Source organism: Biomphalaria glabrata, chromosome 1 (assembly GCF_947242115.1).
Source record: "Biomphalaria glabrata chromosome 1, xgBioGlab47.1, whole genome shotgun sequence".
NCBI classification, from domain to species: Eukaryota; Metazoa; Mollusca; class Gastropoda; family Planorbidae; genus Biomphalaria; species Biomphalaria glabrata.
The window spans coordinates 47,094,247-47,238,425 of record NC_074711.1 but is presented as its reverse complement, the minus strand read 5'-3'; the positions used below and the strand labels follow the sequence as shown (position 1 = coordinate 47,238,425).

The 144,179-nt window shown below is 37.5% G+C and overlaps 3 protein-coding genes and 1 long non-coding RNA gene across 7 annotated transcripts; 1 reads left to right on the top strand and 3 right to left on the bottom strand.

Moving 5' to 3' along the window:
• Positions 1–5,772: 5,772 nt before the first annotated feature.
• LOC129928068 (uncharacterized) lies at positions 5,773–9,590 on the bottom strand. Its single transcript, XR_008779663.1, has 4 exons — positions 9,189–9,590; positions 7,854–7,960; positions 7,436–7,504; positions 5,773–7,086 (listed from the first exon to the last, which is right to left on the bottom strand). It is a non-coding gene; the product is annotated as an uncharacterized LOC129928068 (long non-coding RNA).
• Positions 9,591–27,767: 18,177 nt separating this feature from the next.
• On the bottom strand, positions 27,768–28,322 carry LOC129924779 (uncharacterized). The gene has a single exon (XM_056021662.1). The coding sequence runs from the start codon at positions 28,320–28,322 to the stop codon at positions 27,768–27,770; it is 555 nt and encodes a 184-aa protein (XP_055877637.1).
• Positions 28,323–37,463: 9,141 nt separating this feature from the next.
• LOC129928067 (uncharacterized) lies at positions 37,464–74,129 on the bottom strand. Of its 3 annotated transcripts, none has more exons than XM_056040346.1 (3): positions 73,745–74,129; positions 71,639–71,831; positions 37,464–38,172 (listed from the first exon to the last, which is right to left on the bottom strand). In XM_056040346.1, exons 1-3 carry the CDS (start codon positions 73,794–73,796, stop codon positions 37,587–37,589), a joined length of 831 nt encoding a protein of 276 aa, XP_055896321.1. In that variant the 5' UTR covers positions 73,797–74,129; the 3' UTR covers positions 37,464–37,586. The 3 variants fall into 3 exon arrangements, with proteins under 3 accessions (XP_055896321.1, XP_055896330.1, XP_055896340.1); XM_056040355.1 differs by having other exon boundaries at positions 73,624–74,120; XM_056040365.1 differs by lacking the exon at positions 73,745–74,129 and adding an exon at positions 72,421–72,688.
• A 17,927-nt stretch (positions 74,130–92,056) lies between these two features.
• LOC106073903 (5-hydroxytryptamine receptor 1D-like) lies at positions 92,057–133,317 on the top strand. Of its 2 annotated transcripts, XM_056040325.1 has the most exons (4): positions 92,057–92,191; positions 106,209–106,778; positions 128,762–128,866; positions 130,359–133,317. In XM_056040325.1, the coding sequence occupies exons 2-4, from the start codon at positions 106,443–106,445 to the stop codon at positions 131,373–131,375; spliced, it is 1,458 nt and encodes a 485-aa protein (XP_055896300.1). In that variant the 5' UTR covers positions 92,057–92,191; positions 106,209–106,442; the 3' UTR covers positions 131,376–133,317. The 2 variants fall into 2 exon arrangements, with proteins under 2 accessions (XP_055896300.1, XP_055896308.1); XM_056040333.1 differs by lacking the exon at positions 128,762–128,866.
• Positions 133,318–144,179: the final 10,862 nt, after the last annotated feature.

Sequence of the window (144,179 nt, the reverse complement as noted above, 5' to 3'; positions counted from 1 at the left end):
AGGTCGGTGATGCATCATTAAGTATGCATAAATCATGTTGGAGGAAGATATCTTGTGTCGGTATTGTTGGATCCCCACATGGTGTTATGGGCATTGAAATCCCCAAGGATTAAATAAGGCCGGGGGAGTTGTTTCAATAGGTCCTCCATGTCTGTTGGGTTTAATGGAGAGCCTGGTGGTAGATACAGGCTGCAGCAAGTGATAACCTTGTGAAGGGTTCCTAGCTGCTACGGCCTGTAGTGTGGTCTGTAGTTCTACCCTCTTATGGGGGATGCTATCCTTCACAAGGATACAGACTCCACCTGATGCTCTCTCTGCATCCTCAACATTCTTGCTGTAAGCACGGTAGCTTCGGAAGCTGATGCAATCTTTCAGAAATGTTTCCTGTAAGCAGACAGCTACAGTAGTCTCAGAGTCAATCAGTAGCTGCATTTCCTCGTAATTGGCCTTGAGGCCTCTACAATTCCACTGTACAATTCTGGAATCCATGGCTTATTCTAAATGACCTACTTGGAACTATTTGGCCTTGAAAGGCCCCCGGAGGGGTTTCCCTTTATTCCAGTGACCTTGGTATTTTTATTCTTGGGTTTGGATGGAGAGGAGGACAACCCCCTTTTGGGGGAAGTCTTTCTCTCTGGAGAGGGGAGATCCCTCTGGTTAGAGCGGAGGTTATTTCCTCCTCTCTCATCTCGGGCATCCTCTTCGCTTTGATTTCTCCCCTTAGGGAGTTGGTCAACCTCTAATTCGGTAGAGGTTGGGGTGTCTGGCTGGGTTCTCTGAGGAGAACCTGTGTCAGACATGATGTCTCCGGGTTCTCCCGGAGTGTTGGTTTTGACATGCTGCTCAGTCTCCATGCTCTCATCAGCGAGCACAGAGAACCTGTTCTTTAGCATGACAACAGGGCTTTGTTGTCTCTTCTTTGGCGGTGTTTTCTTCTGAGTTGGAGGAGGAGGAGGGGATGGTGAGGTCAATGTGTCCGTCTGTGTGGCTATGGATCTTCCTATCTTAGCAACAGCCTGGGCGTAGGTCTTTGTCAAGCCGAATTGGCCCTTGGGTAGGGCCAATACAGCCGATTTCGCCTGGCTGAAGGTACATCCATTTCTTGCCTTGTACTCCTGCACGGCAACCTCCTGTTTCCACACAGGGTGGTCCTTGGAGTAGACTGAGTGGCCAGCGTGACAGTTTGGGCATTTGAACTGGGCTGTGCAGCCCTTGTCCTCATGACCCTCTCCAGCACATCTGGCACACATAGTGTTCCTCTTGCAGACTACCGCGCCGTGTCCATAACCCTGGCACTTGAAGCACCTCATGGGGTTAGGTATGTAGAGCCTCACTGGAACTCGTAGGTATCCTGCCTTCACATACTCTGGCGGTGTCCTAGTTCCGAATGTGAGGATAATAGTGGCGGTTTTGACCTCCTCACCATCCCTGCGCCTGGTAATGCGCCGGGCATGGGTGACTCCTTCATTGCCCTCCACTATTTCCTTCTCGGAACATTCCAGTAGGTCCCTAGAGCTGATTACACCTCTGCTGTGTTGAGACTCTTATATGGCATGACTTCCACTTGGAGATCACAGAGTCTTCTGCATCTTAAAAGCCCATCAGAGTGTATCTACTTTTACAAGAAGTTCCATCCATCGATTTATGTAGCTTAGACACACTCTTGGACTCTTCTACTACTGACTTAAGTCTCTTATAGATAATAAAAGGGCTCAACTTTGTCAGGTTTTTCCCCTCCTCTGTGCACCTGACCACCAGAAATGATGGCCAGGTGGCACAGCTTTTTGAGATCTCTTTTTTATCATCAATTCGACGTTAATGCCCAGACATAGGTCTGGGGCAAGTAGTTTTGTGTGTGTTTTTTTTGTCCATGTACGTAAGTAGTAATTCGGCACCTGTGCACCCCACTCGCCATCGAGTCCAACAAGGGGACTGGCTATTCGGAAGTCCAGAATGAGCCCGCCAGGGCTACACAGGTGCTATACTCAGTCAGCTGCTGCATCGGACATGTGTCCGATACAGCAGTTCCCTGATTGACCCTCCTGCCACCGCCCTTTGACCTATGCTGGTAGCTCGGCATGACCAGCTGGTTGAACCAGAGCGGGCCATCTAGGCCTCAGGTCTAGGGGAACTTGGAGCCAAAGTATTGTGTTGTGGTGGTTTATCCTCAGATAGCCACCACTCAAACACCAGGATCTCTTTATCCCCTCTTACCCGTCGCAGTCCACGGCAAACGGACTGGTCTAGGACGTAGTGAGATTTTAGAGATAAGGAGACAGAGTGATGATCAATGAAGGCAGACTGAAGAAAAGAGGAGGCAGACACAATGATAGAAAAGAAGTAGGTCACTTTTGAGCTGCAAAAGTGCTAAGGAAAGAGGATTGCAGTTTAACGTCATGTCTCGGGACGCACCTAGATATGTGAAGTGGTCTACCACGTTAAGGGGTTGTCCATTTACTGTGATCCTTGGGGCTGGGTATGTATTATTGGGTGACTTCTGGAACATGACTTCTGTTTTCCCTAGGTTTATAGATAGACCGAAAGAGGCGGCAGCGTATGCAAATTCGTTGACCGCGTTCTGGAGATCATGTTCATTGTGAGCTAGTAGAGAAGCTCTGTTATTACCATCTCCTTTGTTTTTGTATGGGATAGTAGACGTCGAAGATTGAACACATTGCCGTCTGAATGAAACCGGATGTAGATGCCTTCGTGCAATCGCTGTCTCATTGGACCCAGCATTACGCCAAAGAAGATAGCGAATAGAATAGGAGCAAGTACACAGCCCTGCTTCACGCCATTTTCTATTGGGAAGTGATCAGAAAGGGCACCATTGTGTCTGATCTGGCCATGGAACTATACTAATGGAACACCAGCTTCGAGTTTTTTACAAAGCCAAAGAGAGTCGAAGTGCCGTCGCGCATCTTTTTTCGCGCACCATACCATTTTGAAAAATCGATGAGGATGCCAAAGAAGAAATTTACTCCGAGAGCTACTTGGATTGACCTTCATTGAGAGTAAAACTTCCCCACACTATATTTTATTAGATCTGTAAAAACTTTATCCATTTTCTGACTATCTGATAAAATAGATACAATTTCCCTGAATAAGAGATCGTCACAAAAGTTATTTTTTTCGATCACCCTATAAAATGCCACTTATTTTCCAAAAAATAGAATCTAAATTCCGAAAATACAATCTTTCAGTGTTTCTGTGTTTGGTTTATTTACACTAAATCTGGATGAAGACCTGTCTACCGTTCCGCTAAATGCGTATTTGTTACGATATACTAAATTGCACGAAATAAAAATAGGAGGCCTAATACAGTTTTGACACTCCAAGTTACGCATTTCTAATCGTTTTTTTTTTTATTATCGAAAGGACTAGGTTATAGGCATACACGTCTCGTGGGAAACAAAGAAAAAGTTAATCTTGATAATATTGTAGCCTAAATAAAATGCCAAAAAAAAAACAAAAAAAAAAAACAAACTATAGCCTAATCTAAAATAAAATAGATCTAGAGCTAGATTTTCTTGGACGAATGATATAAAATAATTATAGGCCTAAATAATAAGTCATATGAATCTGATAGATCTAAAACAAATACTGATAGAGTCATTTATTAATTAATTATTAGAATTACTTGACTACCAACTGGGTATTTTTATTGCCAAAATACAATGTATTTTATGTGCATTTATTAAAAACAACAACCAAAAATTAAGCGTTTGACGCAACTAGATCTAATATTAGTAATATATAGATTCTAGTTCTAGATCCAGAAAGCTACTTCTCTAATTCAGTTTTCTAGTTTAATTCTAGTTAGATCTAGATGTCTAGACCAGTAGATCGAAATCTAGCCAGGGTTTTTGTCATGGAATAGATTTATAAAACTTCAGCCACCTACTGATCACGATATGACAGATACTGAGATTAGTGAGATAGGCCTACTCTCTCTACACTCTACTACTAGACTCTAGACCTATATAGTACTAGTAGATCACTACATTTGACTAGATGATTACTAGATCACAGTAAAATTCAATGTGTACTTCCGACTTTAGCTCAACAAACAAGTCTACTCCAAAGTATAGATCTACTAGTCAAGTCACAAAGTGTAAAGGATCATTATATATTCACATAAAAAAATTATAGGCCTAAATGAATCGAATGATCAGTCACTAATTTGACTAATCAGTAATCTAACTTGTTGTTTTTTTTAAATGGCAAGTGTTATTGATGACTTCTGACTTGTAAACCAGTTGCAGAGATTCTAGTTTTTATTTTGATGACATGTTACGATATATCAATGATATTTAGATAAACGCAAGTACCTAGTGGAACAGACAGAAGGACCAATTAATATAAGGCAAAGAAGTAAGATGTTTATAATCCATCAAACTATGATCAAACTCACAGAGGACTTGTGTCATTTGTGACGGCATTTCATGCATATACAGAAGCTACAAACTATTCTACAAAAATGATAGGCTTGTCTTTGATTCCGAAGACTTATGAGGAATGCTATGTTTCCAGTGGCTACTCAGCCCCAGCTGTGACCTACATATTATGCCACACAGAGCACAGGCATAACCATTGTCCACCTGTGGTAGAATCAGTTGTTTTTTTCTTTTTGCCGTCTACCCTCGGCAATTAATTTTCATTGGTGTATACCACACCTTTGTAAGTGACCTCCAGCTGTCTCGTTCTGAAGCTGTATGCAACCAGGTGCTCTCTTATTCTATGTCAGTTAAAGCAAGTTGGCGCCTAAGCTTGTCTTTAAAGCATTTCTGTGGTACCTCTATATGTGCATATGACATGTTAGGCAAATAGGTTTTGCCTATCGGAAGGCCATTTCGGAAAGTATAGGTGTTTAAAATGAAACTCCAAACATCTGGACTTCCAGTAACCAAGAAAATAAGCTTAGGATTCAAAGAGACGACACTGGCATTTCAGCTAAGACGATCAGTAAAATTAATAGCAACTTTAATTGCAGTCCACCAAACAAGATAAAAAGAAACAAGTGTGGCTTCAATAGCATTGATGATATTTAGTTTACTTTTATCTCATTTACTAGTATTACTATTTCATTGACTAAGGTTTTTTATTGTCAAATATGCATAAGTACATGTACTAGTTCCTGCAATTTGATGAAAAATAATAATTAAATTGTGTGTAGTCTATATACAAATGTTTATAAGAGATCACAGCTTAGCTTAATTTACTTAATATTTTAAAACTATGATTTTGTGTTCTGACTCTACTCTAAATAAATTATATTTTATTTTAAGGATGCAAAGTTGGAAATTCTGTTCTGATGAAAAAAAATTATTAAAATAAAGTAGATGTTTATGGTTTCTTTGTATTTATTTTTAAATTATTTATTCATTAAAAATTAATTGTTCATTAACATTTACTTGAAGTAAAGATCAAAAACACAAATTCAATACATGATCAGCTCTCAATTCATGCAGATCACAGCCCATCACTTAAATGTATTTACTGTCAATTCTACACACTATTCATTTCAAAATGTTGCTTTAAATTGTTATATGACACAATCAAAGTACTGGTACCTTACATTGATGTAGGCCTAAAGCACCTGAAATAATGACAAATTTTCATTCAATAACTTGTACTGTCATTTATTATCAGATGTGTTAAAACTAATGACCTGTATCATCATCATCATCATTGGCCTCCTTCAGTCGTAGAAAGACTAAGGTTACATCTCAGAGCACACTTCCTCATGTGGCTGTGGAGCCCTATTTTGGAGAGACACTCCCGTCCACAGATAGCACAGGTTAAGGTGGCTTTTGCTTCGGTGGTAGAGGAGCTGGCCGTTTTTCGGATTGTACGTTTTTCTTCCTCAGCTGAGACCCATGTGCTTTCACTGTCCATAGCTTTCTTGGTCACTGTCTCTCTCCATCTGTTGCGGTCTAAAGCTATGTCTTCCCAATTGTCAGTATTGATGTTCACTGATTTGAGGTCACGTTTTATTACATCTATGTAATGGAAGTGGGGGCGACCAGTTTTTCTTGTGTCAGTAGTGTGTTAAAACTAATGACCTGTATATATAATTTATTAAGCAGGAGCATCAACAAATCTTGAACAATAATTGTGTACAGAAAAACTTTATTCTTATGCAAACAATATACATTTACAATGTATTTAAGCAAGTTATTTATATTTATACAAATCTATATGGCCTAAAGATTATAGCGTATTTTGATGTGTGAATACCAAGTTACATTATTACATGAAAATAGTGTACTCATTTTTAAAATATTCCGGGTAATAAAAAACTAATGATACAATAAAATTGAAGCATTAGTCAAAAAAAGAAAAATTTCACTCAAGATCTATTAGATGTGAACTCTGCTTGAAAAAAATCATTTTGAAATTAATTAAAAAAAAAAATTATGGTTCTTTAGTCAATGGAATGATAGCAGCAATTATTTAACAATTTCATGATTATCCATTCATTTCAATATACTTATAACTGAAAAATAATTCATAAGGTTTAGATACAACCATTTGAAATAATGATTATAATTTTTTTCAAAATTTGCCTAATTCAAATCTAATATAAACAAGATTTCCTCTGTCATGAAACTTATGAGGGAGGGAACAACATGCATGTTCTTCTCAGTAAGTTTTGCAAAGGGAATGAAGAATATTTAATTGATGTCTCTTTTTTTTCCAACATTTTAAACTTTTGCACCAGGTTTTAGTTTTAAGGAGAATGCACCATATTTTATATGTTTACTTTTGTTAGATTCTTATTTTAATTTTAAAAAAGTAAAATTTCCCTTAACACTCATCCACTGCACTCCCTCTTGTTTTAATGGGGCTCAGATTAATAGTTTTGAAGTACAATATCAAACAGATTTAAAGAAATACTAAATCCAAACCTGTTGGCTGAATGACAGGATATACATAAATATGTATACATCTTATAGTATAATATCTATATCTTAAATTAAAATTGGTCCAAGACTTTTATTTTGCAACATGATGGGATTTTCCTTTCTGGTGGTGCTATGCAGGAGTCCAAGAATCTCATCTTTTCTCATAACAGAAAGTTATCTAGTTATAAAAATAAATAAAAGGATTTTTTAAAAAATAAAAAAATATGTGTGACATATGTGTTGACCATGCTAAACGTATATATGTTATTAATTATAGTTATATAATTTTGCCATTCTAAAAATAGTATGTACCTAAAAGGAGCTACTGCGTTAATGTGTAGACATGGCCCTGACCTTAATAGTTATGAATTATTACTATAGGTGAAGGCAGATGTTCAGTTAATTTGATGCACATTGAACTAATCTAAAAGCAACTATAACATATATTATGATTTACATTTTCATGGAAAACTAGTTTTTCAAAAATACAAGTACTTCAGCTTATGGGAAAAATTGCAGTACCTTACCTTTAAGAGGTGCAACCAAGCATTGAATTTTCAGGAATGCATACCTTTTTCTTGCATTTCCAAACATAACTGTAATTATACAATTAGGCATATTGGTTAATTTCTTTTGAAAACATTAAAATTAAAAAATATTATTAAATTGAAAACGTTGTTGTATCAAACATACAAATTATCAGACAATTTTGCCTAATTTCATCTAACAGTTTATTGTAAAGGAATGGCCTGCACAACAGCCAAGGTATATTAGGCATTCATGAAAGATGAATGTGCTTAAGAGTGTTATAAATAAAAAAAAAAAAACTAGAGAAAAATGTTAAATTCCATCCCAGATATTTGGATGTTGCTTGACCATGAAAATCACACAATTCATAAAACATCTATTAGATAACTAAAATAAAAATTGTATAGTAGTACTTACATTAAATATTAAATGGATGCCCAGAGAGTAGAAATAGTATAAGTATGATCCTTGAGCCATTCTGGTACATCATCAGAACTGGTTGCCATGGTTCTACTTGTTAATAACTGAAACATTACAAACATTTTTTTTTATTTATAATTTATCACAGACTAGAATAGAAATGTTGCCAGGAAAAATACCAATGGTTAGAATACACCTGATTGTCCTGATGCTACTTTTGTAGCCTTATTACTGGTTAAAATGCACCAAAACTTCATTAATTAAATCTGATAAGAAACATATGTATCACACAAGTCCAAGTTTATCAGAGTGTCATAGCAAATAATTAACTAGATATGTGAGTTTTATATTAAAGTACTGAATTTCAGGGGATAGATCCAACTTGACACCACATCATTTATTATTTCATGAACTCATGGGTCTGGGTATGGCATGTAATGGAAACTATTATTTAATATATATGGGGTGTAGGCAAGGCATGGATTATAAATTGTCTTGTATATATTAGATTGGGTAAAACTGCCAATCGAATGTAACTTTTACTGATAGATCTGGATCAATTATAAATTTATGGGACCTAGGCCTGCATAAATTTTATCTTTTATTTATATATTTTATGTACATATATAACTAGTCTAGAATCTATAATTATATCTTAATAATAATTTTTGTAGATGTCATATAATATCTAACATATTAAGTATAGATCAGTAGATTTAGAATTTTAGCTAGTGGAATATTTTTATATTCCTAATCTGAACTGGATCTATGTCTATATATCTAGAATTTAGATCAGTAGATTTAGTATTTTAGGTAGTAAAAACTTTTATATTCTAAATCTAAACAGGATCTAGATCTAAGCTTAGATCTAGAAGACTAGTTGTCAAGATTTGACTACACTATATAGATGGCTAATGCACTAGCTTAGTAGGCCTACTAGATAGATCAAGAGACAGAGTACTAATAGACTCGTCTTGCCTCGTTGGGCCGCTCAAATCAGCTACAGACTTTAGAGACAATTTAGGAAGGTGAATATCGATCCAATTCAAAGATCTACAATCTACATGTTAGAGTCTAGCTAGAGATGCTAGATCTAGTCTAGAAGGCTTATCAATAAAAAATAAAATCAATCATTTCTAAAGTTTGTAAAATTATATGTAGTCTTGTAGTTCTAATCTATTTATAATATAATAAAAATCTATGTCTACTTTTTAAATATTTAAATATAATGATATGGCTGATGATATTAATTATTTTAATTGAGACATTGACATACTGTCACAAACAAAGTAACAAAATAATTAGATCTTATACTAACTCATAGACTCATACCGTATTGTATTAAACCTTCGAGTTAACGTTCCACTATCTTGACTTGACTATATTGACTAAATAAAGGGCACTATGATTATAGATGTAGATTATTATCTATGATGATGATGTTTATCAACTGGTAGATCTATAATTATAAGTAGTATCGTCACTTTAAGTATAATCAGTATAACCACTGCATTCGTTTCATTCACTGACTGTCTCAGTCTGCATCAATAATCATGTGATGTGAAAGTGAAGTCTAGATTTAGATAGAATTGATAGATTATAGATCTACTATTAAAAAGTATTAACTATACAAACTATAGTATAGCCAGTATGACTCGTATGAGTATATACTCATATACTGTAAAAGTGTATAAGTATAGCTATAGACAGACTAGATGATCGATAGATCTAGACTCTACTCTAGACTAGATCTATAATATAATAATTCTATAAATATTGTATTCATATTGACAATTATTGATCTCATGAATTCTCATGTATGGTCTAGATCTAGATTAGATCTATTGATTTTTTTTTTAAACGTTAAATAAATCTAGACCTTAGGCCTTAGTCTTTAACTTTAGTCTCTAGGTGTTGTAGATCTATATTATTCTAGATCTAGATATTATACAAGAGATCTAGATCTAGATTCTATATATAAGTTCGGTTTTTAAAAAAATCGCATTCGAAATTTTAAATAACCAGATTTAAGTATTTATATACCCATATTGGTAGGTCCGAGTTAATCATTTATTAGATCTATTAAAGCATGCCTATATAAAAGATTATTATTTTAAAAATATATTATTATATAAAAGATATAGTTATGAATATTTACTTTTAAAAATTAAACAAATGAATTTTTCACTTTTGCCAATTAACACTCTGGCTAGCAAAAAGGATGACTCCTCAATACTGTGAAAAGACGATAACTGTATGAGTTGGTTTGGAATTGTATTTTGTAAGACTAATTTTCAATACATATCCTTCATGAGAGAGAACGAAAAAAGGTTGTCAAAAAAAAAAGCTGGCTGGACTACGCAAATAATGGACCAGCCTCTCTCTCTCTTGATATCTTGTTAAGAACATTGGTGACCGGGAAAAGTGGATGGTTTGGTTGCGCGGGACAGATGATAAAAATGACATGTACATAAAAAAATTCCAGATTTTGTGTAAAATACCCAAATGAGGAAGTACTGGAAACACCTATTTTAACGAAGTGGCCTTTAAAAAACATCTTTTGTGACGATCCATTATTCAGGGAAATTGTATCTATTTTATCAGATAGTCAGAAAATGGATAAAGTTTTTACAGATCTAATAAAATATAGTGTGGGGAAGTTTTACTCTCAATGAAGGTCAAATGCAATCCAAGTGGCTCTCGGAGTAAATTTCTTCTTTGGCATCCTCATCGATTTTTCAAATTGGTATGGTGCGCGAAAAAAGATGCGCGACGGCACTCTGATCATAAAATCTCGAAGCTGGTGTTCCATTAGTATAGTTCCATGGATGATCTGGCATTCTTGTCCATTATGAAACTGCTTGAGAATTGATAGGAACGTAGGTGGGCATCCCAGCTTAGCCAAAATCCTCCACAAACCATCGTGATTGACCGTTTCGAAAGCCTTGGTGAGGTCAACAAAGGCAGCATATAGGTTCAGGTTCTGCTCTTTGCATTTTTCTTGTAATTGTCGCAGAACAAATATCATGTCAGATGTACTTCTACCGGCCCTAAAACCACATTGACTTTCAGATAAGACCTCGTCCACTAAAGAGTTGGTGTTACAAATGAAATGAGATTGCTTGAAAGAATACCCCATGTTACAAATGAATGGGGATTGATTCTAAAAGAGCACTTCACTCAATATAACAAAATTTTGATCAATTAATTTACCTATTAGCGGGTATAGCTAAAATATTCAATTACAATTATAGCTAGATTTAGATATTTTAGATCAATAGATCAGTGTTAAAAGTGTGCTGGCACATTCGTCCAGATGTGTACTGGTCCCTTCTTGTACTGCCTAGGTTATTAGGTATAACCTCCAGGTATACAATTAAACTAATGTATGCAACAAAAGACTTAACAAAGTCGCAGGTAAACATATATACAAAGTTTATTTACATGAGTAAAATAAATGTGTAAATAAATGGCCATCAAATCACAGGCCGACACAACAAAAAAGTAAACAAAAGAAATTCAAAAATAGTATGGCACACAGCCCTAGTCATATGTTACATTATCGTCACTGTTAGACACCTTATTTATAGTTTAGTTATTTAGCGACGCACCATAGAAGACGCATATTGAACGGGACTATAGTGACGTTTGGGATATGTTGGGTTAGAGACCGGAAAATCAGTTAGTGATAGAATCCTCTAGGGTAACGACGTGTTTAGTTGACAGAGACTTTTACCGTGGCCTTTTTCTTAGAATAAACATATGATAAATTGTTCATCAGCGTTTACTACATCTCTTTACTTGTTAAAACCAATGTCTTGTTTATTCTGCCCTAGTCATATGTTACATTATCGTCACATTCTGGAGATCACACACCAGTGAAGAAAAATAAAGGTCACAGGCCTCAGGTCAACACATGACCACTTTTGACCATTCTGGGGTTACAAGCTTCAGGCTGACACAGCCACTTTTAGCCAAAAAAACAACAACAACAAAAGGGTCATGATGTACTATAAGCTTCAGGGAAACCTATGAGCCTACAAGCTTCATAGAATCCAACCTATAAACATCCGTTTGGTAAAGCCCATCTGATGATTCAATACAGGTTGAATCCCTCAGAGACAAGGCTATAAAAATATATAAAGCCCATCTGATGATTCAATACAGGTTTAATCCCTCAGAGAAAGGTTACAAAAATATGTCACGTTTGGGAGTACCCCAGGATGCAAAACATCAGGGTAAAAATATACTGCCTGGAAATCATTTGAGGCTATATCTACTAATCAATACATTATATAAAATACAATAATACTAAAGATATACTAAGCCCAAAGATCTCCAGAACAGGGCACACTTCTCAGAGTACCCCATGACACACGACCACTAACAGAAAAAATACTATTCACAACACAGGTCAATTGGTCAAGCTGGTAACTCAGGAGCAAGTGGCAACTAAACACGGTTTGCAAGGCCTTATATTATCTCCTAAGGGGAATCACTCCTAACTATACAAGTACTCAAAAATAGTTAGTTCCCCATTATGTCACAGTGGGTTAGTCGGTCGAGGAACACTCGAGCAAAGATCTTTCCTGCTACTGACAGAAGTGTAATGCCTCGACAGTTGGAGCAGTTAGACTTGTCGCCCTTTTTGTATAGGGATATGATAACGGAGTCTCGAAGTTCAGGTGGGACCACGCACTTCTCCCAGCATAGAGCTAACAAGTCTGTTAGCCTCTCGGTTAGGGCGACACCACCCATTTTAAATATTTTAGCGGGAAGTCCATCAGAGCCAGGTGCCTTGTGTTTTTTTTTTTGAGTTAAGATAAACAGCTATGTCCTTGCGAACGCTGGTATGGACAGTATAGAGAGACTTTTTATGGTCCGGCAGTTACGCTGGGTAGGGCACGTATTCCATATGGGAGACGATCATATGCCAAAGGTAGTCTTTTTTGGTGAGTTAAAAGGTGGTCGACGTAACTAAGGCGCCCCACGGAAACACTTCAAAGACCAGCTTAGGCGTCAACTTTCCTTGGCTAACATAGAAAAGAGCACCTGGTTGTATGCGGCCTCAGAACGAGACAGCTGGAGGTCACTCCCGAAGACCCGGGGAAAACAGTTGAGACCAAAAGAAAATCCGCTGCCGAGCACAAACGCAGACGGTGAAAAGAAAATCAAAATCGACCACCTGCGGACAATGGTTATGCTTGCTCTGGTGTGGCAAAATATGTAGGTCACAGCTGGGGCTGCGCAGCCACAGAAAATACTGCACTCCTCACTAATTTTCGGACTCGAAGACAAGCCTTATTTAAATGAATTCTATTAGAACTCAGTGCATTAGAGACTATGAACCCTTGTTAAATCTCTCGTGTTAATAAAAACATAATGAAGTAGTCTGACCTTTTTTTTTTTTTAAAAGTTTTTCATTTAAAAGTGTTGAATTATTATGAAAAATATGAATATAGAATTCTAGATGTTGTGAGTAGGCACACATTTACTTGACCTTAGAGTCTGTCTTTGTCATCTTACGGTGCAGTAAGGGTTGGTGAGTAGGTACTCCATGATATTTACTTGACCTTAGAGTCTGTCTTTGTCATCTTACGGTGCAATAAGGGTTAGTGAGTAGGCACACATGATATATACTTTACCTTAGAGTCTGTCTTTGTCATCTTCCAGTGCAGTAAGGGTTGGTGAGTAGGTACTCCATGATATTTACCAGGGGCGGACTGGGTATCAAAATCGGCCCGGGCATTACCATATAAACCGGCCCACAAATGGCATGTCATATATTTTCGGGGGGAGGGGGCAATTTTAGACCCCCTCCGCAATTTATCAATTTATATATATATATATATATATATATATATATATATATATATATATATATATATATATATATATATATATATATATTAGGGGTGCACCGGATAGTACTTTTTGATATCCGACCGGGGCCGGATATGACCGGATAGTAAAATTTGATATTCGGCCGGGGCCGGAGCCGGATACCTAAGTGTCTTGTAAATATCTTGTATTGCTGAACATTTTACGAAACTGTTAAATAAACCTATATTGGTTTTTTTTCCTTTTATATACCTTATTGTTTTAAACTCTGTTACTTATTGATTTATTCAAACTTAACAGTATTTCTAAAAATCTGTATAGCATGAGTGTGTCTGTGTGTATGTACGATGCCACCAACTGTAAAGGATGTGTGTAGGAAGGTCAATGTAAATAATGTTAGTATATATTTAACTAGTTACTAATGTAAATCTCTCATAAGTAAAGTGCAATCTGCCTTGTATAGTGGTCGGATATATGTGTTTATGAATTTCAGACCATCAACTTGGTCAGATATACCTAGTGAGCCTACACATGTAGCCCTAGTGTAGTGTGTATAGTTGTTTGTGTTAACCATCAAGCATTGTTTTTTTCCTGAGCATACGCACGCAATAGAGTTGGGTGTCAGTCAAAAAAGATAACACATAGGCATGGTCAGTCAAGCGTATAGATAAATTATACCCGTCCACTAGTTAGAGGTCAAGGTTTTTTTTTTTTTTTTACGCTCCAGCATATTGTTTCTTTGTTTGCTAGATCTAACTGCGGTATTATTATTCAATTTATTTAAAAATGTACTGTTAGGTTTTCCGTTATTTATTAAGTCAAAATAATTCAACAATGAAATTAGCTTTCTTTCTAAAGATTTTAATACAAGGCAAAAAAATACACACACGCAAACATGCGCATTTTTGTTTTATTGTATTGTGCAAAGAACGTACGTAAGAAACATTAAATGCAAAGAACGTATGTTAGAAATATCTTCCTTAATTATTACTTATTAATTATTTTATTCGTGGTTTCAGTAACTGTTACAAAAGGGAACGATATTAAGCCTATGAATGTCAGGTGTGTAAAAGTCGTCCTAGCCTGATACACAGTGGCTAAGTACGCGTCTTAAGTAAAAAAAAAAAATTAGTAATAACAAGGAGTTAATTGACTGTCACAAATTATTAAGAATATTGTTATCAAATCAAGACACTTAACTGCAGGAGTAATATTCAAGTTAACACGTTAGAAAAACTATTTAACCGTAATATTTATTGACAGTGTAATATCCTTTGTTAGCACGTTGTGTTTTTTTCATTCTGACTTTAAAATGGTCAATGTCTATCAATAAATTGGGTGTCAAGGACCAAAGAAATAAAATAAAGAGTAGGGGGTGTTTAGCTCTCCATTTAAAGATAGCCCTGGTCGTGTCTTCTACAAAATAATTAGTTACTGGCTTACTGGGCTATATAATCTCGCGGTTTGTGTTCTGTGTAGCTAAAGGTCACTCGTTTAGATGCGTCCAGCTTACTAATTGAGATTTATGTTCAAGTAACTCGGCACACTTGAAAAGGTGTGGCCTCTAGCCCAACCACGTGATTAAGATTTTTCTCCACATAAGCAAACTCTTTGTCCGGAAAACCGTGTAGATGTTTGGCTTGAAGTCCAGTCCACCCCCACCCCCCACCCCCAATTAGGATTAACTATTAATTAAACAAACATAGTTCCCTCGTGTGACCTCTAGAGAGTGCTTACGTCCAACGTATCTGACTTGGGGTCACCTGTCAATCAATGAACTCATTGTGATGAACGAAACAAATAAAAGGGGGAGGGAGTTGTTCATCTGGAAATATACCTAGTTACCTAAGAGATGTGGCTATAGTAGTCCAGCCCCCCTAATAAAGATTAACTACTAAGTAAACAAACTTAGTTCCCTCGAAAGGTGTGACCTCTAGAGAGTGTCAATACGCTGACATTAAACCTACGTCCATCGTATTTAACTTGTGGTCACCTACCTATAAAAAAAACTCAATGTGATGGACTAAACAAATAAAAGGGGTGGGAGTTGTTTATCTCTACCTCTGGAGATATACCCGCACAGCTAGACAGACGTCTGGTCAGCATGACGTAGTCAAGGAATGTAGCATTTTAACATGTTAACTAACCTACTCAATGGTCAAGACAAATTGAAAAAAGTGCCAGCCATTGCTGCTCTGTATGTAAAGCGCATTTATGATGTAAAGTTTCATTTCTATTTATATTAAGTTATTAACACGCCTTGTCTTTATAATAAACGATGTTTGGTGCATATTCATAATGGCTCTATTTTTAAGCACATTATTTTGTTTGAATATAAACATTAATACATTCTACAACAGACATTAATTGAACGAGATCCACTTTATGCATATTAAATAGGTGTATTTTTTACTATCCGGTTTACTATCCGGTAGTGATATCCGACCGGAGCCGAATAGCACCGGATAGTAAAAAACGCCGGATATTCGGCAGAAGCCGGAGCACATTATTTTGTTTGAATATAAACATTAATACATTCTACAACAGACATTAATTGAACGAGATCCACTTTATGCATATTAAATAGGTGTATTTTTTACTATCCGGTTTACTATCCGGTAGTGATATCCGACCGGAGCCGAATAGCACCGGATAGTAAAAAACGCCGGATATTCGGCAGAAGCCGGAGCCGGAGCGACTATCCGGTGCACCCCTAATATATATATATATATATATATATATATATATATATACTAGACATATGTTACCCGCGACCCGCGGGTCTTTATTTGCGCATTACTTTCGATATAGTCACTGAGAGTGTTTTGTAAACAATTAAACGAAATAATAATGTAATAAGTAAAGCGAATGTGTCAATGTAAAAATAGCTAATAGGCTTAAATCCATTTTTTTTTAAATTAAAACATTTGCTTTTGAATAATCTAGGGGATTGGATTTAGATGTATGTTAAACGTAGCTAATGATCCTTTCACGTTATTTCTCTTTCGCTACGAAAATAAAATTAGTTTTGCGAAAATGGTTTACCCGAAGTCGATACATTCTTATCTATTAAAAACGAAAAGAGCGATAGCTTTGTTAAATAAATGGGATTATAAAGTGAACAATTAAACGAAATAATTTTTAGTACGCGATTCATGAATGAATATAGATCTAGGCCTATCTCAACTCGGCTTCGCAGCTTTCGTAAACGAATGTAGCTTTAGAAAACCAAATTTGAATGTTTATTTGATCAAAATATGAAATGAATGGACTTTAATTAATATGTTTATGTGTTAAAGTATAAGACTATCTGTGCGAAGAGAAGTTTTATCATCTTAGTGTTGAATTAGAGTTTTAGATCTAGGGATGGGATTATAAAGTAACAATAAAACGAAATAATTTTTAGTACGCGATTCATGAATGAATATAGATCTAGGCCTTTAACTCGGCTTCGCAGCTTCCGTAGATGAATGTAGCTTTAGAAAACCAAATTTGAATGTTTATTTGATCAAAATATGAAATGAATGGACTTTAATTAATATATTTATGTGTTTAAGTATAAAACTATCTGTGCGAAGAGAAGTTTTATCATCTTAGAGTTGAATTAGAGTTTTAGATCTAGGGATGGGATTATTAAGTAAACAATTAAACGAATTAATTTTTAGTACGCGATTCATTACGGTATTGTCTAATGAAAGAATGTTCGTCAGGAAATCTGTAGTCACAGATATCAGGAACTAATTTATGTAAAAAATGCTTTTGAAACACAAAATTGTAGGTTAATTTAATTATATAATGAAATCAATGGATCTTCTTTTGTCTTTTCATGTGTCAAAGTAAAAAACTATCTGCGCAAAGTGTATTTCTTAAAATTAGATCTAGGTCTAAATCCTTTCTATCTTTTCTCATGACAACATTGTAGATATGGCCTAGATCCATAAAATACTATAGCTGTAATAGAGTCGGACAACTTTATTTTTTTTGAGGGTCTTACATTTGTTTTAGGGCTACAATACATTCACTAAGGTCTAAGTTGGTACCCAAGGAACATTCCTGCCTAGTTTTATCAAGATTGGTCAAGCGGTTTTGATGTCTATAAGTAACATACATACATACATACATACCCCTCACATTCTAGTTTATAATATAGATATATATATATATATATTAGTGTGTGTATATGTAATTAATCTTCATTTTTTCTACCCTAGAATACTCTCTTCTATAAGCAGTGAAAGGCAGTACACACCGCCAAGGGACAGCTAGGGAGTCTGGGGGAGCGCTGTAAGCTCCCCTACTGGGCTCCGGGGCGAAGCCCCGGATCCAAGCATTATTTCCGTTATTTTAAGCTTTAAAAATGCATATTTTGAGGTATCTACAGTGCAATTAGCCTGCTACTCTTCCGCTAAAAAAATATAAAACTAAATCTTCTATTCACTGGAGTCCAGCGACTGGTAGAAAATGGTAAAATGCATTAGCCTTGTATTGAAAAAGGGGGGGGGGAGGGAAACCACAAAACCCCTTTTGGCTACGCTCATGAAATTTGGTGACTGAAGTTTGCTTAAGTTGGCTGCACTGGGGCAGTAAATAAAGTTTCCCTTTCAGACAATGAGATCTGAGGCCAGTGATGATTTGAACCCCTCCCCCCTCGGCTACGCCCATGTGTTTTATCAAAGGTGTAAGCCTAATTCTATTAAAAATACATAAAGTTTGATAACGCATCGAAAACTGAATGTATGCTTTCGTTGGCTTACATAATGTATTCTGAAAACTATAAACACTACAATAGCAGCCTTAATTAGTTTAAAACTTTTTGGTATTACTTATAGATTACAGACGTTTCTTCAAAAAATATAAAATAATTAGGTCCTACGCATTTGACGTGTCAATCTAGTCATGCATGTTGATCTGTGACTTAAAATATGCTAAATCATTGGTTTTCCTGGCTGACTTTAAAGTGGTATCACCACAAATACAAAACTAGGGGTCTATCGAGCCGTCATCCTCCCTACATTGCTCTATGTCTCAGAAACATGGATAGTGTACAGTTAACATGCAAAGAAAATGAATCACTTCCACATTACATGTCTGTGAAAAATACTGAATGTCAAATGGCAAGACAAAATACCAGATACTGAAGTCCTTCAAAGAGCGGGTCTGCAAAGCATCCACACAATCCTAATGCAGTCCCAGCTGCGATGGGCAGGACACGTATGCAGAATGGAAGACCACCGCATCCCTAAACGACTCTTGTATGGCCAACTAAGCGAAGGAAAGCGCTCGCATGGTGGTCAAAGAAAGCGCTTCAGGGACACCCTCAAGGCTTCGCTGAAGGCGTTCAGCATAGAGCCAGCCACCTGGGAGACAGAGGAACATGACAGAGCATCATGACAGCGCGCTGTGAAAACTGGCGCACAGGTTGCTGAGGAAAAGAGAAAGCTGGCAAAAGAAGAACGCCAGAGAAGAAAAGCAAGGCCCACGACAGCTGGAATAACCTGCCTAGTGTGCGGCCGAACATTCCGGGCTCACATAGGTCTCACCAGCCACACGAAGAGATATCAAACTCCAGTGCAAAGCCCTCAGCCCCCTGGATGACAAAGTGGTCATAATCGAACTACGATGAACGAACTATATATATATCTGTATATATTCGTCCTAGTACATTCTCAAAAACGCGATTTGTATATGAATATATTATTTAAAATATAGATCTAGATCTAACTGATTCTAAATCTCCTTTCATTAAATATCGGATATGACAGCGCTATATAAATTATTGTAATTATTGTAATAATTTTCATTATTAATGACTTAATACTAAGCATAAGTTTGCCGTTAATCATAACGGTATAAAATTAATTTAGATCTAGATTTATGTTTTAATTAAATATTTTTTTTTGTCAGCCTTAAGAGTAGTAAGCAAGTAATAAACAAGAAACTTACTTTTTCTTTTTAAATCGCAGAAAGTAGAACTTTATACCCATATTGAGCTATGAATAAGATGGGTGGTTTGCTATTTCGCGGCTGTGTGTAGGCCTATGTGTTTAAGTTAACTTCTATTAAGTTTTGTTAAAGAGCTAATTGTCTCCCATTTTGTAGTGTTATATCAATGTTTTCTAACTTAACATCTCCCATCCCTCTTTTTCGTTAATTTTCAATGGAACCACCAAAAAACGGGTGAGGGAAGGAGCAAAACAAAAATTAGGAGTGCCATCAAAGGCCCATGCCGACCAGCAAAATGATCAGGCCAAACACAGTCTCGGAGACATCAAAGTAGTGTTGAAGGCCATGCCGCTCGTGCATAGCAGAAAGTAAGGTCTAACGTTTTACAAATGATAATACGTACATTGTATAGTGTAATTCTTAAAATTATATTCTTGTTGAATTTTAAACAAAATTAATTGTAATAATAATAAAAAAAAAAACAACAACAAGAAAACGTGTTTGGGCCTTTGTGTCTTGCTGCTGTCACTTTTTTTTTAAAGTTGTCTGCATTGAATTTTTTTTTCTTTGGTCGCGACCAGACCGGCCCATTTGGTACCGGCCCACCGGGCATTTGCCCGTTTGCCCATATAGCCAGTCCGCCCCTAATATTTACTTTACCTTAGAGTCTGTCTTTGTCATCTTCCAGTGGAGTAAGGGTTAAGTAGGCACACATGATATTTACTTGGCCTTGTACTTGGCTTCCTTACCAAGAATCCAGGGTTCGAATCTCGGTGAAGACTGGAATTCTTTATTTCGGGATTTTTACGGGCGCTCCTTAGTCCACGCAACTCTAATGGGTACCTGACATTAGTTGAGGAAAGTAAAGCGGCTGGTCGTTGTGCTGGTCACATAACATCCTCGTTAGTCATCATCTGACCCATAGATTGCAAAGTCTGAAAGGGGTACTTTACTTTACTTTTTTATTCTTTCATTACCTATGAGGAATATCACAATGTTCTTTTTTAATTTCGAAGCTAACTCTATATATTCTGGAGCTCTGTTCTGGCTTCCCTTTGCCAATAGAATGCATAATTGCTTTCTGTAAGAGAGACACTGTCTGCCAGTTTCATTTATTTCAGACAAGCCAAATGAACGCTTAGTCTGTTGATGATGGTAGTTTGACGCATATCAGTAATGAGTTCTGGATCTGTATTGAAACAAGGTCACATTGTCCGTATGTTCCAGCTTGCGAATCGCTTTATTGTTGATGGCTTTCTTTTGAATGTATTGGAAGGTGCAAGAGAGCAGCTTGCTTTTCAATTTTGTCTTAGCACCAAGCACTCAGTGGTGCGGTAAGCTGTGACGGGATATCACTCTAATGTCCAGGGCAGCTCGGCTTAAGGTAGGCAGTATGAGATCCAAAATGATGGAACACCATCGCAATTAGAGGTCAGGTGGTTGCAGGAGTTTGCCACTGTCCATGCTCCTATGGTGGTTCAAAATCAGATTTTCTATTAGAATTTACTCCCTTGGCCTTAGACCTTACAGGAAAACACACACTGCGGCTATAGCTAGGGATTTGGTTAGTGGGCAACAGGGCGTGTCCGCACGACGACGGCCATGACCGCTTCACACTTTGGGGCCGAACCTCCTATGAGGCCCTTGCAGATTTGTCTGAGGCTTCAAACCTCAGTTTTCGTCTGTCACCATGAGGAGGTGGTGCATAGGACTTGCTTTGGAGAGGCTAATTACTCCCATTTTACAGATGCTAGCCAGCGACGGCAACAAAATAATGCTACCACGCTAGACGCTTCACGCAGCCATTGGACAGACAAAGTTCTGCACCTTAGCCAACCAATATCGACACTATCATAACATCTCTACACGATATAAGCCAACGCTCTAGCACATGGTAATTATGCAGTTGGTACCAAGTGTCAAATGAAATAGGTGTGACTGGCGAAACTTGGCCAGGCCTGAGCAAGCTATTATATCGAACGAGCAACTGTCCCGTTGACTCATATTTGGCACATCTCAGGCCAAACTTCGATTCACGGTGCCCCCGCTGGAGGGAGGAAAAAAAAATCTCCTATTCTTTTCGACTGTACTAGACTTGCTCGTCAGGGCTGGAAACCACGCAAAACAACAGAGTTACTGTCCAAGGCTTTTGCAAAAGAGTATTTGAAGCCCTGAAGCCCTCACTCACATGATGATCGTTTGTTAGGTTATTAGGTATCATTTCGATACTATCATTGTGGTCTTATTTATTGGCGCCTACTTGCCTTAGCTGACATAGAAGAGAGCACCTGGTTGCATGTGGCCTCAGAATGAGTCAGCTGGAGGTCACTCACACATTTGAGATACACATTTGAGACCAAAAGAAAATTCACTGCCGAGGACAAACGCAGACTGCGAAAAGAAAATCTAAATGGACCACCTGCGGACAATGGTTATGCTTGCACTGTGTGTGGCAAAATATGTAGGTCACAGCTAGGGCTCCGGACTCGAAGACAAATCTTATTGTCTATATTCAAGGATTGCATGTGTTTATCTATTTTGCGATTTCAATAAGTAAAATTAAATTATAATAACTAATTTTCTGAACTGGATGAAAGTTACATATTGCTGTTTCGTGGATCTAAGGCAAGATGGAAATATAATCCTTAGATTACTCACTAGATATATATATCACGTGCAATACAATCATCACACTTTGAATTCAATACCAAGTATGTGTAAAAAAAAAATTATCCAAACTTGTACACATGTACGCCTGTGTATGTCTTGGACTCTACAAGTGGAACTTTTTTTTTTTATTCCCGTCTTCTGGCAAGAATCTCATGAATGCTAATAGGTTGTTATGTCCTCTTGGATTTAGCAAGGCAAAGTTCTTTTCAACGGATAGGGAGACCACAAGTGTTTTTCTTTCTAAACTCATTGTGATTTTTAACGCATAGAATTTAAATAGAAATAAAAAAAACATTTTGACATTCTGTGCATCTTTTTTGTCACTATATTTGATCGTGATATAATAGTAGCAGTAGAAAGTGTAGTATGTTTCCTAGGATAGTAATTCAGAATAATAAATCAATCCAAACTTGTAATGAGCAAGTTATATAATGTTTCAACTTAACAATACAAACTCTATGTTAGGGAAATGAGTTATGAACACCCGATTTTATTATCCCGGAAACAAAAATAACTGATGATTGTATTTAGAGATATATAGTATTGCTCACATAGTTTTACGCAAAAGAAAAAGCGATTCTGCTTCTGTGAGCAAGCACAAGATTTAATTAGGTTTGTGTTAGCTGTAGTCTCAAAATAAATGATTCTTGTAGTCAGCTTGAATGAATTGGCTCGATGAAGGAAGGACTAAACATCAGTTAAGTCAAGTTCTATATGACACAACGTTGGGACATCACAAGACATTCATTCTGTCATCCTTTAGCATAAAAGGTCTGCCTTTCCTACATACTGTCACCCATGGGCGTAGCCAGGGGGGAGATTGGGGTTCAACCCCCCCTCCCGAAATGAAATCCCCCCAGCAGGGGGGAGGGGGTCGGAATTTAATGACAGATTTTTTTCTTTGCTTTTGTTTATTTTAGGTAAGATTTTAATACTAAACCATCACTTGCCCCAGCACAGTCAAGGGGGTTTTGAGTTTAAAACCCCCTACCAGAGGGATTCGAGTTTATAACCCCCTACCAGGGGTTTTGCAGTTAAATACGTCTCTTCTATAAAAGAAAAAAAAAATGCAAACGACAATCCCCAAATTCCAAGAGCACAGTTAAGGAAGATTTTGATTTTAAAACCCCCTCCAAAATTTACGATAAACCCCACTATTCAATATAAAAAAAGCAAATTACACACTTAGCTAAATGGGTTTTCACTCAGTTTTGAGTTTAAACCCCCTTCAGCGGGTTTTGAAGGTAAAAAATACCTCTTTAATATTAACAACAAAGCAAATTATACACTAAAAATGTTATGAGTGTAGTCAATATAAAAAAAAGCAAATTACACACTCTAAAATCTGTGAGCGTAGCCAAAGGGGTTTTGAGTTTAAACCCTCCTCAAGCGGGGTTTGAAGCTAAAAAATACGTCTTCAATGTAAGAAAAAAGCAAATTATACACTCAAAATGCTATGAGCGTTGCCAAAAGGGGTTTTGAGTTTAAACATCCCTTCAGAGGGGTTTGATGCTAAAAAATACCTCTTCAATATAAAAAAAGTAAATTACACACTAAAATTATTTAAGCGTAGCCAAGCCAATTGGGGGTTTTGAGATGGCTTTTTTTTTTAAAGTTTAAAACCCCTCCAGATGGTTTAGAGTTTTAAATCCCCCTACAGAGCGTTTTTAGGTGGAAAACCTCTATCTTCAATATTATTCTAAAGCAAACTATAGTTACTAAATTCTATGACTGTAGCTAAATGGGGTTTTGAATTTAAAAAAAAACAACAACTTCAGAGATGTTTTAGTTTAAAACCCCCAACAGATGATTTTGACGAAAAAACTTCCCTTTAGTTTAATTAGTTAAAAAAAAAACTCCAGAGATATTTTAGTCTTTTTTAAACTCACAGTCACTTAATTCCAAGAGCGTATTTAAGAGAGAGGTTACACATGTCTACCGGTGGCGGGGCTCCATTAATAAAGTGCAGTGAATTGTCATCTGCCGAAATTGAAAAACACTAAATGTGGCTCAACAAAGATAGCTAAGACAGATCTTAGTAGTCAGTTATAGAGATCGGGTCTAAATCAAGGAAATCCTAGGCCGAACATGGAGTCGACCCCTTAGTAAGATTGTGACAGAGAGTCGCATGAGGTTTGCGGGACATGTTCTCCGACAAAATGAATTAGGCATAAGTAGAGTTGGCGCCACACATTTATGGAGGTCCTCAGAGCAAGAGGGAAGAGGTTTCAGACATTACCAGTGACAGATTTTTGTGGAAAAAAGCTTGCCGCCAAATGCGCCTAACGGCGCGGGAGGGTCTAAGTCAGTAAGAATAGCACATTAGGTTTTTGAAATAAAACATTTTAATAGCAGGAAAATGCACTGTAGATACCTCAGAATATGCATTTTGTTGGCTTTCTATAACAGAAAGAGTACTAACTTCAGGAAGAACCTATTCTATGGCACAATAAACGTCTTCCGAAAGAATGATTTTTCAGAATGTAATAAAGATTATGTACACACACACACATACATACATACATATGAATTATTTTTTTCTCGGGGGGGGGGGAGATCCCCGAAAAAAATCCTGGCTACGCCCATGCTGTCACCGAATATTTTGTTACGCCCTTTTCTCGTTTCTTAAACTGTTTTTTTTTACATGTAGATCTTTTAAAAGTATATTTTTGAAACATGGCCGAATTTACTTAGGTTTACTTTTTTTTGTTGAGGTCTTTATAAATCTGTTGTTACGAGCAGACATATTTTTATTTACAATCAACAAACGGCACAATTATTGGTATTCAATATCGATACATCCAAATAAGGTAATAGTGGATAGCGCTTCTATCAGACACATAATTATGATAAATAGACACTTCATCAAAGGGAAGGAGCTCTTCTCCAAAACAGGAAGGAAAGGTTGGCTAATCAACAAAACCTGTATGTGAAAGTTCTCACCAACTGTCATTTAATAAAATCTTTTTTGCCGGGTCATTGCTTCTAGCCATTCCTGTTGTAGCGTAGTCGGAGACGGAGCTCCATGAGGGATTTCTTCTTATTCCCACAATGTATTGCAACAAAACCTGAGAAAGCCATCGTTAACAGCGTACGACTCCCGCACGTAACAGCGTGACAGGTCAAAGGTTAGCAAGCTGTTTCTTTACTCCATGCCATGTACTCAGTTCTTTGGAAGTTCACTGCAGCTTTGGACTGGCTTTGTTCGTCCTTTCATTTGGTTTAGTTTTCCTAAGGAGTGCCACCGCCAGGGCGTGGAAATATTACACTAAATGTTGCTAGCTCTTTGTATAAAACTCGAAAATTATATGTGGACGCCTGATTTATTCATAAGTTTACACGCATGACCTTGTGAATTGGTTATAATTATTTTTTAAACAATTTTTTAAATGGAAGGAGTAATATATATAAGTTGTTGAAAATTGTACAACTTCTTAGATTAAATTCATGCTGAAAATATCGAAGCCTCCTTTTTACATTCATTTCTTACAAAATAGAGGAGGCTGATTGACCCATAGTGTGCTTTCTCTAAAGTTGTGGAAAAACACAAAATCTCTTTGTAATCTTATAAGTGTAACTCTCCAACAGAATATAAACAAAAAAAAACTTATTAGTTTCTAGAATTATTGTACAAAAAAAAATTATCATAAATTTTCTCTTTGCAGAAATGAACATAATTTTCATAATTTCTGTAAGACAAAGAGAAATTTTAAGTTACGGTCTAGTAAAATAAAATATATATTATCAACTAACACGTCAATCATACTGCAGCCATGCGAATTTTTTTTTATATATTCAGAAGCATATAAATAATTGTTTTTTTTTCTGCCAATGTCTGACAAAGGCCATGTGGAAAAACATTAGTTCCAGGATGAAATGTCAGAAAAAAATCGCCGGTAGCTTCATAATGGATGTTATGATAATGACTACTTTTGTGTTTAGGTATATAGTTATATATTACGAATGATCTGGTCAATATACGTTTTAAAATCACTATAATAATTTTTTTTTATATATAAAAATATTTTTTGTGCGAAATTGTGTATCGGAAAATGCGGTTATTTACAAATAAGCTAGTCCTAAAAAATACACAGATCTTGGGTAAAAGACTCGCCATATAATGTACTGTAAATGTGAAGTTTCAAATGCCTTGTTTTTTATCGGCCCCCGTAAGGGGAAAAAGCCGCCATTAGGTTTGTGCAAAATGTCCGTCTGTCCGTCTGTCTGTCCGTCTCAGATCTCGAAAACTAGAAGAGATATGAAAAATATTATTTCACCATTAAATGCGGCTTGTCTTTTTATAACCTCTATCTGGTTTCATCCCAACTCTCCGTATTTTTGTGCAGAATTGTTTTCTCTATCAGTTACACTTAGATATTCACAGCTTTTTAATGACAATTTAATTTAAAAAGAGAGTTGAAAATGCAAAAGATATATAGGCCTAAGAAAAAAGTACTTTATACTTAGTTTTGAACAAAGAAACGAAACAAGTCTAGCAATATCAACCAAAACTGATTGCGCTCTTGGCAATATTACAAGAGTAGAGAGTACAGATTAACTATTTATCATTTTTCATTTATAAAAACCCATGACCCCAACAACCAATGGGTAAGAGTTTATTTAGATGGATCCTCTCAAAAATCTAACACAAACGAAGGAGCTGGCATACTAATTGAATGGCCCAATGGAGAAAGAATGGAAAAGTCAATTGCAACTGGCGATCTCTTAGCCAGCCATAGAGCAGAAAGGCAAAGACTGGAACTAGCAACTACTACACTAATAAACTACCCATGTACACCAACAGCCAAATTGTCTTGCTGACTGATGCCATAACAGTTTTTCAAAGCCTGAAAAACTCGGATACTACCTATATAAAGCAACTCAGGACAGCTTTTGTAAACATTAATATCAACAGCAAGGAAACTGTTTTTTTCCACCACACATTGAATTACAAGGCAATGGAAACAGCAGACGTACAGGCCAGAGACGGAAGAACGAACAAACAAATGAAAATCCCTCTCTAACCAGAAGAAATGATGAAAATAATAGTGTAGAATAAATGAGAATTGGACCAGCTCACATCCCAACTACAAGAAAAAGGACGCCTATTATAACGTGACATGACCAACGCATAATTTTTTGAATCGGAACCGGACACAACAAGATGAGACAACATATGTTCCGGCAGCTAAAAGTCGGGGCTAGCGAAACCTGCCCTTGTGGAGCATTACCAGAGAATCCTGACCATGTCCTTCAAATCTGCATACTATGTCAAGATACCCGAACAAGACTCTGGCCCCAAAACCCTCATATAGAAACAATACTATACGGAGAGCTGCCTGATCTGAAAACTACTGCGCGGTTCATCTCCGATATAGGATTACTGATCTGAACCCAAGTAAAATGAGAGCAAAGAAGTAGAAGAAGAAATATTTATCACCTCAATCTAGCTGTTTATCAGTAGTTGAAGTAGATGTATGTCACGTAGTTGAAGTAGATGTATGTCACGTAGTTGAAGTAGATGTATGTCACGTAGTTGAAGTAGATGTATGTCACGTAGTTGAAGTAGATGTATGTCACGTAGTTGAAGTAGATGTATGTCACGTAGTTGAAGTAGATGTATGTCACGTAGTTGAAGTAGATGTATGACACGTAGTTGAAGTAGATGTATGTCACGTAGTTGAAGTAGATGTATGACACGTAGTTGAAGTAGATGTATGTCACGTAGTTGAAGTAGATGTATGTCACGTAGTTGAAGTAGATGTATGTCACGTAGTTGAAGTAGATGTATGTCACGTAGTTGAAGTAGATGTATGTCACGTAGTTGAAGTAGATGTATGTCACGTAGTTGAAGCAGATGTATGTCACGTAGTTGAAGTAGATGTATGTCACGTAGTTGAAGTAGATGTATGTCACGTAGTTGAAGTAGATGTATGTCACGTAGTTGAAGTAGATGTATGTCACGTAGTTGAAGTAGATGTATGTCACGTAGTTGAAGTAGATGAATGTCATGTAGTTGAATCAGATGTATGTCACGTAGTTGAAGTAGATGTATGTCACGTAGTTGAAGTAGATGTATGTCACGTAGTTGAAGTACATTTTGTTCTTGAAAGACTAATCATTTGTATGCTTGTGATCTAGATCTAGTTCATTTGTATTCTCGTCTTGCAAACTTTCTTATGCAGACAGATAAAACTAGGATTTAATAATGATGGAAATACTTGACATTATTGTAGAACTGTTTACTTGACATTGTGGAGCTGTTTACTTGACATTGTAGAACTGTTTACTTGACATTGTGGAGCTGTTCACTTGACATTGTGAAATGGCTTACTTGACATTATGGAGCTGTTTACTTGACATTGTGGAGCTGTTTACTTGACATTGTGGAGCTGTTTACTCGAGTCTTGACATTATTGTGAAGCTAGTTGACTAGATGTTTTCCCAAGAAACTTTTTGAAATGACGAAGACATTCTATTAAATATTGACAGAGACTGATCCTTGCCCTCACCAACCCAACAAAAAATATGTTAACACTTGATTGACACTGCAGCAGATATAACTCAAAACATAAATTGTAGACTAGAATTCTAAACATGAAAGATTGGTTACATGTAGTGATATTCATAAAAGTAACTTTTCACAATAGTTAGTATTTAAAAAAAAATGAAAAGCATTTCTTTGATCATAGAGAACATTTGTTCCTTAGCAAACAAAAAGGCAGAACAACCAACAGACCAAAGAATTGTTTCTCTTCTTAGGTGAGCACAAAATGAATACAAAGTCATTATTTCATCCTAGACTGTTGTTCAAATATTACAACATTTTAAACACAGTATATTGAATATTTTGATTGGGTAGTTTCTTTATTCAGTTTCATCGAAGATATCTTCTCTTTGTTGACATTTAGCCACCATAAGGAGAAAAGCCGTTTATACGTTTTTGCAGTGCTTTAAAAAAAAAAATAGGTGCCGGTACTCAATGATTAGGTGCCTGTACTCAGTATTTGATTGCCTAACTTTCACTACAAAAAATTAATAATATATGTTAAAGTACAAGAAAAGTAATAATTTTTTCAAAAATGTGCCGGTACGTCGTACCGTTGCCTACCGTCACAAAAAAGTCCTGCATTTTTATAGTCTGTGTGTCCGTCTGTCACGTTTAGATCTCAAAAACTAAAAAAAAAAAAGCTCTTGAGAAACTTATTACTACATCTGCGAACCATTAAATTAACTATGGTAGTTTTTTTATTAATAGAAATACACTTCTTTCAAATGATGTAATAAAGATAAGTATTGTCTATTTTTCTGGTAAAACATGAGCATACAATTTTGTCAATTGTCAAAATAATGATATATATATATATAATCAATAAGAAACTAGAGTCAAACTAATAACAGCTCAAGCGTCCCTGTTTTTATTCTCTCCCCTGTTTCTCTATTGTGTCCCAAGGTGCACAATTTCGCGCCTAATGATAGTGCGCTACGCAGGGTCGACGTAAAAGAGGTGCCCCAAGGAAACGCTTTAAAGACCAGCTTAGGCGCCGATTTGTTTTTACTGACATAGAAGAGAGCACCTGGTTGCATGTGGCATCACAACAAGACAGCTGTAGGTCATTCACAACGGCCTCGGGATACACATTTGAGAACAAAAGAAAATCTGCTTCCGACGACAGACGCAAACGGCGAAAAGAAAATCTTAATCGACCACCGGCGGACAATGATTATGCTTGACTTGTTTTGGCAAAATATGTATGCTTCAGCTGGGGCTGCGTATCCACGGGAAATGCTGCATTCCTCATTTATCTTCGGACTCGAAGAAAACGAAGATAAGCCTTATAAATATAAATATTGTTATGAATCTCACTATTCAGGCTCTCTGCAAACTGCACCATACACCACCAACTTAAAGAACTTGACAACTCAAGGGCTCCAAAGTAACGTAGCACTTTAATAGTTGAATAAATAACAGCCAATACTGTACAATTGGCAACACGTACAATGTACAAATATCTCTCCGATAACACCGTTCCGCCGTATCAACTCTTGCACTGGTCTCTCCGTCTCGTTCCGGGCTTGCACTGGGTTCAACGGTTCAGGACTGACTTCACACACTAGGCTCGTTGTGTCGGACTCGATCACAGACCAAGATCAAGACGTCGTTCGTCTCAACTGTACTTGATAGTACTCCGCACTGAACCGTCGTAATGCTCCGTACAGAACCACACCGCTGAACTGTGTTGTAGTTAGTCGACCGTGTTCTGGACTCCTGTCGTGAACCTCCTTTCTGAACCTTGCTGTATTGAGCCCCTTTTCTCGACCGTCTTGACTGCGACACCTCCGCTCTTATATAGGGTCCCTACTGGCCTTCTCGAACCGGACAGAACGCCGCTCGACGTTTCTAGGTGGTCAGATGACTACAACTCTTGTGACGCTCCTGAGCTCTGTTCTCGACGGCGATCCTTCCCGAACCGTCCTGTTGAGACTCGACTCGGCCGACCGTCGTAGCTCGTCACGGTTGACCGCTCGTCTAGCGCTGGCATGGGGCGATTTGCGTCGGCTGACTACACACACACCACTACCCCCATCTGTGCCACCACCAGGTTTATAACAATATCTATATAATGGGCATAGCCGGGGGGGGGATGCCCCCCCTCCAAATGGTCGGAATTTAGGGACTGATTTTTTTGCTTAGATTTTGTTTATTTTAGTCATCATCATCATCAAACTCCATTTGAGTGAGGGCTTGAGAGGCTTAAATCCTCTCATGCAAAAGCCCTGGACATAAACCCTGCTGTCTTGCGTAGTGCGTACGCGTCGCCATACAGGTCGAGAAATTTTGGTTTCCCAGTCCTGTCGAAGCGGAGATCATCAAGTCTCTATCAGTCAAACAGAATATGAGGCACGGTTTCCTCTTCTTCCCCGCAGCGGGGGCACCGTGAATCAAAATTTGGCCATAGCCGTGAGAACTATGAGCCAACAGGACAGTGGCCTCTCCTGCACTGTACTATAATAGCTTGCTCAGGCCTGGACAGCCTCTACCATGGGGAAGTGTGGTCAGGACGCCTCATATGTTTCCAGATTCAACCACTTTTCCATTTCTGTTTTTTTTTAAATTATAGCTAGGGCTTGATGAAAGCTTACAGCCTGTTCAGTTGGAGGAATTAGCCCTCCCTGGTGGGCCAAGGAGTCTGCAATAGTGTTGCCAGTCACACCTATGTGACTCAGTACCCACTGCATTATTACAGGGGTGCCATAGCGCTGCTTTATGTTGTGTGAGGTGTGACAGGTTGGGGAAAGTGACGTGTTTTTGGCGCGTTTAATGTCTAGGGGATGATTATTTTTAAAGCTATCACACCAACCCGTCAGCATATAAATCGGGAGCAGACACGCAACGAGACAAGCAATGAAAGAAAGATACAAAGTTAAAAATGAAGAATATTTATTAACATAAATATTTACATAAAAGAATAAAAAGGGGGAGGTTTTGCATCTATCTCTAATAAATACTATATTTAATCATCGCTCTTGCACTTAATAAGAGAGTATGTCACTTTGTCTTCTGAACTTAGCTGGTTGTCCTGTTGATGTCACAGCTGGCTGTGATCCTGGTTTGAGGTTCTCCAGCTGGAGGTGGCGCTCTAGCGGGTAGAGGGACGCCGATGATATAGTCCTTGTGGAGTCTCAATCCAAAGTTCTGATATCTGTAGTGGGCACAGTAGGGTGGGTGGCCCGGCTACCGTGGACACAAGGTTACTGCGGGAAGAGCTGATCTGCCGTGGGCAGCGTAGTTGACAGGATAAGTCCAGTGAGTTGCAGAGGGTTTGGCGTAGATATGACGTCTCGCACAGATCTGGGTCTATAGGGATGTCGCACCTAATAAGTTGACAGGTGGGCTGTCGAATAGGCGGGCAAGTAGATCCGATAGCGCCAAGTAGTAGAGTTGAGTAGATCCACGTAGGCAGTAGAGGATACTCAATAGCAAGTGGGCAAGTGATCCGATAAATAGGCAGATAATGCCAAATCAATAGGCAGGTTAATAGGCAGACACCTGAGGGAGGCTGCGGATAAATAAAGACAAGCTAGGACATGTCTCTCATGCATGTTATCGATGCCTTCGACTGAGGTGCATTCGTCAGATTGGTAAAATTGCTTTTTAGCACTAAGGGGAGATGATGACAAATGGGATTTGGAAAACAGATGGCTGATAGTAGCATTATAAAAATGTACATAAAACGGGAAATAATAATCTCAAATAAACAACACAAGTGGAAAGAGAAAAGGGGGGGGGGCGAAAGAGGCGGTGGTCAGCGACCATGACGGTTTGTTTACATACGACCGTCGGCCGAGAACAATGGAGCGCGCTTGAATGGAGAGAGCGTCCGTTCAAGGGGCGCAACTCTCGTCAAAGTAGAATGACTTACAGGGGAGATAATTCATATATCTTCTCTAAGCGCAGTGTTAGTGCGCTAGTAAAATTATCAAGGCGGTCAGCCGAGATAAAGGAAATAAAATAAGATATACAAATATATACATGGTTGCATCAACGATCAATTGAGCAACGTAGCATTAATAGATTAATGCGATACATAAATAAATACATATGCCATGTTTATGTTTTCTACTAACGACAGTACGAAATACACAATGCACTAATTAAATATAAATGAAATAATAAAATACACATGACAGTATCCAGTGCGAAATATACACAAAGTAATTAAGATGGAACCTCTAAGAGCAAGAATAAATGAAGTAGTCCAGACTCGATTGACAGCGATAGAGAAATGAGAGAGTCTGGCTTGATTTAATCTACCTTATATATAGGTCTGGAAAATGTGGGCGGAAACAGGAAATGTCCTAGGCCTAAGATTTATCTTACACGTGGGTGAAGTCCGACAAGAGTCGCACCTTGGAAAGGTCAATAGGCGTGTTGGTTCGAGTGATCTCCTAGATCAAGGAGAGACGTGGGAGAAGGGGGGGGGAGAGTGACTTGCATTCCACTCAAGGTGGCGTCAACTGCGGCTGTCAGACATCCGGCGGGTAAGATAAAGGAGATTGTGTTTATCTTTACCCCGGTCAAGGGAAGACAAGTGAAAAGCCGCCAAGGGGGTGGATTCAGTCTAGCCTGGAGAGAAAACGGTGGGGCGGGTGAAGAAATTGGGGATAGGACGGGGAAATAATTAAAATAAAATAAATAAATAATAGTAAATAATGCTTTTGACTTGTCACATGAGGCCATGATGACAGTGTCGATATTGGGAGCCATGGTCCAGGGCTTTGCAAAGCCTGTAATACAGCTTTTGAGTCAGTGACCACAACAAACTGTGTAGCCCTCAAATGTCCCTTGCCGAGTTAAGAGTCAATGACCTTTAAGGCTTCACAGACTGCCGGGTCTCCGCATCAAAACTGCAACACTACCACATGGTCCAAAGATTTTGACTGAGTAAGAGCCAAGAAAGTCGATGTAGGCTCCATAGACTGCTCTTCCAGAATTTATCAATGCCGACCCATCAGTATATGCAAAAATAGCACTGGGCTTGAAGGCATTAATGGTCTCCAGTGCTAGAATTGGAAGGTCGTTAGATGAACGACTTAGTTTAGTAGCATTAGGGTCAAGAGGGAAGGGGATGAAAACGTTGAATGTTTTGTCGGTTAGTGGAGAGGCCAACTTTATCAGATAGTCTGGTGGCATGATGCATAAAAGACTGCATATGAATACGTCTTCTGCATTTTAGTAGATATTTTAATACTAAACCATCACTTACCCCAACGCAGGAAAGGCGGTTTTGAGTTTAAAACCCCCTACCAGGGGGTTTTGCAGTTAAATCCCCCACTTCTATGAAACAAAACAAAAAATAATAATGCAATCGACAATCCCCAAATTCCAAGAGCATAAATAAGGAAGATTTTGATTTTTAACTCCCCTTCGAAATTAAAGATATAACCCCCTCTTCAATATAAGACTATCCATACGTCAGTAACCAGATTCTATGAGCGTAGCCAAGAGGAGTTTTGTGTTTAAAACCTCCCTCTAGCGGGGTTTTCAGCTAACAACCACCTCTTTAATATAATAAAAAAAGCAAATTACACACTCAAAATTCTATGAGCATAGCTAAGAGCATAGCATATGTTTAAAACCCCCCTCCAGCGGGCTTTGCAGCTAAAAACCACCTCTTTAATAAAAAGCAAATTACACACTCAAAATGAGCGTAGTCAAATGGCTCTCTCTTCAATATTATTTTAAAGCAAACTACAGTAACCAAAGTCTATGAGCGTAGCTAAGGGGGTTTTGAATTAGTTAAAAAAAAAACTCCAGAGATATTTTAGTCTTTTTTAAACTCCCCAACTAATGATTTTGACGATAAAACTTCCCTTTTCAATATAAAATCTAAAGCAAACTACAGTCACCTAATTATAAGAGCGTAACCAAGAGAGGTTACAAATTTTTACCAGTGGCTGGGCTCAATTAATAAAGTGCAGTGAATAGTCATCTGCCGGAATTGAAAAAGACTAAATGTGGTTCAACAAAGATGGCTAAGACGAATTTTAGGAGTAAGTTATAGAGATCGGGTATTAATCAAGTAAATACTATGTCGAACTGGGAGTTGACCCCTTAGTAAGGTTGTGACAAAGCGTCGCATGAGGTTTGCGGGACATGTTCTCCGACAAAATGAATTATGCATTATAAGAGTTGCGATGACATGGAGGCTATTACGAGGAAAGTGCAAACAGGGACATTCTAATATAACTTGGCACCACACTTTTATGGAAGACCTTAGAGCAGGTGGGAAGAGGCTTCAGACATTGCCAGTTATAGATTATTTTTGTGGAAACAGCTTGCCGCTCAATGAGCCGAACGGCGCGGAAGCATCTAAATCATAAAGAATACCACAGGTTTTGAAATAAAACTTTTTAATAGCAGAATAATGCAATGTAGATACCTCAGAATATGCATTTTTTAGGCTTTCAATACCGGAAATAGTTTCTTGGCGGCGGGGCTTCCCCGGGCTAGGGGGAACTCATCGACCTTGCTGGCACAAGTCTACTAATTTTCCACTAATTCCAGGAATAACCTATTCTAGGGTATAATAAACGTCTTCCGAAAGAAAACTCAGGGTTGGGGAGTGGATTGATACAATAGCCCCCCCCCCCCCCCCCGAAATCAGCATGCCGCCCAATGCGCCGAACGGCGCCTGAGGATATAAGTAAGAATTGCAGATTAGGTTTTGAAAAAAAACAACTTTTAAATAGCAGGATAATGAACTGTAGATAACTCAAAATATGCATTTTGTTAGTTTGCATCATAACAAATGGTGCTTGGCAGCGGGGCTTTACATTTTTTTCCACGAAGAAATTTTTTATTGTACAATGTCTTCCGAAAGAATGAAGGGTCAGAATGTAATAAAGATTAATTATGCGTTCCCACCCGAAAAAAAACCCTGGCTACACCCATGATATATATATATATATATATATATATATATATATATATATATATATATATATATATATATATATAAAATTTGTGCTGGTGTATATTCTGATTATCAACTATCATTTAATAGAATGGTTAATCGTGTTATTACAAAATGCAGAAATAATAACGCAAATTGTATGTACCTGAATTTACAAAATTAATTAATTACCACTAATTGATTAACTAATTGGTTAATGTTTTGATGTATTGTCATCGATTATGAATAATCTTTTTAATTCGTTTCAATACAAGCGTTTTTATTTCAGCCTTTTTATTTGTACAAGGGTTGTGGACAAATGATATCAGGTGTGGAGAAGTAATTATCAATGTATTGTTGTATCAGGGAAATGAACAAATCCTATACAAATTTTTGTTTATAATTGATGAATATAAACACATTAACAAACAGTCTTATTTTATTTGACTCGAGCTATCTTGCACTTCGTATCGCCTAATTCTCTACGCAAGGCGCACCCTCTCTTTTCGCTTTCTGGAACCCCCATATATTATAAAAGCAAAAGTCCTGACTGATTAATTCTAACAATTGCCTTGGACAAAGAAAAAAAAACACGAAAATTTCACCTGTTACTTTCCTTGTGCCAAGAACAACTAAGGACCTTTCACGAGCGAAATTACAGCGGTGAAATTTACCAAATTCTATTCTTTACTTGCAATTTAGACCCAACACGGTTTTTTAAAGCCATCATATTAAAAAGTACAAGATTCAGCATTCTACCACTTTTAAGAGTTAGGGTCTTATTTAAACTTTTTTTTTTGCGTAGGCCCTACCATTGTCCTTGGCGCGAAACTTGCATAGACATATATCTTTGTCATGTGAAGACGACATTGACTGACTAAGTGTTTTTTTGTGTGTAAAAATCTATAAAAACAAAATGAAATGTTGGTATAACAATAGTACTTTGTGTGTTGAGGGTGAAAAAAAAAAGAGAATAGAATTCTTGGGTGAGAGAGCGTTCCGAGCCAGATTGATAACAAATAAAGTTGTCCGACCATAATCAACATAAAGCTGATGAAATACTTGAATATTGAATAGAAAAGCCGAAGACAAGTCAGTGATTGTATGTCAAATATTTTAAGGGTGGTATCGGGAAAAAGTAGAAATGTGAATCTAGAATTCTGAGGCCAGAAGTTTGTGTGGGGGAGGTAAGCCGGCCGTACCAAACGACCAGTCATAGGCCAACATTATGTCAGGTGAGGTTTAACATGGGGAGAGGGGTTCGTCCAAAATAGTATTTGAGTGTTCGATGCACAGGATGCAATACTATAAAAAATGGCTCATGCAGAGAGACTTTGAACTATTTCGATCAAGAGCTGAAACGTCAATGAAGGATTGTGTGTGGGACTATTTCCTAAGGCTTAGCGTGAGGGTGGGGGGAGAAGTGATTTATGGGCCGGTCCAAGTTAGAGGTGAGAAAAAGAATGAAAGGAGTACAATATTTAGTCTGGGACCAAATCAACGGGCGTAGCTGGTGGGTAATGCTAGTGAAATATAAACTTCCTCAGCAGTAATGGGGACGGGGGTGTTTGCAGAAAGAAAATTAATTAATTAATTACAAGAACATATTTTGGGTTAGGAATGTGTTTGTTTCATTGAGGTTGTCTAGTTGATATTCAAAGTAGATATCTATTGTACAAAATAAACAAAGCAGAACTAAAGGGTTCATCTTATTCAATTTGGCCATGACATTATACTGTTGATTTATTTAAATACAATATCCGCTAGCCAAAGTTCAATAAATTCTTTTCTACTAGTCTATTATGTTTGACTGTAACAGTTAAATCGGTGTCAACTGTATTTGACTTCTGGATTTAATTTTATCCGTTGAATTCAGTTGTATACTTTGCAGCCACTGTGTACATTTGTCCACATTCTGGACATTGGATAGTCCTTGAGTGTGATATCTGCTGTATGTACATAAAGAGGATTCGTCATCTGTCTCGGCCTGCCACTGACGCTCACTGTCGGTCACTTCCTCAAACGGCCTGTTCTTGTAGACCCCTTGAACACGTAACTCTTCCAAGCGACGAAGATTCTCTTCTTTCAAAGGGAGATCATCGGGCAGACTGTGTCCAATAATGACCCCAGCACTGTCCAGTTTACGTCGCGCAGTAGAATGAGAGTTAAAAGATGTGGTCATAACATCTTTTCTTTGACTTCCGGGTGTTGACGGTGGACTGGGCGTAGCAGCAGCTGACCGGAAGTTATTGACTTCAATCTCCGGCAGGTCAACACACAGACTGTTACGTACGACTGGAGTGGTGTGCATAAGAATCCCATCTTGGTCAGTCATTGGGGCCATGTCACATGCAGGGGAGTCTTGTTGACAAGTTGCCGAGGCCAGTTCAGGACAGGATCGATACCTATGAAAATCAAGAAGGTCAGTTTTAAATATATTCAAATAAAAGAAATAAAATGTATTGATCAATGAAATACTTTGAAATCAGCCTATCCTACAGTTCGACAATATCAATACCAATGTCCAGAAATCCTTCTTTTAAAATCTTTTTCTTTTATAAAAGTCTAATGACACAAGGGAACTTTGACCGTCTGAGTTATCTTTTGCTTGGAGCACATCGGTAAAAAGACACCTACTAATAGACCAGTGACCGGCCAACACATGAGGTCAAGGCCAATGTATTCCAGAGGTTTAGCATGACGTGGACACGACCCTTCGGAAATGTACTGAGATAAACACTCCACGTGCAGATCGTCAGGAAAGTTCTGACATAGGCCCTTGGTGTTTGGCAAATGATACACACTAAGACCTACAATCATCTTTGGCCAATCATACACAGTAAGACCTACAAACATTGTTGGCCAGACATAAAGGCTTTGGATGATGTTTAACACTAAGGCACACTAAGGTTTCTAGCCATTCAGTGATAGCCTACACACAAAGGCCTACAAACATCATTGGCCAGTCATACACACAAAGGCCTACAAACATCATTGGCCAGTCATATACACCAAGGCCTACAAACATCATTGGCCAGTCATACACACAAAGGCCTACAAACATCATTGGCCAGTCATACACACAAAGGCCTACAAACATCATTGGCCAGTCAATAATACACACAAAGGCCTACAAACATCATTGGCCAATCAATAATACACACAAAGGCCTACAAACATCATTGGCCAATGGTGCGCAGGGTGAAATAAAAAACGAAAGATCAAGGGGGGGGGGGGTTCCGACCAAAAAGCAATATAGAGTACTAGTCGACCCACGGCGTAACATACGCCGCTATTTTGCAGGGCCTGCATTAGGTCACTGCAATCTTTGCGACCGTACTGGGCCCCACACTTTCATAGGACCCGCGCTAATTCTAAGTGTATAAACTATTAAATTAAACCATTTTATAACTTATAACAGATTTCCCACGGCCTCCTGATTTCCATGAGCTCTTGGAAATCTCCAGAAATTGCAAAATATACGAAAAAGTCCTAGAAATCTCCGAAAATTTTAAAAACTCATATAAATCTCCTGAAATATATAGACAAAAATAGTCGTTTTGGGGTGTTATTCAATAAGGAAAACGCCAATCATATGCGCGATTAAAAAAAAAACGGCATTATGCAATACCCGTAATTGTGGAATCTTGTGAAAGAAGCTTCTCGCGCCTCAAACTAATGAAGAATTACTTCGGGTCAACAATTCCAGTACATAGATTGAAACATTTGGTAATTCTTTCTATTGAGCGTGATCTAGGTAGGAAATGTAATTTTTATGATATACTGTTTGACTTCGATACACGCAGTGCTCGTAAATAATTCTGTACTTAGTAAAGAATGAATCAAATGCACATACGAATTTATTTTCTAATACTAACTCTTAATTTGCACTTATTATCCGTATCCCTACCCAAACTTGGGCCCGCCTAATTCGTTTCGCATAGTGCCCCACAATGATTAAGCCCGTCCCTGCTATTTAGTGACGGGTGAATACAGAGTAGATTACTTGTACTCCCCCCCTCTTTTTTTACGTGGGGTAAATCTAGTCCGACTTGCAGAAATAAAAGAGTGATCTTTCCATGACTCCTTGGTCACAAACGTTAAATCCGGCCCTGTTATTTAGTGACGGGTGAATATTACGTGTTCTCCCCCCCCCCCTCTTTTTTTCGCCGCTAAAGTTGGGTGGGGTATAAATAAATAAAAGAGTGATCTTTCCAAGACTTCTTGGTCACAATGGTTAAGTCCGGCCCTGCGATTTAGTGACGGGTGAATACTACTTGTTCTCCCCCCCCCCTCTTTTTTTCGTGAAGTAACTCTAGTCCGACTTGCAGAAATAAAATAGTGATCTTACCTTTACTTCTTGGTGTCCAAACTGTTCAGCCATGAAGAGAATTATATATATAGATTTTTAATCTTTCGCTATTGAATAAGTCAGAGAGATTGCATGTAGGATGAAACTATTTCTGTTGTGGGAGGGAGAGTGGGGGAGAGGAAGAGAAGTTTGACAAGAATTTACGGGTAAAAAGTATGCATGGCTTTGTCTGGGAGGATTTATAAAACGGGTCGTTCCAATTCAAGCCAATGGAGTAAACAAGAAGAATTCCAGAGAAAGAGAAGAAGAGAGAAAGAAAGAGAAGAAGAGAGAAAGAAAGAAAAGAAGAGAGAGAGAAAGAGAGTCTTTCCAATTCAAAAGAAATAGATAATAGAATTAGATACATAAAATCACATGCTTAAAAAATACGTGGAACCTTTTAAATGAGGGCCGATTTCCTTAGAGTGCAAAAAAGGGAAAAAAAAAGAAGTGTTTGACCTAATAAACAATATATGGCCTGGGAAATAAATCATCGGACATAGTCGGTGTATAACGCCCCTATAAACAAACATACACAGCATCATGGGTGTAGCCGCCCCCGCTCGTCATGAAATTCCCCCCGCAGGGCGGGGGAAACGGACTTTAATGACTGATTTTTTGCTTCGATTTTGTTTATTTTAGGTGAGATTTTAATACTAAACCATCACTTGCCCCAGCGCAGCCAAGGGGGTTTTGCAGTTAAATTCCCCTCTTTTCTAAAACTAAACAAACAAAAAATAATGCAAACGACAATCCCCAATTTCCAAAGCATAGCTAAGGAAGATTTTGATTTTAAAACCCCCTCCGAAATTTACTATAAAACCCCTCTTCAATATAAAAAAGCAAATTACTCACAAATCTTTGAGAGTAACAAAGGAGTTTTAACTTTAAACCCCCTTCAGCGGGATTTGAAGCGAAAAAATACTTCTATAAAAAAAAAGCAAATTACACACTCAAAATCCCACTAGCGTAGCCAAAGAGGGTTTTGAGTTTAAACCCCCCTTCATCGGAGTCATGCTAAAAAATACCACTTCAATATAAAAAACAAGATTACAAAGAGAGTTTGTGTTGACACACAAACTCAGAGGCGGCCCCCGTGGGAGACGGATCCCTGTCGGATCCGCATATTCACAAGGAATATCCAAGACGTGATTTTGTTTTGATTGTTAAAAGTAATAATGTTTCAAAGATTCATTTGACGTTGTAAAAAATTTTTTTTAGTCTAAATCATGGCTGTCGGGTAGTGCGGTTTGACTGTCGTTTGGATTCATCGATGGTCCCAGGTTCAAACCCTACCCGCTCCTATCCCCCGTCGTCCTGAGGGAGGTTTGGACTACAACTCTGAAGGAACATCTGATACATGTAAAACAACAAACATTCTAAATTAGACCAAGAAATTCTAGACCTAGATTCTACAATGATTTTAATTAGAACTTAAATCTAAATCTAGTTTTAAAAAATCTAGCTCTAGTGTAAAAAAAAAATCTAGATCTAGTGTAAAAAATCTAGTTCTAGTGTTTAAAAAAAATCTAGATCTAGTGTAAACAATCTAGATTAGATCTAAATCTAGCTATTGTATTTTTAAAATGCGAGTCACATTACGAGGTTTAATAAACATTACTATACCGAGTTGTTTTAGCATTTCATTTAAAGAATTTATTCCATATGATGTCAGAGGAAAAAAATCCAATACATCACACGGCCTAGTTAGACTAAAAAATGTCATCTATACGAGCAGCTTCTCGAGGGTTCATAGACATTGGTGCACCGAGTGATTTCTTTTAGCATTTCATTTAAAGAATTAACTCCATATGACGTCAGAGGAAAAAAATTCCATTACGTCACACGGCCTAGTTAGACTAAAAAATGTCTTCTATACGAGCAGCTTCTCGAGGGTTCATAGACATTGGTGCACCGAGTGAGTTCCTTTAGCATTTCATTTGATGGTTAGTTAGACTAAATATGTATATAACATATATATAAAGGGATTAAAGACGCTTTTTTTTTGTTTTGTCTGTCAGTCTGTCTGTCCGTCATGTTAATAGCGAGAAAAAAAAAGACTAAAAGTTATTGAAAATCTGATTAAAATGTAATTTCCCTTCCGAAACATTGCATTAGTTTTAAGTTTCTATATTAGATTGTTCCGGATGTTTATGTATTTATAGTGAGATACCGTTAATTAAATTTGTGGGATGGTCTGTTATGAAAATTAGATGTACCATAGCCTTATGAAGTGATTTTCAAACCATACTTTGGTGTTAGGAAGTTGTTTTCCTTAAAAATCGGAACATAATATTAACGATAATAAGATTTTCTAAAGTTTTAGCTAGAAAGTTAAATGTAGTGTAAGAGAGAAGTGCGATTTTACATAAATAGAGTTAAAATATTTTTCATAAAAAATCCGGAACAACCAATTTTCGTAAAAGAGAAATTTATTTCTTTATTTATTAGAAGAGGGATTTTAAACATTTCGAAACAAAATCCGGAACATTCTTTACCGATTAAACAACTTTTATTATGTTTCGGCAAGAAAATTAACTGTAAAATAAATTAAAAAGTGATTTTCAATAATCGTTTCTAGCCAATTACTTTCTTATTTTAAAATCCTGAACAGCCTATTGTCGATATTTTTGAAAAAAATAAAGTCATTTGACATAAATTTGTTTTAAGTTAAAAATTCGGAACAGATATGGATAAATAAACTACAGTGACATAGTGTCAAAGAATATAAGTGTAATATTAGTCAATTATGCGATTTCAAATAATCATTTGACATAATTTATTTTTTATAAAACAATATCCTGAACAACTTTATAGTTATTGAAATATAAATCGGTATAGATATTTTTATTTAGCATTTGTATGCTATTTACATTAAAAAAACCGGAACAATGTATAAAAGATGATGAGTTTTGTAATATACTAAGTCAATTCATAACCTTAGAAACAAGGCTTTATTTCAATAAAACACGACTGATACACACAATAACACAGTACAGACTGGTCACGATCCACAGACTACGATAATGCGAACACGATTACAAATACTAGCACGATTACAAGCACGGGTAACACACAAGTTCATTTAACGATCACTCCATTCACCCCTCCTTTATTTCTTTCTCGGTCTTAGGTTATAACCATGCGTATGAAGGAAAGGATCCGGAGGTATCTCTGGCGTAGACTTTTCTCCTTGCAAGTCGTAACTGTCCTGTACGGGACTCGAGTCAATATTGGCCTCTGGCATTGGGTGGCTCCGCTGTGAGTCACTGATGACTTCTGGCTGGTTGTACATCATTGGGGGTGGGACTCTGTGAATTACTGATAGTTTCAGGCACGTAGCGACTCCCTGGTGAGAGATCCAAAGAGTCACCGACCTCTTGAGGCAGAATACCGTTCTCTGGTTCGAAATAGTCGTTCGTGGAACTTTCCTTCGGCGCCAGGTGCCTAAGCGACACTGTCTCCTCCCGGCCGTTTGGAAATCGTATATGGGCGTACTGTGGGTTGCACCTAATAAGTTCAACCTCTTGTACCAATGGGTCAAATTTAGAAGATCTTACAGGGGATTTTAGTAATACTTTGCCTGGGTTCTGTAGCCAAGTAGGCAAGGCTGTTCCCGTTGGCGATCTTTTGTTGAATTTGAAGATCCGTTCGTTTGGAATTTCATTAGTAGAAGTACACAGTAATGATCAAATTGAGTGAAGTGCCTGGGGCAACACAGATTCACACTGTAATAGTTCCAACTTCCCTGAGTCCAATGCTAATAAAATAGCCTGCCACAATGTTTTATTCAACTTTTCTATTTGCCCATTTCCTTTTGCATTGTAGGGCGTTGTCCTGCTAGTGGCTATGCCCTTAGAATGTAGATATTCTGTAGTTTCTGTGGACTTAAATGATGTGCCACGATCAGAGTGGATGTAACTGGGTGTTCCAAAGAGGAAAAATAACTGGTCGAAGCACTTTATTACTGTCTTAGATGTCATATCAGGACAGGGAAAAGCGAATGGAAACCGCGAATATTCGTCAATCATTGTTAACAAATACTTGTTGCGAGTAGCTGATGGCAAAGGACCTTTAAAGTCAACACTTATTCTTTCAAACGGCTGTGTGGCCTTGATGAGCGTACCTGCAAATTCCTTATAGAATTGCGGTTTAATTCTATTGCAGGTTCTGCATTGTTGAATGGTCTGTCTGACCTCTTCAACCGAGAAGGGTAAGTTCTTTGACCTGACATAATGTAGAAGTCTAGTGACACCTGGATGACACAGGTAGTCATGATACGTCTTCAGGCTACTTTGTTTCGTTATGGTTGCACAGTGCCCTCTAGACAAGGTGTCTGCTGCTGTGTTGGCATTCCCAGGTCTATACTGTATATCAAACTTGAAGCTTGCTAGTTCCAATTTCCACCTTTGTATCTTATCGTTTTTAATTTTCTTGTCACGAGTGTCTTTAAATATGTATGAAATAGACCGCTGGTCCGTAATAAGGGTAAAATGATTGCCACACAAATAATGCTTCCATTTGCGTATGGCTTCAATTATTGCAGTGGCTTCTTTCTCTATGGCAGATTGATGCCTTTCAGTAGGTGAAAGAGTTCTAGAGAAGAATGCAATAGGTTTTCCCTCCTGATTTAAAGTGGCAGCTACTGCGATGTCAGAAGCGTCAGTTTCCACTATTAGAGGATGGTCATACTTTATGGTGAAAATTACTGCTTTCTGCAATTCTTCTTTCAAGTCTTCCAAAGCTGTTTTTACTTCTGTGGGTACAGGAAAAATTTGATTTTTCATTATAGGATACATTTTGTCGGAGAAATTTGGTATCCAGTGAGCATAATATGCCAAAAGTCCTACAATTCTTTTCTGAGACTTCAGATCTTTTGGAGGTGGCAAATCTCGCAGAGCTTGAAATCTATCAGGGTCCGGCTTCAAATGCCCTTTGGATATTTCATATCCAAGCAGCTTTACCTTCTTAGTAGCAAATACACTTTTACTTTCGTTGAAAGTTATTCCGTATTCCAGAGCTAACTTCTGAAAATGCAACAGATTTTTGTTATGGGAGTCTACATCTGTACCACATATTGTTACATTGTCGACATAGGCAAACGTGTCAGACAACTTTTCTTTTTCTATAATAGTGTCTATGGTTTTCTGGAAGCAAGTTACACCGTTAGTGACCCCAAAGGGTATTCTGCAAAACTGGTAGAGTTTACCACAAGCTTCGAAGGCTGTGTATTTCTTTTCGCTCTGTTGGATAGGTATTTGGTGATAAGCACTCTCCAGATCCAATGTGCTAAAGATTTCATACCTGGAAATTTTCTCCACCATTTCATCCACTCTAGGCATGGGGTAAGCGTCCAGGTAAGTAAATCTATTTATAGTTTGGCTATAATCAACGACCATTCGCTTTTTGTGCCGCTCATTGGTCGTGACAAGGACTTGAGCTCTCCAAGGTGATTTGGAAGGTTCAATGATACCGTTTCGTATCAATTTCTCAACTTCAGCTTTAATAAATTGTGTGTCTTGGAAGGAGTAACGACGAGATTTAGTAGCAATAGGTCTGCAATCAGGGGATAAATTTGCAAACAATTGTGGTGCCTCTACCTTCACAGCATTGAGCGAGCAAACATGAAATGCAGGTCGACCACCGTTGAATGGAATTATCAGTTCTTTGTGTAATGCGAGGAAATCTAACCCAAGCACTACATCAGTGCAAAGTTCATCTAGTAACGAAAGTTTGAATTGATTGTAAACTTCCCCTTTGTATTTTAGCGATGCCAACATGTGGCCTCTTGTGACGCTTGACAGTTGAGATGACGCCATAGAAATTTTGTGCTTTGAACGTGTCACTGACCAATCGTACTCTCTTGGTATGTTTGAAGAAATGTAGCTTTCCCCGCTACCTGTATCAATTAGGGCTTTGAGGTTCACGCCATTTACAGAGATGTGTACTGTTGATTTAGTTAAACCAGGTACAGACGAAGTAGCAATTAGTGTACTGTTGATTTAGTTAGTTAAACCAGGTACAGACGAAGTAGCAATTAGTGATGTTAGATGTGTAGAGTCCTTAATGCAGCTACAATCTTTACAAGATTGTCTTTTAATCTCGTGGCTAGGAGATGTTTTGACTTTTGTTTTGGTTATAGGAGTGTTGCGAGACCTCAAACCTTCGAAAAATGTCCATTTTTCCCGCACCAATGACACACGCAGTCTTTGGCAGGGCATTTCGCTCTGAGATGCCGACTACCTCCGCAAAAGAAACATTTAGTATTCACTGTTGCGATTGTTTCTGAGTCCACCATTTCTTCGGTTGAGATTGCCGATGACGAAAGAGATGACTCTACCAATTGAGAAGGAGTACTAAACGAACTGGATTCTTTTTGGGCCATGTCGAGAGTCTTGGCAATATCTAAAGCCATTTTCAAGTCACGGGATCTTTTCTCAAGTAGCCTCTGTCTAATTACACTCGAACGCATGCCGCTAACGAAGGCATCGCGAATGGCGTTCTCTTCATTTTTGTCAGCACTGACAGCTCGGAACTGACAATCTCTGGCCATCACTCTCAGCTTGTGTACAAATTGATCAAGACTTTGATCGACTTCTTGTTTGCAAGTTGCAAGCAAATGTCTGGCCAATGTTTCATTAGGGGCCTTCACAAATAAATTCTCAAGAATAGATTTTGCTTCTGAGTATTTAGAACAGGTAGAAATATACTGATATAAGGATGGAGACACAAAGTTGCATAGCAGGTCAAACTGTTCGCTTTCACTAGCCCCTACCTTCGTTGCGAATCTGTCAAAACAAGAAATCCAATGTTTTCATGTAACTGAAGCATTAGTTGAACTAGGATCAGCATCCAGTCTATTGGGACGCAAAAACTTGTCCATTTAAGAATGGTTGTATTGAAATAAATTGTAATAAACTAAGTCAATTCATAACCTTAGAAACAAGGCTTTATTTCAATAAAACACGACTGATACACACAATAACACAGTACAGACTGGTCACGATTCACAGACTACGATAATGCGAACACGATTACAAATACTAGCACGATTACAAGCACGGGTAACACACAAGTTCATTTAACGATCACTCCAAGTTTATTGCAACGTTTAAGCATAGAAATAAAATCTAATATAAGTTAGAAGAGCAAAAAAATATTCGCTGGCATTGATTTGTTTTTCACAAAACATCCGGAACAATCTATTATAGATACTTAAAACTATTGCAATATTCCTGAATGAAAAATTAAAGGTTAAATCAGATTTACAATAGTCTTCCTTTAGTGTTATTTGTTAATCTAATCGTGACGGACAGACCGACCAACAGACAAAACGCACAAAAATAAGCTTCTTTTATTCGGATGAGGGGCACTAAACAAAATATAAATAAAATCTGATTTTTAAAAAAAAGTTTAAGGAATTGGTTTAGCACTGTGACCTGTTGCGACATTACGCTACTGCACGAAAGTCGCTGCATAAAAAGTCCATTTTAAAAAATCTGAGTGACATTTACATACAAAGTGCATTATTAGCCTTTATAAACAAACAGAAATGTTTTCTATTAATTTTAGCAGCTAGTTGACCAGAAAAAACACCTTTAACTATTATTTATATTTGTTGTAAACATTTCTTGTACATTTTATAAACTTATTTGATTTAGTGATACTGAAAGTGCACAAAAATTGTCCATCTTTGTTAGCATATTGTAACATTGCCTCCCTTACATTTACGTAATTGTTTTAGAATTGGTGTATTTTTATGAAAAAATCGCTTGCATAATTAATTTTTAAATTAAACGGTTTGCTTTTAGAAAACCAAAAGTAGCCGTTGCACCTAAACTTTTCAAGCCGCATTTAATGGTGAAATAATATTTTTCATATCTCTTCTAGTTTTCGATATCTGAGTGTGACAGACGGACAGACGGACAGACAGACAGACGGACTTTTTGCACAAACCTAATAGCGGCTTTTTCCCCTTACGGGGGCGCTAAAAATGTAAATGACACACTCAAAATCTTTGAGCTTAGCCAAGCCAATGGGAGGTTTTGAGTGTAAACCCCCCTACTCCAGATGGATTTTTTTTTAGTTTAAAACCATGCCAGATGCTTTTGAGTTTAAAATCCCCCAACAAAGAGTTTTGAGGTTAAAAACCCCCTTTTCAATATTATTCTAAAGTAAACTACACGCACCAAATTCTATTAGCGTAGCTAAATGGGGTTTGTGAATTTGTTAGTTTAAAACCCCACAACAGATGATTTTGACGATAAAACTTCCCTTTTCGATATAAAATCTAAAGCAAACTACAGTCACCTAATTCCAAGAGCGTAGCCAAGAGAGGTTACAAAATTTCTACCAGTGGCTGGACTCCATTAATAAAGTGCAATGGATAGTCATCTGCCGAAATTGAAAAAGGCTAAATGGGGCTCAACAAAGATGACTAAGACGGATTTTAGGAGTTAGTTATAGAGATCGGGTCTCAATCAAGGAAATCCTATGCCGAACTGGGAGTCGACCCCTTGTGACAGAGCGTCGCATGAGGTTTGCGGGACATGTATTCCGACAAAATGAATTACGCATAATAAGAGTTTCAATGACATGGAGGATATTACAAGGAAATCGCAAACAGGAACATCCTAGTAAAACTTCACACTTTCATAGAGGTCCTTTGAGCAGGTGGGAAGAAGCTTCAGACATTGTCAGTTATAGATATTTGTGGAAACAACTTGCTGCTCAATGAGCCGAAAGGCGCGGAAGCATCTAAATCATAAAGAATACCACAGGTTTTGAAATAAAACTTTTTAATAGCAGAATAATGCACTGTAGATACCTCAGAATATGCATTTTTTAGGCTTTCAATACCGGAAATAGTTTCTTGGCGGCGGGGCTTCCCGGGGGAACTCATCGACCTTGCTGGCACAAGTCTACAAATTTTCCACTAATTCCAGAAAGAACCTATTCTAGGGTATAATAAACGTCTTCCGAAAGAAAACTCAGGGTTGGGGAGTAGATTGATACAATAACCCCCCCCCCCCCCCGAAATCGGGCAACATACTACAAGGGGGGGGGGGCAAAATCTAATAATTGGTTGATATATAAATAATTAGTATATATTATTAAGATAAGTAACGAATTTGTGTCATTTCTCTACTAAAATTCGCCCGTCTCCCACTTTGGGGTGGGGTGTGTGGCCGAATGAGGGGAGATCCACGTACCACCCCCTCTCCTGGATCCGCCAGTGAATGCTAATCTATATAGGTCTAATATATTTTCAAGAGCTCTTTCTTGACAGATTAATTCATTCTTCACTCACGTCTAATTCTCCCACTTGGGATGGACGAAAAGAAAATGAAAATTCAACCTGTTATTACTTACCTTGTGCTTAGACAAACTAGACTACGTTTTTATGAAGTAGAAATACTACTGTTTAATAGTAAAGATAGCCTACTTCTTTTTTTTTTTTTTTACAAGAAGCGTGGAGCATTTTGAGATGAAACTTAGTGATTCACTAGTTCTCCCACATAGGGACTATTAAAATTTAACAGTTACTCCTTAGTTGGGAAAAACCTGGCACTTCTAGAAACCAGTCAGGCTAGGCACTCTAAATGACACTAAATCCATTTGTGTTGGCTTTCTTTCAATCCAATTTTGAATGTTTCTTTTTAAAATGACGTTCTATTGTATGTTTTATTTCCTCTTCCTAGTAACGTATACTTTACAGACGTCCCTTCACGTTCGAGATATAAAAAAAATGTATAAAAGCAAACTTGATATTTTCCTATTTCCTATATTTCTATAATTCCAAATTGAATTAAGAAGCCAAATAATATCCAGACTGTATATACGATTTTTTTTTGGTGGAGGTGGGCGAGTTTTTATAATAATGTTAATATCTAGCATCACATTTGGGTATTTGCTTGATAGAGGAATAGTCCTGGAAGGATTACTGATCATAGCCTTAAATTGTTTTACATGCTTCGGATATTCCTTCAAAATAGAAAATTATTACATCTTGGACCAAAGCTTCTAAACGAAGACGGCGGTCAGGATTCGAACCCGAGACCATCGAGAAGACAGTCCATAGGGCATCCCAGACGATGTGCCAAATACACTTAACCATTACGGGGTGGCAAGAAAAATTGATAAAAAAGGAAAAAGTGGGTTTCGAATCTCGACTTGAACGTTGAAGTTGTGTTTGTGTTTGTTGAGCGCCTAAAGGCAGCACGGAAACCTTCTTCCAGACACCCCCCCCCCCCAAAGACCCACAAAAGAGATTGGACCAGAGCTTCTGCTGCAAAAGTAACAAAAGTAAGTGTTGGGGGGTTTACTGTTCCAATTCACCGTAACAGATATTACAATTTAAGTGACAAAACTATGTTACGGACTAGACAAAATACAGGCCGTCTTATTGGAAGTTCAAAAGAAAAATGGTTCTATGTGGGGAAGTGGTACTGGATGCAATTAAAAACAAAATTATGTTCCAACCATTTTATTGAAAGCTGAAAAATAAAAACTATATACATACTTCTTCTTCTTCTTCTTCTAGCCAGCTTTATTGCTGCTGAGCTGTGAGCTCTTTTGCAGACTGTGCCAAGGAAAAAAAAGTGTGCTGTTTTCTTCAGCTGTTCAGCACTGCCGTAAAGGGTGTTGGTTATGTTGGGCTGTAGTGGAAGTAGGGTCTGCCTAAGGTGGATTAGGGAGGGGCATTCAAAGAGGATATGGTTTACGGTTTCAAAGGGGTGGGCGCAATGTCTGCAAAGGGGTAGTTGTGTGGAGTTTATTTTGTTCCTTTGAGCTCCAGTGGATTTGATTCTTTTGTTAAGGTGTTATTTAGTAAAAAAAGAGGGTACGACTGCCTGTCCACTAGAGGTGCTACCCCTCCTAGATACCCCATACACCCCTCATAGATTACGTCATCACCAGACAATCTGACCGTCAGGACATTCGTGTCACCAAATCTTGCTGTGGTGCAGAGTGTGGAACAGACCACCGCCTCATCATCACAAAACTAAACATTCGTATCCAACCAAAGAGACGTCCGCAAAAATCAAAACCCCTAAAAAGGCTAAACACGGCCAGCTTAGCAGATGACAAAACTGAAAAGTCGCTTGCAGATGCAATAGAGAACTGCCTCAAGTCCACCGTTCTAACTGAATCAAATGTAGATAAAAGCTGGGAATGCTTCAAAGAAGCTATCTATAGCACAGCATTAAACATACTCGGTCCTATGGAGAGAAAGCATCAGGACTGGTTTGATGAAAACAGTATTGAGATCAGAAAACTATTAGACGAAAAGCACAAGCTCCACAAATTGTGTCTGAACAACCCAAACTCCCAGTCCACTAAAGATGCATTCACTAACATCCGCAAAAATGTGCAAAAACAGCTACGCCAAATGCAAGATAACTGGCTTAGCAAGAAAGTGGAAAAAATACAGGAATTTGCTGACAAGCACAAGAACTTCTACCATGCCATAAATGAAATCTATGGACCCACAAAGTCAGGCTCATCCCCTCTATTAAATGCTGATGGGACAATCCTATTGACAGATAAGGAAGAAATCCTAAAACGCTGGGCAGAGCACTTCGAAAAGGTTCTCAATACACCTTCCATCATAAATGAAGCGGCCATAGACAGGCTACAGCAAGTACCAATAAATGAAAAAATGGATGACCCACCTACGCTAAAGGAAACCATCTTGCCATTCAACAGCTCGCAAGCGGAAAAGCCCCAGGAGCTGACTCCATTCCCGCAGAGGTCTACAAAAAAGGTGGATTAGCCCTGATTGAAAGACTTCATAAGCTCTTCTTAATTATGTGGGAAAAAGAGTCAATACCACAAGACTTTAAAGATGCCAAAATTGTTCATTTATACAAGCGAAAAGGAAGCCGCCAGATCTGCGACAACCACAGAGGAATATCTCTTCTCTCTATTGCTGGGAAAATCCTTGCACGCATCCTTCTAAATCGGCTTATGCAACACATAGAATATGGTCTACTACCAGAAAGCCAGTGCGGCTTCAGAAAAGAGCGTGGAACCATTGACATGATCTTTGCAGCAAGGCAGCTCCAGGAAAAATGCCAAGAAGAAAATGCTGACCTGTTCTCAATATATGTCGACTTAACAAAGGCATTCGACACTGTTAGCAGAGAAGGACTCTGGAAGATCATGTCAAAGTATGGCTGTCCACAAAAATTCATAACCATGGTGAGACTATTTCATGATGGCATGAAGGCTCGTGTCCAAGAAAGTGGAGAACCATCAGAGCCCTTCGAAGTATCAAACGGGGTAAAACAAGGCTGTGTCCTAGCACCTACACTGTTCAGTATCATGTTCTCCGCTATGCTGACAGATGCATTCACAAATTGAGAAAACAACGGGATAAATATATCATACAGATTTGATGGTGGCTTATTCAACCCGAGGCGGCTTAAAGCAAAATCAAAAACAAATGCAGCAGTAATCAGAGACTTGCTATTTGCTGATGACTGTGCCCTAAATGCCTGCTCTGAAAACGATCTGAAGAGCATCGTCAGTGACTTCTCAAGAGCATGCTCAGACTTTGGCCTTACCATCAATACGAACAAGACTGAAGTCTTATATCTACCTGCTCCTGGGAAAGCCTACTCGGATCCAAGCATTACTATAAATGGACAGGATATAAACGCAGTGGACAAATTCCCATATCTTGGCAGCACACTCTCCAGAAATGGAAAAATCGATAGTGAAATCGACCTGCGTATGGCCAAGGCCAGTGCATCCTATGGCAGACTGTCTACAAATGTCTGGAACAGACGTGGTATCACCACAAACACCAAGCTATGGGTCTACAGAGCCGTCATCCTCCCTACATTGCTCTATGCCTCAGAAACATGGACAGTGTACAGTAAACATGCAAAGAGACTAAACCGCTTCCACATGACATGTCTGAGAAAAATACTAGATGTCAAATGGCAAGACAAAATACCAGATACAGAAGTCCTTCGAAGAGCGTGTCTGCAAAGCATCCACACAATCCTGATGCAGTCCCAGCTGCGATGGGCAGGTCACGTCTACAGAATGGAAGACCACCGCATCCCAAAACGACTCTTGTATGGCAAACTAAGCAAAGGAAAGCGCTCGCAAGGTGGGCAAAGAAAGCGCTTCAGGGACACCCTCAAAGCTTCTCTGAAGGCGTTCAGCATAGAGCCTGGCACCTGGGAGACAGAGGCACACGACAGAGCATCATGGCGTCACGCTGTGAAAACTGGCGCACAGGTTGCTGAGGAAAAACGAACAACGCAGGCAGAAGAAAAACGCCAGAAAAGAAAAGCAAGGCAAACGACACTAGCTCCAGCTGGAATAACCTGCCCAGTGTGCAGCCGAACATTCCGGGCTCACATAGGTCTCACCAGCCACATGAGGAGGCATAAAACCCCAGTGCAAAGTCCTCAGCCCCCTGGATGACAAAGTGGTCATCATCGAACCACGATGGACGAACTATATATTTAGTAAATGTGTTTTGATGGTTGGTTGTTTGTAGTTTAGTCCGGGTGTAATGTTTGAAAACCTGGTAATTTTTTCTCTGTTATTGGGTAGGTGGTGTTTTAGGGCTAGTTCGTCAGTAAGCTGGATCAGAGTCCTTTGCTATTTTTGGTTGTTTTTCCTATTTCTCTGTGTTAGTAATTTATTTGGATGATCGTCCTCCAACCTTCTGTATCTCTCAATAGCTTCTAATGCTGCTCTGTTGCGCCTTAACTTAAGAGGTTCAATATTGGAGTCTATTTCACAGGCTGCTGTGGGAGTAGTTCTCATACCTCCACTAATTAACCGCAAGGCTTGGTTTTGGATTGTATCTAATGATGATTGATAGGTTTTGTTGGCAGCTACTTGTATGGAGAGACAGTTATCCATTACAGATCTGACATATCCAGTGTATAACTGTCTTAAGGTTTTCTTTTCAGCTCCCCAGGATGTTCCTGCTAGGTGTTTTATTATGTTTAATCTTTGTGATGCCTTTTCTTTTAAATCTACCATAAAGTGTTTTAGAGACAGTCTTTGTTCTAGTTTTACACCAAGATATGTTGGATTTTCTTCTTTATTTATTGGCTGAGAGTCTATTTTTAGGATGTAGTTTCTTTTTGCTGTTTTGTTGCTGTGGCTAAAGATTGAATAAACTGACTTTTCTTTGTTTATTTCCATTTTCCATAATTTTGAATATGTGGAGATAGTTGTGAGGGCTCTATTTAGTTTGGATCTAGTCAGCACTGGATATTTCTCTGTAGTCCAAATTAAAAGGTCGTCTGCATAAAGTGCCTTATTGACCGAAATGAGGTCCGGGAGGTCATTCATGAAGATTAGAAAGAGAGTGCAGCTAAGGGCTGAATCTTGTGGTAGTCCTTCTTCCAAACTTTTTTTTACTAGAGATGGCACCTTCGAATCGGGTTTGGATGGTTCTATTTTTTAAGAATGCCTTGATCCAGCTGTACATTTTTCCATGGATGCCCATTTTTTTCATCTTCAAAAATAGACCTTTTCTCCACACTCTATCATAGGCTTGCTGCATATCTATAAATACTGCTGTAGTGTGCTTGTTTTCATGAAACCCTTCTACTGTGTCCTGGATAAAACGAAAGAGGTGGTCTTCTGTTCTACTTGCTTTCCTGAAGCCAGCTTGTGCATTGTGGAGTGAGCAAGTACTTTCTAGCCACCAATAAAGTCGGTTATTGATCATTTTTTCTGCCATTTTGCCAATGTTGGATGTTAGAGATATTGGTCTATAACTTTTTGGGTCTCCAGGTGGTTTATTTTTCTTTAAAATGGGTATTATGTTTGCGGTTCTCCATTCATGTGGTATGTCTCCAGTTTTCCATGTATGGTTGATAAAGTTAAGGTATACATACATTTAAACAAATCAAAGACTGTAGCCAGTGTTTAATGTTAGTATGATTATATTCTACTTGTTATCCCCAAGACTTCCAGCTTTCTTTTTACCTATTTTGTTTTTTTTCGAAAATTTCGAAAACTTGCCAATAGTTCTATTTCAAAAGATTTCATACATAGGTAGTGAACAAACTGAGTTACTATACTGTGAATCCTAAATGGACACAGCTTTAAATATTTTTTAACCAGTTCTGTATTTCCCTAAACCAGGGCTGGCGAACCTTTTTCAGTCCGAGTGCCAATTAATTTCAATTTAAAAACAATGAAGATTGTTGCGTGCCCAGTAGGTCTACTAGTGACGCCGCTATATAAAAGAAGTGCTACAGCCAGTAAGTCAACTGCATGTATAAAAACAGCTTAGTAACAATATTACTTGTTTATTCAATTTTATTATCCTGACCTACAGATTTGAAGTCTTAGGGCAGGTCAATCAGTGCGACTTCGGCTGTTGTGCGGTAGACGATAACAGTTTGATATCTGGTGTATACCGTGTATTCTTCAAAGTTACACACGCCGCACTTAGTTTATCGGTCAAGCAACTTCTGATTTAATATAATTCATTGTAGAAGATTTGCATGAGTAAGTAGACGAGAAAATTGACAGAATGGATGTTGCTACTTTTATCAGAGAATTGAAAGTTTTAGGCAGGTCATTCCAAACTTGAAGAATATCATTTTCTGCTAATATCTGAGGTTCTAATGATCCATTTAACCGTTCACGTTCAATTAATTCAAGTCGTATTCGTAAGTCAATAAATTTCTGTCTCCAAATTGCGCTGGACTGAAACTCAACAAGTTGCATTTCAAAGTCGTGTAATCCCATCCAAGAAAACATGGTCAAATCCAGAGTTTCAAAATCTACTGTATCTGGATATTTTATAAATTTGGAGGTGTACTTGAATTTTCGAAATTGTTCAAAACGCAGTGAAAATTGTTCAGCAGTTGTGTCAATTATCTCTAAAAACAATCTTTTCTGATAATCTTTGCCGGTAGTATCATGAACTTTTAAATCATCATAAAATTTCTTCAGTTTGTTAAAATATTTTAATTCTTCCTTCTCTATGTTACGTTTGTAAATCTTCAACTTTTTCTCAAATGCTGTCAAGATGTCAAATGCCTGATCGACAGATTTTCCGAAACCTTGCAACTTCGTATTATGTTCATTTAAATGGGATGAAAAATCGGTATAAAAAACATTAGTCTGATAAGCCAGTCAACATTTGTCAATTCTGAGCAATTTTGTTTGTTATTATCCATAAAGATTCGAATTTCATCAAGGCATTCCACAAACCGTTCCAGAACGTGACCTCGGCTAAGCCAACGTACGTTATTGTACATTAATAAGCCAGAGTAACTGGACTGAACTTCATTTAGCAGCTGTTCAAATTTTCTCTTATTCAAAGCACGAGCAGTAATGAAGTTTACGGTTTTTGTTACACATTTCATAATGTCTTCAAGTTCCTTTAAGCCTTTTTTGAACATAGGGCTTGTTGGTACACAATGCAGTGAAAAGTTATTAGTGGGTGTCCAACATGTCCAGTAAACAAAATAACGAAACCTGCATCTTTTCCAGTCATACTTGGAGCACCATCAGTTGTAACAGAAACTATTTTTTGAGATCTACACCTGCATTTCTGAGTTCAGTCACAACAGTTTGACATATATCTGCACCTGTTGTCGTTGGTAAAGTTGCTAATTTTATTAGTTCTTCGTGTATTTCATTTCCTTTGCTATATTTGGCAATGATGGCCAGTCTAGCGGACGATGTCACATCAGTACTTTTATCAAGGCAAATAGAATAGGCTTGACATGCATTAATATCCTTCTTTACTTGTTCTTGAATATTAACGTGCAATTTCATAACTCTCGCTTTAACCGTGTTTCGGCTTATTGGCAAATCCTTTATTCTCTGAATGACTTTATCCTTGTTTTGAGAGCCTTCAAACAAATAAGACGCACTTTCTAACATTGCTTCCTTGATATAATCACCGTCACTTAAAGGTTTTTCATGCTTAGCTATAATTTTTGAAACTCCAAAACTTGCAGCCACTAAGTTAGAAGAACTTTTAACAAAGTTTACAAAAGAACTGGATTGGGCACGCGGGATCGACCCAGTGGTGACGAAGCAGAGTCCCCCCACACGGCTACTATAAGCAGCCAGAGAGACTATCGCATCATATCCAGCCGGAGTAACCACAATCTACACAGACGGCTCTGTGCAGACCTCGAGGGAACTGTGAAAGCTGGGTACGGAGCGGTAGTTCGACTCTCTGGCAATGCCGAAAGTGACGAGCTCAGGGGAGCCTCGAGGCTGAACTCGAAGCAATGTTCCAAGCACTGGACTGGGTGGCAACGAAAGTACGTAACGGGACTGCGTCAGCGAACGACTTAGTCCTTTTCACGGACTCGGTGGCCGCACTGGAGGCCTTAGAACGGCTGGATGAGGGTGCTAGAAGGGTATGGGACGTCCTAACGGTCGGAGAGCGTCTCCTACGATTCGGCGTGAACGTTACTTTGCAATGGGTGCCCGCCCATTGTGGGGTGGTCAGCCACGATTTGGCTGACCAGCTCGCGAAAACCGCGGTCGCAACGGCGCTCGAACATGATGAACCGTACTCTTATCAAAGTGTACGATCCCTAGTCAACCAGCGCATGTTGACACTTTGGCACGACGGCTGGGATTCTTCGGACAAGGGGCGTGAGCTTTACCGGGCAATGAGTAGACCAGATAAAAGAGATGCATGGTGGCAACTGAATCGTGCGGAACAGGCAGTCCTAGCCCAGTTCCGGGTCGGACACTGTCCAATTGGTGCTTACCTCGGACGGTGGAAGGAGAATTACGACACACGGTGTCGCCATTGCATGGAGGACGATGAAACAATAGACCACATTCTTTACGAATGCAGAGTTCTGCACGAAGGACGATTGGGACAAGGCTTAGATAGAGAGACAACTGGTTCATGGCCGACACAGAGGCTGTCCTTGTACGGGGACAAGGCAACCTTAAGACTCACTGCTCGCTTCCTCTCACGTGCTCTAAGGGAGTAATTCTCAGCATGTTGTTCGTTGTCAATGGGGTTTCTGACTCGGATTGGGCACGCGTGCCATAGGTTCGCCAGCCCTACCCTAAACCCTCTTCCCGTCAATAGAACCAACCTAAAAGCATTTGTGGGGGAAAAAAAGAAAAAGTGTTCTAGTATAATCTCATTTCCATTTTAGCGACCTTTAAAGTTAAAAAGAAACTATTTTGCTTTATGTGGTCTGTCCGTCCGTCCATCCGTTCGTCTGTCACGTTTAGAGCTCAGAAACAAGAAAAGATATTAAGAAAACGACTTCATATTATTTTTGAGATAGCTAAATTTAGGTATAATGTAAACGCGAACTGTTTTTTATTAAATATGCTAGACCTTTTTTTTTTCTAAAAAAAATTACTAATAATTATTTTAAACATAAAACAAGTGAGACTCTCGAAAATAAATGTAAATGCTGATTATTTACATAAAGATAATACGCAAATAACGATTATAATCTAAATCTTGATAAACGATGACATATTGGTAAGCCTATCCTTCGTGCGCAGTGCAACACTCCAAAGACTGGACAAACAAAACTAACTACGAACGTGACGAGAGATAGCGACATAAGTCTGAACTGTATTTGTTTTTTATCAAATAAATGTAATTTCATGAAGACAATAGGTGAAACTTAGTTCCTCAACTTATTAACTGACTACATCAACAGACTAGCTTCAGATACACTGGCTTAACTTCATCAACTCACTTCACCAACTTCTTTTTCTTCTTTGTTCTGATTGTTATGTTGGAGTGCTCAGATGACTAGTCCAGTACATGAGATGAACTGCGCAGTGGTTTCCAAATCAGGGAGCTCTCCAAATAATTTTCTTTCTATTGGGGTGTTTTGGGGCCAGTGTCTAATACGGGCCTCTTGGTACAGAGAGCAGTTTTGGAGGCCGTGGTCGGCATTCTCTGGTGATACTCCACATGGGCAGATTTCACTGGTTCCAATTTTAAGCTTCCGGTACATGTGTTGTCGCGTTCTGTTGTGTCCGGTCCTGAGTCAAAAGATAAGACATTAGTCTTGTCGGGATAGCTTATAGTAAGCGTCATCTTTCTTGTAATTTGGATGAGAGCTCGTCAATTTCTCATTTATTTTATTTACAACTAGTCGACCGGCGGCATAGCATACGCCGCTATTTTGCAGGGTCGGTCTTAGGCCACTGCAACCTATGTGACCGAAGGATCCTCACTTTCATGGAACCCGCGCTAATTCAAGGTGTATAAATTATTAAATTAAACCATTTTATAACTTAAAACAGATTTCCCGCGCACTCCTGTCGATTTACCAAGAGCACTTTCATAGGACCCGCACTTTCATAGGACCCGCGCTTTTATAAGACCCGCACTTTCATAGGAACTGCGCTAATTCAAGGTGCACAAATTAATTAATTAAACAATTTTATAACTTAAAACAGATTTCCCGCCCCCTCCTGGCGATTTACCAGGAGCTCCTGGAAATCTCCCGAAATCGCAAAATATACGAAACAGTTCTTAAAATATACGGAAACATATACACGAAAATAGTCATTTTGGTGTGTCATTCAATATGGAAAACGCCAATCTTACGCGCGGCATTATGCAACAGCCGTAATTGTGTAATCTGGTGAAAGAAGCTTCTCGCGCCTCAAACTAATGAAGAATTACTTGAGGTCAACAATTCTCAAAGATAGATTGAAACATTTGGTAATTCTTGCTATTGAGAGTGATCTATGTAGGAAACAGAATTATTATGATATACTGTATGACTTTGCTACACGCAAGGCTCGTAAAATTAATTCTGTACGTAGTAAACAATGAATGAAATGCATAGACAAATTATTTTTTTTCTAATACAAACTCTTATATTTCACTTATTATCCGCTTCCCTACCCAAACTTTGCCCCGCAAAATCCGTTCTGAATAGGGTCCCACAATGGATAAGTCCGGCCCTGCTATTTACACATAGTAGATAGATAGATAGCATACGCCGCTATTTTGCAGGGTGGGCCTTAGGCCACTGCAAACCTATGCGACCGCAGTGGGCCCCGCACTTTCATAGGGCCCGCTCTAATTCAAGGTGTAGAAATTATTAAATTAAACCATTTTATAACTTAAAAGAGATTTCCCGCACCCTCCTGTGGATTTACCAGGAGCTCGTGGAAATCTCCCAAAATCACAAAATATACAAAAAAAGTCCTTAAAATATACGGAAATACATAGACAAAATTAGTCATTGTGGGGTGTCATTCAATATGGAAAACGCCAATCTTACGCGCGGCATCAAGCCTCAGCCGTAATTGTGTAATCTGGTGAAAGAAGCTTCTCGCGCCTCAAACTAATGAAGAATTACTTGAGGTCATAGACTATACTGCCAACACTTAGGTAACTAAGCATAAATCCCGTTCACAGAGGCGTCCTTGGTAGCATGACAAATTGACTTCCCGTAGATTTTTTTTTTACTATATAAAGAAACCATTCCCGAAGATTTTTACCACCACTTTTACAGCAAATCATGAATGGAAACTTAATTGTCATAGAAGATGTTACAGATGTAAGTGTGCACAAACCAATTTATGACTTAGAATTATAACTGTAAAGCTTTATAACTGATTTTCTTAGCCAACATAGACTAATTAGCCAAGCCTGTATTTCGTGTATTTTCTAGTTTACGACATTAATCGAATTGTGATGCCAATTTGGATTTTTAAAAAAATCATATTAGACAATTTACACATATCTCGTATGGTGAATGAACATATGCCAAAATAAGTCTTTTTTTTTTTTTTTTGTTAACTAAAAAGTGGTCGACGTAACAAAGATGACCCATGGAGATTCTTTCAAGACCGAATCAGAAACCCCATTAGTAACGAACAATGCTGAGAATTACTCCCTTAGAGCACGAAAGAGGAAGCGGGTAGTGAGTTGTAAAGTCGCCTTATCCCCGTACAAGGACAGGCCTCTTGCCGCACATTGACCAGTATTCTCTTTCTCAATTCCTTGTCCCGATCGTCCCCCATGCAGAGCTCGGCATTCATAAAGAATGTGCTCTATTGACTAGTCGTCCTCGACGCATTGGCGGCACCGTATGGTGAATGAACATATACCAAAATAAGTCTTTTTTTTTTTTTTGTTAGCTAAAAAGTGGTCGACGTAACAAAGATGACCCATGGAGATTCTTTCAAGACCAGCTTAGGTGCCAACTTGCCTTAGCTGACATAGAAGACAGCATCTTGGTTAAATGTGGCTTTTGAATGATAAAATAGAAAAAGGATGAATCACACATTTCAGTATATTCTGTGACGTTTTATGACAAACTATTATAACACAGTGCAGGACAGGCCACTGTCGTGTTGTCTATTTCTCAAGACTATGGCCAAATTTCGATTCACAGTGCCTCCGTTCCTCCATATTCTGTTTGACTGCCCCAGACTGGCTGATCTCCGTCTCAACAGGTCAGAGAAACCAAAATTCTCGACCTGTATGGTGACATGTATGCACTACGCAATACAGCAGGGTTTCTGTCCAGGGCTTTTCCAAGAGAAGATTTGAGCCTCTGAAGCCCTCACTCAAATGGAGTTTGATGATGGTGACTTCTTATGCCCTATTTTCTGTCTTGGTGAGTTATTGTAAGACTGAACTATTGACCTGCAGCTGTCGAAGTATTGACTATCCTTTGTAATCATTATTGCGGACGGTAGTGAGAGCTGCATCGTCGTCAAACATCAGTTCCCTAATCAGGATATGTCGTCTTCTCGTTTTGGTCAAGCCAGTTTAAGAAGACTTCCATCCGATCTATACTGTGGATATATACATCTTCCAGGTTTTTAAAGGCGCTATGAGAGTACAGACGAAACAATTTCGAATAGTGTTAATGGCCAAAACCCAACCTTGTTATATCCTGCTCTTGATAGATAATACCTAAAACAGTTCCTATCATGTGAAGCTGACAGTAGTTTCAATAGCTTATTTGGACAGACAATTTTCACTAGTAAAAACCACTTCTGCTTAGTGTGAGCATATTGCTAAATGAAGTTCATATTTCTATTACTTTCTACTCAAGTCACCCAAGAGAAATTTTATTTAAAACAATTTTATAATGCATGTATCTTTTTTACTACTTCCAAAAACCTGATTTGATTGTCACTAACTTTAAAATTGAAGGCATCTACTACAAGGGAGATTTTTTTTTACTTTCTCCAATAACATTGTGTGTTGTATTTTTTAAAAACATAAAGCTATCACTTTAAATTACTTGTCATTGTGAAATAATAGGTAAAAAATCAGCTAAAGTACATGCTATATTTAATCCTTCAAATAAAATTTATTTAAATTAAAAAGATAAACAGTAAAGCAGGCCTAACTGTAGAGTAAAAATAGTAAAAATTATTTCTTGTGATTGAATTGAAATCAGCTTTAAAGATGCTGTCCATTGTTGTAACATAAAGTAGTCTTACATTTTTATTAGCAAATATATATATTTATAACATGTCTAAACTAGTTTGAATTTCTTTTTTTCTCAGCTGGTCATGAATTTTGAGATACTACAGCTAATATTTTAATAAGTCAATAAGCTCTAAGTCTCATGTTAGTTAAAGCATACAGTATTGTTTTCTAAATCTTTTTAGTGTGCTAGTTAACTTGATTCAGCTTACATTCACAGTTAAAAAAAACAAACAAAATGTTTAATAATTAAGTATTCAATTTTTCCAAGTTGGACAACTATTTATTAAATGTATATTGTCCAATGAACAAAATATGTTTAAGATTATTTTTAAATAACTTTGCTAAAATATTAATATTAGTGAGAACAATATTATCTTCAATTTCTTAATATTATAAAGACAATATTTCCTGAAGAGATTTTTTTCAAATTATAGAAATAATTCTCAAGTCTTCAGAAATGGTAGTTTTCAAAATCATCAAATCAAGGACAACATAATATTCATGAACTTCCAGATATCAGCAAGGTACTGGTAGGTATTATGTAGCACATTCTCCTTCAAATCAGAGGATCACAGGCATTGGACAAATTCTAGAATTGTTGATGGAATAGAAACAACATATTTTAAATTCATAACAAGTCACCAATTCAATCTTAGTTTCATATAGTACCAAACTTCCATATGTTCAAGTTTTTTACGGATAAAATCAATTCTGAAAACATCTAACAAAACAGTTCTTTCTTCTTCTTTTTCTTCAACTGTCAGGTAGAGTTGAGCCTTCAGCTCTTGGAACTCTAGGCCAGAAAAAGTGAACAAGAGCTTCCTCTCACCGGCCTGAATGAGAACAGTGTACACTGTTCTGTCTGACGGGTGGGTCAGACTTACGGCAAGAGGCCGCATATAGATCTACTAAGACCCCCTACCATTTTTCTTTTCTATACCAGGCTAACCGTGCGGGACACGCCATTTATTATGTAATGGCCCCTTGAGGAACAGCGCTTGGATTGTGACAAGGTTGTGGGAGCTTTTTTACAACTCCGCGCAGTGCAATGAGGATGCTCTCGCACCCCCACGGGAGTCTTGTTTTGCTACCCTTTAGCCTAATCGTTTCCTCCTACGATCGTTTCCACCCGAGCGCCACTATGAGGCAGGGTAGCATGCCTGGGAAAACAGTTCTTTAAAAAGTATATTAGGAGTATAATAAAGTATATTAGAAGTTTTATGGGAACATATTATGAAACAAAAATAGATGCAAATGTATTACAATAGTATAATAATAACAATATTTAATCTTTAACATGGGTCATCTTTGTTACGTCGACCACTTTTTAGCTAACAAAAAAAAACTTATTTTGCCATATGTTCATTCACCATACGAGATATGTGTAAATTGTCTATTTGATTTTAAAAAATCCAAACTGGCATCACAATTCGATTAATGTCGTAAACAAGAAAATACAGGCTTGGCTAATTAGTCTATGTTGGCTAAGAAAATCAGTTATAAAGCTTTACAGTTATAGATCTAAGTCATAAATTGGTTTGTGCACACTTACATCTGTAACATCTTCAATGACAATTAAGTTTCCATTCATGATTTGCTGTAAAAGTGGTGGTAAAAATCTTCGGGAATGGTTTCTTTATATAGTAAAAAAAAATCTACCGGAAGTCAATTTGTCATGCAACTAAGGACGCCTCGGTGAACGGGACATAGGCTATTTATTGAAAAATATAGGCTTAGTGCTTAGTGTTGGCAGTCCATGTAATATATAGTCTATGCTTGAGGTCAACAATTCTCAAAGATAGATTGAAACATTTGGTAATTCTTGCTATTGAGCGTGATCTATGTAGGAAACAGAATTATTATGATATACTGTATGACTTTGCTACACGCAAGGCTCGTAAAGTAATTCTGTACATTGTAAAGAATGAATAAAATGCATAGACGAATTTATTTTCTAATACAAACTCTTAAATTTGACTTATTGTCCGCTTCCCTACCCAAACTTGGCCCCGCGAATACCTTTTCGAATAGGGCCCCACAATGCTTAAGTTTAAGTCCGGCCCTGCTATTTAGTGTTTGTAAAATGTTTTACATGTTTCGGATGTTCCTTCAGAGTTGACGATAGTTTACTTCCTAGTCCAAAACCTCCCGCATGGGATGGGAGCGGGCAGGGTTTGACAGTCCAGCGCGCAGCCATCCGTAGCGAGCTCAGTCAGTGGGCCTAGATAATCCCGTTGTGAAATCTTTCCATTACTTGGTGTCCAAACTCTTGAGCCATGAAGCATACGACGCTATTTTGCATAGCCGGTCTTAGGCCACTGCAACCTATTCGACCGCAGTGAGCCCCCTCTTTCAAAGGATCCGCACTTTCATAGGACCCGCGCTAGTTCAAGGTGTATAAATTATTAAATTAAAACATTTTTAACTTAAAACAGATTTCCCGCGCCCTCATGTCGATATACCAGGAGGTCAACATTTCTCAAAGATAGATTGAAACATTTGGTAATTCTATGTAGGAAACAGAATTATTATGATATACTGCATGACTTTGCTAAACGCAAGGCTCGTAAAGTAATTCTGTACATAGTAAAGAATGAATAAAATGCATAGACGAATTTATTTTCTAATACAAACCCTTAAATTTCACTTATTATCCGCTTCCCTACCCAAACTTGGCCCCGCGAAATCCGTTTCGAATGCGTAAGTCCGGCCTTGCTATTTAGAGTTTGTAAAATGTTTGTTTGTAAAATGTTTGTTTGTAAAATGTTTGTTTGTAAAATGTTAAGTCCTGCCCTGCAATTTACATGCGGGCAGGGTTTGACAGTCCAGCGCGCAGCCATCCGTGGCGAGCTGTGAAAACGTGTTCTCCCCCCCCCCCCCCTCCTCTTGTTTTTTTTTAAACGGAGGTAGAAATAAATAAAAAAAAAGAGTGATATTTCTTGGTTGCTATTTTGTGACTACGCGTGTTCTCCACCCACCCTCCCTCTTTTTTTTTCTCATGGACTATTCGCAGAGTGATCTTCCCATTTACTTCTCGTCTGACCTGATTAGGGAAGAAGAGAATTATATATAAAGATTAATTTCTTCAATTCTTCTGGATAGAGTGCAGAGTTTATTTGTGAGTTAATTCTCCCACTCTTGGAGAGTGTGTCAGCCTTCTCATTTCCTTCTAGTTGTATATGAGCTGGTATCCATTGAATAACAGTTTTTTTGCTGTTGTTGTTGAGCTTTGTAAGTGCTGTTCTGAGTTTTTTTCACCAACTGACTTTTAACAACTAACTGTTACATGACTTCCAACTGACTAGAAACTAACTTACTTCAACAACTGACTACAAAGTAACTTACTTCAAGAACTGAATAGAAAGTAACTTACTTCAACAACTGAATAGAAAGTAACTTACTTCAACAACTGAATAGAAAGTAACTTACTTCAACAACTGAATAGAAAGTAACTTACTTCAACACCTGACTAGAAAGTAACTTACTTCAACAACTGAATAGAAAGTAACGTAGAAACTAACTTACTTCAACAACTGAATAGAAAGTAACTTACCTCAACAACTGACTAGAAACTAACTTACTTCAACAACTGAATAGAAAGTAACTTACTTCAACAACTGAATAGAAAGTAACTTACTTCAACACCTGACTAGAAACTAACTTACTTCAACAACTGAATAGAAAGTAACTTACTTCAACACCTGACTAGAAACTAACTTAATTCAAAAACTGAATAGAAAGTAACTTACTTCAACAACTGAATAGAAAGTAACTTACTTCAACAACTGACTAGAAAGTAACTTACTTCAACACCTGACTAGAAACTAACTTACTTCAACAACTGAATAGAAAGTAACTTACTTCAACACCTGACTAGAAACTAACTTACTTCAACAACTGAATAGAAAGTAACTTACTTCAACACCTGGCTAGAAACTAACTTACTTCAACAACTGAATAGAAAGTAACTTACTTCAACAACTGACTAGAAAGTAACTTACTTCAACAACTGAATAGAAAGTAACTTACTTCAACACCTGACTAGAAACTAACTTACTTCAACAACTGAATAGAAAGTAACTTACTTCAACACCTGACTAGAAACTAACTTACTTCAACAACTGAATAGAAAGTAACTTACTTCAAAAACTGAATAGAAAGTAACTTACTTCAACAACTGAATAGAAAGTAACTTACTTCAACAACTGAATAGAAAGTAACTTACTTCAACACCTGACTAGAAACTAACTTACTTCAACACCTTACTAGATGTAGAGCAGCGCTGCAATTCATGCGATAATATGAAAAACTACTTATTAATTGGTTGTTTTAAATTATGTCCAACTTTATATGCATACTTAATAGATTTTTTCTCTTTAAAAAAGTAAAGATTTTTTTGTGTAAATGTAGTAGTTAGTAGGACAGAACTTACAAAACTTAACAATACAAATGTAAAAAAAAAATTGCCAAAAAAATATATAACCATTTGCATAAATGTGTTAAAATATGGTAAATTGTCATCTCCCCTACTAAAGAGCCTTCCGTGTTTGTTACTATTAATGGTGTATAGTTGTACAAATGGTGTATTTTTATGAAAAAAAAAACTGATTGCATAAGGGATTTAAAAAATTAGATTTTTCTCTTTGAGAAAAGGATAGCAGTTGAATCAGAACTTTGATTGGTTTAAAACATTATGATGTCGGATTTTCACTATCTTTTCTAGTTTACGAGATCTAAACGGGACGGACGGACGAACTAACAGACAGACAAACCACACAAAACTAATTGAGTCTATTCCCCTTTCGGGGGCCGCTAAAAAGCACTTTGACGAGACCCTTGTGACAAGATACGGAAATGAAAAACCTTGCGAGAAGCTCTATCAGGCGATAGAAGTCTATTAATAAATCTGGTTGTCTTATGTGTGTATTACGTCACGCTTGATTGCACACAATCAGCTGACCAGCAGGAAGTCAACTGTCCTTTTTATTCAGGTCACGCTACGTGTGCGTGGGGAAATTTATATGTAGATTTTTCTTGAAAGCAACTGATTTGCATAAACTATATATATAGGGTGAATGAATGGCATTATGGGAAGGTAAAAGTACGTTCTGTAAGTGTCGGAAACTATCCAGAAAGATTGATATTCGCTACTTGTTGAAAAAGTAAAAATGTAAAACTAGATATAGCAAAAGGTCAATCAGTAGTCATCAGCTTAAAAGCATTAAAATCGAAATTTCCATTGAACCGTCTGTTTTTTCAGTGCATCATAGCAGTGAGTTGTAATATATTTTAGGCACCTTCGAATCCGCGTATGTCATTTGATTGTGGAGACAATACAACAACTAACTCCAAAAACAACATCGTTACAGTGGTTAAAGTAAGAGTTTTTGTGAAAATAGGCAAAAGTTCTTTTTATTATTATTATTACTTTTAAAGTGCGTTTTCCCCATACTTAATAAGAAGCATATAGAAAAAAGTTTTTAAAAAATCAAATTCCTTCTTTATGAAGCTGATGCGACTACTTTGTACTTAATAAGTAATGAATAACTGATTTAAAAAAGGAGAATTCTCTATACCGGCCCAATTCTGCCCTGACCTCCACCCGAAAAAAATCCTGCTTACATGCATGTATAAATCTACTTACAAGTAAATAAGATTCTAGTTTGATGACACAGATACATACTAGCAAATATAAAAAGACTTTTAGTCTAGACTAAAATACTGGATCTTGTTAGACATATAGGCCATGATCAGTGTTGATATTATGTATTGATAAATTGTATACGTATCATATACATCTATATATTGTCAAAATTTTTTATAGCAGGTTACGAATGATTTGTAAATAAATCGATGCGCAAAGTATTCATGAATGTCTGTTTATTTAACTTTTTACTGAATACAAAGAAACAATGGAGTCGAGTGCGGGAATTCCCAATGAAGCGTGTTAAAAAATAGACCGAATTTAATTTAAAGATAGGCTAATTATAGTTTTAAAAAATATTACGCTAAATGGCCAATGGACCTCTTTCACCAAAACCAGTGGCGTAGCTAGAATTTGAAAATCTCCCCGGTCCCCCACTTGAGGCGGCCCCCAAATGAGTGTCCGAAATTAGTTTTTAAATAAATTAAATATTACGTCACTGTCATGTAATCTTGTTTTTCACGTTGTTATATATGTTAGTGACCCTGTTGTATCTAGTCCACACAGAGTATTAACTCTTTCCGTGCGGGGTTACTCTCAATTTGAAGGAGTAACTTCCATAGCGTTGACTAGTGCCGTGTTACTCTCAGGAAGTAACTTGGTATACAGGGTAGTTTATTGCATCATCCTTATCAATTAAGAAGAAACCTGATAAGAGCACTGAAAACAAAGGAGACCATGAACGTGTCGAAGAAAAGTATCACTATTCAGATAATTCATACAAAGATGCAGCACTTGAAAAAGTAGTGCTAAAGAGACTCCAGATGAATGCCTTTTACCATAGTCATAGAAAACATCTGAAGTAATTGATACATATGATGGGTCAAGTGATTTCACTTTCTCAAGAAGAGGAAGAAGCTGTAATTAAGTACAAATACTTCGGATATATCTTGCCTGGAATTTTATCTGAGGAACTGCGAGCAAAGATTGTGTTAAAGGGTAGCTTATTTTTCTAAAACAAAGATGAACGCTATTTGTTTCTAGTAGAGTTTACCCAAAATAAATTACGAAGAGGTCAATCCTAATCCTTAGGTACGCCCCTGCCAAAACGAACGGTCACGTGATAATATTGATATACCAACGAAAAAAAAAACAACTGTCACCTGATAACCATTGTTGATTAAATTAGATCGTAATTTGCATTAGAAGAGATAAAGAATCACGTGGCCCTTCAATCCAGTCCTGTTTATTTCGTCGACAACTTCTCTTTACTTTCCGATCTGCTTCCCTATAGGCTTCTGTCGCTAAGCTGAGATCCTGTGCTGCATTTTTCTGATCTCGTCTACGTTTGGCATTTTGCTTCTTATCAATCGGTTTCCATGTTCTGTCTGGTATCCACCGTTCCTTGCATGAACCTCGCCTCCTTCCGATGACCTCTTCTGCGCACTCAATGGGGTATCTCTAAAGCTGACTAACTCTTCTACAAGGGTCAATTATTATGGAATGTGTGTGTTTCTATGGTGACGGTGTGAATGATTGTCGTAAGTGGTCTTAGCTACGACCCATCCAAAGTGTGCAAGTTAATAAGAGGAATAGTACACATGAAACTCTGGACGCTCTAAATAACTGATTTAGATTGAATAAATTAGACAGACTCAATGCTTCTTTGTAAAGTATCACATAACAAGTTAAAAAAGAAATACAGTCTTGAAGTTCAAAGCTAGAATGATGACGTAGTGATATTCAATTTAATTTTCCCTCATTCAAAATGTAAACCTGAGTAAAAGAGACCTTTAGAAACAGAACGTAATAATGTTTAATGAGTTAAAGTTAATAAGCATAACTTTACAAAGACGATAACAACTGTCCACTAGATCAGTGGCGTCACTAAGGTCGGTGTCACCCGGTGCAGTAGGCTCTGAGTGTCCCCCCCCCCTCCCCAAAGAAAAAAAAAAGGTTATTTTGTTTCTTTTTATTGATCAATAAAACAGTAAGCTAAGTTAATTGGTGACTTTTAAAAATATTTTACCAGTATTTATTAAATAGATTAAAAATCTAACATTATTGAATTTAAATTTTAAATTTAAACATTGAGTTGAACATATTTTCTTTTTTCAGATTATTTAGGAGCTCTTACAAAAACGGTTTTACTTATATACTGGTGTTTCTCAGCTGCTTCCGAAAAGTTTTAAGCCCTAAACAGGTTCAGCGAAACATCGTCGAGATACGACTACCAACCAACCAACCAACCAACCAACCAACCAACCAACCAACCAACCAACCAACCAACCAACCAACCAAGGATGTTGTTCAGTTTTGTAGATTTTGAAAAAAAAAGGGATTGCGTACAGTGGAATCACTCTAAAAAAGGAATCTTGCAACAATTTGTCCAAATAATGCGACGTCTCTTAACCAAATCAAGCTGTTGTATCACAAACGACGGTGAAATAATGGAACTCTTCAATATCGAGATGGGTGAGATCTTATCCCCATTTCTCTTTCTACAAGCCGTCGACAATATCATAAAAAACACATTAATAGGTTGCATTCAGGTTCCCATGGCGTACACCAAACCAAGTTGAATGTTGCAGAAATATAGCATTACTTTGAAATACAATTAAATGTATACACGAGATGACGGATAAAGACGCACAAAAAGCTATTCATATTTGGTGAAGGTCTTCCAGTACCCCCACCCCCTCGGTCAACAATGGTCATACAGTTCTTGAACAAATAGAAAAGTTAACCTATTTTGGCAGCTTTAGCTCAAGCGATGGAGATGTATATCACTATGTTCCATGTCCATGTCAGATTGGAAAGCAGGAGCCATCTTTCAAAAAGTTCGGTCTTTCTGAACTAATATATATATTAGCCTGGAGATTAAAATCTACCTCCTCAATACAGACATTCTCCCAACGGTCACCTACGCTTCGAGACGTGAAAGGTTGAAAATAGGCTAAACGTGGCTGACCAGCGATGGCTGCGAAGGATCCCATGAATAACAGACCGAGATAATGTTACCAATATCTTTTCCCGCACAGACATTCGCCATCGAAGGGAAGTGGAAACTGAACGTCAGATTAGTGAGACCTATCATTAGACAAGACGAAACACGTTTATCAAAGTCAGCCTTAACATGAAAGCCGAAAAGAGGAAATAACACCAAAAAAACAACAACAAGACCCCCTCAGGGAAGCCACTGCACTAGATATAAACAGGTGATATAAACTAATCATTGACCATGCAGTTAATTGCTTTCCTTTCTGATCAATTCTGGGAGCCTGTTTTGTCACTGATTAAAAGAATGTTAGATGCTGGGTGGAAATGCCTATTGTTACTATATTAAAGTAAACAAGGGACCAAGTATAATGAGTGTTATAATGCAGTGTTAACTTTATGTTAATAGCAATTCTATAAGTAACATAAAGTCATGCTAAATACATGTCAAACTTCAACTACCTGGATAAGGAAGTAGTGGACGGCCTGCGATGTCCACTTCCATGAACCTCCCTCATGTTGTCCTCTAGTTGAATGCTACATGTCAGTTCTGTTGGTGTTTTGCTCCAAACTTTGTCCATGTTTGTTCTGGTTGGATCTACCTCGTTAGTCCCATGGGGGCGTGGTACACAAGTTGGAAGGCCACTAGTGGGAACTGAATAGTTAAGTTGAAATTAGTTTTCGTTGAATTGTTAAAAAAAAAAAAGGAATTGACTTTCAAAGAGTACAAATCATCATAATGAACCAATTGAACATATTAAATTCACATTTTGTTTACTAGAAGAAGACAGCTAAAGCTTGTTGTTACGAAGATTTCATTTCTTATCTCTCGTAGTATTTAATGAACAGATTTCCCCGCAAAGAGTTAATGAAAGGAATTTAGGTTTATAATGAAAACAGAATAAGTAAAACAATGGACGATGGAATACTAAATGTACAAAGCGAAGGTTTACATAAAGAGAATGTAAGTTATTAACACGAAAACTGTTCAGCAGCTTTTTAAAGTGAAAGCTTTTGAAATAAAATTTAGAGGTTACTCTACGGAGAATTATGATTTCATGTGATAATCAGAACACATACTCATCAGAGTTAAAAAAAAACTTAATGAGAACACCTACTCTCCAGAGTTAAATAACTTAATGAGAACACGTACTCCCCAGAGTTAAATAACTTAATGAGAACACGTACTCCCCAGAGTTAAATAACTTAATGAGAACACGTACTCCCCAGAGTTAAATACTTACGCTCCAGAGTTAAATAATTGAAGTTAAAGTTGTGTAGACTTGAGGGATGCTACATTGTGCCCTAGTGGTTGCGGTCTTGAGTTTGAATCATTCATTAAAGTTCTGTATCTTACTGTTCAGTGAACACGGAGTGCTGAGCCATTAACACGAAACAGTTAGAGGATTATAGTGCCTCCAGGCTCCTCTAAACTATCATAGGATTGTCAGGGAAACTTTACTTTTTATTTACAAGGGAGTCTAATGTTGGGATACTTAAAATAAAACATTGAAATCTTACACAGAGAGTAAATCAACTGATTGTAGAATTTTATTCACATATATATATATAGACCTGTTCAACAAAGTTTAGGTTAAAATTGAATTGAGCGCCATTGACCAAACTGTTAGATATGAATTGTCACAGTTAGTCAAGAAAATAAATATTTCAACTAACCGAATGTGTTACCATATATCGTGTAAGATTAAATCTATCTATCTATCTATCTATCTATCTATCTATCTATCTATCTATCTATCTAATCTATCTTATCTATCTTATCTATCTATCTATCTATCTATCTTATCTATCTATCTATCTATCTATCTTATCTATCTATCTATCTATCTATCTATCTATCTATCTATCTATCTATCTATCTATCTATCTATCTATCTATCTTATCTATCTATCTATCTATCTATCTATCTATCTATCTATCTATCTATCTATCTATCTATCTATCTATCTATCTATCTATCTATCTATCTATCTATATATATATATATATATATATATATATATATATATATGTGTGTGTGTGTGTGTGTGTGTGTCTGTGTGAAATGTGAGATAAATAGAATATGTAGTGTTTAATTAAAGTAGATTTTTATATTTTATTTAATTAATATGGATGCCATAGAAACTATAATGTTACACTTTTTCTAGATATTTAAATACTGTATTTTAAAATTTTAACAGTAACAATAGAACTCAATATGTTTGCTGATGTAGGCTTGCATTAATTCCATTACTCTAATGCACAACAGACAGAACCTAACATGTCATCCAAAATAAGAAATAAAAAATGACTAATTGTTTAGGGGCCAAACTACTTTTGCTAAACTAGAATGAGTCTAAACATAATGATTCTAGTTGAGCTCTTATTCAACTGGTGTTTCAAGACGACTAGTCCTGACGGTTCGAACTAAACCGATGTATGTTACCTCTTGAATCTAATCCCAATGTTTTGTGATCCACTCCACCCTTGAACTTGACGTTGTCTACACTAAGACGGTCAGAAAGTTGAAATATAAACAACTGAAGTGAAGAGGTCAACACATTTACCTTCCATCTGTGTGCTAGAGACTGAAACTGAAAGTGTACACATCACATCCATAGTGATAGGCCGAGAAGATCGATGAACTCCTGCCTCACTCACATCGATTGTTTGGCAGCTCTGGGCCGAGTCTGGTACAATTGGAATCTCAGGAAATGTAAGTAGGTCTAAAGTCCAATTGACACAGTTAAAAGTTAAAATACAGTCAGATGGGCACAGTCATATGTTAAAATACTGGCAAATTGACACAGTCAAAGGCTAAATTCGGCCAGATTTACACAGTCAAAGGTTGAAATACAGTCAGATAAAGCCTGTGAAAGCTTAAAATGCAGTCAGAATGGCACAGTTAAAAGTTAAAATACAGTCAGATTGACACAGTCAAAGGTTAAAATGCAGCCAGATTGGCACAGTCCTCAAAGGTTTAAATGCAGTCAGACTGCCCCAGTCAAATGCTAAATGCAATCCGATTGGCATAGTTCAAGGTTAAAGTAGTGTCCGATGGTCATAGTTTCAACACAGCACGTTTAAGACAAATGTTTAAACACTCAGCAAGTCAGTCATTGTTTTAAACACAGTCAGCAATTCACAGTCATTGTTTTTTTAATACAGTCAGCAATTCACAGTCATTGTTTTTTTAATACAGTCAGCAAATCACAGTTATTGGTTTAAATACAGTCATCAAGTCACAGTCATTGGCTTAAGACGTACTCATCTTCTTTTTTGAAGTAACGTCTGTATTATTATAAGATAAACACAGTCATCAAGTCACAGTCATTGGTTTATTAGCAGTCATCAAGTCATAGTCATTGGCTCAATAAGATATAAAGGAGTTATAGTCTATATACAGTTCTCGAAAAAAGTTCTAACGACTTCCAAGAAATGTGACATTTGATGTATATATCTGGGAAATATATCTGGGAAAAGAATTACTATCTAGTTGGCCACACTGGCAAAACTCTAGTTTGCGTTATAATTTTTCTAAGTATAAAAAAAATTAGCAAGATTACTATGACATTTTGTCTTGAACAGACCATAACTATAGCTGTATCATTAGAATTAGATAAACTCTGAGTAAATTTATGTATATGCTTAACCAGGAGTTTTGTTTTCGGTCATTGAGGAGGAGTAGAAAATGTTCTTTTCATTTTACGAAACAATAATCAACTTCATCATCATCGTCATCATTCCTTTAGGTTCCTCATAGAACATAGGGCCTCGACAAAAACACGCCACTCTCCACGGTCTCTTGCTAGTTTTTTAATGGCTTCCCAGCTCTTCCCTGTCCTCTCGGCTTCTTCTAGTATACTGTGTCGCCATGTTCCTTTAGGTCTTCCTCTGCGTCTTGTTCCCTGGGGGTTCCACTCTAAGGCCTGCCTAGCTCTGTTGCTGGTATCCTTTCTAAGGGTGTGACCAATCCATCTCCACTTCCTCTCTAAGATCTGCACTTCTATATTTTTCTGTCCACTCATCTCCAACAGTTTGGTATTTTCTCCTTTGTCGTACCTGTGTATTTTTAGGATATTTCTCAGGCATATGTTGATGAAGGTCTGTACATTTTAGCGGCCCCCGAAAGGGGAAAAGACGCTATTAGTTTTGTGTGAAATGTCTGTCCGTCTGTCCCGTTTAGATTTCGTAAACTAGAAAAGATAGTGAAAATCCGACATCACAATATTTTAGACCATTCAAAGTTCTAATGCAACTGCTACTTTTTTCTTTTCTGAAAGCGAAAAATCTAATTTTTTAAATCACTTATGCAAGCAGTTTTTTCATAAAAATACACCACTTTTACAACTATTAACTATTAAACACTCACACACTTGAGGCTCTTTATTAGGGGAGACAATTGTTCTCCATTTTTTAACACATATATGCAAAGGGTTGTAGATTTTTTGTCAACAATTTTTGTTTTTATATTTGTATTGTTAAGTTCTCAAAGTTCTGTTATACTAAGCACTATATTTACACACAAAGAAAGGTTTACTATTGTTTTAAAGAGAAAAAAATCTATTTAGTATGTATTATAAGTTAGACAAAATTTAAAACGAATAGTAATCTTGTAAACTGCATTTTCTTATCGCTGTTATCCACTACAGACCTTATATCATAACACATTACGGAAATGTATTTTTTCTTGAGGATTCGAATAAGAGATTGAGCCTTTACAAAAAAAAAATACATTAATTATAAGACTTCAGTTAGGCTAGGGGAGGCGCTGTAGCTGAGCGGTAAAGCGCTTGGCTTCCGAACCGGGGGTCCCGGGTTCGAATCCTGGTGAAGACTGGAATTTTCAACTTCGGAATCCTTGGGCGCCTCTGAGTCCATCCAGCTCTAATGGGTACCCGACATTAGTTGGGGAAAAGTAAAGGCGGTTGGTCGTTGTGCTGGCTACATGACACCCTCGTTAACCGTAGGCCACAAAAACAGATGCACTTTTCATCATCAGCCCTATAGACCACAAGGTCTGAATGGGTAACTAGTTAGGCCAGGTTCACATCTAACTTTACATTCACTTTCACCTATCCTTTGTGTGACAAGTCAAAATCTTGCTGTCAGAGTCACTCATTTTTATCACAGCATTAATTATTATTTATTATTATTTATTTATTTTATTTTTATTATTTCCCCGTTCTATCCCCAATTTCTTCACCCGCCCCACCTTTTCCTCTTCAGGCTAGACTTAGTCCACCACCTTGGAGATAGCTAGACCGCGTCCTTTCATTTATCTGCCCTTGATCGGGGAAATATAAACACATAATCTCTTTGGTCTTGCTCGCCAGATGTCTGACGGTCGCAGTTGACACCACCTTGGGTGGAATGCAAGTAAATCTTTCTTCCCCCCCCCCTCTCCCACGTCTCTCTTTGATCAAAGAGATTACTCGGGTCAACACGCCTCGTGACACTCCAAGTTGCGACTCTTGTCGGACTTCACCCACGTGAGTTAGCCTATCGCATTTCCTGCTTCCGCCCACCTCTTTCAGGGCCTTTATAAGGTAGATTACATCAAACCAGACCCTCTCATTTCTCTATCGCTGGCAATCGAGTCTGGACTATTTCATTTATTCTTACTCTTAGAGGAATACCTGGTAAGCCGAACTTAATCACAAGTTCCATCTTAATTACTTTTGTTTATATTTTTCACTGGATATTATCATGTGTATTTTATTATTTCATTTACATTTAATTAGTGCATTGTGTATTTCTCACTGTCGTAAGTAGAAAACATAAACATGGCATATATATATATTTATGTATCCCTTTAGTCATTCTACTTTGACGAGAGTGGCGCCCCTTGAACGGACGCTCTCTCCATTCAAGCGCGCTCCATTGTTCTCGGCCGACGGTCGTATGTAAACAAACCGTCATGGATCAGCCATCTATTTTCCAAATGCCATTTGTCATCATCTCCCCCATTGTACTCAAAAGCGATTTTACCAATCTGACGAATGCACCTCAGTCGAGGGCATCGATAAGATGCATGAGAAACATGTCCTAATCTGTCTTTATTTATCCGCAGCCTCCCTCAGGTGTCTGCCTATTTATCGGATCACTCACCTGCCTATTTATTTCGCATTGTCTGCCCAGTCAACTGCCTATTTGCTGCTCAGTGTCTACTCGACACTACTCAACTATTTATTTAGCATTATCTGCCTATTTATCGGATCAATCACCTATTGCCTTCGCACTTAGTGCTATTCAGCACTGCACTCCTGCCTATTTGTGTGGAGCGCTCCTGCCTATTTGCTATTGAGTATCATCTACTGCCTACGTGGATCTACTCAACTCTACCACTTGGCGCTATCGGCTCTACTTGCCTGCCTATTCGACAGCCCACCTGTCAACTTATTAGGTACGACGTCCCTATAGACCCAGAGTCTGTGCGAGACGTCATAGCTACGCCAAACCCCCTGCAACTCACTGGACTTATCCTGCTAACTACGCTGCTCACGGCAGATCAGCTCTGCCCGCAGTACCCTTGTGCCCACGGTAGCCGGCCACCCGCCCTACTGTGCCCACTACAGATACCAGAACTTTGGATTGAGACTCCACAAGAACTGTATCGCCGGCGTCCCTCTACCCGCTAGAGCGCCATAACCAGCTGCAGAACCTCAAGCCAGGATCACAGCCAGCTGCGACATCAACAGGACAACCAGCTAAGTTCAGAAGAAAAAGTGACATACTCTCTTATTAAGTGCACGAGTGATGATTAAATATAATATTGCTTAGAGATAGATGCAAACTCTCCCCCTTTTTTATTCTTCTATGTAAATATTTATGTAAATAAATATTCTTCATTTTAAACTTTGTATCTTTCTTTCATTGCTTGTCTCGTTGCGCGCCTGCTCCCGATTTATATGCTGACGGGTTGGTGTGTGATAGCTTCAAAAATAATCATCCCCTAGACATTAAACACGCCAAACACACGTCACTTTCGCCAACCTGTCACACTTTGATCTGCTGGACCGTTGGGGCACTACACAAGATCTGTCAACCTTCTTTCTTCATTCTTATCTCTCATTTGTCTTTGATATAATTTCATTCGGATGTTCTTTATGAAAATATTGAAGTCTGCTTGGGTGGACCACTACGGGGGCCGATTTTGAGTTTGTGTTTCCACACAAACTGTCTTTGTAACCTTGTTTTGTTGTCGCTTCAGTTGTTCTCTATGTTTGAGAACCAGTAGGACATCCTTGACATTAGAGTTAAAGATTCTTATTTTAGTCTTGTTTGAGATGTGCGGGGATTTCCAGGTTGGTTTTAGCTGTGTAAATGTCGGACGCGCTAGATTTATACGGCGTTTTATGTCTTCCACTGTTTCAATTTGTTTATTGTTTACTTTAAGTACTTTTATTTTTTGGTGGTTTATTTTGAGGCCTACTCTTTTTCCTACTTCGCTTAAAGCTGTGACTTTTCTTGCATATCCTGTAGTCTGTGTGATAATAGAGCTATGTCATCAGCGAATTCCAGATCTTCCAGCTTTTGTGTGAGATTCCTTTCCCTGCGTTAGAGTAGGCATCTTTTGTGACCCAATCCAATACTAGAAGGAACAGGAGTGGTGAAAGAAGACAGCCCTGTTTGACTCCTGTTGTGACTGGAAATTCCTCTGACAACTCGCCACAGTGGGTTACTTGGCAGGTAAAACCATCATAAAAGTTCTTGATTATGCTTATTATTTTATTTGGGATCCCGTTATGTCTCATTACAGTCCAGATAGATTCTCTGTCGACACTATCAAAAGCTTTTTCAAAGTCGACAAAAGTTGCATAGAGAGGAGATTGCCATTCGACACATTGTTCTACAATTATTCTCAGTGTTGCTATTTGGTCAGCAAAAAAATCTTCTTTTTCTGAATCCGGCCTGTTCTTCCCTTAGGTGTTCATCACATGCTCCCTATATTCTGTGTAGTAGGATTCTGCTGAAAATCTTGCTTTGTACTGACAACAAAGTGATGCCTCGCCATTTCTCACATCGTGATAGATCTCCACTCTTTGGTATTTTTATTAGCAAGCTCATTTTCCACTCACCGGGGGTGTTTCTGTTAACCAAATTTTGTTGAATAGTTTGTGCAGTTGGTCAACTATTTCACTTCCTCCTTCTTTTAGGACTTCGGGTGGTATGTTGTCAATTCCAGCAGCTTTACCTGTCTTCATTTGTTTGAGTGCATTCCTTATTTCTTCTTTTGTTATTTCTTCCATTTTTTATGTCTAGTGCTGGTCCTACATTTAGATCTGGTGGATTTAGTGGTTTGGGTCTAGTGAGCACTTCTTGAAAATAATCTTTCCATCTTTCAAGTTGTTCATTTATTGAAGAAAGTAGTTTTCCATATTTGTCTCGGACTGGAACATTGCAATTAGCCTTTTTGGTACTGAGAAGTTTGGTGATTTTGTACAGTGGTTTTATATCTCCTTTACCTGCTGCTTCTTCTGCCTGTTCTGCCTGATTATTATAAAATGATCGTTTGAGCATTTTGGTGACTTTTTGTGAAACTGCATGGTAGTCTTGTTTGGATTGTTGCTTGTAGTTTCTTGTTTTTGCTAGGTTAACTGCCTGTTTGGCGCATTTTCTCTCTTCGATTTTATGAAACAATAATTAACTTCATAAAGGAAGAATTATCTTTTTTTTTAAAAGTATTTTTAAAAATGATTTTCTTTGTTTATAATTTACTTGTTTATAATTCCTCTTTTTAGGTTGCAAACCATGGGCGTTGCCCGGGGGAGGACATTAGGGTTCCCCCCGAAATGAAATCGCCCACCCTCCCATTCTTCTATACCATCACTTGCACCAGTGCAACCCCATTCTTCTAAACCATCACTTGAACCAGTGCAACCCCATTCTTCTAAACCATCACTTGCACCAGTGCAACCCCATTCTTCTATAAAACAAAAAAATAATGCACTTGACAGTCATCAAATTCCTTGAGCGTAGCAAAGGGGGATTTTGAGTTTAAAACCCCCTCCAATTTTATTTTTACGATAAACCACCTCTTTAATATAAAATTACAGCATACAACAGTTACCAGATTCTATGAGCGCAGCCAAGAGGAGTTTTGAGTCTATGAGCGTAGCCAAGGGGGGTTGGGTTTAACACCACCCCCTTCCAGAGGGCTCTAAGTTTAAAACCCCCTCAAGAAGATTTTTGAGTTTTAAAAAGAGAGTTTTGAGGTTAAAACCTCGTTTTCAATATTATTCTAAAGCAAACTACAGTCACCAAATTCTATTAGCGTAGCTAAGAGGGTTTGTAGTTTGTTTAAAAAACTATCCAGATATTTTTAGTGTAAACCACCCCAACAGATGGTTTGACTATAGAACTTCCCTTTTCGATATAAAATCTAAAGCGAACTACAGTCACCTAATTCCATGAGCGTAGCCAAGAGGTGTTACAAATTTCTACCAGTCCCTTGGCTTCATTAGTAAGGTGCAGTGAATAGCAGATTTGATTTTTGAACTAACATTTTTTAATAGCAGGAAAATGCACTGTAGATACCTCAGAATATGCATTGTTTTGTTGTTTTAAATACCGGAAATAGTGCATGGCACTCTCCCAGACCTCTGGATGGCAAGAGCGGGGTGTCTACAGTCTTTCATTTAACTCCATAAGAACCTATTCTAGAGTACAATAAACGATTTCCGAAAAACTGAAGGGTCGGAATGTAATAAATATTAATTACGTACGTGTACATACAAACACTAAAAAATAAATAAATAATAATCATAACCCTACCCTAACCCTAACCCCCGAGTCAAAACGGAGTTTTACTATCACTTAGGACCGACTGACCCTGCTCACATGTATGTATGTATGTATTTTTCTATATAATTCTCTTCATGGCTCAACCATTCCTGACACCAAGAAGTCATGGAAAGATCACTCTTTTATTTCTGCAAGTTGAACAAACTAGAGTTACCCCACGTAACCTTAGCGGCGAAAAAAAAGAGGGGGGAGGGAAGAGCAAGTAGTATTCACCCGTCACTAAATAGCAGGGCCGGACTTAACCATTGTTGGGCCCTATGCGAGTTTGGGTTAGGGTTACGGATAATAAGTGAAAATTAAGAGTTTGTATAAGAAAATAAATTCGTCTTTGCATTTTATTCATTCTTTACAGAATTACTTTACGAGCCTTGCGTGTAGCGAAGTCATACAGTATATCATAAAAATTATATTTCCTACATAGATCACGCTCAGTAGCAAGTAAGTACCGCCACTCCAGCCACAGATCTCTGGTGACCCTCCAAAGTACTGTGTAAGAACCGCCACTCCAGCCACAGGTCTCTGGTGACCCTCCACAATACTGTGTAACTACCACCACTCCAGCCACAGGTCTCTGGTGACCCTCCACAATACTGTGTAAGGACCGCCACTCCAGCCACAGGTCTCTGGTGACCCTCCAAAGTACTGTGTAAGAACCGCCACTCCAGCCACAGGTCTCTGGTGACCCTCCACAATACTGTGTAACTACCACCACTCCAGCCACAGGTCTCTGGTGACCCTCCACAATACTGTGTAAGGACCGCCACTCCAGCCACAGGTCTCTGGTGACCCTCCACAGTACTGTGTAAGGACCGCCATTCCAGCCACAGGTCTCTGGTGGCCTCCACACTACTGTATAAGTACCGCCACTCCAGCCAGAGGTCTCTGGTGACCCTACACAATACTGTGTAAGTAGCGCCACTCCAGCCACAGGTCTCTGGTGGCCTCCACAATAATGTGTAAGTACCGCCACTCCAGCCGCAGGTCTCTGGTGACCCTCCACAGTACTGTGTAAGGACCGCCACTCCAGCCAGAGGTCTCTGGTGACCCTCCACAGTACTGTGTAAGGACCGCCCCTCCAGCTACAGGTCTCTGGTGGCCTCCACACTACTGTGTAAGTACCGCCACTCCAGCCAGAGGTCTCTGGTGGCCTCCACACTACTGTGTAAGTACCGCCACTCCAGCCAGAGGTCTCTGGTGACGACTCCCTTGTGAAACGGCGTGGCGGACTTGCTGGACTGGGTTGACAGGTCTCTCTCAGTCTCACCCGGGATGAGATTTTAAAACAAAGCTAAAAGCTCACCCAAGTTAACCCAACCAAGGCCATATTCGCTACCCGTTGTTCGCCTAACCAAATTTTAAATCAAAATGATATTGTGCCAGGACTGTATTTAAGTGAGACCCCGGGACAGGATTTTTGTGGAGTCCCCTACACTTTTTGGAAAGCGTGACTAAAACTCCAGTTCTATACAACTCCTATCTAGTAGCATGCCAGAGTTTGGAAAAAATGTAAATTTAATCTCATTTTCCTTCTTTTTGAAAAAAATATTTAGTATGAGTATTCAGAAAAAAATTATGTTTTAGAGTTTGAGGAAGTAAAATCTGGATTGAAGCATTACCGTAAATCCGGAGCTGCATTTATATAGTACGTGCACGCAACAAGCGAACTCTTCTTAACCATGATAGTTAAAATAAATTATTGACGGTAATATGAAATGTAAGATCTCTACATATAATGTCGGAAATTTTTGGATTTCTGTGTGGGCCCAGGGCATCAAACCCCAACTTCACCGCCCTCACCCAAATCCGACCCCTTGTAGTACACTCCTTATATTTATTTTCTAAAAACGCTCTGAAGCCATTTCCAACGTTTGCTCTTCTTCTACATGCCACTAACTTTTTGGTTTGAATATTTTGATAATGATAAACCATGGACATTGTTTTTCAAGTCCATTCACACTTTCCTCAAATGCCTTGATATGGATTTCAGAGTATCAGCATCAATTTTATTGTTAGAAACTGACTAAGAAAGAGAAACCAACTCTCTTTTACCATAAATTTAGTTTTGCCATGAGAGAATGTAATAAATCTTGTACGCGAAGCAAATCTCATTGCCTTGTAACGATACGTTGAGGTAAATTTCAATCAGAATCTATCTGCTAAGTTTGCAAAACAATATCCAGTCTTACAAATTCTCAACTAAAAATCACTAAGAAAACATTGAAGCAAATTTGCAATTTTAAATTATCGATTTAGAATTTTTTCTCTTGATAGAAAGTGATCGGTATGAAAAAGAAGCTGGGTATGATTACTTCCCTTTTTTTCACATATTTACGAACAAGAGGATATTAAAAACAAAACAGCCAATGCGTTGCATCGCGTACTGTTCCCGTGACATTTGTCCTCACTTTGGAAACACTGCTGTAGAGTATTGGATACGAAACTGACACATTTATATTTGTGTATATGTCATAAAAGAGAATAAAAACAAATAAAACAAACTGACATTTTAAATTTCTTTAAAGTATTTGAATTCGTCTTAAAGGGTTTTAACGATGATACTGCCGAGCTGAAAGTATTTTTTGACCCGTTGTATTTCTTAAAGAATTTCATTTGAATTTTACTTTCCAAAATCCTTGTAGTGGAGGCTGTGAAGAAATGTTTATTTTAAACAAAATTCGAGCGACAAGAACACTTTTGGGGGTAAATTTCATTCAATTTATTTTTCTTTTGTGTATTTGAGTAGCCATGTGACATTTTGTAAATGGCTTGTAATTCTTAATTTGATTCGAAAGGTTAGAAGTTACTTTTCTCGCCTAATCGTAAGACTATTTCCTCTTTGGAACTAAATTAAAAAGTATTACAATCACTCTGCATTATAAGATCTTTAACTACACCAATAACGCCTACAATATTTGCTCGGTTGTCGTATCCTTCAACACAACAATTTTATTTAACCCTTTTATAAAGCTTTCCCAGTATTTTGTTATCGAAATGTTCGCCACTAAAGTGTTTGATGTAGGACAATAACCAGATATTTGTGAAGCTTGATAACAATGTCTAGGGAATTGGAGCGAAAAAGAAATTTGGCATCTTTTGTCATCCAGGGTGCTGAGGGCTTTGCACTGGGATTTTGTGCCTCCTCATGTGGCTGAGGGCTTTGCACTGGGGTTTTGTGCCTCCTCATGTGGCTGAGGGCTTTGCACTGGGGTTTTGTGTCTCCTCATGTGGCTGAGGGCTTTGCACTGGGATTTTGTGCCTCCTCATGTGGCTGAGGGCTTTGCACTGGGGTTTTGTGCCTCCTCATGTGGCTGAGGGCTTTGCACTGGGGTTTTGTGCCTCCTCATGTGGCTGAGGGCTTTACACTGGGGTTTTGTGCCTCCTCATGTGGCTGAGGGCTTTGCACTGGGGTTTTGTGCCTCCTCATGTGGCTGAGGGCTTTGCACTGGGGTTTTGTGCCTCCTCATGGGGCTGAGGGCTTTGCACTGGGGTTTTGTGATTCCTCATGTGGCTTAGGGCTTTGCACTATGGTTTTGTGCCTCCTCATGTGGCTGAGGGCTTTGCACTGGGGTTTTGTGCCTCCTCATTTGGCTGAGTGCTTTGCACTGGGTTTTTTTTGCCTCCTCATGTGGCTGAGGGCTTTGCACTGGGGTTTTGTGCCTCCTCATGGGGCTGAGGGCTTTGCACTGGGGTTTTGTGATTCCTCATGTGGCTTAGGGCTTTGCACTGGGGTTTTGTGCCTCGTCATGTGGCTGGTGAGACCTGGAATGTTCGGCTGCACACAGGGCAGGTTATTCCAGCTGGAGCTTGTGTCATTGGCCTTGCTTTTCTTCTCTGGCGCTTTTCTTCTGCCAGCGCTGTTCTCTTTTCCTCAGGAATTTTTGCGCCAGTTTTCACAGCTCAGTTATGTGCATCTATCTTCCATGTGGTTGGGTCAATGCTGAAGGCATTTCAGAAAAGCTTTGAGGGTGTCCCTAAAGCGTTTTCTTTGTTTACCGCGTGAGCGCTTTCCTTCCCTTAATTGGCAATACAGGAGTCGTTTAGGGATTCGGTGGTCTTCCATTCTGCAGATGTGCCCCGTCCATCGCAGCTGGGACTGCATCAGGATTGTGTGGATGCTTTACAGACCCACTATTCGAAGGACTTCAGTTTTTTTTTTTTTGTTTTTTTTTTTTGCCATTTGTATTTGGACGTTTCAGAGGCATAGAGCAATTCACCGAGTACATCGGAAGTCAACGAGAGATTATGGCTCTACCTATTGGCCTATTTCCTCTTACAAACTTTTTCACGCGGGCGCCACAATGAGGGCAGGAAAAACTCTATATACCAGATAAATTAATTTGATTAAACATGAAACAAGATTAAATTGGCAATGGTTCGTTTTCTTTAAAAGTAGTAGTGTGCGTGAGTGATCAAAGGACACCGTGCAGTATGTGTGACTGTGTGAGTGATCGTAGAATGCCGTGCAGTCGGTGTGAGTGATCGCAGGAAAAAAGGAGGTAACTCAACGAAGGTAAACAGGAAAAGATGAAGGATTGTATATTATAATAAAAAAAACACAAAAGGCGACAGTCAAGCCTTGGGTTCACATACTGAGTCTAGTTCTACCACTACTTTTAACTTCGTGCTAGTTCATACTGAGTCTAGTTCTACCACTACTTTTAACTTCGTGCTACTTCATACTGAGTCTAGTTCTACCACTTCTTTTAACTTCGTGCTAGTTCATACTGAGTCTAGTTCTACCACTTCTTTTAACTTCGTGCTACTTCATACTGAGTCTAGTTCTACCACTTCTTTTAACTTCGTGCTAGTTCATACTGAGTCTAGTTCTACCACTACTTTTAACTTCGTGCTACTTCATACTGAGTCTAGTTCTACCACTACTTTTAACTTCGTGCTAGTTCATACTGAGTCTAGTTCTACCACTTCTTTTAACTTCGTGCTACTTCATACTGAGTCTAGTTCTACCACTTCTTTTAACTTCGTGCTAGTTCATACTGAGTCTAGTTCTACCACTACTTTTAACTTCGTGCTAGTTCATACTGAGTCTAGTTCTACCACTAATTTTAACTTCGTGCTAGTTCATACTGAGTCTAGTTCTACAAATACTTCCTACAAACCTTAACGCAAAAAATATATTAGACCGGGCCGCCGCTACCTATTGTGCAACGCGTGCATTGCAAGCAGGCAGCCGACTTTAGGGGGCGGCCAAATCATTATTCCAAGGTTACTTTTAAAAAAAAGTTAAATAAAAAAAAGTACTTAAATATTTTATATAAATTCTAATTATTCCATTATTCTTTGAAAATATAAACGATATTCGTACTCAAGAAATTATTTCGAAAACTAGAACAAAAAAAAAATAGAGCAGTGTACGAGGGATTCCCACGGGTTTTTCCATATGCGCCTACTCATTTCTGGCTATAAATTTGCGGGTTGTTTGTAATATTTGTTTTGAGTCGAATAGCCCGCACTGTAAGTAGATCTATTACCGGTAATTAAATAGTTCTACTAATCCCTCCAGAGTCTAGTTCATCATTTATTTTCACTTGGGGGGGGGGGGTGCTTATTCCTCACATGTGGACTGGGGACGGTGCAACGTCCTGACAAAAAGGTGTGTGTGTTTTCTTGGTGGCGGTAAGAAGAGGTTAAGCGATTGATTGGTGGTTATGCAGTGACGATGATAGAATTATCGTGCTTAGTGCAAATGTGAGACGATCTTAAGACATGAAGAGTAAAGACTTTTTTGTTGTGAGCTAGATTTTATTTAAATATCAGTTTATTTCATGACTATTAGATCTATATCAGTTTATTTCATGACTATTAGATCTATATCAGTTTATTTCATGACTATTAGATCTCTATTTCATCTCTAGTTCAATCGTGAATAATAACAATTCTATTGTGTTTTTGTTCACAAAGAATTTCAAGTTCAAGTTATTTAAAGTTTATTTATTAAAAAATATAAAACGCCTACATTGATTCAGTTGTAGCCTACTAGCTGTCTTGAGCTAGAAGCCAACAACCGACCAACAACAGGGGGGAGGGGAGGCGAAAAAATGTTCCGACCCCTTGCCAACTTGAGGAAGAACTTTTTAAAATGCTTAACAATGATGTTGGCAACACAATTTTCCAAAAAAACAACAACAACGTTTTAGTGAAATGTCATGACGTTAATTTGTTTTCTATACACAGTGTTCAATTCAAGAAGGCGAAATGAAAAATAAAACCTAAAAACTGTGACTAAGTTTCTTTTCTTTTTTATTACATTCTAGAAAAAACCCGAATAACTCACGGACTTTACCCTAGGAGCCTACATCGCTCCTCTGGGCTCCAGCTTCTAAAGGGGGCTCGAACGGAAATGTTGTTATCTAGGGAGTCGCCACCCGGGGATGTAAGAAACACTGCCTTACTATGTTTTATTACAAGTCATTGTTTAAGTGACTAGTACTTTGGATTATTTACTTTGTATTAAATTCAAGAAACATATTTAGCGCTGAGTAGCTTCATTTGTTGGATAAATCGTAGGCAACTCTGAATCCATGTCAGATGATTGTGGATACAATGCACATCTCTCCAAAATACAATCGTGATCATTATTATGAAAGTGTACGGAACGTTGAAAATGTTTCACCGTCAAATGGCTTTTGTGTTTCGTGCTTTTTGTTTTGGATTGTGTTTTAACGTACACTAACAAACAAGTGAACCCACGTCCAGACCATGTAGAGCCTAACACTGTTGAGCTGTCAAAGTGATCCAGAAGTGTCTATAGATCATTTCCGCTGTTCATTGTACTATACCCGCCGCAAGCTCATCAATTATAATCGTCGCAAATACAGGAGCATAAGTCGACAAAACGAGATTAGGTTTGAGTGTTTATGACAAAAGTCAAGATGTCAGATTTCTCTAGGCACGTATATCCGAAATTGTTCTTAATGCATGGTTCATGGTTGTACTTTAGGCATACATCAACGGTGCGAAAAAATGGAATGGTCTACAAAAAAATGGATTTAAATCAAAGGTCATATTGGAACACTGTCCAGCTCAGTCTTAATAGATTTTTTTTTTTAGAAAAAATAATGGGGGGGGGGGCGGCATTTTTAATTTCGCATGCAGGCGGCCACAACCCTCGCGGCGGCCGTGATTAGAAATACCCTCTGCAACTATTGTTAGCGAATTCTGGACTTTTCATAGTTTAAAATTTATGTAACATTACCAGTACACACCGGCTTGTTTATTGTGGCCTAAACACCCTTTTTTTTTTAGTTTTAATAAACGGGCCGCATTTTAATGATCATAAAAACCTCTTTAGTCCGTGAATTAGTGTAGCTGTATTACTGAAATTTTACGGCCCGCTCTCTCTTTCATTCTCTCTCTCTTTCATTCTTTCTCTTTTTCATTCTCTCTCTCTCTTTTTCATTCTCTCTCTCTTTCATTCTCTCTCTCTTATGAACCCTCATTTTGTTCATTTGCGCATTGTAATTTGATTTGATTTGGAAAGACCCGCGTCATAATGCGCCCCGACTCCGACACATACACGCTCTCTTATTTTGGGACCGTTAATTTTAGTAGCACTTTGACTTATCCGCTCCCTCCCCCTTCTCTCCCATCCCCCACCACCAACAAAAAGTTAGTCCTTGGTACGTATTCCCATGTCTACATTTCTCTCTTGGTCTAGCGTGCTCTCTAAATATAAAGAAATTTCAATTCGGTTTTATTAATGGTAATAATTTATTTGATCCCTTTTAAATGTAGTGAAATGACAATAGATCTAGATTTATCTTTTAAATGTAGTGAAATGACAATAGATCTAGATTTATCTTTTAAATGTAGTGAAATGACAATAGATCTAGATTTATCTTTTAAATGTACCGAAATGACAATAGATCTAGATTTATCTTTTAAATGTAGTGAAATGACAATAGATCTAGATTTATCTTTTAAATGTAGTGAAATGATAATAGATCTAGATTTATTTTTAAATGTAGTGAAATGACAATAGATCTAGATTTATCTTTTAAATGTACCGAAATGACAATAGATCTAGATATATATTATGTGTGTGTATACGTAATTTATTATTATTTCATTCTGATCCTTCATTTCGGAAGACGTTTATTGTACCCTAGAATAGGTTCTTACGGGAGTTAGTGTAAAAAAATGTAAACACCCCGCTCCTTGCCAGCTAGGAAGTCTGTGGGCGGAGCCCCGCGGCCAAGCACTATTTCCGATATTTAGAACAAAAAAATGCATGTTCTGAGGATTTTTTTCGGGGAGGGTTTTGGAATCCCCCCCCCCCGACCTCCCCCCCCCCCGGGCGGAAAAAAATTATATATATATGTGTGTTTGTGTGTGTACATAATTAATCTTTATTACATTCTGACCCTTTCGGAAGACGTTTATTGTTTATTGTAGACTCCCCGCCCTTGCTAGCAAGGGGGTCTGGGAGAGTTCGCAGCGCTCCCCAGCGCGGGGCGAAGCCCCGCCGCCGAGTACTATTTCTGGTATTGAAAGCCAACAAAACGCATATTCTGAGGTATCTACAGTGCATTATCTTGCTATTAAAAAGTTTTATTTCAAAAACCTAATGTGCTATTCTTACTGACTTAGACCCTCTCGCACCGTTCGGCGCATTTTCCGGCAAGCTGTTTCCGCAACTCTTATTTTGCGTAATTCAATTTGTCGGGAAACATGTCCCGCAAAACCTCATGCGACGCTCTGTCACAACCTTACTAAGGATTCGCCTCCCAGTTCGGCATATGATTTCTTTGATTTAGACCCGATCTCTATGACTGACTCCTAAAATCTGTCTTAGCCATCTTTGTTGAGACACATTTAATGATTTTCAATTTCGGCAGAAGACTATTCACACTTAATTAATGGAGCCCAAGCCACTGGTAGAAATTTGTAACCTTTCTTGACTACGCTCTTGGAATTACATGCCTGTATTTCGCTTTAGATTTTATATCGAAAAGGAAAGTTTTTTTCGTCCAATCATCTGTTGAGGGGTTTTAAACTAAAAAATCTCTGGTTTTTTTTGTTTTGTTTTGCTCCCTCTGTTTTTTTTTTTTGTTTTGTTTTGCTTTTAATTCAAAACCCCATTTAGCTACGATCATAGAATTTGGTGACTGTAGTTTGCTTTAAAAAAATATTGAAGAGAGGTTTTCAACTCTAAACGCTCTGTAGGGGAATTTTAAACTCAAAACCATCTGGAGGGGGTTTAATCTTTAAAGAAAAAGCCATCTGGAGGAGGGGGATTTAAACTCAAAACCCCTTTGGCTACGCTCATAGATTTTATAGTGTGTAATTTGCTTTTTTTTTATTTTGAAGAGATACTTTTTAGCTTCAAACCCCAAATGGAAAAGGGGGGGGGGTTAAACTCAAAACCCCTTTGGCTACACTCATAGAATTTTAAGTGTGTAATTTGCTTTTTTATATTGAAGATTGGGTTTATCGTAAATTTTGGATGGGGTTTTAAAATCAAAATCTTCCTTAACTGTGCTGTTGGAATTTGGGGATTGTTGTTTGCATTTTTTTTGTTTTGTTTTATAGAAGAGGGGGATTTAACTGCAAAAACCTCTGGTAGGGGGTTTAAAATTCAAAACCCCCTGTAGGGGGTTTTAAGCTCAAAGCCCCATGGTAGAGGGATTTGTATCTCAAAACCCCCTGATAGGGGTTTTTTAAATCTCAAAACCCCCTGATAGGGGGATTTAAACTCAAAACCCCCTGGTAGAGGGTTTTTAACTCAAAACTGCCTCGGCCGTGCTGTGGTAAGTGATGATTTAGTATTAAAATCTCACCTAAAATAAACAAAATGAAAGCAAAAATCAGTCACTTAATTACGTCCTCCCCCCCTGCGGGGCGGGGGGGGGGGTATTTCATTTCGGGGGTATCTACAGTGCATTATCCTGCTATTAAAAAAAATTTGAGTTAAAAAACCAAATCAGCTATTCACTGCACTTTATCAATGGAGCCCAGCGACTGGTACAAATTCGTAACTTTTTGAGGCTACGCTCATGGAATTTGGTGACTGTAGTTTGCTTTAGATTTTATACTGAAAAGGGAAGTTTTATCGTCAAAACCATCTGTTGGGAGGGGGTTAAACTAAAGAATATCTGGAGAATATGGGGACTGTAGTTTGCTTTAGAATAATATTGAAGAGGGTTTTTTTAACCTCAAAGCTATCTGTAGGGGGGGAAGGTTAAATTCAAAACCATCTGGAGGTGGTTTTAACTTAAAGCCCTCTAGATGGGGTAGATGTTAAACTCTTGGCTACGCTCATAGAATTTTGTGTGTGTAGTTTGCTTTAATTTTATATTGAAGATGTGGTTTTTAGCTTCAAACCCCGCTGAAGGGGGTTTTAAACTCAAAACCCTCTGGAGGGGGTTTTAACTAAAAACTCTCTGGAAGTTTTTTTTTATTCTGCATAATACGATCGTAATTTGCACCTCCCTGCTAAACAGATTTTGTAAAGAAATGAAATCCAGTTTTCTGCTGAACTCGCTAGATGACAAAAGACCTTTAGTATAATAGAAGAGGTGAGTGACAACTCAAGAGACTAGCTTTATTCTTGCATGAAAGTCCAACTGCCCTCCAAATGTTTTTAGCATGCATTAAAGATCTTCGGGGCTCGCAAAGACCTTCCTTCAGGGAACAGTATCAGGAAAAAGAAGAAGAGGCAGACAGAGAACGCGATGGGAGGACAACATAAAAGAATGGACGGGCCTGCCATTGAAAGAGCTTCTAAACAAGGCAAAAGACAGGGAGGAATGGAGAGTCTTGTTTGGTACCCCAACGGTCCAACAGACTAAGGGATAGGTAAAGGTAAATGTTGCTGGTTCTGTGAATGACTAGAATACTCGCGTCAAATCTTCAGCTGAAATGACTTCTGAGCTTTACAGCAAGAGTGAGCACCGCAACAGAAATCAATCAATAGACATTATGTAGAAAGCTTAAGTTAGAAGATCGCCTGCTTTAGATCACGAGACTCACAACTTACTCTCACACTGCGCGCGCCCACACAACATCACGTGATTCCAGACGTCATCACGTGACTGGCCTAACCGAGAGACTATGGTTAGATAACTACTGATGAGTTCAGTTATAGACCTTAGATAACTTTGAAAGGTGTATATTACTACTCAACAGAGTTATTTCTCTTCAAAAACTGTAGTGTTCCCCAGCGTTACTGACTAGATGGTAAAACAAAGGTGAGTGCTGGATTTTTATTCAATTTCAAAATCTCAAAACTAAAATATTTCTAATGTCTTTACATGTATAGGCCTATAGTTTACTCTATTAACAAGGGTGAGTGGTATTGTGTGAAACTTCCAATCATTAGGCCTACCAGATTCTATTTCGCTGTAATTCTGTAAGTTTTCTTTAAAACAAATTTCTTATATCACACACGCTCTACTTTCTTTTCTTTTTCATTTCTTTCATTTTTCCTTGTATATGGACAAGTCATTAGATCCTGTCTTCCTTTTCATCATTTTTTTTTAAAAGCTTTTTTTTACAACTTTATTTTTGTTTCAATCTCTCTATTATACAGTCACAGTAATTAATGTAACAGCATAGTATTAAATCGTATGTAATCAATGTACATCGACTAGATATTACATCCTGCCTTCAATCGAGCACTATTTATTTTTTAACCTTCTTTCATCTCTTTCTATTTTTGAAATTGATTGTGCACCAAATATTGCAGACGACCTGTACTATTAATGTAGACCACAGGTTCCTTCCCATGAGCTGTACGTCATCAAGCTGGGACTGGAATTTCCCATTTAATTTTTTTTTCTTTTTTGAGATGACCAGTATAGACGTAGATGTAATAAGTTGTTTGGTGTGAATGGAGACGAGAGAATTCAAAGTGTTCAGTGCTGCTTAAACACATAAATGCATATGTATACAATAATCCCTTTATACAGACACATTTCTAGTGACTACATCTTGACCTATAGATCTAGCTATACAGTATACAAGCACTCCTATCGCCATATATCTAGCTATACAGTATACAAGCACTCCTATCGCCATATATCTAGCTATACAGTATACAAGCACTCCTATCGCCATATATCTAGCTATGCATTATAATACTTCAATAGCCATATATCTAGCTAAACATGATTACAATTGAGATTCAACTTAAACATGTCACTAATTGATCTTTTGTCCTACAACTTGATGGGCTTCATTCATAAAGTAAATAGCAGAGTTGATTATTGACAGTTTTTTGTTAGAATAATAGCAAGATATTGTTAAAGTAGTGTGTCAAAGTAATGTGTTTAAGTAGTGTGTCAAAGTAATGTGTCAAAGTAATAATGTCCATTTTGCGTCTTTCGTTTCTCCGCTCGCCACACAGAAACTAATTGTTACAGAAACTAATTGTTACAGGAACTAATGGCAACTCAATGTATGACTAAACTAGAAACATTTCTATAGACTACATGTTTATTGCATCATTCACTCAAATAGAAACAATTTGACCTTCTAACATGCTATAACTTAACTATAGTCTGTCATGAATGGTCCTTCATGCATGCCACTAAGACCAGATGGTATAATGTGTTTCATCATTACCCTTACATATATTTTCTACAGACACCTAAGAAAATGCATTATTGAAGTTCTGAACAACATTTTTAAAAAAGGCTAGTCGCCGAGGCCACGTCACAGAGCTTGCATGGAGAACGCGACGTGTTGGTGACGTGACGTTAGGCGCCAGGAGTTAGGTCGTGTCGATGTTTAAGAAAACTATTACATTTTGTAATAATCATTTTTCTATATGCGAAAAAAAGACATGTATTTAAGAAGAACTAAAAATATTTTTTACCTTAAACAAAATTAATTTAAAAGGTTTTAAATATTATAAAATAGTGCTAACTATAACAAATGAGATTCATACCAGAAACGAGATGAATGCACGATGAATGAAGCTATCCCACTCTAACATCACTTAGCTCGGCACGGGATAGAGCACTCACAGGAAAAGAACAACAGTACCGTCACCTGTACTTCCAAGCCCAGCACGCTGGTATCCCATTTCAGATACCCGACTTGACATACAGCCCCCCCCCCCTTTTCATGACAGGCTAGAAGGGGAGATCAACCATCTTCAAAAAGAAATAAAATACCTTAGTTAATTGTAATTGTGGAACTCCCCCCGCCCCTTTTATTGCCTAAAGCAGTGATGCCCAACATAAATCGACCTGCGGGCCATTTTAATTTCCGACACTGGTGTCGCGGGCCACATAAAAAAAGGACCAAAAACTAAATGAAATTAACCTGAAACTATTTGATTAGAAACCCGTGGATCTAGCACTTACATTCATTAATGTGATATTAGTATCTTTTTTTTTTTCATGCGTCTGAAAACGGCTTCATTTCTGTACTAAAAACAGTTTACCAACGACTCATATTCTTGACTCTTTTTGATAAATATTAACATTAATCTTTCAATCTCTAGACGTAGTTTAACAATCTTTTTATTCAAATGGCGTCAAATTTGTTTTATATTAGCGTTAAAAAAACAACAACAGCCAGACTTTATTTACAAGTCAAAAATACTACCTATTATCACGTTCTTCCAAAAAAGTAAATTTTATTTTTGATAAATTCTACATTAAGAGTCTCATAAACGCACAAATGTAGGTCATGGTACCAATCAATCGGAGTAAAATTGATGGCCCTAACGTAGGTAAAGAGACATTTTTAAACCTTTTCTTGGGAGGGGGGGGGGTAGCGGATTTTATATACTTTGTGCCGACATTTCGGCGGGCCGGATGGAACCACGTCCGGCCCGCGGGCCGTATTTTGGGCATCACTGGCCTAAAGCATAAAATATATACATATCAGCTATTTTCCTTCTGTTCTGTACGATTATTCTGCATTACTTAAGCATTTATTATTATTTTTTTGTGAAAAAAAAATAATTCTATAGATTTTTTTCTACAATTGTTTTACTTTAAGTTTTGCTTGTAAAATTCCATTGAAAGAATTGCAACACATATTTCAATGTCATAATAGAAAATAGAGAAAATGAGCAGAAAGAATAACAAACTTATACACACACAAAATGCAAAGTACCTTCATAAAGTCTTAATGATTAATATAAAAATCCTCATAACAAAATCAAGTGCTCCAGCAGTCTAGAAAAACCGTCGCTCACGTGTAGTCGTTTTCCTTTGCACTCTTTGGGTAAAACAATTGGCCAATTATTGGCTTAGAACAAAGTCCTTGCAGTGTAACATCTCAAATGGTTATATTCAGACATTTAATATTGCAGTTTGCGCATCTTGGAACATTGAAACAAATTTTTGTTATGCTTCAGATTCATTCTGGGTTGTTGTTTTTTTTCGAAACTTCTTTAGTTTCATCTACAATCATATGATGCTAAGTCTCAAAGTTACAGGGTAAAGCATAGTAAAATGCCTCACTTTTCCAGGATCAACCTGAAATCCTTACTTTAATGTTTTAAAGAAAGTTTCATCTAATCCATTTTCAGACCTAAAAGTCGGAGCAGTAAAGTCTAAATATAAATGTAAATATTTTAAAGTTCGGATTTATAGTGTAATAATTTAGTATCAAAATAAAATTACATTGCATCATTTCTGAGTACATCTGAACTAAATCTAAGTCAATTGTTTATTGAAGTTTAAGCATATTATTATCTGGCCAAAATATATTTTCTGGTCAATTTAGGGCCTAGATATGTGGAATATGTTTTAATAGTGTGGTTAAAGCTGCAGGTATTTCACAGGAATAATAAACAAAAAAGTGCGGTGACATGCACAGGGAACTTTTTTTTTTAAAGGCAGCACGGAAAGAAAATATTTGTTTGAATTGTCTAGTAGTTTGTGTAGTGGTGAGCTCTCTGTATACACAGGCAGCTATGTACAGGCAGCTATGTACAGGCAGCTATGTACAGGCAGCTGTGTACAGGCAGCTATGTACAGGCAGCACAGGCAGCTATGTTGAATTTCTCCCTCCCTCCCCCCAAAAAAAAAGTTTCAAAGAATCTATTTTTCTTTTTAATGGCCCTCGTATGATGTAACGTCTATATTACCTATGTCTTTCTGTATGTCACCAATTACAATCAGATTTTTTTTTTAAATATGAAAAGATATTGAATATTTGAATTTTTCTTTTCATAATACAAATAAATACATGTACTATAAACAGTAATCTCATCATCGAAAATAGGCTGCTCATTGTTTGTAATAAAATACCAAAAGATTATCTAAAAATCTTCTCATATATCACATTTTAGTTTTCTTGCCAACAGTTCTAAAAGTCTCTGTATAGATTATCGGTTATTCAGTTTGTTTTAAAGTTAATAGTAACGCTAAATGATTCTTTGAAGCTCTATTACTTACGATAATGACAAAAAAATCGCTTGAATATTCCTTGCCAATTGGCGGATTCGATGGGGGCCGCCTCTGAGTTTGTGTGATAACCTTTTTTTTTAAAATCGATTTTGAAAAGGTAGAACGGACACCATCTCCCAGGTACTCCCCTCCCCCCCCCCCTTTCGAGACGCATGCTTACTCTTCGGACATCGAATTATTAATAATTAATTACAAAATAATTTATGCCATTTCGCACTATTTTAAAAAAAGTATTTTGTATAGTACAATTTGTTTTTGTGAATGTGTACATGCGACTGCTAACCCCGACAAATACACGACAAATACACGACAATTACACGACAAATACGCGGATACTCTGTTACAGACGAATTTGTTTCAAAACTTAAGCTTTAAAAATACAAAATAGCCTTCCTGTGACCAGATCTAGAAGTAGACTGGAATGAATTAATAACAAGTCTTAATCATGAGATAAACTAAAGAATTCAAATGGGCCACTTGTCCCATGAATCACTTCCTGTCCAACTGTCCCAATTGCCTGATAAACCTTTTTTTTCCATCAAAGTTAACTAATAATGTTTGTGCACTTCTTAGCACAGCGGAATCTTGGTCTCTTCTTGTAGCCTTTATTGAGTTGACAACTTTGTGTCCTTGACATTGTTTAGTTGCTCAGGAAAACATCGCACGCTCGCTTTTCTTAATAGACGAGTTTGTGTGTTTCTTCGATAGTTCTAGAATCTAGACTAATCTAGACACAGTAGTTTCTTAATTACTTTTCAGCTTATTCGAAACTAGTCGTCCTTCTAGTTGAAGCTTTTCTTTGTCTCTGTTTACGAGGTTATCTACATGTGCACTCGGCTTGCCACAGCATCTAAGTATCTGTACTCTATAGTTACTAGATACTTTAGTAATAAAATCTAGAAGTCATAAGTATATACTTTTCCTGAAAACAGTATAATATTGTTGTAACTCTAGGTTAGGCACTCAACGAATAGGCATGCAACTCAACACAGTTTAACAGGAAATAATAGTTGTGTTTATTCACTAGGGTAAACACATAACATGATGATTCATCCTTCAGCTTCCTCAGAGTCTCACTACTAAGTATACCAGTCCTTTGCTACTTAACCCGAATGTGGACCAACGACAGCCTTCCCCGCTTCGCTCCAGGTCCCTACTACAACCTTCAGGCAGCACCAAAAGCTGGCTTCTTCTTAGTTTCCCAAACATTCAGACTCTTCACAATCCCTGATGCACTGTTATTCTCTCCGTTCTAGTGTCTTCCTGTTTACGTTCACTAGTGCGCTAGTGCGCACCTCAAGCACTGGTGCAAGGCAGGGTTACAACAATATAATAACTATTATTTTGAAGCATGAAGTGATCGAATAGATTTGATCATTTATGTTCTGATCTCGTGATTACCATTTCAGACAAGTACTGTAACTGAAAGTTTACAACAGTGATTCCCAAAGACCTCCAAGGGGTCTACGAAAGTGAAAAAATAAATTGGGGGTCTACGATAATAAATTTCATTTAAGCAGGTCGTGACTTTATTTTTTACATTCCATTAATGTAATTATTTCATACACTTATATATGATTTGTACCCGAGTTAATCCTTTAAATATTTATCCTGCTATTCAAACGAAAAATTTTTGTATTCAATTCCAATACTTATTTAAATAGTTTAATTTTCTCTACATGTAATTAATGTTTAGAAAAAAAATAAATGTAGACTACAGCGTTGATTATTTAAAATTGGGATTCATTCTTTCATTGTCAAACAATTGGTTGCCTAAGTTACTTTTTTATGACGATACGCTTACGCTGGAGGATCATCTGAGACAATGTCACCCAGACAAAAAATAGATAAAGATTTGAAAAACTTTAGAACACTCAAAGATAAAGTTCATAATAGACTCACAAAATCTGTGTTCGACATCATATAAAGAAGATGATGGTTTGTGAGCGTCTTACAAGATTTCTTTACTTATAGCAAAATACGAAAAACAGCAAAAGTCAAACATTGAATTTACCAGCCGTTTTACACAAACCTACATCTGTTATTATTGAAAGAATTTCTTAAAGCAACAATACAGTTCAAAGTCGCTTAGGTAGCATGAGTTATAAAATTAAAAACTTCTAATGTAAATCTTTGCAAACGACATCAATACAGTTTGTCCTGACAAGGTGTAGCGCTGTGTGCAGCAAACTGTCTAATGGTCGCCGTCTCCTTATATTTTCTTAGGGTTGACCCTCGAGACCTTTCCCATGTTTGGGTATAGTTGCAAGGCAGCAGAGGTTTGAATTCAGTTTTCATTCTGCTAGGAGGGTGGCAAGTCAAGACTAATGAGCCCTTCCTGCTCCAGTTACTCGCCTTCGCCCCTTCTCCTGTTAATGAAAACAGTTCCTCAGATTTAATATTTGAGCCACACGTGAAAGATCAAGAAATACACAAGAAACTGCTCTTTGCGAAACCTTTTACAATGATACTTAAGGCATATTAATTAAGTAATTAATTAATTAATATTTAATGTTGGAAAGACTACTTAATAGAACAACAAATTCGTATATGAAACATAATATCCTAAGTTGTGTAGTTTTAAATTACTTTTTCACTCTTCAACTCATTATGGTTAGAAATAAAAAAAAAATGTTGATGAATTTGCAAAAATGTGCAAGTTGAGCAGGGGTCTACCGAAAACCAGAAAACATGGCAATGGGTCTACGAGACAAAAAGTTTGGGAACCACTAGTTTACAGTGGCAGTAAGATACGTTTTATTCAGATCTTTCACTGCCATCAGGCTTTGGGCTGTTGTGTTGTCTACCGTCAAACTTTGAACTCGTAGACTCTTATGAGTTTAAAGTAGTATTATCTAATACTTTTTTTTTACAATTCTTTAAGGAACTTCCTACATATAGTAGAGATTTTCAAGACATCGTTTTATTTTTCTCTACATTTTCTGACATTCTGGAACTTTTTCGTTTTAAAGGCACCCCCCCCCCTCTCTTACAGCTATAGCCTCTATCTCCTCCAATACTTATTTATTATTCCCTCGTACTGACACCGACTCCCTCTGGTAAAATCCCAGAGATAAAGAACAAACCACAATTTAATTTAATTTGCATGTGACGTGGCCGGCCAATGAGAACTCCTATACATCAACTTGTTTCACCAGAAAGCAGCCACGTGGTCATTAGAAGATGATCTTCCCCTTATTGATCAGTCTTCTAGACATGATGCCCCACAAGTGTTGCTAGGTTTACATTGGGAAGTCAAACCAGGACTTGAACAAACTGTCACCGGCACGTAATTAGACACGTGAAAACTGGAGGCACGAGAGAGAATGTTCGCTGTGGGTTCAATCATTTTATATTAAAAAGTACATAACATCTGCTGTCACTGGCCGGCCTCTCTCATGATTTTATTGAGAGGTTTAAGTGTGAAGCTTGGGTTTTTAGTGTGAAGCTTGGATTTTATGTATGAAGTTTGGGTGTTGCTCAATAAATTGTCTTCGTAGCCTTTCTTCGGCATTGAGACCTGTGTATCTGAAATATATCGTAGTCCGGTCACTGAAAGATAAGCAATAGTTTGCTTTGGGTATGTCAGGAAGAGAGACCAGCCAGTTGAAGGTCTTCAATATTGGCCTGTGATTAACTCTACTGCTGTTGGGAGGTCTAGAAAACCAAAACCGCAATCCATGCAAATCCGCACACAAATAATAGGAACGTTTCTATAGAGCGCTACCAGAGCAATTGACGGGCGCAGAATTCGCGTTTCTTGCTCTATGAGGAAAGCTATGAGGGTTGTTCCTCTAGAAACAGATATGGTATGACAGGTGATACAGGGGCGTAGCCATCTATAAATAACTACTCTAATAATAGAGTTCCTTGTCCAGCAGTGAGTTGTAGAGGACTAAGTGGTCTTTACAATGTGATGACCTGTTGTGATTGTACTTTGGGAAACGGGAAAGAAACGTTGTCCTATATGGACACACCTTTGCCTGATAGATCTGTAAGCTTGAAAAGGTTGATTAAATGGTAAAAGTATGTCTATTCTGAAAGATTCTGGTTTGAGCGTGAGTTCATTGGTAAGGAAACTCTGGTCTCTAGAAGTTATAGGTTAAAAATTGTTGATGTTGTTGATCAGACGGTTAGAGACCACTCGATTGAATATAGTATTGGTAAATATGTGGTGGAGACGTGGAGACATCTTCTGGGGTCTCAATATCAATTGGCTCCTGGTAACACTTCTCCAACTTCGCCGGGTGTCTCCCAACACTCAGTAGCTTCTAGGCTTCTAGGGGTGACATGGGGACATCTGCAGAGAACAAGGTTCCACCTGCTTTAAGAGCAGAGGAAAACACCATTGAAAATGGACAAAAATCAGTTGCCAGAGAAACGCCCGTACAGCACTCGTATAAACTCAGAAGTAGAGGGAAAAGAAACTAAACGGGGGTGAATGTTGTGTAAATTTGCTTCTTGTTGTGTGTGTGTGAACTGATCTGTTCTTGTGCGTCAACATGTCTTGGTGTAAAGGTCAGCTTGTGTGTGTGTGTACTGTGTTATTGTAAACTATTTTGTCATTCTTGTACAATAAAGCCTAGGATCAACTCATCCGATCAAGTCATGTCATCCTGTAGTGTTTTATTAGATGACTACAGCTTGTTTCAGAGATCAAGGTGGCAGATTTCATTCTTGCAAATGTGTATGTTAGGGGCTGCACTGCAGTCAGTTTAATTGTGCAGTAACTAGGGAAATGTTTATGTTAGGGGCTGCACTGCAGTCAGTTTGATTGTGCAGTAACTGGGAAAATGTGTATGTTAGGGGCTGCAATGCAGTCAGTTTAATTGTGCATTAACCAAGGAAATGTGTATATTAGGGGCTGCACTGCAGTCAGTTTAATTGTGCAGTAACTAGGGAAATGTTTATGTTCGGGGCTGCACTGCAGTCAGTTTGATTGTGCAGTAACTGGGGAAATGTGTATGTTAGGGGCTGCACTGCAGTCAGTTTAATTGTGCAGTAACCAGGGAAATGTGTATGTTAGGGGCTGCACTGCAATCAATTTAAATGTGCAGTAACTAGGGAAATGTGTATGTTAGGGGCTGCACTATAGTCAGTTTGGTTGTGCAGTAACTGGGGAAAAGTGTATGTTAGGGCTGCACTATATCATTTTGGTTGTGCAGTAACTAGGGAAATGTGTATGTTAGGGGCTGCATTGCAGTCAGTTTAATTGTGCAGTAACTAAAGAAATGTTTATGTTAGGGGCTGCACTGCAGTCAGTTTGATTGTGCAGTAACTGGGGAAATGTGTATGTTAGGGGCTGCACTGCAGTCAGTTTGATTGTGCAGTAACTAGGGAAATGTGTATGTTAGGGGCTGCAGTGTAGTCAGTTTAAATGTGCAGTAACTAGGGAAATGTGTATGTTAGGGGCTGCACTGCAGTCAGTTTAATTGTGTAGTAACTGGGGAAATGTGTATGTTAGGGGCTGCACTGCAGTCAGTTTAATTGTGCAGTAACTAGAGAAATGTGTATGTTAGGGGCTGCACTGCAGTCAGTTTAATTGTGCAGTAACTAGGAAAATGTGTATGTTAGGGGCTGCACTATAGTCAGTTTGATTGTGCAGTAACTGGGGAAAAGTGTATGTTAGGGCTGCACTATATCAGTTTAATTGTACAGTAACTAGGGAAATGTGTATGTTAGGGGCTGCACTGCAGTCAGTTTAATTGTGCCGTAACTAGGGAAATGTGTATGTTAGGGGCTGCACTATAGTCAGTTTGGTTGTGCAGTAACTGGGGAAAAGTGTATGTTAGGGCTGCACTATATCAGATAAATTGTACAGTAACTAGGGAAATGTGTATGTTAGGGGCTGCACTGCAGTCAGTTTAATTGTGCCGTTACTAGGGAAATGTGTATGTTAGGGGCTGCACTGCAGTTAGTTTAATTGTGCAGTAACTAGGGAAATTTGTATGTTAGGGGCTGCACTGCAGTCAGTTTAATTGTGCCGTAACTAGGGAAATGTGTATGTTAGGGGCTGCACTGCAGTCAGTTTAATTGTGCTGTAACTAGGGAAATGTGTATGTTAGGGGCTACACTGCAGTCAGTTTAATGTGCAGTAACTGGGGAAATGTGTATGTTAGGGGCTGCACTGCAGTCAGTTTAATTGTGCATTAACCAGGGAAATGTGTATGTTAGGGGCTGCACTGCAGTCAGTTTGATTGTGCAGTAACTAGGGAAATGTGTATGTTAGGGGCTGCACTATAGTCAGTTTGGTTGTGCAGTAACTGGGGAAAAGTGTATGTTAGGGCTGCACTATATCAGTTTGGTTGTGCAGTAACTAGGGAAATGTGTATGTTAGGGGCTGCACCTTAGTCAGTTTGGTTGTGCAGTAACTGGGGAAAAGTGTATGTTAGGGCTGCACTATATCAGTTTAATTGTACAGTAACTAGGGAAATATGTATGTTAGGGGCTGCACTGCAGTCAGTTTAATTGTGCCGTAACTAGGGAAATGTGTATGTTAGGGGCTGAACTGCAGTCAGTTTAATTGTGCAGTAACTAGGGAAATTTGTATGTTAGGGGCTGCACTGCAGTCAGTTTAATTGTGCAGTAACTAGGGAAATGTGTATGTTAGGGGCTGCACTGCAGTCAGTTTAATTGTGCAGTAACTAGGGAAATTTGTATGTTAGGGGCTGCACTGCAGTCAGTTTGATTGTGCAGTAACTAGGGAAATGTGTATGTTAAGGGCTGCACTATAGTCAGTTTGATTGTGCAGTAATAAGGGAAATGTGTATGTTAGGGGCTGCACTATAGTCAGTTTGGTTGTGCAGTAACTGGGGAAAAGTGTATGTTAGGTCTGCACTATATTAGTTTGGTTGTGTAGTAACTAGGGAAATGTGTATGTTAGGGACTGCACTGCAATCAATTTAAATGTGCATTAACTAGGGAAATGTGTATGTTAGGGGCTGCACTATAGTCAGTTTGGTTGTGCAGTAACTAGGGAAAAGTGTATGTTAGGGCTGCACTATATCATTTTGGTTGTGCAGTAACTAGGGAAATGTGTATGTTAGGGGCTGCACTGCAATCAGTTTAATTGTGCAGTAACTAGAGAAATTTGTATGTTAGGGGTTGTGCAGTAACTAGGGAAATGAAAGAAGAAGAAAATGATGATTGTGTTGTGAATGATAGTGGATTGTGTTGTGAATGGAGTATTGGAAGATTGTCCTGAAGGTATGAGTCAGGGAAGTTTTACCTCAGCAATTAAGTGATACGTCTTTGAAAGATCTGTGGAAGCAACATTTAGATAATTGTGTAGAGAATAAAGAATAATTGGACGAGGAAGCGAAGCAGCTTTAAGGAAAACTAAAGGCACAATTTGTTTTGGCAAGGGTTAGACAGAGATGTGAGATCTTGTGTGTCAGAAAGCTAGAACGCTGGCTCGAAGCTTGGTCCAATGAATGTGATCTCCACTCCGTATTTTAAACTAGCTGTTGATATTGTTGTCCGTTACAGCTGATAGAAACATTTTTTTTACGTTGATTGATGACGCTACTAGATGGCCGGATACCGCTTCGTAATGTTAATACTAGGGGAAGGGCGCGGCGGCTGAGTGGTTAAGCGCTTGGCTTCCTGAGGTCCTGGGTTCGAATCTCGGTGAAGACTGGGATTTTGAGTATCGGGATTTTTGAGTTCACCCAACTTTAATGAGTACCTGACATTAGTTGAAAAAGGAAAGGCGGTTGGTCGTTATGCTGGCCGCATGACACCCTCGTTAACAGTGGGCCACAGAAACAGATGACCTTTACATCATCTGCACTATAGATTGTTTAGTTTCTAGGCTATAGATTGTTTTGTTTCTAGGCTATAGATTGTTTAGTTTCTAGGCTATAGATTGTTTATTTTCTAGGCTATAGATTGTTTATTTTCTAGGCTATAGATTGTTTAGTTTCTAGGCTATAGATTGTTTAGTTTCTAGGCTATAGATTGTTTATTTTCTAGGCTATAGATTGTTTTGTTCCTAGGCAATAGATTGTTTTGTTTCTAGGCTATAGATTGTTTAGTTTCCAGACTATAGATTGTTTAGTTTCCATGCTATAGATTGTTTAGTTTCCATGCTATAGATTGTTTTGTTTCTAGGCTATAGATTGTTTTGTTTCTAATCTATAGATTGTTTTGTTTCGAGGCTATAGATTGTTTTGTTTCGAGGCTATAGATTGTTTTGTTTCTAATCTATAGATTGTTTTGTTTCGAGGCTATAGATTGTTTTGTTTCGAGGCTATAGATTGTTTAGTTTCTATGCTATATATTGTTTTGTTTCTAGGCTATAGATTGTTTTGTTTCGAGGCTATAGATTGTTTTGTTTCGAGGCTATAGATTGTTTTGTTTCGAGGCTATAGATTGTTTTGTTTCGAGGCTATAGATTGTTTTGTTTCCAGGCTATAGATTGTTTTGTTTTGCCATGTTCTTACTTATAATAATATACTGTTATAAAATTAAACGTTAAAGTTAATACATTTCTTTGCCCAGCTAATTCTAGCATGAGCGCCCGCATTGGGGTGCAAGGGGTTCACTGGATTCTGAGTAGCAAAATTTTAGAATTTTGTTTTGTACCATCAGAATTATTAGAATCTAAGTAGCAACTGAACAAGTAGTGCTTCCACTGGTGACTCAAGTACAGTTGTAGTATACTAGCCTAGGTTTATTGTGAATTTATGGCTGACTATGTAGGTGCACCCCTCTGACTTCTGAGTAGCCAAATTTTAGCCATTTTTTTAAAACCTTTAAATCAATTACTTCTGCTAAGGAGCAAATTAGCATGTAGTGCTTTCACTGAAATACAGTTATAAAGAGAAGCTGTAATTGAACTAAACTAGAATGGGCTCATCTGTAGTTCATGTCCGATCATGTACTTTTTATTATAGGCTTGCAATTCAATATTCATTCGCCGTGAGGATTTGTTTTATATTTACACACTATTATAAACGTACAACGTGTACACGTGTCAATAGCCAGTTCACTTGTTAGTTTTTTGTTTTATTTGTTTCATGAAACAAGTCTTTACAATGAACTTAATATCGCATAGGTAGGGGGAGGCGATGGGGCACCAATTCTTTTCTTTACTATTCTCCGTAATAAAGAAGTTGAAGCTACGACTTTGAGCCATAGGTGGCACCCCCCCCCCTTGCGTTGAATTTGACCAGCCCGTGAACTCGAGTATCACTTCTATTTATATGTTTGTGATTTCCATCTAGAGAATTGATGCATACAAAACAATTGACCTAGAGTCAACATAGGCTATAGCTTGATTTTTTCCTATGGAGTCATTGATAGTGTTCAGTTGGATTTTTTCCTATGGAGTCATTGATAGTATTCAGTTGGATCTTTTCCTATGGAGTCATTGATAGTGTTCAGTTGGATCTTTTCCTATGGAGTCATTGATAGTGTTCAGTTGGATTTTTTCCTATGGAGTCATTGATAGTGTTCAGTTGGATTTTTTCCTATGGAGTCATTGATAGTGTTCAGTTGGATCTTTTCCTATGGAGTCATTGATAGTGTTCAGTTTGTCTCTATCTTTCTCTTTTTATTTCTTCTTTTTTTTTAGGTAAGTTTATTCTCCATTTTGCTTTCTCTACTTTTTCTAAGGTACTCTCATAGATACTCTAGTTTCATTGCTTAAAAACTATAAACCGGATTTTCCAAATGAAAAGAGTGTGTGTTTAAGTTAAAGAGATATTCTATGAATTTCGTCTGATTGATCTAGATCTATATCAGTATGTATCAGTATGTATCTAAATGTTCTGTGCTTCTTTTGGTTTTTAATGTAGTTTTTCTATATGTTTTCTTTTTGTCTATTCTACAGATGAAATGCTAGTTATAATTGATCAAGTAGAAGACTATAGTAATACAAGAGCGGGAATTTTATTCTAAACATGAACTGGACCCTAACAGGACACAACCAAAGGTCATCAGTGAGACACAACATTAGAGAAATATTACAGTCATTCAGAAAATGAACCTTCATTTGCCAATCACAGTCCTAAGGAGAACTACTAGACTGTGCATTGACTAGATACGTCCTATTATTCTTGAGAGAATGTCCACTAACTATGGCGTCACTTCAAAATCACTCAATCAAACTAAATTATTACACGACATCGAATTAGCTCAACTCAACCATACTCCCCCAATACACATGAACTCTAGCCAGGGCGTCGATAGATACCTAAAGACAAATACCGACATAGACTACGACATGTCCTTCAATGGCGCCACATCTGACACCTATGTGTCGAGCACCTATGAACGAGGTTTCGCCACAAGCGCCCATGTCGGCATCGTACTCTGTACAGTTGGAATCTTCTTTAATTTGATTCTTATCCTACTGCTGTGTTCTTCAAAAAACCTGAGGTCTAATTATCTGTACTGTCAGGTAGGTAGTTTAGTTAGAATTGTTTGGTCTCTAAGGTAGGCTACTTTTTACAAATATCTGTACTGTCAGGTAGGTAGTTTAGTTAGAATTGTTTGGTCTCTAAGGTAGGTTTACTTTTTACAAATACCTGTACTGTCAGGTAGGTAGTTTAGTTAGAATTGTTTGGTCTCTAAGGTAGGTTTACTTTTTACAATTACCTGTACTGTCAGGTAGGTAGTTTAGTTAGAATTGTTTGGTCTCTAAGGTAGGCTACTTTTTACAAATATCTGTACTGTCAGGTAGGTAGTTTAGTTAGAATTGTTTGGTCTCTAAGGTAGGTTTACTTTTTACAAATACCTGTACTGTCAGGTAGGTAGTTTAGTTAGAATTGTTTGGTCTCTAAGGTAGGTTTACTTTTTACAATTACCTGTTCTGTCAGGTAGGTAGTTTAGTTAGAATTGTTTGGTCTCTAAGGTAGGTTTACTTTTTACAAATACCTGTACTGTCAGGTAGGTAGTTTAGTTAGAATTGTTTGGTCTCTAAGGTAGGTTTACTTTTTACAAATACCTGTACTGTCAGGTAGGTAGTTTAGTAAGAATTGTTTGGTCTCTAAGGTAGGTTTACTTTTTACAAATACCTGTACTGTTCACTAGCGGATCCAGAACTTTGAAGTGGGGGGGGGGGCGATTTTTTTCCAAACCCTAACCCTAACGCCCAGTAAACCCTAACCCTATGCATAAACGTGCGTACACACATATAAATACATAAATATATATATATATATATATATATATATATATATATATATATATATATATATATATATATATATATATATATATATATATATATATATTTATATATATATATATTAGAATTATAAAAAAGCAGCATTTCTCAACCTTCAGCGAAAAACAAAACAACCGGGGCAGCGCTATAAGGTTCTCTTGTGGGGTTCTTGCTTTTTTCACTGCAGAACGCATTCTCCTGACAAGTACAGCTCTTATTTAGCAATGGATTTCGGGGCGAAGCCCCGACGCCAACAGCGTTTTCTTGCTTTTTTTCACTGCAGAAAGACATTCTCTCTGACAAATACAGCTCTTTATTCATCAATGGATTTCGGGGCGAAACCCCGACGCCAAAAGCGTTTTCTTGCATTCTTTATTGCAGAAGGGCCTTCTCCTGACTTCTACAGCTCATTACTCATCAATGGATTTCGGGGCGAAGCCCCGACGCCAAAAGCGTTTTCTTGCATTCTTCACTGCAGAAACTCATTCTCCTGACAAGTACAGCTCTTTATTCATCAATGGAGTTCGCCGCGAAGCCCCGACGCCAAAAGCGTTTTCTTGCATTCTTCATTGCAGAAGGGCCTTCTCCTGACTTCTACAGCTCATTACTCATCAATGGATTTCGGGGCGAAGCCCCGACGCCAAAAGCGTTTTCTTGCATTCTTCATTGCAGAAACGCATTCTCCTGACAAGTACAGCTCTTTATTCATCAATGGAGTTCGGGGCGAAGCCCCGACGCCAAAAGCGTTTTCTTCTTTTTTCACTGCAGAAACGTATTCTCCTGACATCTACAGCTCATTATTCATCAATGGAGTTCGAAGCTCATTATTCATACTATTAAAAAAGGACCTTTTGAATAATGTTGTACTTGAAAATTATTTTAATATGAATTTATAGGCCCTTAATACATTGCAAATAAAACCGATTTGTTCCTTGAAAAGATAAGATACCCCACATATTTAGATTTTGGCTTTGGGGATCGCCGCCGAAAAAAAAAATTATTCAATAAATAGTATTCAATAAGATCAATGTATAAATTGTGAATTATAGTCCCAAATTTATTTAATTAGAAAATTATCAGATTGAGTAAAGGTTGGTAAAAGGCGACTATGAAAACATTATTTGAGTTTATAACTCATCTCAATCATGGCTCTAATACTGAAAAATTTCGTTTGAATTCTAACTTTTCCAATGCAAAGTCTTACTTAAAATAATTATGATAAATTCATGTGAAATTAAATAAACTCTGTCTGGAAATGAGAGGAGCGGTAGAGTGAAAACGATTAATCCTCGCTCCTTTAATAATTTCTGCTAAAGATTGCATTTGGCATTAAAGAATAGGGGTTGGGCGACTCAATATAAGAATTTAATTTATAGTGTATATAAATTATGATGGGGGAAATGCGATTGCATGTATCGCCCCTCCCTCATTGTACAACCCTTTTTCATTTAAATTTACTAATGATACAATTTGAGATTAGATTGTGGTATGACATAATATACAATGGGTCACATATCAATACGTAGTTTATATTATATAGATATTCAACTAATTTTGTTCACAAACTATGATTCTCCACAAAAATAGGACCGCCCCCCCCCAGCATTCAGAGAGATAGAGTGGGGAGGGCAGTACATGCAATTGCCCCCCCCCCTCACCCCACCGAATCGGCCAAAATACCAGAAAGGGAGCGACATAATATAAAATGTATATATTAATTCAACTAATTTTGTTCACAAACTATGATTTCTCCATAAAAACGGACCGCCCCCCCCCCACTCAAAGAGTTTAGGTGGGAAGGGCAGTAGAGGTATTCGCCCCCCCCCCTTTACCAATCGGCAAACAGGGCACGACATAATATAAAGATCGGTTAAAAAATCAATAAGAAGTCTATACAATATAGATATTACATTGATTCTATTAGCAAGCTGTGATATCTACAAAAAAATTGGACCGCCCTCCCCCACTCGAAAGTGTATGGGGGGGGCGGGATTGATACCATCGCCCCCTCCCGACCCCACCAATCGGCCAACATACTAGAGGGGGGGGGCGAAATAATCTAAAAATAGGTTGAAATATAAATAATTAGTATTTATTTTTAACATTAGTAATAAATTCCTATACAAATTGTGTGAATTCTGTAATAAAAATCGCCCGCCCCCCCCCTCCGGGGGGGGGAGTCGGCCGAGTGGGGGGGGGCGATCGCCCCTACCGCCCCCCCCCTGGATCCGCCAGTGGTACTGTTAGGAGGGCTGAATACAAGTTACTAGTTGTGGCCTATCTGCAGGGACGGACTAGCTATATGGGCATTCGGGCAAATGGCCGATGGGCCGGTATTCAATAGGGCTGGTACGGCCAGTGAAATGGCCGCATGGATGTCACTAAGGCTTGTATTCCATTGTCAAAAGATTGTATAATATTCTTGTATAAAAGGAGCACTCATGGCTACTAACGCATGTTCTGAAATTATGTAATAGCCTTCATACGTATACAGGTGCTTCTTATAGGCTAACGTCATTTATTCTTAGAGATCAAGCCACGTTATCCAAGGAAGAAACACTCATGTTAAGACAAAGAAGAGATGTAGACTTCAACCGAAATACAAAAAGATATGAAACCATCTCCCAGTATTTCTTTTCAACAATGATATTAAATTACCTTAAACAAATGAACGTGATGCTACGAGAGCATGTAACATTGTGTGTGTGTAGCAAAGTCCAAGATGTAAACACTCAAACAGGATTTACAAGTTATTACATAAGCAGAATATGACCTTGTGAGCTGGGCGGACAAAAGAATTGTGGAGGAAGAACTGGATTTGTACGTTTGATTCCATAAGCCCAAATCTGAAGAGAATTTGCAGATGATGCAATAGTTGCTGTTATAGATACCGGGTACAGAATTTTAAAGATGTTAACTTTATTGACAGCGTGTATTTTGTAAGGAGCTTGTGAGCGAAGTCCCTACATATTACAGATGTGTCAAGACCAGGCTGAGAAGTATCAAGACACAAGTCCCTACATATTACAGATGTGTCAAGACGAGGCTGAGAAGTATCAAGACACAAGTCCCTACATAGTACAGATGTGTCAAGACCAGGCTGAGAAGTATCAAGACACAAGTCCCTACATAGTACAGATGTGTCAAGACCAGGCTGAGAAGTATCAAGACACAAGTCCCTACATAGTACAGATGTGTCAAGACGAGGCTGAGAAGTATCAAGACACAAGTCCCTACATAGTACAGATGTGTCAAGACCAGGCTGAGAAGTATCAATACACAAGTCCCTACATATTACAGATGTGTCAAGACCAGGCTGAGAAGTATCAAGACACAAGTCCCTACATATTACAGATGTGTCAAGACCAGGCTGAGAAGTATCAAGACACAAGTCCCTACATATTACAGATGTGTCAAGACCAGGCTGAGAAGTATCAAGACACAAGTCCCTACATAGTACAGATGTGTCAAGACCAGGCTGAGAAGTATCAAGACACAAGTCCCTACATATTACAGATGTGTCAAGACCAGGCTGAGAAGTATCAAGACACAAGTCCTACATATTACAGATGTGTCAAGACTAGGCTGAGAAGACACAAGTCCCTACCTATTACAGATGTGTCAAGACCAGGCTGAGAAGTATCAAGACAAGTCCCTACATAGTACAGATGTGTCAAGACCAGGCTGAGAAGTATCAAGACACAAGTCCCTACATATTACAGATGTGTCAAGACCAGGCTGAGAAGACACAAGTCACTACCTATTACAGATGTGTCAAGACCAGGCTGAGAACACACAAGTCCCTACTTATTACAGATGTGTCAAGACCAGGCTGAGAAGACACAAGTCACTACCTATTACAGATGTGTCAAGACCAGGCTGAGAAGACACAAGTCACTACCTATTACAGATGTGTCAAGACCAGGCTGAGAAGACACAAGTCACTTTCCAGGTGTCAAGACGTTCTACGAGTATTTGGAACACATAAACGATGTAGCGGCGAATAGTTCGTTGATGGGAGATCTTAACGAGCTTTGTGTGTGAATATCAAGTACATGCTTATGTTAATATAGGCCTATATGGTAGCTTGATTTTTTTTTCACGTTATAAAAGATCCAATTTCTAGTGTCTTTTAGTAATTCCAACTAGTTTCAATGGATCATGAAGTATAGTGTTCCTATAGCTCATCATGCAGGCTACTTACTAATAGACATGTATATTGTTCCTATAGCTCATCATGCAGGCTACTTACTAGTAGACATGTATAGTGTTCCTATAGCTCATCATGCAGGCTACTTACTAATAGAAATGGATTATGTTACGTATAAACCCAGTTTTCCTCACATTATCAAACCTGACATCATGATTTTGAGGATATGTATAATTCGATGCCCCTCGTGTAATTTGTGGGCCAGATACATAGAAATGAGCGGGCCGATTTTGACACCCATTCCGACCGTGCCTATCTGTATTTTCAAGTTAGATCTTAGATCTAGTTAAAATTAATTTTATTGTCCAGTAAAGTTCAATACTAGAATTTTTGTTTCTGTTTTGTCAATGTGATTTCTGACACTGACACAAACTCTTGACTTAATGTTTGAATGTTGTGAGAACAAGAACAATGACAGAACATGCGACCCTGCTTATAGGTCAAAGAACAATGACAGAACATGCGACCCTCCTTAACGGTCAAAGAACAATGACAGAACATGCGACCCTCCTTAACGGTCAAAGAACAATGACAGAACATGCGACCCTCCTTAACGGTCAAAGAACAAGTGGCTAATGACTTCATTTGCTGAAAACATTCTAAATATCAGACTAAGAGAACAGACTAAGAGAACAGACTAAGAGAACAGACTAAGAGAACAGACTAAGAGAACAGACTAATAGAACAGACTAAGAGAAAGACGTGAAGTGAGTGACAAAGAGACGGAGGCAGAGAAGGAAGTTAGATCTAAATTCAAAGTCTTTCAAAGATATATTTTTAATTGTCAACACAAGATCTGTATTCAATGTTTGCTAGCGGCTACAACACAAGATCTGTATTCAATAATATTTGCTAGCGGCTACTGCTTGCCTTTAATGAACGAGCCACTTATGATAGCAGACTCCAGCTAATGTTTTAATTTGACACCTGGACATTGTCAAAATATTTTCATCAAAGATGATTGCGTCAACGAGTATATTTCATTAAGAACAAAGGTTGTAAATGTTCTATCTACCTGCAGTCTTTCATGTGAGTTTCTCTTGCTTTCTAATCAGATCATTAACACATCCACAAACACTTTGATGCTGCTGGTTAAATTATTGACAACAAACTCCCAGACTTTTCTATAGAACACGTGACGATAGCTTGAACGATACTTTTTAATGGCGCCTCTTTAACATTCAAATATCATCTCATTATTTGGAGAACACTCACCTGTCTTTACTAATTGTTCATTAAAATGTTCAAATGAGACAGGTGTCAAGATAGAAATAACAAGATTACAAAGAGAGTTTGTGTTACACAAACTCAGAGGCGGCCCCCGTCGAAGTCGGATCCCTGTCGGATCTGCATATTCGCAAATAATATTCAAGAGGTGATTTAATTTTGATGTAAAATGTTTTACACGTTTCGGATGTTCCTTCTGAGTTGAAGATAATTACTTCCTAGTCCAAACCTCCCGCAGGACGACGGGGGATGGGAGCGGGCAGGGTTTGAACCCTGGGCCATCCATAAATCTGAACGACAGTCCAGCGCGCAAACCGCACGACCAGGCAGCCATCCGATGGTCAAAAGTAATAATGTTTCAAAGATTCATTTGCCATAAATTTAAATTTAAATTTAATAAAAAAATAGTAGATTAGTTTTAGTATATTAAAACATTACAATATTGATCAAAACGTTTGGAAATGAAAATCTACACTTTTTTTTTACACTTTAAGTTTAGAAACTGAAATTCTACATCTTAATCTAGTCTATTTTAGTCTAAACTAGATCTACAAATTCTAGATCTAGACTCTAAAATAATTTTAATTAGAATATAAATCCAGATCTAGATATACTGTAATAAAAATCTAGATCTAGTTTAAAAAATCTAGATTAGATCTAAATCAAGATATTATTCCTTTTTTAAACGCGAGTCACATAACGAGGCTTAATAAACATTACTATACCGAGTTCTTTTTTCATTTCATTTGAAGAATTAATTCCATATAACGTCAGAGGGAAAAAAAAACACTACGTCACACGGCCTAGCTAGACTAAAAATCGCCTTCATCTATAAGAGCCTTTTATCGAGTGTTCATAGACATTGGTGCACCGAGTGCGTTCTTTTAGCATTTCATTTAAAGAATTCATTCCATATGACGTCAAAGGAAAAAAAAAACACTACGTCACAAGGCCTAGCTAGACTAAAAATTCACCTTTATCAACACGAGCCATTTATCGAGTGTTCATAGACATTGGTGCACCGAGTGCGTTCTTTTAGCATTTCATTTAAAGAATTCATTCCATGTGACGTCAAAGGAAAAAAAAACACTACGTCACACGGCTTAGTTAGACTAAAATATGTTTTCATTAATACAAGCAATTTTTTCGAGGGTTAATAGACATTGGTGCACCGAGTGCGTTCTTTTAACATTACATTTAAAGAGTCCATTCATATGACGTCAAAGAAAAAAAATTCCATTACCTCACAATAGGCTAGTACCGGTACCATAAAAAAAAATGTCTTTATTTACACGAGATATTTAACGAGGGTTCATAGACATTGGTGCACTGAGTTCTAATAGATATTATTTAAAAAGGATCAAAGCCACATTGTTTTTGCGTTTTGTCTGTCAGTCGGTCTGTCCGTTATCTTGATATAAAAAAAAACAACTAAAAGTTATTAAAAATTGATTAACCTTTATTTTACGTTTCAAAACATCGCAATAATTTTTAGGTATGAACACAATTGAAAAGTTTATATAATAGATTGTTCCGGATGTTTGTATAAATAGTAAAAGAAAAAGAGAATTTCAGATAAATGTAATACCGTTAATTAAATTTTTTGGATGGTCTCGTATAAAAATTAGATGTACTACAGCCACGTGGAGAGATTTTCATACCTTACTTTGGTGTTTGGATTCTGTTTTCCTTAAAAATCGGAACATAATATTAACGATAATTAGATTTTTTAATGTTTTAGGTAGAAAGTTAAATGTACTGTAAGAGAGTAGTGAGTTAAAATATTTTTCATAAAAATCCGTAAAAACATTATTTCGTAAATGAGAAGATTATTTGTTTATTAATTAGAAGAGGGAGTTCAAACAATTATTTGGCGTTAGTAGATTTTTAAATAAATTCGGAAATTTCTGGCGACGATTTGTAAGAAACAAAATCCGGAACTTTCTTTATCGATTACAAAACTTCTATGTTATGTTTTACAAGAAAATTAAATGTCTAAAAAGTAATTTTCAGTAATCAATTCTAGTAAATTACTTTTTTTAAAAGCCTTATGCGATTTCAAACAATCATTAGGCATAATTCATGTTTTATAAAACAATATCCGGAACATTTTTACACTTAATGAAATATAAGTCAGTATAGAGATTATGATTTAGCATTAATATGCTATTTACATAAAAAACGGAACAACATATTATTGATAATGTGTTTTTGCAACGTTTAAGCATGGAAATTGAATGTAATATAAGTTAGAAGAGCAAACAAACATTTGTTGGCGTTGATTAGTTTTGCACAAAAAAATCCGGAACAATCAATTTTAGATACTTAAAACTATTGAGATGTTATGGGAGGAACATTAAAGGGTAAATCAGATTTTCAATAGCTTTTAGAGTTCTAGTTTTTTAAATCTAATCGTGACGGACAGACCGACCAACAGACAAAACGCACAAAAATAAGCTTCTTTTATTCGGATGGCGGCACTAAACAAAAAATAAATAAAATCTGATTTTTAAAAAAAAGTTTAAGGAATTGGTTTAGCACCTGGTCATGTTGCGACGTTACGCTACTGCACGAAAATCGCTGCATAAAAAGTCCATTAAAAAAAATGTGCGTGATATTTACATACAAAGTGCATTATTAGCCTTTATAAACAAACAGAAATGTTTTCTTTTAATTTTAGCAGCTAGTTGACCAGAAAAAACGTCTTTAACTATTATTTGTATTTGTTGTAAACATTTCCTGTACATTTTTAAAATATATTTGACTTAGTGATACTGAAAATACACAAAAATTGTCCATCTTTGTTAGCATATTGTAACATTGCCTCCCTTACATTTACGTAATTGTTTTAGAATTGGTGTATTTTTATGAAAAAATCGCTTGCATAATTAATTTTATAAATTAAACGGTTTGCTTTTAGAAAACCAAAAGTAGCCGTTGCACCTAAACTTTTCAAGCCGGATTTAATGATGAAATAATATTTTTCATATCTCTTCTAGTTTTCGAGATCTGAGTGTGACAGACGGACAGACGGACAGACGGACAGACGGACAGACGGACAGACGGACAGACGGACAGACGGACATTTTGCACAAACCTAATAGCGGCTTTTTCCCCTTACGGGGGCCGCTAAAAATGGTTATTATACAGAAAAATATTCTACTGGCTCTACTAGGGATTGTTCTAGTACAAACATTGACTGTTAGTTCTACATACTTTTCAGTGATTGTTCATTCTGGTATGTGCTTTGTTTGGGATACTTGATTCTATTTACCATATTTATGATTTCCCCCGTAAGGGGAAAAAGCCGCTATTAGGTTTGTGCAAAATGTCCGTCTGTCACACTTAGATCTCAAAAACTAGAAGAGATATGAAAAATATTATTTCATCATTAAATGCGGCTTGAAAAGTTTAGGTGCAACGGCTACTTTTGGTTTTCTAAAAGCAAACCGTTTAATTTATAAAATTAATTATGCAAGCGATTTTTTCATAAAAATACACCAATTCTAAAACAATTAGGGAGGCAATGTTACAATATGCTAACAAAGATGAACAGCTTTTGTGTATCTACAGTATCACAAAGTCAAATATATTTATAAAATGTACAAGAAATGTTTACAACAAATATAAATAATAGTTAAAGGTGTTTTTTCTGGTCAACTAGCTGCTAAAATTAAAAGAAAACTTTTCTGTTTGTTTATAAAGGCTAATAATGCATTTTGTATGTAAATATCACTCACATTTTTTAAAATGTTCTTTTTATGCAGCGGCTTTCGTGCAGTAGCGTAACGTCGCAACATGCCATGGTGCTAAACCAATTCCTTAAACTTTTTTAAAAAATCAGATTTTATTTATTTTTTGTTTAGTGCCCCCATCCAAATAAAAGAAGATTATTTTTGTGCGTTTTGTCTGTTGATCGATCTGTCAGTCACGATTAGATTAACAAATAACACTAGAGGCTAATGTAAATCTGATTTAGCCTTTAATTTTTCATTCAGAAATATTGCAATAGTTTTAAGTATCTATAATAGATTGTTCCGGATATTTTGTGAAAAACTAATCAATGCCAATGAATATTTGTTTGCTCTTCTAACTTATATTAGATTTTATTTCCATGCTTAAACGTTGCAAGAAACACTTGAACTTTAATATATTGTTCCGGTTTTTTAATGCAAATAGCATATAAATGTTAAATAAAAATATCTATACTGATTTATATTTCATTAACTATAAAGTTGTTCCGTATATGATTTTATAAAAAAATAAATTATGTCAAATGATTGTTTGAAATCGCATAATTGACTAATATTGACTAATATAGTTTATTTATCAATATCAGTTGTTCCGAATTTTTAATTTAAAACAAATTTATGTCAAATAATTTTATTTTTTTCAAAAATATCGACTATAGGTTATTCGGGATTTAAAAATAAGAAAGTAATTTGCTAGAAACGATTATTGAAAATCAATTTTTAGACTTATTTTACAGTTAATTTTCTTGCCGAAACATAATACAAGTTGTTTAATCGGTAAAGAATGTTCCGGATTTTGTTTTGAAAAAGAAATCGACCTACATTACCTTAATTTTCTTAACAAATCGTCGCCAAAAATGATCTGAATTTTATATGAAAAATCTAATAACTCTAATAAATGTTTGAAATCCCTCTTCTAATAAATAAAACAAATAATTTTCTCATTTACGAAAATTGGTTGTTCCGGATTTTTTATGAAAAATAGTCTAACTCTATTTATGTAAAATCGCACTTCTCTCTTACACTACATTTAACTTTCTAGCTAAAACGTTAGAAAATCTAATTATTGTTAATATTATGCTCCGATTTTTAAGGAAAACAACTTCCTAACACCAAAGTATGGTTTGAAAAAATCTCCATAAGGCTATGGTACATCTAAGTTTCATAACAGACCATCCCACAAATTTAATTAACGGCATTTGACTAATCTGGAATTCTTATTTTCTCTCACTATAAATATATAAACATCCGGAACAATCTATTATAGAAACTTAAAACTAATGCGATGTTTCGGAAGGGAAATTAAATTTTAATCAGAGTTTCAATAGCTTTTAGACTTTTTTTTCTCGCTATTAACATAACGGACAGACAGACTGACAGACAAAACCAAAAAAAAAGCGTCTTTAATCCTTTTATATATATATAAAATGTCACCAATGTCTATGATCCCTCGAGAAGCTGCTCGTAAAGATGACATTTTTTAGTCTAACTAGGACGTGTGATGTAATGGAATTTTTTTCCTTTGACGTCATATGGAGTTAATTCTTTAAATGAAATGCTAAAAGAAATCACTCGGTGCACCAATGTCTATGAGCCCTCAACAAGCTGCTCGTATAGATGATATTTTTAGTCTAACTAGGCCGTGTGACGTAGTGGATTTTTTTTCCTTTGACGTCATATGGAATAAATTCTTTAAATGCTAAAACAACTCGTTATAGTAATGTTTATTAAACCTCGTAATGTGACTCGCATTTTAAAAAGACATAATAGCTAGATTTAGATCTAATCTAGATTGTTTACACTAGATCTAGATTTTTTTTTACACTAGAGCTAGATTTTTTACACTAGATCTAGATTTTTTTTTCTTACACTAGAGCTAGATTTTTAAAACTAGATTTAGATTTTAAGTTCTAATTAAAATCATTATAGAATCTAGATTTAGAATTTCTTGGTCTAGTTTGGAATGTTTGTTGTTTTACATGTTTCGGATGTTCCTTCAGAGTTGTAGTCCAAACCTCCCGTAGGATGACGGGGGATGGGAGCGGGCAGGGTTTGAACCTGGGACCATCGATGAATCCAAACGCAAACCGCACTACCAGACAGCCATGATTTAGACTAGATCAAGATCTATAATTTTAATTTCTAGGCTTAAAGTGTAGATTTTTATTTCTAAAGTCTAGATTGTCAGTATGTCAATATTGCAATGTTATAAAATACTAAAACTAATCTACTATTTTAATATTTCATAATGCAATTAGTCTATTAATTGATTATCTAGTGTTTTTTTTATATATAAATCTTATCTAAATTACATCTACATTATCCCAAATATATATTTTAGATCTAGATCTAGTAGATATATATATTGAGAGTGCTAAATTAGTAGTTTAATTTAGGTAGATTTACATCCTCATTCTAGTTCCATTTAGGCCTAAATGAAAATGCTCAATACCAAAAGATTATCTAAAATCGCTCTTCTGACATATTGTACATATCCGGTAGTTGTCATTAAAGTAATGTGTAGGTATATTATCAATAGTAGGCTATTAGTTTGTAACCAGTTTGTCATTAGACTAAGAGCAATGCCTGGTCGTGCGGTTAGCGCGCAGGACTGATTATCTCTACGGTCTCAGTTTCATACCCTGCTCGATGCCATCCTCAGTCGACCAGGGATCCGTCTCCCACGGGGGCCGCCTCTGAGTTTGTGTGACAACACAAACTCTCTTTGTAATCTTGTTTACTTTATATTCGCTACTATCGATTGTTAACTATCATCATCATCATCTGTCCCTTGACTTTTGACGTAGCGGTGCTGTGACGTGTCACCCAATCCATCCATTCTTCCCGGTCAGCAGCTACTCATTGTAGGCTATCAAGAGAAAGGCCGGTCCATTCTTTGACATTGTCCAACTAGCCATTTTTGGACGGTCCTTTCTTCATGCTCCCTCCACTGTATCTTGGTGACTTTGCATAGTGAGTCATGTCTTACAATATATCCAAACCAGCTCACCTTTTCACTTCACAGTATTCAGTTCCTCCTTTTTCCTAGCCAGAGTGTTGACTTGTAAAAATACAAACGCATTTGTCTTGTTATCCTGGTATCTGATACTCAACATTTTTCTGTATCATTTACTCTCAAAAGCTTGAATTCTTCTTTCAGCCTCAGCGTTCAGTGTCCAACTTTTACAACCCTATGGAGACAGAGACACTCGGGAAGAATATAACTTTAATTTAATTTGGAAGCTGATATTACTCTTCCAGATTGTCCACAGTTTGCTTAGGGCAGCGGATGCCATGGTTAAGCGTATTATTTTATCTCTTTTATGTTTGAGCCTAAGTATTTCAATGAGTCCACTTCTTCTAATATTTGGCCATTTAACTATATGCAGCATCTCATACTATCTCCACCAAAAAATTGGTATTTTGGCTTGATGGCGATAGATGAGGGAGCTGAACATAGACAAAAACAATATCGATATTATCAAAGCCCTATATCAACATGCAAACAGCTAAGTATTCAAAACAACTAAATTGAAGAACATTTTAGCACAAACATAGAAGTGCAGCTCTTTTTAAAACTTTTTTCTGGAGCATATTACAAGGATTTACTCCTAACTTGACCATAAATGGGCTGCCTATTTCCCAAAAAAGGAACATAAATACTAGTTTGTGGTGGAGTAATATATATATATCGGTATATATATATCAGTATATATATCATGGGCGTAGCCAGGTTTTTTTTTCGGGGGGTGGGGGTGGGGATTTTTCTCTCCCTCCCCCCCCCCAAATATATATATATGTGTGTGTGTTTGTGTGTGTGTGTGTGTGTGTGTGTACATAATTGTACAAAATTAATCTTTATTACATTCTGACCACTGGCGGATCCAGAACTTTTGAGTGGGGGGGCGATTTTTTTCCAAACCCTAACGCTAATGCCCAGTAAACCCTAACCCTATGCATAAACGTGCGTATATATATATATATATATATATATATATGAGAATTTTTAAAAAGCAGCATTTCTCAACCTTTGGTGAAAAACAAAACAACTGGGGCATCGCTATAAAAGCGTTTTCTTGCTTTTTTCACTGCAGAAAAGTATTCTCCTGACATTTACAGCTCATTATTCATCAATGGAGTTCGGGGCGAAGCCCCGCCGCCAAAAGCGTTTTCTTGCATTCTTCACTGTAGAAACGCATTTTCCTGATATCTAGAACATTATTTATCAATGGAGTTCGGGGCGAAGCCCCGACGCCAAAACCGTGTTCTTGCTTTTTTCACTGCAGAAACGCTTTCTCCTGACATTTACAGCTCATTATTTATCAATGGAGTTCGGGGCGAAGCCCTGACGCCAAAAGTGTTTTCTTGCATTATTCATTGCAGTAACGCATTCTCCTGACATCTTCAACTCATTATTCATCAATGGAGTTCGGGGCGAAGCCCCGCCTCCAAAAGAGCTTTCTTGCATACTTCACAGAAGAAACGTATTCTCCTGACCTAAAACTCATTATTCATACTATTAAAAAAGGACCTTTTGAATAATGTTGTACTTGAAAAATATTCTAATATGAATTTATAGGCCCTTAATACATTGCAAAAAATCCGATTTGTTCCTTGAAAAGATAAGATACCCCACATATTTAGATTTTGGCTTTGAGGATCTCCGCCAAAAAAAAATTATTCGATAAATAATATTCAATAAAATTAAAGTATAAATTGTGAGTTATAGTCCCAAATTTAATTAACTAGAAAAATATCAGATTGAGTAAAGGTTAGAAAAAGGCGACTATGAAAAAATGATTTGGGTTTAGAACTCATCTCATTCATTTCAGTTTAGAACTCATCTCAATCGTGACTCCTATACTGAAAAATTTCGTTTGAATTCTAATTTTTTGAATGCAAAGTCTTTCTTAAAATATTTATGATAAATTCGTGTGAAATTACACAAACTCTGTCTGGAAATGGGAGGAGCGGTAGAGTGAAAATGATTAATCCTCGCTCCTTTAATAGTTTCTGCTAAAGATTGCATTTGGCATTAAAGAATAGGGGTGGGGCGACTCGATATAAGAATTTAATTTATAGTATATATAAATTATATTAGTGACAGATGTTTTTGTTTTGTAATTTCTTAACTGTAATACAAAAAGAAAAAGTATTGGTTTGTCCGATGGGGGAAAGGCGATTGCATGTAGGCCTATCGCCTCTCCCACCTGGTACAAGCCTTTTTCATTTAAATTTTACTAATGATAAAATTTGAGATTAGAGTGTGGTACGACATAATATACAATGAGTTCACATATCAATATATAGTTTATATTATATAGATATTCAACTAATTTTGTTCACAAACTATGATTCTCCATAAAAATAGGACCGCCCCCCCCCCCACTCAGAGGGCTAGAGTGGGAAGGGCAGTACATGCAATTTTCCCCTCCCCCAACCTCACCGAAACGGCCAAGATACAAGAAGGCGAGCGACATAATATAAATCTATATATTAATTCAACTAATTTTGTTCACAAACTATGATTTCTCCATTAAAGTAGGACCGCCCCCCCCCCTCAAAAGGTTTAGGGCAGTAGAGATAAATTGGCAAACAGGGAACGACATAATACAAAGATCGGTTAAAATATCAATAACAAGTTTTAATCACATAGATATTTAATTGATTCTGTTAGCAAGCTGTGATTTCTACAAAGAAATTGGACGGCCCCCCCCCACTCGAAAGTTTAGGGGGGGGGGGGCGGGATTGATACCATCGCCCCCTCCCGACCCCACCAAATCGGCCAACATACTAGAGGGGGGGGGCGAAATAATCTAAAAATAGGTTGAAATATAAATAATTAGTATATATTATTAACATAAGTAATGAAATCGTATACAAATTGTGTGAACTCTATACTAAAATTCGTCCGCCCCCCCCCCCTCGTCGGCCGAGTGGGGGGGGGGGGCGATCGCCCCTACCGCCCCCCCCCCTGGATCCGCCAGTGATTCTGACCCATTCTTTTGGAAGTCGTTTATTGTACCCCACTATAGGTTCATCCTGGAGTTAGTGGACAAATTGTAGACTTCCAACCATTGGCTGCAAGGGAGTCTGGGGGAGCGCTGTGAGCTCCCCTAGCACGGGACGTAGCCCCGCCTCCAAGCACTATTTCCGGTATTAAAAGCCAAATAAATGCATATCTGAGGTATCTACAGTGCATTATCCTGCTATTTAAAGTTTTATTTAAAAAACGTATGTACTATTCTTACTGACTTAGATCCTCCCGCGTCGTTCGGCGCATTGAGCGGCAAGCTGCTTCCACAAAAATCGTTCATTGGCAATGTCTGAAGCCTCTTCCCACCTGCTCTGAGGACCTCCATGAAAGTGTAGCGCCAAGTTGTACTAGGATGTCCCTGTTTGCGCTTTTCTCATAATGGCTTCTATGTCATCGCAAGTCTTATAATGCGTAATTCATTTTGTCGGAGAACATGTCTCGCAAACCTCATGCGACGCTTTGTCACAACCTTACTAAGGGGTCGACTCCCAGTTCGGCATACACTCTAGAATCCGCCATAGCCAACTTTGTTGAGCCACATTTAGCCTTTTTTCAATTTTGGCACTTTATTAATGGAACCCGGCCACTGCTAGAAATTTGTAACCTCTCTTGGCTACGCTCTTGGAATTAGGTGACTGTAGTTTGCTTTATATTTTATATCGAAAAGGGAAGTTTTATCATTAGTTTGGGAGTTTTAAACTAAAAAATCTCTTGAGTTTTTTTTTTTTAACAAATTCAAAACACCCTTAGCTTCGCTCAGAGAATGAGGTGACTGTAGTTTACTTTAGAATAAAATTAAAGAGCGAGGTTTTCAACCTCAAAACTCAATGTATGGGGGTATTTAAACTCAAAACCATCTGGAGGGATTTTAAACTTTAAAAAAAAAGCCCTCTGGAAGCGGGGGTTTAAACTCAAAACCCCTCTTGGCTTGGCTACGCTTATAGAATTTTGAGTGTGTAATTTCCTTTTTTTTTATATTGAAGAGGTATTTCTTAGCTTCAAACCCCGCTGAAGGGGGGTTTAAACTCAAAACCCCTTTGGTTATGCACATAGCATTTTGAGTGTGTAATTTGCTTTGTTAGCGGCCCCCGAAAGGGGAAAAGATGCTATTAGTTTGTGTGAAATGTCTGTCCGTCTCTATATCTCGTAAACTAAAAAAAATATTGAAAATCCGACATCACAATATTTTAGACCATTCAAAGTTCTGATGCAACGGCTACTTTTTTCTTTTCTGAAAGCGAAAAATCTAATTTTTTAAATCACGTATGCAAGCAGTTTTGTTAATAAAATTACACCACTTTTACAACTATTAACTATTAAACACTCAAACACTTGAGGCTCTTTGTTAGGGACAACAACCGTACACCACTCTTTCAACACATTTATGCAAACGGTTGTAGATTTTTTGTCAAAATTTTTGTTTTTATATTTGTATTGTTAAGTTATGTAAGTTCTGTTATTCTTCTTCTTCTTCTTCTAGCCAGCTTTAGTGCTGCTGAGCTGTGAGCTCTTTTGCAGACTGTGCCAATGAAAAAAAGTGTGCTGTTTTCTTCAGTTGTTCAGCACTGCCGTACAGGGTGTTGGTTATGTTGGACTGTAGTGGAAGTAGGGTCTGCCTAAGGTGGATTAGGGAGGGGCATTCAAAGAGGATATGGTTTACGGTTTCAAAGGGGTGGGCGCAGTGTCTGCAAAGGGGTAGTTGTGTGGAGTTTATTTTGTTCAGGTGGTAATTTAATAGTGGTGTGTGTTCTGTTCTTAGTTGGAAGATTGTAGATTGTTCTTTGCGGGGGAGGAAGTTAATACTGTCCAGTTTGTTAGGCGTAGTCATTTCTTTGTACATGGCTCTGCCTGTGTTTCCTTATGCCCATTGGTTGAGCCACTCTTTTTGTGATTGTTGACTAACATTGACCTTAGGGTGAGGTAGTTAACAGGTCTATCTGGTTGTTCCATAGATGAACCTGCCTTTGATAGCTTATCTGCCTTTTCATTTCCCATGATGCCAAGGTGTCCAGGGATCCACTGTAGTGTGATATTGATATTTAATTTTGATATCATCTGATATCATCAACTTTCTTGGGCTGTTTGAGGTGCTACTGTTAAGTGCTTGCAGAGTAGATTGGGAGTCTGTAAAGACAACAATATCTGATGGTGGTTGCACTCCTTCATATAATTTGTTTTCCACTGTCTGTGGTGCTATGGTAATTGCCTCAATTTCGGCTTGGAAGTTTGAGCAGTAATCGCCACAGGGTGCGCTTATCTCAAAGTGTTTATTTTTAGGGAAGACCAGGAAGGCACCAAGCATTGATGGTAGCTTTGAAAGCCGATCAGTCTGTATAAATATGGATAGCTGTTTTTTGATAGCTTTCAATTTTTTCAAGCGTGCCTACTTTGAGCTCCAGTGGATTTGATTCTTTTGTTAAAGTGTTATTTAGTAAATGTGTTTTGATGGTTGGTTGTTTGTAGTTTAGTCCGGGTGTAATGTTTGAAAACCTGGTAATTTTTTCTCTGTTATTGGGTAGGTGGTGTTTTAGGGTTAGTTCGTCAGTAAGTTGGATCAGAGTCCTTTGCTATTTTTGGTTGTTTTTCCTATTTCTCTGTGTTAGTAATTTATTTGGATGATCATCCTCCAACCTTCTGTATCTCTCAATAGCTTCTAATGCTGCTCTGCTGCGCCTTAACTTAAGAGGTTCAATATTGGAGTCTATTTCACAGGCTGCTGTGGGAGTAGTTCTCATACCTCCACTAATTAACCGCAAGGCTTGGTTTTGGATTGTATCTAATGATGATTGATAGGTTTTGTTGGCAGCTACTTGTATGGAGAGACAGTTATCCATTACAGATCTGACATATCCAGTGTATAACTGTCTTAAGGTTTTCTTTTCAGCTCCCCAGGATGTTCCTGCTAAGTGTTTTATTATGTTTAATCTTTGTGATGCCTTTTCTTTTAAATCTGCCATAAAGTGTTTTAGAGACAGTCTTTGGTCTAGTTCAGTTCTGTTATACTATTTTTACACAAAAACAAATGTTTACTATTTTTTAAAGAGAAAAAATCTATTTAGTATGCATTATAAATTAGATATAATTTAAAATTAATAGTAATCTTGTAAATTGCATTTTCTTTATATTTAACAACATGGGCACACTACACAATAGTATTGCCTACACATTGGGCCTTTTCAAAACAATTACATCGATTATAAGGCCAGCGGAGGCGCGGTGGCTGAGCGGCAGAGCGCTTGGCTTTCGAACCGGGGGTCCCGGGTTCGAATCCTGTTGAAGACTGGGATTTTCAACTTCGGAATCTTTTGGCGCCTCTGAGTCCACCCAGCTCTAATGGGTACCTGATATTAGTTGGGGGAAAAGTAAATGCGGTTGGTCGTTGTGCTGGCTACATGACACCCTCGTTAGGCCACAAAAACAGATGAACCTTACATCATCTGCCCTATAGACCACAAGGTCTGAAAGGGGAACTAGTTAGGCCAGATTCACATCTAACTTAACATTCACTTTCACCTATCCTTTGATCTACTGGACCGTTGGGGCACTACACAAAATCTGTCAACCTTCTTTCTCCATTCTTATCTGTCAATTGCCTTTGATATAATTTCATTCGGATGTTCTTTTTGAAAATATTGAAGCCTCCCTGGGTGGACCATTGCGGGGGCCGATTTTGAGTTTGTGTTTCCACACAAACTGTCTTTGTAACCTTGTTATATATTGAAGATGTATTTTTATAGCTTCAACCCCCGCTGAAGGGGGGTTTTAACTCAAAACCCCTTTGGTTATGCTTATAGCATTTTGAGTGTGTAATTTGCTTTTTTTTTATATTGAAGAATTATTTTTAGGCTTCTAACCCCACTGAAGGGGGGTTTAAACTAAAAAAAAAACTTTAGTTACGCTTATAGAATTTTGAGTGTGTAATTTGCTGTGTAATTTGTGACTGATGTATGGATAGTCTTATATTGAAGATGGGGTTTTATCGTAAATTTTGGAGGGGGTTTTAAAATCAAAATCTTCTTTAACTGTGCTCTTGGAATTTCTGGATTGTTGTTTGCATTCTTTTTTTTTTGGTTTTGTGTTATAGAAGAGGGGGTTTTGAATGCTAAACCCCCTGGTAGGGGTTTTAGTACTCAAAACCCCTTGGCTGCGCTGGGGCAAGAGATGGTTTAGTATTAAAATCTCAACTAAAATTAACAAAATCAAAGCAAAAAATAAATCACTAAATTCCGATTACATTTCGGGGGGGGGGGTGAACCCCCAAACCTCCCCCCCTGGCTACGTCCATGATATATATATATATATACATATATATAAATGCATAGTGTTTTTGGTAAAATTAATCGCTGTGGTTTCGAATGTAAAAATTGCTTAATTGTTATAGGTACAGAGTAAATAATAAGTTAGAGTCATTTATATGACTCGCTACAAGTGATATATTTATTTTTTATTCACAATTTCGGACGATTATGTTTTTTTGAAAGCGACATACTTTCTTCAACTTAAATATTATTTAAACTCTTTTTTTTGGGTGTAAATTTAAATAGCCATCCTTTTCGCGTAGCTTGCTTTTGAGTATTGACATCGACATTTATTATATTTTTTTTGTCAAACCTAACTGGGATAGCTTCCATATTTTTATAAAGCCATTGACTAAATAATCAAAATATGTTGTGAACCCCTTTGTCTTTCCGTGTGGTCACGGCTCTTTCAGCCATTTTCCGATTACCCCTTTTTGCCTAAAAAAATCAATCTCTATCAAGCAGTGGTTCTCTCAACTCTTCTATATGGATCTGAGACATGGGTAGTATTTAGAAAGCAACTAAGACTACTTGAACGCTTTCACCAAAGATGCTTGCGCTCCATCATGGACATACGGGGGCAAGATCGCACTACAAACAGTGATGTCCTTGTGAACGCCGGTATGGACAGTATAGAGGGACCTCATATGGTCCGACAGTTACGCTGGGTAAGGCACGTATCCCGTATGAGGACGAACGTATGCCAAAAGCAGTCTTTTTTGGTGAGCTGAAAGGTGGTCGACGTAACAGAAGTGCCCCACGGAAACGCTTCAATGACCAGCTTAGGCGCCAATTTGCTTTAACTAACATAGCAGAAAGCACCTGGTTGCAGCTGGATTCAGAACGAGACAACTGGAGGTCACTTACAAATGGCCGCGGGATACACATTTAAGACCAAAAGAAAATCCGCTGCAGAAGACAGACATAGACGGTCAAAAGAAAATCTAAATCGACCGCCTGCGCTAGATGTGGCTAAATATGTAGGTGGGGTTACGTAGCCACGGGAAATACTGCATTCCTCATTAATCTTAGGACTCGAAGATCAACCTATCTGTTTACATATCCATTTGCTAGTATTGACTTTTCCGAGAGGATACAACGATGAGGACGGTGAATACATTCAAATGTCTCCATTAATATGTTCATCGTTTTGTTGTTGTTTTTTTACATGTCTAAATATCAGACAATGTTTTATGCTGACACGCAGAGCCTCGGGCATTGTGTGTGAGAGATTGCAGGCAATTTGTTTAATTAATATTTAGCATGGAGTAAGGTACGAGAGTGGTTGTTGATAGTTTATAGTTCTTAGAATATGATATTTGTGCTGAAAATGTCCCAACCTACATAACGTATCATACCGCGTGCCCATGGGTGGACCCAATTGTGGCCTCTCTGAGTTTCTGTGAAAACACAAACTCTAATCATAATTCTTAAAAAAAAATAATTTTTTTTTAACAACTAAGTGTTGGGCTTGTCCAGAAAGGCGAATAATACCTTTGAAATGTCTTCAAAAAAAAAAAAAAAAAAAGGAAAAGGTTTGAAAATCGTGTTTGAAAACCTTAACAGAGAATTGCCAACTACGTCTACCAAATCACTTGTAACGGTCGTAATGGAAAGCAAGTATAAATGGGTAATTTTAACGCTGCTTTCTTTTGTTATGTTAACTATCTCCTCTATCGTATTTCTTGTAGATCCTGAGTATCACGATAGCTGACCTGGGATTTATTACTTTGGTTGACTCCTTCACAGTTTATTATGAATTACATCCTTGGACTTTAGGAGCTGACTTTTGTAAAGTAGGTCTTATCTTATCAATGACTACGTGAAGTTATTGTCTGTAAACAATATTGACTGTCTGTCAGTGTTTTATGGCAGTCAGAACATGTCAGTGTTTTAGATCTCAATCAGAGTGTGTCAGTGTTTTAGATCTCAATCAGAGTGTGTCAGTGTTTTAGATCTCAATCAGAGTGTGTCAGTGTTTTAGATCTCAATCAGAGTGTGTCAGTGTTTTAGATCTCAATCAGAGTGTGTCAGTGTTTTAGATCTCAATCAGAGTGTGTCAGTGTTTTAGATCTCAATCAGAGTGTGTCAGTGTCTTAGATCTCAATCAGAGTGTGTCAGTGTTTTTATTGTCAGAGTGTGTCAGTGTTTTATATCTCAATCAGAGTGTGTCAGTGTTTTATATCTCAATCAGAGTGTGTCAGTGTTTTATATGTCAAAGTGTGTCAGTGTTTTATATCTCAATCAGAGTGTGTCAGTGTCTTAGATCTCAATCAGAGTGTGTCAGTGTTTTATATGTCAGAGTGTGTCAGTGTTTTATATCTCAATCAGAGTGTGTCAGTGTTTTATATCTCAATCAGAGTGTGTCAGTGTTTTATATCTCAATCAGAGTGTGTAAAAGGTCAGTGTTGCTAATGTCATTTTTTCTTCCTGTATAAAGTGTCTCATGTAAAGTGTCAGTTTTTATACGTGTTTTAAGCGTCAGTGTGTCTAGGTATGTAAAGTGTCATTGCGTATGTCAATTTGTCTAAGTGTGTAAAGTGTCATTAAGACTAAGTATATGAAATATCAGTTTGTCTACGTGTTGAATATTTCAGTTTCTCGAAGTATTGAAAGTGTGTCGCAATGAATGTAAATTTGACAGTTTAGGGGAACAAACTACCCAACTGGCCAAACAGTGAAAATCTCTGGTTTGACTGTGTTTTTTTTCAAACTATAATTCTCTTGAGATTACATTTGTCGTCTGCCTTTTTATATTGAACACACTTCATCCGCGCTCGACTCAAATGTTTCTTTTTGTTCAATAAAAAGTGAAAGAAATAGAAGTTCATGAACATTGTGTGCAAGTCTTATGTAGAACTCCTGAGCTGGACTGTGACTAGAAGCACTTGATTGTGCAGAGCTCACCGGAAAGTCTCCTTGCATTACTGGAGCATTACAAAAAATAAATAGAAAGAGAATGTATACCACACCCTTAACTTAAGCAATTATTATTTTTAGTATCACTGGACTATGCCTTCCTTAATGTATACGAAGGTTTTTATATTTGAAAAAAAATATTGTAAACTTCGGATGGTGTCTCAGTTTTATTTGAAAATAAATGAAATAGGAATTTTTAGTGATTTTCTGCTATAAAGCAAATGACAATATAAAAATGTTCTATATAATACAGATTAAACCTCAGACCTACATTTAACATAACTATGCATCTTTAAAACCTACAATGAACATAACTATGTATCTTTAAGACCTATATTTAACATCACAATGTTTGTATCTTTTCCCCAGACCTGGATGATTCTAGATGGCACACTGCCCAGTGTTGCCTTGTTGGCACTTCTCCTTCTCAACGTTGACCGGGTCCTATACACCTACAAGAACGAGTGGTACCAGCACATCATGTCCCATAGTGTACTACACGTACTATTGCTACTTACACCCTGGTGTGTTAGCTGCTCTGTGGTGTGCTCTCTATGGCTGGGCTTCCCAGCGGTGGAGCCTCTGCCCAATGTTTGCATGTACGGCATTACTGCTGAAGCCCATGCCGCTTCCAGCTGGCTGACAGTATTTCTTCCCTCAATGGTTATACTTGTGTTACTGATCTTTGTCTTCATTGCAGTCATTGGGGAGATGCCTGCCATCAATCAACTCGGTTCCATCCAGCTGCTTCCCACTTTCCCGAATCCCATGAATGAGGGCGCTAATGAAGATGATTCATGTGATTCTAATATCAGAACAAGATCTGATGTCACTGACAGAAATAGGATCGCAGATAATGGTTCTGTCACAAATGGCGTAAGAGCAAGACGACAAAGGCGTTTTGTCACGGCGTTACTGGCAGTGGACTTTGTTAGCCTAGCTATCACATTGCCCTTTTCTGCATTTTCTTTGGTGAGTCCTAAGTGTCAGGACCTTCAGAGTTGTGATTCCCTGAGGACATTATTTCAGACATTAAGTTGGATGAGATCTTCAGTCACGTGTCTTAGACCAATTTTATTTATTCTGTTAACAGACATGTTCCAATCATTTAAACAAAACTTGATCAGCTGGTATGTGAGGGAACACGAGTCTACCATGGAGAACAGCTCAACAATGATGCACGGGAACCCAAGCGAGTACCTTATTCTGACTCGCATCATCAACAAGAACTCTTGTAGTCTGCGGAGTCGTAACAATTCGACCAGCACTACCTACGTCATGACACCTCCGCAGTCGCCCTTTATTGTAGATTCACCTGTCCAAACTAAAATATGTACAACATTTTCCACAGCAGTGAAATCAGACGGTGATATTACATTCTTATAGAAGAAGCTGAGAGTTGTTGGACTTGTTCAATTCATTTCAGCTGTTAGTAAGGAGGAGAGATTATTTGCATACAAATACATACACCACTTGCCTATGTAAATATTCATGTTTCTGATATAAAGCAGAACTGGTTTTTTTTTAGCTCATTAGTACTTGAAGGCTATGAGTAACTACAGAACCGGATCTATAACGTGAATCAACATGCTCTTCCAGACTGAAAAGTCCGCCTCATTTTTCTTCCCACTAAGACTATCATTGTTTTAATTGATAATTGAAGTGAACAAAAAAAAATACGATGACGTAATTAGGAGTGACAGACTGAAAAAAAGGGGGATAATAAGTAAATCATAGTAGTAGAGGGAGACAAGACTGCGATATTACTTGAAATATGATATGGACTATCCATGTACACTGAACTAGTCAGAATGAAAGGTCAAAGTTGATCATTGTGTTTGATCTCAAAAGAATTTCTTCTTTTCATAGCAGACAAATTCTACAGTAATATCAACTTCCTCAGCTGTATTTATATGTTGAAAATAATGACGTAGACACTCTAACATGTTGTTATTGATAACTCTCGTATGTCATGTGATTTTAAATATAATTTAACCAATAAAAGTTGGCAAAAATAATAGCTTACACTTGCAGTCCAGAGTGTTAGCAGCAGGAACTAGATGTAGTACCGCCCGTCTTTCTCAACAAACATAAACAGCTGCTCAGACATTTTTTTAAAAATTAAATATGCATTGATTGTTTCACTTCATTTTTAGTTTGTTTGCAAAGAAAAGTAGCGTATACAATGTTTTTTTTAATTCTGAACACAACAATAAGGTATTGATTTTACGAGTTTTAAAACTGTTTTTTCTAATGTAATGATATCAGGTTCTAATGGCATTTTGAGCTAATATGACAAGCTTTTGGGAGAGATAAAATCCAGCGCCAATCTCACAAGGTGTGCTTTTAATACTTGGTCTTAATATGTCTCCTTCTGACTCGGAAGACAATGGATGCGCCCAGATGAGTCACTGGTCTTGGTTGCGTCTTCAGACGAATCTGAGTCTGATGTGACTAATTAAGCCGAATCTGAAGCGGCAGAGGTTTTCCACAGTTCGTGTATGTATATGCTTATGTTTTAGGGCTAGTTGACAAGGCATCTTTTTTTTTCTTTCTTTTGATTAAGGCAGCTTCGTTTCTTTTGACATTAGCGAGGTTCATACCATCACGTACAGACTGTTTCCATGTTGTCCTGTCTTGGGCTCCTTACTTGGTCTTATTTGCTAAGCAATTCTTTGGACGGCCCTTTCTTCATGCTCCATACATTTGACTTTGAATGATGACTTTTCACAGTCAGTCATGTCTTACAATATGACCGATCCAACTCTGCTTTCGTCTCTTCAGAGTTACTACTTTTTGACAGCCAGAGTCTTGACTTGTAACAGTACAATCTCATTTGTCTTCTTTTTTTTTGGTATCTGATACCCAGCAATATGGCCATGATATAAAAAATTCAGCATTGTTTGATTGCAATCTATTGAAAATTTCAGATTGGTTTTAGTTTAATCCCTGAAGATAAAAAAAAAAGTTGTTTTTTTTTTTTTCACGTGGATAAACAGTACTATAAACAGCATTATAAACAACATTATAAAGATACACAAACTCTACTATATATAAACTAAACATATATTACCCGCGGCCCGCGGGTTTTTTCTTTGTTTGAGTATAACTGTCGATGAGTCACTGAGAGTGGTTTGTAAACAATTAAATGAAATAATATTGTTATAAGTAAAGGGAATGCGTAAAAATGTAATAATAGTATGAGTGAATGGTGCTATCAAAATAGCTAATCGACTTAAATCCATTTTTTTCAAATAAAAACATTTGCTTGTAGGCCTACATATATTTGATTAAAATTAAATGAATAGACTTAATTTTGTATGTTCATATGTTAAAGAATAAAGTAGCTCTTGAGTTAGACTTAGAGTCATAGATCTAGATCTAGAATAATCTAGAGTTAAATATTGGCTTGGATAGAGTTCATTTTGCACGTGCGCATGCATGAAAAATGTTTAAGAAAAAACAAATTTGAATGTTAATTTGATTAAAATATGAAATGAATGGACTATAATTAGTATGTTCATGTGTTGAAGTATAAAAATATCTTTGCGAATAGAAGTTATAGCATCTTAGAGTTGAATTAGAGTTTTAGACCTAGGAATAGAAAGATATGTAACATTACGGTATTGTCTAATGAAACAATGCTCATCAGGAATTCTACATTCGCAGAGTTTTCAAAAGATTTTAATAATTTCCGAAGATTTCCAGGACCTTTTCATATATTTTGCAATTTCAGGAGATTTCCAGAAGCTCTTGGTAAATCAGGCGGCCGCGGGAAATCTGTTATAAGTCATAAAATGGTTTAGTTTAATAATTTGCACATAGAATTAGCGGGTCCTTTGAAAAGTCTTTTTCGAAATATTTTGAGTCCACATTGTTGCATACGTCTCTTATGAAAACGGTCCACATTTTACAGGGTCATTAAACGATTTCTCTGACTTAAAATATTTTACTTTTTAAAACATCGGTAATAAAATCTTTGTACTTTGTTATTAGTCAACCATAGAATGGAAACTACAATCAAAGTACAAATGTTTTCATCACCTTTCCTCCCTTCCCCTTTGACTGTTGTCAGGACGTTGTGGTTGTGCCCTCTTGAGAGGACCGCCTCCTCCCAGGCCCCCACTCAGTTGCTTTAAGGTAAGTCCAGATATCGTCTGTTTTATTCTAACATAATTAGTGATAGAAAGAAACAATACCACCAACATAGAAAGAGACAATACCACCAACATAGAAAGAAACAATACCACCAACATAGAAAGAAACAATACCACCAACATAGAAAGAAACAATACCACCAACATAGAAAGAGACAATACCACCAACATAGAAAGAAACAATACCACCAGCATAGAAAGAAACAATACCACCAACATAGAAAGAAACAATACCACCAACATAGAAAGAAACAATACCACCAACATAGAAAGAAACAATACCACCAACATAGAAAGAAACAATACCACCAACATAGAAAGAAACAATAACACCAACATAGAAAGAAACAATACCACCAACATAGAAAGAAACAATAACACCAACATAGAAAGAAACAATAACACCAACATAGAAAGAAACAATACCACCAACATAGAAAGAAACAATACCACCAACATAGAAAGAAACAATACCACCAACATAGAAACAAACAATACCACCAATATAGAAAGAAACAATACCACCAACATAGAAAGAAACAATAACACCAACATAGAAAGAAACAATACCACCAACATAGAAAGAAACAATAACACCAACATAGAAAGAAACAATACCACCAACATAGAAAGAAACAATAACACCAACATAGAAAGAAACAATACCACCAACATAGAAAGAAACAATAACACCAACATAGAAAGAAACAATAACACCAACATAGAAAGAAACAATACCACCAATATAGAAAGAAACAATACCACCAACATAGAAAGAAACAATAACACCAACATAGAAAGAAACAATACCACCAACATAGAAAGAAACAATAACACCAACATAGAAAGAAACAATAACACCAACATAGAAAGAAACAATACCACCAACATAGAAAGAAACAATAACACCAACATAGAAAGAAACAATACCACCAACATAGAAAGAAACAATAACACCAACATAGAAAGAAACAATAACACCAACATAGAAAGAAACAATAACACCAACATAGAAAGAAACAATAACACCAACATAGAAAGAAACAATACCACCAACATAGAAAGAAACAATACCACCAACATAGAAAGAAACAATAACACCAACATAGAAAGAAACAATACCACCAACTTAGAAAGAAACAATAACACCAAAATAGAAAGAAACAATAACACCAACATAGAAAGAAACAATACCACCAACATAGAAAGAGACAATACCACCAACATAGAAAGAGACAATACCACCAACATAGAAAGAAACAATAACACCAACATAGAAAGAAACAATACCACCAACATAGAAAGAAACAATAACACCAACATAGAAAGAAACAATAACACCAACATAGAAAGAAACAATACCACCAACATAGAAAGAAACAATAACACCAACATAGAAAGAAACAATACCACCAACATAGAAAGAAACAATAACACCAACATAGAAAGAAACAATAACACCAACATAGAAAGAAACAATAACACCAACATAGAAAGAAACAATAACACCAACATAGAAAGAAACAATACCACCAACATAGAAAGAAACAATACCACCAACATAGAAAGAAACAATAACACCAACATAGAAAGAAACAATACCACCAACTTAGAAAGAAACAATAACACCAAAATAGAAAGAAACAATAACACCAACATAGAAAGAAACAATACCACCAACATAGAAAGAGACAATACCACCAACATAGAAAGAGACAATACCACCAACATAGAAAGAGACAATACCACCAGCATAGAAAGAAACAATACCACCAACATAGAAAGAGACAATACCACCAACATAGAAAGAAACAATACCTCCAACATAGAAAGAAACAATACCACCAACATAGAAAGAAACAATACCACCAACATAGAAAGAAACAATACCACCAACATAGAAAGAAACAATACCACCAACATAGAAAGAAACAATAACACCAACATAGAAAGAAACAATAACACCAACATAGAAAGAAACAATACCACCAACATAGAAAGAAACAATACCACCAACATAGAAAGAAACAATACCACCAACATAGAAAGAAACAATACCACCAATATAGAAAGAAACAATACCACCAACATAGAAAGAAACAATAACACCAACATAGAAAGAAACAATACCACCAACATAGAAAGAAACAATAACACCAACATAGAAAAAAACAATACCACCAACATAGAAAGAAACAATACCACCAAAATAGAAAGAAACAATACCACCAACATAGAAAGAAACAATACCACCAACATAGAAAGAAACAATACCACCAACATACAAAGAAACAATACCACCAACATACAAAGAAACAATACCACCAACATAGAAAGAAACAATAACACCAACATAGAAAGAAACAATAACACCAGCATAGAAAGAAACAATACCACCAACATAGAAAGAAACAATAACACCAACATAGAAAGAAACAATAACTTTAAGAAACAATAACACCAGCATAGAAAGAAACAATACCACCAACATAGAAAGAAACAATACCACCAACATAGAAAGAAATAATACCACCAACATAGAAAGAAACAATACCACCAACATAGAAAGAAACAATAACACCAACATAGAAAGAAACAATAACACCAACCTAGAAAGAAACAATAACACCAACCTAGAAAGAAACAATAAATACCACCAACATAGAAATAAACAATAACACCAACATAGAAAGAAACAATACCACCAACATAGAAAGAAACAATAACACCAACATAGAAAGAAACAATACCACCAACATAGAAAGAAACAATACCACCAACATAGAAAGAAACAATAACACCAACATAGAAAGAAACAATACCACCAACATAGAAAGAAACAATACCACCAACATAGAAAGAAACAATACCACCAACATAGAAAGAAACAATACCACCAACATAGAAAGAAACAATACCACCAACATAGAAAGAAACAATACCACCAACATAGAAAGAAACAATACCACCAACATAGAAAGAAACAATACCACCAACATAGAAAGAAACAATACCACCAACATAGAAAGAAACAATACCACCAACATAGAAAGAAACAATACCACCAACATAGAAAGAAACAATACCACCAACATAGAAAGAAACAATACCACCAACATAGAAAGAAACAATACCACCAACATAGAAAGAAACAATAACACCAACATAGAAAGAAACAATACCACCAACATAGAAAGAAACAATACCGCCAACATAGAAAGAAACAATACCACCAACATAGAAAGAAACAATACCACCAACATAGAAAGAAACAATACCACCAACATAGAAAGAAACAATAACACCAACATAGAAAGAAACAATACCACCAACATAGAAAGAAACAATACCACCAACATAGAAAGAAACAATACCACCAACATAGAAAGAAACAATACCACCAACATAGAAAGAAACAATACCACCAACATAGAAAGAAACAATACCAACAACATAGAAAGAAACAATAACACCAGCATAGAAAGAAACAATACCACCAACATAGAAAGAAACAATACCACCAAGATAGAAAGAAACAATACCACCAACATAGAAAGAAACAATAACACCAACATAGAAAGAAACAATACCACCAACATAGAAAGAAACAATACCACCAACATAGAAAGAAACAATAACACCAACATAGAAAGAAACAATACCACCAACATAGAAAGAAACAATACCACCAACATAGAAAGAAACAATACCACCAACATAGAAAGAAACAATAACACCAACATAGAAAGAAACAATACCACCAACATAGAAAGAAACAATAACTTTAAGAAACAATAACACCAGCATAGAAAGAAACAATACCACCAGCATAGAAAGAAACAATAACACCAACATAGAAAGAAACAATACCACCAACATAGAAAGAAACAATACCACCAACATAGAAAGAAACAATACCACCAACATAGAAAGAAACAATAACACCAACATAGAAAGAAACAATACCACCAACATAGAAAGAAACAATAACTTTAAGAAACAATAACACCAGCATAGAAAGAAACAATACCACCAGCATAGAAAGAAACAATAACACCAACATAGAAAGAAACAATACCACCAACATAGAAAGAAACAATACCACCAACATAGAAAGAAACAATACCACCAACATAGAAAGAAACAATAACACCAACATAGAAAGAAACAATACCACCAACATAGAAAGAAACAATACCACCAACATTGAAAGAAACAATACCACCAACATAGAAAGAAACAATAACACCAACATAGAAAGAAACAATACCACCAACATAGAAAGAAACAATACCAACAACATAGAAAGAAACAATAACACCAGCATAGAAAGAAACAATACCACCAACATAGAAAGAAACAATACCACCAACATAGAAAGAAACAATACCACCAACATAGAAAGAAACAATAACACCAACATAGAAAGAAACAATACCACCAACATAGAAAGAAACAATACCACCAACATAGAAAGAAACAATAACACCAACATAGAAAGAGACAATACCACCAGCATAGAAAGAAACAATAACACCAACATAGAAAGAAACAATACCACCAACATAGAAAGAAACAATACCACCAACATAGAAAGAAACAATACCACCAACATAGAAAGAAACAATACCACCAACATAGAAAGAAACAATAACACCAACATAGAAAGAAACAATACCACCAACATAGAAAGAAACAATTACTTTAAGAAACAATAACACCAGCATAGAAAGAAACAATACCACCAGCATAGAAAGAAACAATAACACCAACATAGAAAGAAACAATAACACCAGCATAGAACGTTGACTTATTCAGAAGAGTAGTGAATCATACAAATAAAATTCGCGATTTTATTCCATTATTTATAAATTTGAATTTTTTTTATTGTGAGTAAAATTGTCATATTATTTTAATTATCACTAGCACGTAGCGGGACCGGATTAAATCTACTTGCAGGTCTGACATCCCGCGGGCCATAGTTTGCCCATCACTGTGCTAGGACAAAGCAGAATAAAAATGATTAACGTTTTTCAGTATGGTGAAACATTCTAGACATTTCTTTGGAATTTCAACCAAAACTATTAGTAACTAGACTTCTATTTCCATTATTCAACGTACAAACGCATGTTTGTTGGGTAACAAAAAATCTTAACCTTTAAACAAATGTTTTATTAAGTTTTATGGGCGTCGCCTGATGTGACCGCCCCCTCTTCCCCAGTGTCGCCACCGTACAAACTGTTCGTTATTTTTTTGACAATGACATTTAAAAACTAGTTTCTTCCAGCAATGTCTTGAATGATTTTATTGGCCTACGAAGTTGTTTGAGTTGAACTCAAGTATTAAAGTAGTGTACAGTGGTAACGCTGAAATGTCTGTAGAGAGATCACACAGACTAGTAGATGGAGAAACCCACGTGATCGTTCATATTGCGGCCTACTGGCTCGTGTCCCCAGTCACAAGCTAATCCCTCACGGCGTCAGAAACAATTTTGTCCTGATTAGTAAGCACGCATCTCCACCACAAAGTCAGAGGAAATGAATTCACTTGGAGTCTGACATGGAAGGTAAAAACGACAGTCAAGACACGATGGCGTGACACTGTGACATGACTTAGTGACTGCTGGATGTTTGAATCTGTCACAATGTGTTACATACTGATATGTTTCAATCTGTCGCAAGGTGCTACATATTGATATGTTTCGATCTGTCACATACAAGTTACAAGATTACGAGTAACAGATTTTGTTATTGTTTATAAAATCTTGTTTCACTGTGACCAATAGAATTTCAGACATCGTATGGTTTCACTGTGACCAATAGAATTTCAGACATCGTATGGTTTCACTGTGACCAATAGAATTTCAGACATCGTATGGTTTCACTGTGACCAATAGAATTTCAGACATCGTATAGTTTCACTGTGACCAATAGAATTTCAGACATCGTATGGTTTCACTGTGACCAATAGAATTTCAGACATCGTATGGTTTCACTGTGACATATGCTTAATTAAACATTGTCTTCAATTCCCAAGGAAGCATGAGTGCAGTATTTCAGACCTTGCCAATTTGTTGGGACTGTGCTAATATGTTTTTATTTAGTCATTATTTGTTGCGGACGTTATTGTGAAAAGTACTTGAAAGGATGTGACCTATTGAAATGTTAGTTTTAATGTCTACTTTTATCAACACAATGTCTCTGTTAATTAATTCTTATGTTTAATTGTCTTCAATAATTTATTTCTCTGTAGCAACAGAAAACAGAATAGCAACCTGCATATTTCGCCACATCTAATGCAGACAAAGCCGTTGTACGCGGGAGTCTACTTAAGTTATCTTTTAATCGTCTGCGCAAGGGCCTTTCTTTGAGTCTCAAATGTCCCGCGACCTTCGGAAGAGCTTTCCAGCTGACCCTTTCAGATGATGCCAGCTGCTTTCCTCTATGCCAGTGTGAGCCCGCGTATGACCATTAAGTAGCGAAGGCAACTTTGATGGAAATGTCTTTCCAAGGCAGATCAAGCTAAAGGAGCTAATGTTTGTAGAGAAATAGTACAATTTGTGAACCCAATTAATTACTTAATATTTATACTGATGATTCATAGTTTAACCATTTGTTTTTTTTTATCGCACCTACTGGTATGTTGGTTGATATGGTGGGGCTGGGGGACTATTGCCCTTATCGCCCCCCACTCCCTCAACCTTTGGGGGCGGGAGATTTTTTGTAGAGAAATAATACACTTTGGGAACAAAATTATTTACTTACCGTAATAATATATATTAATTAGCATTTGACCAAATTAACGGGCGTAGACGGTGGGTAATCCTAATTAATATATATTATTACGGTAAGTAAGTAATTTTGTTCAATATATATATATATATATATATATATATATATATATATATATATATATATATATATTATATATAAACATAAACGTCCTCCCAAGTACACTCACTTCTGACCTGTCAATTCATAGCGCTTTTATCTCCCCCCACCCTTTTCACCCCCTTCCCCCTTAAAAACGTGCATTTTATAACCTGTTACCCGTGAATTCGACTATGGCATTACTTATTTCCTCATCCTCTTTCTCCACGCTCCTCCTTAGCAATTAGTCCTAGAGACAATATTTGAGTATTCATTCGGCTCTTTGACCAAATATTTCAAAGTCTCTCTCTGAATGAGCCTTTTTTTTTTATTATTGCATCCACCGTATCGAACGCTCAACTAATAGTTTGGCCGAATTCTTGAATCTAAATCAGCTCAGCCTTGGAGAACATTTTAATGACTGGCGGGGGGTGGGGGTTAAGTTTAAAGGTATATTTTTCTCTCTCTTTTACATTGATACTGAGGCGAACATTTCTGCAAGCCTTTCGAAGTTCCTCTTCACTTGAGGCATTTAGGGTAAAGTCGTCTGCGAATAGCAGATCTCTGATGCAGCCATATTGGAAGCCGAGGAGGATAAGCAGTGAGTTATTAATTGGGACTTGTTCCAGGCCGGAAATGGCTCGAGGCTGGTGCTTGACGGAGGGATGAAGACGGTGCTGAAGTGTTCAGACCAGCGAACAAATATTTCCTCCTAATCTAAAAGAAGTTTCAACTGAATATAGATGATCCATTGGGTCGAAGACCATACTCAGCTTTGAACATTTTTGTGTTGTTTTGTGTCTGCGTATTTCTTCCGCCTTTTAGCTGAACCAGACTCCTTAAGTCTTTCCCCGAACTTCTCTAGTGGCATCAGTCGTAACGTTCTCTGTTTGGAGGCAAACTGGGTTGCAGCGCTAGGCCTTAGACTTTAGTTTTAGCAGTGTTTCAGTAGCTCTTCCTGTTCTACATTGTTTTCATGGACTCTGTCTTGGTGCCTTCGTTGTTTGGGCTGAGCGAGAAAGCTACTAGCCAGAGAGTATACAGAGTCCATCAGGTTATTCCAGCTGTTCTACACATCCATGTTTATGATGTTCATATGTACGACTTTTATTTCAGTAGTTTGTTAACGAGCTCTTGCTTGGTGTCTAGGTTTTTAAGCTTACCAACATCTATGTGCTTCTCTCGTTTGCTTTCTTGAGGCCTTTCGGCTTAATACTAGACGATGATCAGTCCAATAGTCCGCATGCAAATACTAGACGATGATCAGTCCAATAGTCCGCATGCAAATACTAGACGATGATCAGTCCAATAGTCCGCATGCAAATACTAGACGATGATCAGTCCAATAGTCCGCATGCAAATACTAGACGTCACTAGACGATGATCAGTCCAATAGTCCGCATGCAAATACTAGACGTCACTAGACGATGATCAGTCCAATAGTCCTCATGCAAATACTAGACGTCACTAGACGATGATCAGTCCAATAGTCCGCATGCAAATACTAGACGTCACTAGACGATGATCAGTCCAATAGTCCTCATGCAAATACTAGACGTCACTAGACGATGATCAGTCCAATAGTCCGCATGCAAATACTAGACGTCACTAGACGATGATCAGTCCAATAGTCCGCATGCAAATACTAGACGTCACTAGACGATGATCAGTCCAATAGTCCGCATGCAAATACTAGACGTCACTAGACGATGATCAGTCCAATAGTCCGCATGCAAATACTAGACGTCACTAGACGATGATCAGTCCAATAGTCCGCATGCAAATACTAGACGTCACTAGACGATGATCAGTCCAATAGTCCGCATGCAAATACTAGACGTCACTAGACGATGATCAGTCCAATAGTCCGCATGCAAATACTAGACGTCACTAGACGATGATCAGTCCAATAGTCCGCATGCAAATACTAGACGTCACTAGACGATGATCAGTCCAATAGTCCTCATGCAAATACTAGACGTCACTAGACGATGATCAGTCCAATAGTCCGCATGCAGCTTTTGTGATTTAAACATCCTGCCTATCCGACAATGAAGTATATTTGGTGTCAGTGCTTGGATCTGGGATGCTGTTAGTCAGCTTGTGGGTGTCCCCATTTCTAATAACAGTGGGCCAATGCTGTTGCAGTTACCAATGCCGTGTCGGCCCAGAACGTTTCTCCTGATTTTTCAGTCAGATCCCACTCTTGCAATGAGGTCACTCAATACGTGTATCTGTTTTAGTTATTACAGAGTTCAGATCCGCGAAGACGCTTTCCTTGATGTTGTCTGGGTTGACATTGTTGGGGATTAGGCGCTTATTAGAGTTGCATGTTAGGGGTAGGCCTTATGTCATTAGACAGTCATACCATTTGGTAGTCCTGCTAAAAGCTTGTTGACTAGTTTGTATTTCATTGCAAAGCCAACATCTTTCCTTTCTGTTTTTAACGATCCAGAAAAGTATTGTCTGCACCGACATCCGTTATTTGACCTTCGTCTGAAAAGCCACGTTTCATTCAGCGCCGCTATTTCTTCTAGCCACTACAGCATACGACATTCGGAACGATTTGTTTCAGCACCATCTAGGAGAGTGCGGACATTCCAAGCCCCGAGTGGGAGTTCAAGTGTTTGGATTAGTTTCTTCTTAGGATTTAGTTTCTTTCTACTTGTCCTACATCAATGAGATCCGCTCTACCTGGAGCTTACTACGAAATATTAAGTAGGTTGAAGTGACGATTTTGCAACATGTTAAAATTAATTCTTTTTTTTTTTATTCGATAGAGTAATTTTTCTCTGCAATCATTGTGTGTGAGTGGTATTTATGGCTACCACAGCTCCTCCAGGGTTATCTTTCCTAAACATTCAGAGTAGCGCTATTGACATTTCCGTAAGATGAAAATGCTCACAAAAGTAATGGAGAAAGCATTTATGCAATAAACCCTTTCAAATGAGTAGATATAATAATCGTTTTCTAACTTAATGTCCAGTTTGTGTGTGTTTTATTCAATGTATAAAGATATCTACAATTGTGTGTGTGTTTCTTTCGATGTATAAAGATATCTACAATTGTGTGTGTGTTTTATTCAATGTATAAAAATATCTACAATTGTGTGTGTGTTTCTTTCGATGTATAAAGATATCCACAATTGTGTGTGTGTTTCTTTC

What these genes read in the sequence shown, in the direction of transcription:
- LOC129924779 (XM_056021662.1), bottom strand. Translation starts at nt 28,322, where the DNA reads ATGACATTCATCTACTTCAACTACGTGACATACATCTACTTCAACTAC.
- LOC129928067 (XM_056040346.1), bottom strand. Translation starts at nt 73,796, where the DNA reads ATGGATGTGATGTGTACACTTTCAGTTTCAGTCTCTAGCACACAGATG. An exon ending in CTCTAGCACACAGATGGAAG is followed by an intron (nt 71,832 to 73,744) that starts GTAAATGTGTTG and finishes TTAACTATTCAG; the next exon opens with TTCCCACTAGTGGCCTTCCA. An exon ending in TCCACTACTTCCTTATCCAG is followed by an intron (nt 38,173 to 71,638) that starts GTAGTTGAAGTT and finishes TGATTTTCATAG; the next exon opens with GTATCGATCCTGTCCTGAAC.
- LOC106073903 (XM_056040325.1), top strand. Translation starts at nt 106,443, where the DNA reads ATGTCCACTAACTATGGCGTCACTTCAAAATCACTCAATCAAACTAAA. An exon ending in CTAATTATCTGTACTGTCAG is followed by an intron (nt 106,779 to 128,761) that starts GTAGGTAGTTTA and finishes TATTTCTTGTAG; the next exon opens with ATCCTGAGTATCACGATAGC. An exon ending in TAGGAGCTGACTTTTGTAAA is followed by an intron (nt 128,867 to 130,358) that starts GTAGGTCTTATC and finishes TCTTTTCCCCAG; the next exon opens with ACCTGGATGATTCTAGATGG.